The 143,486-nt window shown below is 49.8% G+C and overlaps 1 protein-coding gene and 1 long non-coding RNA gene across 6 annotated transcripts; one reads left to right on the top strand and one right to left on the bottom strand.

Moving 5' to 3' along the window:
* Positions 1-3,353: 3,353 nt before the first annotated feature.
* On the bottom strand, positions 3,354-84,030 carry EPB41L1 (erythrocyte membrane protein band 4.1 like 1). Of its 5 annotated transcripts, none has more exons than XM_075563685.1 (21): positions 83,729-84,030; positions 62,922-63,112; positions 61,897-62,061; positions 59,848-59,952; positions 59,239-59,281; positions 54,439-54,514; positions 51,410-51,628; positions 48,355-48,442; positions 47,592-47,744; positions 46,334-46,431; positions 45,867-46,042; positions 39,706-39,854; positions 36,031-36,213; positions 24,793-25,203; positions 22,289-22,393; positions 20,841-20,921; positions 16,425-16,511; positions 15,495-15,578; positions 13,437-13,517; positions 12,988-13,104; positions 3,354-5,349 (listed from the first exon to the last, which is right to left on the bottom strand). In XM_075563685.1, exons 2-21 carry the CDS (start codon positions 63,096-63,098, stop codon positions 5,341-5,343), a joined length of 2,607 nt encoding a protein of 868 aa, XP_075419800.1. In that variant the 5' UTR covers positions 63,099-63,112; positions 83,729-84,030; the 3' UTR covers positions 3,354-5,340. The 5 variants fall into 5 exon arrangements, with proteins under 5 accessions (XP_075419800.1, XP_075419803.1, XP_075419799.1 ...); XM_075563688.1 differs by lacking the exon at positions 83,729-84,030 and adding an exon at positions 26,375-26,482; XM_075563684.1 differs by lacking the exon at positions 83,729-84,030 and having other exon boundaries at positions 39,706-39,851.
* A 38-nt stretch (positions 84,031-84,068) lies between these two features.
* On the top strand, positions 84,069-93,940 carry LOC142462116 (uncharacterized). The gene is made up of 2 exons (XR_012787239.1): positions 84,069-84,461; positions 90,575-93,940. It is a non-coding gene; the product is annotated as an uncharacterized LOC142462116 (long non-coding RNA).
* Positions 93,941-143,486: the final 49,546 nt, after the last annotated feature.

The following is a 143,486-nucleotide window of genomic DNA, read 5'->3' on the forward strand; positions in this document are numbered from 1 at the left end:
CATGAACTACAAGAGCCAGCCCCAGATTACTCCCACACTGAGGCTGCCTCTGTATTCATGGGAAACGAGAGACCAGTATAGAATGTGTGCAGCCCCAAGAAAGTGTGTGGGGAGCTAATATTTGCAAACCAAATGCAACTTCAGAACCTCAGGGGTAACAGACCGCCAAAGGAAACACACTCAGAGAATGCGGGGGTGAGGGGTGAGGGCATCTGGCAAAGGAGGGGATGTGGTAGGGTCGGAGTCAAAGAGGGGGGCAAATGGAGTGTGTGTCTGAGAGTTTCCGGAGAGAAACAAAGAATCCTGCATAGCCTTCTGTATGATTTAATGATTTCTCTTTTCAAAGAAGCAAAATAGCACTTAGTATCTAACATCATGGGGAAATACTCAAGGTATAAGTAAAAGAATTTAGAGCAGTATTTACACGTCACTTTAATTCTGTGAGGGAAGCAAAGGCCGGGGGAGCTTCTCTGTGAGGAAAGACTAGAAGGAAAACTTTTAGCATTGGCTGTTACTTGAGATTCCGGACAATATCCCCGGGGAGAATGAGACAGAACATAGGTGTTTGTACAGCTGGTGTGTTCAAGAACAATGGAGTAAGCAAGTATATGAGACAGGGGTTAAAGGGAGAAGGCGAGCCTTTGTGGAATATCAATGTTCAAGAAGGCAGAGTGGATTCTGTCTGACAGAACCAGTGTCTTAGAGCAATGGTGTTTTTATAGGCAAGGAAAAGGTGGGTTTCAGGAAAGGATCAGAAGTTCATGAGAAATCTGGTCATCTTAGTGAATGGGGTCTGCTGGAACAATCATTAACTTTATGTGACTGGGAGAGTAGAGGGTGAGTGGGTTGGAAAGGGGGAACCGATTACAAGGATCTACATGTGACCTCCACCCTGGGGATGGACAACAGAGAAGGGGGTGAAGGGAGACACCGGATAGGGCAAGATATGACAAAATAATAATCTAAAACTATCAAGGGCTCATGAGGGAGGGGGAAGTGGGGAGGGAGGAGGAGGGCTTAAGTGGAGAGCAAATGCTTTGAAAATGATTAGGGCAAAGAATGTACAGATGTGCTTTATACAATTGATGTATGTATATGTATGGATTGTAATAAGAGTTGTATGCGCCCCTAATAAAATGTTTTAAAAAAAACTTTATGTGGTCAGACTTAAGACAGGATGTCTGGTCCTCAGATTGCTCTCTTTCCTTCGAGGGGCTTGTCCACACTTCAGTTGCAGGTAGTGTCCTTCAAAGGCTGGGTGGTTAACATCTAACTTCTAAAGAGAAACAAGAAACTCTGGTGGTGTAATGGTTACGAGTTGGGTTGCCTTGAATCTAACAGAATTACAAGGTCGAGACAAAGGCAGGGATCAAGTTCAGGTTTTATAAGGATCGTGATTTTTTTATTGTAACATTTTTATGAGACTACCTTTCTTTGGTAAGCAACTCTGATTTTCCACTTGTGTCATGTGTTTTCTTTTTGTTCTTGATGGGGCAATTAAAAAAATAAAGTCAATAGGCAACAAGTGGCCCGGGATATGATGGGTTATGTGATGGTGGTAGATAAGGATTGCTAGTGGGGGCTGCAGGGCACGTTGCTCAGCAGCCTCCCTAGAACCAATGTCTAAGGCGGGTTGTAGAAAGGGTGACAGCAGCCAGCGCAGGGCGCATACAGACGTTCTTCTTTGCGGACTTGGGTACTTGGTCCCTCTGCCTCAAAGGTGCTTCATTCGGCCCACACATCATCTCCTGTGGGAACCCCTCCCTGGCCACTTGATTGAAAGTGGTCTCTTCCAGTCACCCTCCATCCTCCTTTCCCTCAGTGAAACAGTGTCCATGTTTTACCCTCTGTTGCCCCCACCAGCCTGCGAGTTCCCCAAAGCCAGCATCTCCACCTGTTAACCGGTGTGTCTGTAGAGACATGCCCCCCCCCCAAAGCTGAAGCACACTGAAGGCTACAAGTAGGTGCTGAAGACACGGGTTCTAAGTTGGGGTGTATCCACCCTGGTGGGAGCCCTGCCCACAGTGACAGTTTGAAGGGGTAGCAGAGAGAGAGAACGAGAGAGAGAGGAGACAGACCAAGGCAGTTTGTGGTTCGGCATCAAACACATTTATTTCACTTTTATTGAGTATACAAGAACAGAGAGCACACGCATACAGCACAGAGCACTGGGGGGGGGGCGGCTGGGACAAGGGGGGGAACGCTGGCTGGAGTAAAGGGACAGGACAGCCTTGCAGTTGGTTGGTAAGGTGCTTTCGGGGAGAAAAAAATACTTAAAGTGATGTTGCTCATGCAATTTCAGGCCAGTCTTAGAATGTGCTTGCAGGATTCGAAAACGGAAACCCTTCTTGGACCCTGGCCCTTCCTATACCCTCCGATGGAAAAGCTCCCGAGGAAGCGAAATGAAGAGAAACAAAGATTGGGAGGCAGGCAGAGTGGGCAAAGCCCCCAGGGAGCACCGGGCTTGACCTGCTTGTTGTATAAGTGGGGAAACCAAGAGTTCCCTCAAAAAGGAAGGGGCTGAGCCAGGCTGGCCACCCCAATGCCTGACTGCCTCCCCTGGAGGCTTTTCCCACCTCACCTCCTGAGTGGAGAGGCACCACAGAAAGGATGAGAAGCTTTGAAATAAAAGACACAACGGCAAAGGAGGTCGAAGACGGACGAGACAAAAGCCTCTATCTTCTCTGCAGAGGAGGGTAGGGTGGAACCAGCATCCTCCATTCTGCTTGGCTGCTCCCTACTCTCTGAAGGAAGCTCAGAGCAGCCACTGGGACTGGACAGCCCTCTCCCTGGCCACCTCATCCCTTCCCGGAAGTCACCCTTCAGGGCCGGGGAGAGGCAGAGCCCGGAACAATGATCCTCCCTCTGTGGTCTGTCCAGGCCGCCTGGGTCCTACAGGGACTGGGCGTCCAGAGGCTGACTGCATGCCAGTTTCTTGGTTGGCCCCACGGTAGGCGTTCTCAAGATGAGAAGGGCAGAAGGTTCAGTGGCATCTCTACAGGCTTGTAAAAAGGCCCTGGTGGGGGGAAAGGGTGCTGGCATGGGTCCACTGGGCTGATCTGAGCTGGCCCCTTGCAGGCCTCTCGGCCCACTTGCCTTTCTCCGAGGCAAATGCTAGCCTGGGCCAGTGCCAGCTGAGCAGCCAAGTGTGTATGCTGTCAAGTTACCAACTGAGCAAGCCAAGGGGGCACATGGATCCCGGGCTGTCCAGCAACTTGGAGAGCATGAGAAAATGTTCCCCAATAGAGCGGCCACTCTGGGAGATGCAGGCTGGCCTTCCACGTCCCTCCTTTCCCTCACACTTTCTCTTGCAGCCCTAGCAAGGTATCTGGCACAGACTGATACTCAGTAGATATGTTTGAAGATAGTTTATTGATCGCGTTACCAGCAGGACTGGGAAGGCCAGGTAGGACCGAGTAAAGTGCAAAGGGGACAGACAGTTCCCCGCAGGGAGGGACTCACTGAGCTCAGGGAAGGAGCTTTTGGCAGGCAAGCCTGTGTGTGCTTGAGGGTAATGCCAAGCTGGTGGCAGGATCTTCTCCAAGGGCTTCTGTGGTCTCAAGGCAATTCCCAGGCTCCAAGGACCCAGGCTCAAAGCTCAAAAGCTGTTGGAAGGGGCGGTCTCCCAAGCCAGGGCCTTATACACCGATGGAGCCAGCAAGCAACCCCACCTGTCCCTGACGCCTCTTGGAATGCAGCTTGAACAACCCCCCCCCCCCCGGGCCTGCTCTACGTTCACAGCCTCCTTACTGAGGCTACTCTGGGGTCCAGGAAGAAGGGAATGCTTTAGAAGAAGGGCCAGAGAAGGAGACTGCCCTGTGAGTGTTTCGACAGCCTGGCTAAAGCCACCCTCCTCTCCATGACCAGGGCACTGTTTCCTGGCGGAGATGGAGTTCCTTAGGACAATGTAGTCAGAAGAGGGCCCAGACATGTGGCAAAAAAAAGAGAGTACTGAAAACCAATGCAAGCCCCCCAGGGAGGTGGGGGGAGGCCTGAGCTGGGACCTCTGCCACCACCTGTGAATGGTGGAGGCCAGGCCTGAGCACAGGCCAGGCCTTGGTTGCCGTGCCCCGGGGGGAAGGCAGCAGACTGGCGAGTTCGGGACTATGTCTGCATTGCGTCCTCCTTGCCAGCCCCCTCCGCTCCTTTTGGACATCCCGCCCTTCCCCACCAATCAACCAATTACAAATACCGCACACTGTATCACTACACCGAAGTTGGCAGACCCTACACCCAGAGTCCCGGGCGCTTCTGCTGGGCCCGTTCAGTGAGCTCTAAGAACCTTGGGATACATCAATCACAATCAGATCATTATAATCTTAAAATGTCAGCTTCATACTTACCAGCACGGTTTATTTTAATATTTGTTTCCTGTTACATGTAATATACATAACTTAGAAGCACATCCATACAAACCCTACAAGCTGTACCTTCATAAGGAGAGACCACACACACACCATGTCTACTTCCCTTCTGTGGCTTCGTTTCCGGTTCTTGCGGTTTCTGTTTTTGGGTTTCCAATGAGTCATCAGCGGAGGTCCTGTGGCACCCCCGCAGCAAGACCAGGACACAGAAGGTGAGGGGGGGAGGAGGAAGGGGGAATTGGAAGAGGGAGCCCAGACAGAAAATGACAAGACACATGAGAGTCCAGGGTGGAAGGGAGGCAGGAGAAAGGAAGGTGGATTTTGCAGCCCAGTATCAAGACCCCCAAAATAAGGACCCCGTGTTCTTCTTCCTCCTCTTTTTGAAGTGGGGGGATTTTCCTTCTTGGAAAAGTGTTGGACAGTGTGTGCCTTGCTGCTGCGACTTCTCTTGCTTTGTTGCAAATGGGTTGTCCTTTGCCTTCAGGGGGGGGGGTGGGGGTGGGCCCACACATGGGCGGTTCGTCCACTGAACGAAACGTGCAAAACCACAGTCCCGTTGAACTGCTACAATCGTGGCGGCCTGGCTTGCTTTTGTTGCTTGGCAGCGGAAATGGGGGAGCGAGGGACTCTTGTTGTCCTCATTTTATCTTCAAAATTTTTCTTGGAATTAAAAACAAAAAAAAACTCGACAATTCTTTGATTTATCTGCAAAGGAAAATGTAGGTGTCGGGATGTTGGTTGGCGCTGTCGCAGACGGCTCCACCAGCCCAGCAGCAGTGCAAGGACGCGGTGGTTCCTGTATATATATATCTATATATATCTATGTATATATGCTTTCCTTTCCCAGTCTCTCATCAGGGACAGTACGGCGCGGCTGGGACGTCAGTGTGGCGTTGGAGAATCCAGAACGAAGGCCCCTTCTTAACGCTTCTCGGGCTTGGGTTGGACCAGACACGCCAACATCTCTTCACAGAGGTCAGGATTCCTGGGAGCGAGCCGGGGAAGAAGAGAAGCGGGGCGGGGGAGACAAATCAGGGAACTGTGGTGAGATAGAAAGAACAGCAATGTGCCATGGGAACCGCTTCTCTGCGTGTGGACCCGCGGCACTCAGCACCGTCAGCACTGTGCCACCACTGCCGCCATTTGTCCCCAGCAGAAGCTCTGTCCCCATGGACTTCCTCAAGACCGCCTCCCCACCCCCTAGGGTAAGAACTGTCTTTATTGGCCTCACCTAGATTGTGCATATCATATAAGTGGAATCATAGAGTATCTGTCCAATGTCTGGCTTATTTTCACTCAGCATCATTACTTCAAGGCTCGCCCATGAAGTAGCGTGGCTCAGTATGTCATCACTTTTTTATGGCTGAATAAGGCTACTCTGCTATTTATCTATTCACCTGTGAGGGGCCTCCCTAGCTAAACTCGGCAAGGTCAGCAGTTCAAACTCACCGGACGCTCCTTCGGAGAGAGACAGGGCTCTGCTCTTTGAAAGATCTACAGCCTTGGAAAGCCAAAGGGGCAGTTCTACTCTATCCTATGGGGTCCCCATGACTTGGGAACAACTGGTTGGCAGTCACTTTTTGAGCAATACATCTGTTGATGGACACTGGGGTGGCCCCCACCCTTCGGCTGTGGAGAATTGTGATGTAATGAACACTGATGTACTCCTTGCCATTCATTGGGACAACCATGGCAGTTTTTTAGCTGCCCTTTGCTGAGCCATAGGAACCCTGGACGTGCTGTCGGATGAGCTCTGGTCTAACTGCAAGGTCAAGCAGTTCAAATCCACCCGTTGCCCCTGGGTTGAGAGATGAGGCTACCTGCTCCCATACAGCTTTATAGCCTCAGAACCCCGAAACAGGGCCATGCTGAGTGGGAGCTGACTCAATGGCATGGGTCTGGTGTTTGGTTTGGGGGCGTGCCAGGCACGCACATGGCTCAGGGAGGGAACGTGACTTTCCAAGGCCAGGAGGCTGAGATCCGAGCCTGCACTTCTTCGGATTCCACAGCCGGTGGGCATTGGTTTGTTTCGAGGGAATCAGTCTCTAGATTTTATTAACGTTTCCTCTAACACGGAGCAACTAAGCTCAGTCTTTTCACTTTTTCTTCTCATCTTTTCTCGGATCTAAGAAACACTTCATATAATTCCAGATGTGCTTCAATTAGTTTGTTTTTAGTACAACCTGTTGTGTCCTCAGGATTAAACTTGAGACAGATATTTTTTAAAAGAACACAGAGTCTGGGTTTTACCTCAGGTTTGCATGACTCTAAGTTAGGGATTGAGCATGTGGACTCTGAAGTAGATTTCCTGAGTTCAAATCTTGCTCCCCAGCTCGCTACTCTATAATTATAAGCAAGTGTCTTAACCTGGATTAGGCTCAGTTTCTTTTGCTGTAAAATGGGCTCTGCCTCCTAAGGTTATAGGGAGAACTCAAAGTCCAGCATGTACTAAGTGATTACTCATTGGGTGGCTAACCACCAAGGCAATGGTTCAAAACTACCAGTTGCTCTGTGGGAGAAAGACGAGGGTTTTTTCTCCTGTAATGATGAGCAGTCTTGGAAAACTACAGCGGCAGTTCTTCTCTGTCCTACAGGGAGGGTCGCGGTGAATCAGAATTGACTTGATGGCAGGGAGTTTGGTTTGGGTTTGGCTCTTATTACTGCTTGTTGTTGTTCATGTAGCCAGTTACTCATCCGAGTTCCTTGAGGGTCACGACTGCCTTTTCCTTAACTTTGTCCCTCCAGTGCCTAACACGAGGCTGGCACTTAGCAGTCCTCAGAGACACTAACTAAATGGGCCTATCACTCCTGCCCCTTACCGTCTGCATGCTCAGTGCTAATGGCATCATAGACAATGAAGCCAATGAAGCCTTCGCGGCTCATTGAACAGGCAGGGAAACTGAGGTCCAGCAGAGTTTAAGGACTTAGCACGTTGGAAGCAGAAGCAGGACTAGAATCCACAACTCCTACTTTGGAATAGTTCGATCTTTTTTTGGGGGGGCCCCCTCATTTAACTGATTTTTTAAAGGAGCAAAAGCTCCAGGGAGTGGGATGAGACTGGCCCTCCCCGAAGGAGGTCGGTCAGTGGGAGAAGATGGAACAGAATCTGTGCAACTGGCCTGTGAGGCTGCAGGGAAAGAAAAGACTCTACCTGAGACAGGCATCATCTCCGTACCCATGGCAACTTCACGGAGGAAGAGCTTCAGGAAGGCAGGCCAACAGTCAACCAGTGCGGGGTAGCTGCTCTGGCAGGATTGGTGGAGGGAGGACTGGGAGTGAGGACACCCGGGTAGGAGCAGGGTCTTGGCCTCTGATTTGTGGGGGAAGGACTAAGGTCTAATTTCTCTAGACAATCCTTAAACTTCGCAAAGCCATGGAGGGTCTGGGGGGGGTTGTTAGTGGTAAGGTGACTAGGAGGCAGGTTCACACTTGCTGGGTACCCTCTGTATGTGAGGCACTGGCCCATCAGGTAAGAGATCTCATTTTGTTTAACTACAGCAGCTCCTGAGGTTGGAACAAGGAATCTCATTGGACAGATGAGACCCAGAGAGGTGTTTCTGGCTCCCATGTCTGGGCATGTTCTTGCTATTCCCTCCCACCACTTCCTACCTAGGGTGTGTTTGTTGGCTCTTCTTATAATGGCAGGTCACAGTCTAACTGTGTTCATCAATTAGCACAGAAATTGGGGGAAAGATGATTCAGATTTCTGCAGGGTGTGCAGGGTATCTTCAGAACGTGAGGGACAGCTAAACAATGCCTGGTTAACATTTATTCTTCTTGCTAGATTACAGTGGGGTCCCCATGTGCCAATAGGTGCTCACCTACTTCCAGTTGACAGTAAAAGTCATCATAAGGAGCTTTCATTGAGCATTTACTATGTGTCAGGCATAATGTTCACTTTCTTCAGCGACCCCTGGAGGGAGATACTAAGAGCAGTCAGTGTGGGGAGGAGGCGATGACCACAAGAGGGTTTGCAGTCTAACAGATAAGGTTTGAAATCTAACCAGCCCACCATGAAGCTATGGCTCTATGACTTTGGTCAAATCATTCAACCCAAGTCTCTGAGACTTACTTTCCTCATTTGTAAAGAGTAAAATGAACAGACACGAGTATTTACGTCACATGCATACCATGGTGCCTGGAATCGAGTAAGCACTCTATTTATGAGAGCAATTGTGATTATTCTGATTATTCCTGTCATTGGCTGACGCCCTGATGGCATAGGGGTTACACGTTGGGTTGCTAACTGCAAGGTTGGCAGTTTGAAACCACCAGCTCCTCCTTGGGAGAAAGATGAGGCTTTCTGCTACATTAAAGAGTTCCAGTCTTGGAAATCCCCAGGGGCAGTTTCTATCTGGCCCAATAGGGTCACTGAGTGGGAATCAACTCGATGTTAGTGAGTTTGGTTTTGGATTTTGGCTGATGAAGAAACATAGGTAAATAAGTAGGTTAAGGCCACACAGGTAATAAGGGACATGGCTGAGCTGTGCGCTCAGGCTTGGAAGACTACAGTCTTAGTATGCATGGTTACCAAAAAGACCAATGCTTTCTGAGCCCTTTAGAGAAGAGGGTTTTTCCATGAAGTACCCATACATGCTACCATGTGGATGAACCTCTAAAACTGGGTTGCATGACGGAATGCCAGTCACATATTATGTGATTCCATTTATAGGAAATATTAAAGAAAAATCCAGAAAAGTGAAACCTACAAAACCAGAGTCGAATACTGGCTGCCCAGGGAAAATGGAGAGTTATTGCTCAGTGCTCATTCACCCCCGATGGTCGGGGATAATAAAAACATTTTAGAAATAGTCATGATGAATGTGCCACATTGTGAAGGCGATTAATGCCATGGGGATGTCTGCTTCAAAACGGCTAAAACAGAAAAGTGTGTGTTGTGTGTAATATTGTATCGCACACATGCACACATACAAATATAACCACAATACCAGTAACACACCTCAAGTTTTTTAAAAGTTATTTTCTCCCTCAGAGAACACATTCCCACTTCTGAGTCAGGGCCTGCCTGTGCTCCAGCCAAAGGTAGCCCCTGCTCGGTGACAGTGAGAAGGTGTGTGGGCAGAAAGGCAAGGGAGCAAGTCCTCCCTAGGGCAACAGAAACAAGAGGACCTTCACCTGAGGATGCAAAAGAGTGAGCTAGCCAGGGTACAAGGTGGGTGGAGCAATGGCAGTCAAGAAGATCATGGAAAGAGGAGCGAGGAGGAGGGAATGAGATAGCCAAGTGAGCAGACCTGAAAGACTGGGGGACAGAGGAGGGGGTGGCGGGGGGGAGGGAGAAGCAGGATATGGAGGTTGTGATAAGATGCTTCTGAATGGCCAGGGAAAACAGGAAGAGCCTGGGGACAACTGGCTAAGAATGCCCTGGGCAAGATGGGGAGCAATCGTCATTTCGGGATGGAGAAGGCACTTTAGAAACACCCAGTTCTCTAGGCAAGCATCTCAACTGCCAGGAGAGTGTGGCTGGAAGGGGCCTGGCTCCATTGCCTCCCTTTGCAAAGGAGGGGTGGCGTCCACAACCAGAGAAGAAACTCACCTGTGATTGTACACTGGGTCCGTGGGATGGCTGAGATTAAAGCCAGGTCTCTGCTTTCCCAGGATCCTGTCCTTTGCAGCAGTGGTTCCTACATAAAACTCTGCACAGACTCTTCTATGGGCTGAGGTATAGCAAAGACTCCTAATAAGTATGACACCAGACTGTATGGGGCTGGTTCTCTAGATTCTGCATGCTAAACTGGCTCCTCCCACCCCTGGCAAGTGATGCAACCAGTCCAGTGCAGGTTGAACAAGGACCTACGCTCTGCCACGCTGAGACCTGCGAGGGAAAGAACAAAAACACCTGGACAACCGAGTGGACACTTGTGACAATCATTTGAATGAGCCCCAAGGGAAGCTTTGCCAGAGCCAGCTAGCATTCTCTTTGACCAGCACTGTCCACTCGAAATAGAAGGTGAACATCGGGAACCTAATTTATTCACCAAAAGGCAAAATAAAACATTATGTAAAAAAAGACAAAAATATGAGCCGCAAGTAGCACTTGTAGTCATCCAGTAACCACATTTAAAAAGAACAAAGAAACAGGTGAAATGAATTTTTAAAAATATATGTAATATGGTGAAGAAAGCTGATGGTGCCAGGCTATCAAAAGATATAGCATCTGGGGTCTTAAAGGCTTGGAGGTAAACAAGCGGCTATCTAGCTCAGAAGCAACAAAGCCCACATGGAAGAAATTGTCAAAGGGATCAGGTAGCAGGCATCATCAGAACAAAAAATCATATCATTGTGAATGAGGGGGAGGGCAGAGTGGGGACCCAAAGTCCATCTGTAGGCAACTAGACATCCTCTTACAGAAGGGGCTCAGGGAGGAGACCAGCCAGTCAGGGTGCAGTGTAGCAACAATGAAACATACAACTTTCCTCTAGTTCCTAAATGCTTCCTCCCTCATCCCACTATCACGATCCCAATTCTACCTTGCAAATCTGGCTAGACCAGAGGATGTACACTGGTACAGATAGGAACTGGAAACACAGGGAATCCAGGGAAGATGATCCCTTCAGGACCAGTGGTGAGAATGGCAATACCAAGAGAGTGGGGTGGAAAGGGGAACCGATTACAAGGATCTACATATCACCTCCTTCCTGAGGGATGGACAACAGAAAAGTGGGTGAAAGGAGATGTCAGATAGTATAAAATATGACAAAATAATAATTTATAAATTATCAAGGGTTTGTGAGGGAGGGGAAGTGGGAAGGGAGGAGGGGAAATGAGGCGCTGATGCCCGGGGCCTTAAGTAGAGAGCAAGCGTTTTGAGAATGATGAGGGCAATGAATGTACAAATGTGCTTTACACAACTGATATATGTATGGATTGTGATAAGAGTTGAATGAGCCCCTAATAAAATGATTTATATATATATATGTATATAATTTGCATTTTGGATCGAATAGGTCCAAAACATTCTCATTTACACTGTAACCAATATAAATGATATTGTCTAGATCATTAACATTGTAACTTTTTTTTTCATATTAAATCTTCTGAATCCTGCTGGTATTTCACCCAAAAAGTGCATCTCAACTCACACAGTCAAATTTCAAGTGCTCAGAAGCCATATGTGACCAGTGGCTACCATGCTGGACATCACAGAGAGAGACCATTTCCACCAACGCCGAAAGCTCTATTGGGCAGCACTGGTCTAGACCAAAGGCTAGTAGCCTTTCAAAGTGTCAGGGAAATGTCTTGGTCCTTTCTCTTTGGTGTCAAGGATTCAAAGGGAAGAACACCATTAAAACACTTGGTTCCTGTTCAAGGAAGAGGGCAGGGTGGAGGGTGGTGTGTGTGTGTGTGTGTGTGTGTGTGTGTGTGTGTGTGTGTGTGTGTGTAGTGGCTCTGACAAGGACTTTTTCTGTGTAGTGTGACACGTGTGAAGTGTACACCTCTAGCCACCACCTGGGTCACAATACAAAACTTTCCCCAGCATCGCAGCAGGGTCCCTTGGGCCTCTTTCCCTATCAACACTCCACCCAGAAATAACCATAATTCAGCCTTTTCTCATTGTTGATGACTTGCCTGTGTTTGAATGTCCTCTGAATGGAATCAGAGTACTCTTTCATATCTGACTGTTACACTCAACGCAAGGTCTAGGAGATTCATTTGTTTGTTTTACAAGTCTGACAAAATCCATTCATTCCTAGAGGGGTTAGAGCAGTGGTTCTCCACCTTCCTCATGCCACAACCATTTCATACAGTTCCTCATGTGGTGGGGACCCCCCCAACCCGAGAATTATTTTTATTGCTACTTCATCACTGTCATTTTGCTACTGTGATGAATCAGGTGACCCCTGTGAAAGGGTCGTTTGACCCCCAAAAGGGTCGTGACCCACAGGTTGAGAACTGCTGGGTCGGAAGTAGCCCTCCATCAATTCACACGGAAACCTGCTCCAGGGCCACACCAGCTCATCCTTCTTGTCACTGTGGCCTGCTGGCTCTTAGACACAAAACAAACAAACCAACAAACACAACAGAAAAGATCAGGGCTGCTAAGACTCTGGCACCAGGAGGTTTGAGAGGCGCTCATGACACACTCTTAGCAACCTCCCGTGACCTGTGAGGAAGAAGGAGACTCAGGGATAAGACACTGTGGACTTGACCTGGCAGGCCTTCGCTAATGAGGTCAGGCTTGCCTCTCTCTCACCTCAGAGCCTGCTCTTGATTTTTACTGCCTCTACCCTTCTCTTAACCGTCTTAGGATTCACTTCTCTGGGTCTGGGGCCTGAGACCCCCAAAGGGGAAGGAACCAGTCTTCCTTCCACTCTGACTTGTCAGAACTGGGGAGAAAGGTGGGCTTTCTGTGCCTGTAAATAGTTATAGGCTTGGAACCCTACAGGGAGAGTTCTACCCTGTCCTATAGGGTCCCTGTGAGTCAGCATCAAGTAGCTGGCAGTGAGTGTCCTTACTCTTTGAACACATCTGGGAAGTCAGGGTGTGTCAAACCTCAGAGAGGAACAAAGCCATTTGCTGAGTTCTCATAAAGAAAGGACCTCCCAGGAGATTGCCACCATCCTTAGCTCTCTGTTGTGGGTGCTGAGCTTCTCATCAGCCTTACCTGTGGCTTCTTGTCCCTCTCCTCCGGGGAGGGGTCTGTTTCTCTGTATACAACAGCTTTGGTCACCAGCATGTCAGGATGCTGGAGTTTGGCCTCCTTGATGGCTAAAGCCAGAGCCTGAAAAAGAAGGACAGACTGAGGAACCAGGAAATATTAGATATACAGAGGCATGGAGGCCAGCTGACCCAAACCCCTTAGTGCACAGCTGGGGAACCTGAGGCCCAGGGAGGGACGGTAGTTAAACCAAGTTAAAGGGAGAACCTAGAGCTCAGGTTATCTTGCACCCTCCAGCTCCCATCCAATGCCCTTTCCTCCTGGGGGGCTCCTTGTGAGGCAAGATCAGCAGGGAAGAACATCTACTCTCTTTGCCTGAAGGACGACCATGATAGATAACCTGGGAAGCTGGGAGCGGGCAGTGGCATGGGGAATCCCATTCCCTATGCCCATACCTGGTCTTGGTCGACATCTTCATCCCCTGTAATGATGATTCGCTTCTCGATCCTTGTCTCAGAAAACCCTCCTTTCACAGTCTGCAGAGGAAAAGGGACGTGGTCACCTACAGGTCTTGCTGGGGCAGCAGCCAGGACAGGTGCGCTATCCCAAGTGTCTCTCAAGGGCACGTGTGAGAACCAGCAGTGACTCTTTTCCTGGCTGCCATGAGTTCTCCTTTTCTGGTTTGGGGGTTTCAGAGAACAGAACTTGCCTGGCTGCCACTACTCCCCCAACTGCCAATCTGTCTCTCTAGGTCTTCTAAGCCTAGCTCAATGCTGTTTCCCTGAGCCTGGCTGGCTGACAGAGCTTCTGCTTTCCTGCCTCGGGACTCCCTCAACACCATGCTTGTATCTCTCTGGGTTCTGGGCTTTCTGCCTTGGACTGACCTGTGTGTGTTCACGGCCCGGCTCACCTCCCTCCTGAGGACAGGGCCTGCATTTGTTCCTCTCCCTTTCCCCTCTGCACTCTGGCCAGGGCAGGTGCTGAATGCAGGTTTGCTGAATGAACGCATGAATGAAATGTGAATGGTGATAAGGTCCTCCCTCGAGCGACTCCAACAACCCTCCAAGAGAAGATTCTGTTGTTGAGAAGTATCATCTCTGCTGTCTTCTGAAGGGGCTGGGTTTGGGAATACATTTAGAAGATGGGATAGAACCACATCCAAGAAGGCTGGTGGCTGAGGGAAATTTGAGCTGGAGTCAGGAGGCAACTTGTTTGGGGGGGCCACTACTAAGACGGAGCAGACAAGGGGCCCCTATGGGCGGGGCCAAGGGGTCTTTGGGAAGAAGAGTTAGCTGTGCTTGTGCTGTCCAACATTCAGTGATGCCGACATGGCTCAGGAAGTGCTTTTAGAGAGAGTGGGTCTCTTCCTGGGGATGCAAAGCGATTCTGAGTCCTTTACAGGAGAGGCCCAGGCTGCGAAGGTGTGTGTGTGCACAGAGCTGTCTCCCAGACTTCTCCATTTTGATGGTTGACCAGACCCTCCACCTCAACCTGGCTCCCCGACCTCCATCCTCTAGGTCTCCATCCCTGGCCCAAGCAATTTCCTACCCTCCTGCTGGTTACCTGGTCTTGGATGCATCGGCCTCTCAGCCCTTTGTCCTGATTGGCTGAGTTGCTGTGGATGCTCCCAGAAATGCCTCTCTTCTTTGATCCTTCTTCCACTCTGATTCCCACCCTGATCCAGGCCCTCAGCCTGCTGCCTGAGTTTTCCATCAGTCTCCAGAGCGCTTCTTCTTTCTTCCATCTATGGCACATCCTGGCTGACCCGGTCTTAGCTCCTTAAAGCTCTTTTCATTGGAACACTGCCCCAGTTTAGACACCTTGATGGACAGCTTCCCGATGTCTCTCTGACGCAGAGCCTCCACACTCAGCTGTGTTCTGGTACTTGTCTTCTTTGTACAGGCTGCTTCCCCTGGCCCCAATCCAACCCAACTGCCCACAGTTACCCCCCTACACATTGCTGCTTCCTGATAGAGCTGGCTCTTCCTGTTTCCCACGAACAGCCACCCCAGCAGCTCCTAGCACAGACGCTGGCATAAGGCTGATACTAGCATTTTCTCAATGAGTGAACAAACAAATACACACAGTTTCTGCTCTCAGCTTCTGCTTGGCTTCCATCGCCTGCATCTCTCTCCTCCTTTCTCAAAGTACTACCTGGCTTTCCAATACCCTGCTCAGAACCCCACTTGCCCCAGGAGACCCTCTCTGGCTTTTCTGATGCCTCTAGACCATTTACCTTGCTCCTCTTTACATTCTCCCAGCACTTCAGGTCTATTACGCGCAAACGCATGGTTCACCGTTACTTCAAAGATGATCCTTTCCTCGCTCCCCCGACCTAGCTGGAGGCCCAGGCCGGGGAGGGCATGTAGCACAGAACTCAAGAAGCTGGTGACAGCACAGGCTTCCTGTGTTCATGGGACAGATCACCAAGCCGAAACAAGCAGAGCAACAGTAAGGGCCTTCCCCAGCCCGCAGCCAGGCGGGGAGGATGCGGTGGCCGTGCTGCTACTCACTTTGGTAACATGGGTGGTGGTGGAGGTGGAGAGGGTTTCCGCGGTGGCGCCGTAGGTGCTGGTGAGGACATCTTTCCCGATGATCTGCAGAACACAACCACCCCCACCCCGGGTGTCAGGAAAGGTCGCTGGACTCCGAAGGGGTGTGGCTGGGTGGGGTAAACCAAGGGAAGAGGATGGGCCCCAGGAAGGTGAAGGTTGGAAGCCAAGATGCTTGGAATTGCTGAGGTTAAGAATTCAAGAATAATGGACTCTCCAGAATCCTAGACCCCTAAAATCTGAAGCCTTGGAATCTAAGATTCCTAGACACGGAGACTGTAGCGGGATCCAAGTTCTAATCCTAAGTAGCACCCTATTCCAGCCCCCTAGAATTGTAGACGAACAAGCTGGGGGGTCTAACATGGAAAGAGTCCCCTGACCCCGGATGCCGTCAGAGCCCAGATCTCACTTGCTCCAGGGGGAGCCAGGAGAAGGAGGCTTGCAGAATGTGAGAGCTGAAAAAGACCACAGAGTGACAGCCTCCGGGTCTCCAGGGGGCCACTCATGCAGCCAGGTGAGTCCAAGTCATGCCTCTGGATTCCGAGTCCCAGACTTTTCCTGAACAGCAAGGTCAGTAAAGAAAGCAGATGCAAAGAGAGCTGTCACAGGTGACCAGGCGAAGGGCCATTTTACACTCACATTACCAGTGCTGGGTTCAGTGAGTGAGTGAGTGAGTGAGTGTATGTGTGTCTGTGTGTGTGGCGCTGCCAAGACAAGGCCCTGGTGGACACCAGGGAGCCCTGTGGGCATCTGAAAGCAATCCAACTTCCTGGCACCACACTTCAAAAGGCAGCCTCAAGGCTCACGACACTCCGCCGCGGGCTGTCTGTGGAGCAATGCCCACATCCTTGACATTGAGTCCCCTAGCCTGAGCTGGCCCTGCCTACTTACCGGAGAAAGAGACCGGATTTCCGTGGCCACCGTCTGTGGGCCTGGGATCATGGCAGCTGCCCCCTTCCCGGACTTGAGACTGTTCTCCTGGGGAAACAATAGTGCTCAAATCGCCAGGTCTTGGGGGGACGGGACCCCCAGGATGGCCAGAGCAGGTCGCTACGTGGTTCACAGCCACATGGATGAATCAGAACATGAGAAGCAGGGTCTGAAGGCACCATTCCCTTAGGCTTCCTTTCATTTATTCACTTGCTTGCTTACTCATTCATTTATTCATTCATTTATCGGTCAACTGCTCATTCACACACACACACTAATTCATTCAACAGAAGCCCTGAGGAAAACCTGGCCCTCGTGGCTCCATGAGGACTCTGGAAGCACTACCACGGGAGGTGCATTCACCTCTCTGCCGGGTTCTGCCACATGCCGGCCCAGTGACTTCCTCTCTGCGGCCTCATGGGTTCCTCTGTAAGCAGGTGCCCCGAGACTAGTGGTGGAGCTTGAGCTTCACACAGCCAAGCCAGCAGGACAGAGACACACCTGGGCGGGCTCCTTATGATGGAATAGGAGCTACTGTTTTCTGAGTACTTGCTATGTGTTAGGCATTATGCTAAAGATGTTACATGTGTTCTCTCATTGAAGTCTTGTAACAACGTAGCATTTTAAACATTCCTGCTTTCTAGATGAGAACTGGAGGGCCAGGAAACATAAGTGCCTATCTATGTACCCCAGCAAGTTAGTGACAGAGCCAAAATGTATATCCGTGTTTGTCACATTCCCAGGACCTATACAATCTTTCTGTAACACCACTCTGCCCTCCACACTCTTACTCTTGAGCCAGCTGCTGGATTCAGTCTCCCTAGGACTTGGCTTGCTCTTCTTAGGACTGTTTACGGACCTATTAGGCCCAGTTCTGGCCAGGGGCCTGACTGCCTGCTTCTTCTGCCCCTTGTCTGTACCATAAAGAGCTCAGCCCAGGGGTCCTCGTTCTGGGACTCTCCTTGGCTAACTGAACCTGACCCCTGCCCATGCACAAAACAGAGCTGGACCTCAGCCTGTGCAGGGGCCAGTGAGCAGAAAGACCCACTTGGGTCCTGCCTCTGCCTACCTCCCATGCCTGCCTCTAGCTTGAACCTGTCAATGAGCTGACTATTTGGTTACCCCACCACAAGCCACTTTCTCTGACTCACCCAGAGTCCCAGCTTGCAGGCCAGTAACAGCTCCCCCAGGCTCAGTGCTTCCTTCTCTCTGCTTAGGCAATAGCCTTGACCCCTTTGGGCCCTGCTGCTGCTGCTCCAGCCCTTCTCCCTGCAGGTCTCTTATGCTCTCCCACTGCCACCTCCTCCCACTCACAAAGCCTCACCTCTACTGCACACTGAAAGCACAGACCATGAGTGGGGAACAGAGTTGGTCCCAAAGAAGCCCCCCACTACCCCCCAGCCCCGCCTGGCTCTTCAGCCAGCCTTCTCTTCCGCTTCAAGGAGCGGCTCCCCTCCCTGGCCCAGGCAAACCCCCCAGCTCCACTCAGGACCCTTCCTTCCTCCTTAATTCCCAGGACTCTCCTCTTGCCACCCTCCTCTGTAGGTCACCTTAGTCACTGCCACATCGGGATCGATGTCCCATAGCTTTTATATGTAGTCTGTATCTTTCCTGAACCCCAGACTTTTAAAACCAATTTTCTCATAGACATTCTCTATTCCCTGGACGTGTCCCATAGGGACCTCATGACCCAACAGATTCAAAATGGAGTGGCCTGCCTCCTCCTATCCCAATACGTGGCTGCCGCCAGGTCTGCCCCTCCTCCTCCAGCGCTCCTTCGATCCGTGCTTCTCAAGGGCTGGTGACAATGCAGATTTCTAGGTCCCACTCCAGAATTTCTGGTTCAATCGGCCTGGAAGCATGGGTCTCTAACAGACTCACCAAGCACACTTGGAACGGCTGGGCTAGTGACTGGCATCCTTGGCCCAGATTTCCTTTTGTCACCTAACAAATCTATCAGTGAGCACTTCCACCTTCTGCCCCCTCACTCTCCGGCCACCAGCCTCCACGCTTGCTGGCTCCCTGGCACCCTTGGCCGTCTCTCCCTCTGGCACGTGGGCCCTGGAACTCAGGAGCTCCCTCTTCTCCAGTGTCGGAGGGAGTCATAGTGCCTGGCACAGCACTTCACAGTCGTGGTGTGCCGTAAATATTTGTGGAGGGAGAAGAAAGATTGAGGGAGGGAGGGAAGAAAGGAATTTTTGCCCCAGTCCATATGCTGCACACAGGCTGCGAGTGAGTAATACACTGAAACACAGGTGTACACGTGATTATCACATCATGGGCCTGCTGGACATTCCTCAGTGGCTCATCCTTGTTTCTAGGGTGAAGAGCCAGTATCTCACAGGACACCCCAGGCCCTTCAGCCTTGGCCCAGCCTTCCTTTCCAGTCCCTACCCCCCTGCTCCTCCCGCCAACTCTGGTCATGCCTGGTCTTGCCTCACACTCACCCTGCCCCTGCCCAGCAGCTGGGCCTTTAAACCAGTGTTCCCAGGGCTAGGCTCTCCTTTGGGCCAGTCCTTCACACAGAGTTCAAATGTCACAGTGCAGGGAAGCCTTCTCCCATTCCTCTCCCGGTAGCCAGCTCCGCTCCCATGCTGCTGAGGTCTCCAGGCGCAGGAGAAGCATACCAGCAGCTCACACATGGCCACAGGCTGTGTCTCAGCCCCTGTGCTGAGGGCTTGGCCTACCTCTTCTTAGTTCAGCCTCCTGCGAACCCTGGGAGGCGTGTGCTAGTGTTCCTGTTGGTCCCATTTTGCAGGAATAAACACCTGAGGCTTGGGGAGGTCCAGGTAACTCGGCCCAGATCATCCAGCCAGAAAGTGGAAGTGCTGGGTCTTATTCACCACTGTGTGCTCGGCCCCTGAGCCCACAGGTGTAACACATTCATGGGGACCCTGAAGAGTATTTTTGTGAATGAATGAACTCTCACAGGCAGATTCTTTACTTCAACTGTGTCCCCATACCAGGCAGAGAGTGACTGACGCCCTGTCGTCAAGCCAACTCAGACTCGGAGCCCCAGTTCGGACTCGGAGCCCCCGTGGGACAGAGGAGAGCTGCTCTGCAGGACGTCCGAGCCTAGAGATCTTTGGGGAGCAGACAGCCTCATCTTTCTCTCACGGAGCGGCTGGTGGGTTTGAAGGTTAGCAGGCCAGCATTTCACCCACTGCGCCGCCGGGGAGAGAGTAGAGACTAAGAAATGTTTTTGGAACAAATGAATGGGCGATGGATAGATGAGGACATGAATGAGATGGACCACCTGTTCACCATAGGAATGGATTTACATGTCACCCTGTGCGTGCCAGTTGCCTTGTCGTCGGGGAAGAGCTGGCGGGAGAGGAGGAACCGAGTGTCCCTGGGGAAGGGTGCCAGCGGGTGAGAGGCTTGGGCTTGTTTAAAATCTTGGTTCGTTCAGAGACTACTTGCTAGGTAGTCTCAACTGGTCACATTCTCCTCCTATGCATAGATTGGGGATTTGGCAGGAGAATTTGATGTCAACTGCCAGCGGCTCAGACTCTGCCTAGCCTTTGTCTGGTGTCGCCCCACCCGGCTGACATTCACAGAGGTAGGTCAGGACTGATGGAGAGCGGGGATTCCTTGGGCCAGTCATTCTGCCCCTCTGTGCTCCAGCTTCATCATCTGTAAAGTTAGCAGCACCTCACAGCTGAGGGCTAGGTCCTCAGGGTGAGGATTCAGCCAGACAGTCCATTTGTTCCCAGTGCTCAGCACACTGCCAGGCACCCTGGCTCCTCGACCTCAGATACTCTGCTCATCATCAAATGACCTTATCTTACTGGAGTCTCACAAGCACCTGGGAACCAGGCAAGGCTGGGGATGACTCCCATTTCACTGATGAGTAACCAGAGGCCTACGAGGAAGAGGACCTTCTTCCTGGGCCAGAGAGCATACAGGTAGCAGAATCACTAGCTCCACAAAAGCCTAAATTTCCAACTTTGGTTCACTGTACACCATCTACCAAGGTGAGGAAGTGGCCGGAGACAGAAGTGCAGAGCAGGGAGGGGTACAGGGGAGAATCCTGGGGGAGTGTCTTCTGGGCTCATCTACAGCTCCTGTGAGACTCGCCTGCACAGTCCCCATGGTTATCAATAATCATACAATGTCATCCTCCTCTGACCACCTCCCCCACTTCAATGGCTGAGATGGTCCAGATCATACCTTCCACGTGATTCTCTTGAGAAACTGAGGTCTGACTGAAGTTCTTATGTCAACTAGTGTGCCACACAGTAAAAATCTGACTGTCTATCCCAGGCCTCTAGGGCGGATGAGGCCTCCCTGAAGCTCCAGGGTAAAGTTAGCCTGTTATCTGTTTTGGAGGAAGAGGGGGCTGAGCAAAGGAGGAGGCCTCCTGGGCCTGCTTACCATGGTGGTTGATATGGTCTCCGTGGTGATGGAGGGGGTCGTTGGTAGGAACTCCTTCCCCCCAGGGGCACTTCCATCCACCTGCAGGCCAGAAGAGGAGGTGTTAGAGGTAGGGGCCACTTCCCCAACGCTCACGGCCTTCTCAATTACAGAAGAAAGATTTGAGAGGTTGCTTCTGAGCTCAGAAGTGGGGAGAGGGGGACAAGTCCACACACAAGTTCATGTCTGCCTTCCTACTGGACCAAGGAAACGGATCCCAGCCAATTTTGCAAACTGCCTCTAAATGTACATGCATCAAGGCCACAGCCCTGAGAACCCTATGGAACGGCTCCACTCTGCACACTCGGGTTTGCCACGAGCTGAGCAGCCACGAGAGCAGCAACCACTTTTGAGCTAGCATGCCCATTGCCAGGAGCTGGATGTCAGCGTTGCAAAACCCACCAAAAGGTATGAACAAGACAGTTCTCTGCAGCACTGATCAATGGAAGAATGAAGATCCATCCCCTGAAAAGGATCAAACAGTAGGTCTATAGAGCAGTGGTTCTCAACCTTCCTACTGCCATGACCCTTTCATACAGTTCCTCATGTTGTGGTGACTCCCCAACCATAACATGATTTTTGTTGCTACTTCATCACTGTTACTTTGCTACTGGTATGAATTGGGTGACCCCTGTGAAAGGGTTGTTTGACCCCCAAAGGGGTTGTGACCCACAGGCTGAGAACTGCGGCTATAGAGGGAGAATGGTGGGGCAGTCGGCTTCTGTAAGGATTGCAGTCTTGGAAACCCTCTGGGGTAGTTCTTCTTTGGCCTGTAAGGTTACTGTGATTTGGAATGGCCTCACCAGCACTGGGTGGACAATAGGCAGAGCTGCCAATAGGAATCATATATTAAGGGGAGGAGGGAACAGAGTGTAAAATATACATGATCTCACAGAATCCCAAGAGAATTTTCATTTGGTTTTATTTGAGTTTTCTAAAAGTGGAAAGTTTTATGCTGACACCTATAAAGGTGGCTGCAGGAAGATTGCTGAAAATCGAAAGACATGTGGAAACATTAAGTCTAATGGACCCCGTGAGAGCATCCATTTCCACTACCCTGAGACCAGGAGAACTAGATAGTGCCTGGCTACCACTACTCACTGCTCTGAAAAGGATCCTATTAGGAGGTCCTGGGTAGAATGCGAGAAAAATGGGGCGCAAAATCATAAGAGAAACCAGTCAAATAGAGACTGGTGGAATGCTCAGGACTGTAGGCCTTAGTCAATCTTCAGGTCTGCAGCTAAACTTGCCCTCAGACGTCTGAGAGCTCCGGGAAGCCACTGAGGCTCAGAGTGAATCAGGGGGAAGATGTGGGCTCCAGAAGAGCCAGGTGGGAAAGGTTGACTCCACAGTGGAGACCCCAAACAGTCAAAACTTGTGCTCAGGGGACATGGGGACTCCTAGATTACCTGGGTGGTGTCCACAGTTGTGACTCTTGTCTGTAGTACGGCTTCTGGCTCAATTTTCTTCCTGATGGCCAGGCTGCTGACGGTCATGGTTTCTGTTTTCACTGGCTGTAGGGAGATGAGGGGGTCATATTTCATAAATGGAGCTCTGTTATTGGAAAATTTGGTATAGGATCGGTTGGTTGTCTCCATCAGGACAGTCAGCCAAAGTCCCTGAAAGCATATGTGAATCAAGGCCAGAGAGGCAGGGTTTGGTTTCACAAACAACTCAACAGGACCACCAGCACCCAACCTGACCTATGAAATCACAACACACAACCTCATGTGGGTTTTATGCTGGTTTCTTCTTTTGTTTTAAGACCACCATCAAAATAGCATTCTAGTATTCAAGTATTCATCTATTCTGGGCTAGGCCCCCACCAGTGTCACTGAATGCTGCAGGACTTCAACAGCTATGCCACCACTTCTTCATTGCTTCATCTCCATTGGAACTGTTCTTCAGAAGGGGAGCTGCACACATGGATACTTCAAGGGGCCGGGCAGAAGAGGTCCAGGACTGAGGTAGTCTTGCTGAGGGCCAGGATGAAGGAGGAACATGACTGGTCTCGCTCAGAATGGACCAGCTGATGCTATTCAGAAATGTAGGCTCTGAGGGGCCAGATCCTCTGGTTCTTTAATGATACCACACACACACACAAAAATCTGGAGCTCGTATCTGCCTTGAGCAGTGTGTTCTTTTAAGGGCTACTGATTTGGGATCAAATGATAGTGGATTAGATAGGAACCTTAGGGGGCAATGAGCCTAAGTCTCAGGCCAGGTGTGGTCCCTGTGGTCCCTGGTGGCAGAGCGGACCAATTAGCTGATAAGCTGACTGCTTTGGATACTGGCAGAGCAGAGGCCTTAAAGCGGGAGAGGGCAGCGGAGGAAGGAAAACCTCTGCCTGGGGTGGGCGGGAAGTTTGTGCCATAGAACTGACATGGGCATTGTGTCCTAGGACCTGGCATGACATATTGTCGAGGAGGAAGAAGTGATGTCTCTGTGCTGAGTGACACCATCTGAGGGGTGACACCAACAGTCTATAAGATTGGGGGCATTATCTCAGCAGAGATTTATTATTTATTTTTCAGATTGGAATATCCCTGCCATTACAGCCACAAAAACACTTTTTCGTAAGTCACATGAATATAGTTATGAGGCTAAAACTCTACTTGTTTATTTTTTGACGAGTCTAGTGAGCGCCTGTCAGAGCTGTCGCTATTACCCAATTACAGCCACGCTTCCGGTCGTGTGGTTTTGTCTCCTTGCTCGACAAGACGGAGTTGTTGGTTGTGTTGCTGCAGGTGTTTCCACAGTTGTGGGTTTTGTCAAATCGCTTTGGTGTTTTTAGCTGCAGTGTTGTGACAAGTACCACAAGGGGTCTCAAAGAGTCTGTGGATGAATAGGACTAACGCAGACTTGTCCATGCGCTTTTGGAGGTGCCCTCATATTTGTGCGCCTGTGTCAATCACTTTGTTTGAGAATGTCGTCACTGAAAGAACAGGAGGCTGATCAGAAGAGGCCTCTGCCCAGCTACTAAAGACGTTATAACTAATAATGCAATTCAAGGTAGAAAGAGGCTACAAAACAACTCTGGTTTGTGTTCATATAATCTAAGAAGTATTACATTTAAGCAATTTATCCCTGTAGCTCATGGTTCACATTGATAACACACATTACTAAGAGCTCGTCTGTATGCCGTTATGGGAGGAGGTCATGAGCTGACACCACGAGGTGGCACAGGGTGACAACGATCCTAGTGATGCCACTAGGGGAAAAGCCTTCCGCCCAGAGGGCAGAGCACGGAGTGAGAGCCCAGGATGGGCTGGCTCCCATCTTAGGAAGTGACACATGGCGGGAAGGACAGTGGGGTGACAAGGAGGCTGGGACGGAGGCCATGTGTGAGCAAAGGAATGGCGGACAGCAAGAAGTGGCTTAGAAAAACTGCAGCACTGTGGAGGAACATAGGGCAGAGAGACCCCATCTATATCCCGGGGCCCCTCCATGAGCTGCTTCCTCTTCTCTACCACCAGAGACCCCAGGACCAGATGGAAACTGCTGCTCCTTCCCCGGGAAGCCCAAACCCTGCGGAGAGAAGCCTAGGCCTGGATCCCAACTTTCAGACCACGTCACAGGAGATCCTGATGGTCTGTCTACAAGCACATGCTCTCTTATGTCGGGGGAGTGAGACCAGCCAGCCTCCCACACCTCCCACCACGTGCTGGAAACCCCCCCACCCCCACCACCGCCAAGCGATGGAATCCCAAGGGTTACAAAGCCAAGGTGTGCGCGCTGCGGTTACAGGGACGCGGCAAACATGCGAGTACGGGCAGGACCATGCTGTTCTGCAAAAGGGCAGGCTTCGAGGTGGGGCTCTGGGCTGCAGGCGGCTGTCAGTCTTCTCACAAACGGCCCCGGGGCCCTCGAACATGCAGTGTTGGGAGGAGACGCGCGGGCTGGGCCTGGGTACCTCAAACTGGGGCATCTCCGGGGTGGCGCAGGCCCCTCGGTCCGGGCTGTCCTCCGTGTCCCCAGACTCATCCTCGTGGCTGGGGAGCCCCTTGCTGAGGTCTCTCGAGAACACCAGGCCCTCGGTGTCTGAATCGCTCTTGTCTCGGTCGAGCTCGGGCAGGCTGCGGGAGAAGTCTTCGAAAGCGCTGCCGTGGTAGTCCCCGATGACCGTGAAGTCCACCTCGGCCTCCAGGCTGGACGTGGAGCTAACAGTGATGCTGGAGCACTTGCGCTCAATGGCCAGGTGGTTGTCCTTCAGGAACACCGCATCCCTCTCCTGATCCGGGTCCTCGTCGCCCGTGTCACTCTCTGGGGCCCTGGGACGTGCTGGCTTGACTTTGTCCTCTGAGCCCTCCCTCAGCCCTGCTCTCTATGACCAGAGGGAAATGGAAGGACGGGGATGGGGGTGGGGGAGGGAGAGAAAGAGCAAGACGGTGAATGTCAGAGGAAATCTCAGGGTCACACCGAACGAGCGAGCGAACAAATGAACGGAAGCGTGGGTCAGGAAAAGAAAAATGGGGGGAAATTAAATTAAATTTTAAAAGGAAACGCAAAACGGCTCCCCAGGAAAGGTTATTTAAAACCACAACAGGCTCATACAGATGGAAAACTTTTCCAGAGCAGGAACGCTCCTTTCCGAGGGTCCTGCCAGTCCAGCCACCGGTGCCCAAAGCAACTACAAAGCGTACATCCCGCCAGGTAGCCCCAGGCAGAAGGCTCCATCCAGGGTTTGGATCTAGGAGCGCATTGGAAGCGGCAGGGATGGCAGCCATTTGCCCAGGCCCATCCGCGCAGTCGGCGTGGAGAAACAGAAAAGGAGGGGAACCTGGGATTCCGGGGAACCCAGGGGGAGGGGTTGAGCCAGGGAGGCTGGAGAAGCCAAAACGCTTTGTCAATTTCACTGAGTCGTTATGGGAGTGGGGGGTGGGGTGGGGACGTGGTCAGCCTTATTTCAGGCAGGTACATTAGGGGGAGGACCTTCGGTCTCAAGCTCCCATGGAGCTGGGTGCAGCACCAATCCAACCCAGACCTCCAGAGGGGGCTTGCAGGCAGGCCACGCAGTGGAGGTCCTGGTCCTGTCAATGTAATTGACAACAGCAGGCCCAGGAATGCCTAAAGGAAACCAGCTGCTCTTGTCCCACAGACAGACAGACCTCTCAACTGGCCTGTCGGGGATTGAACACCATGTAGGCGCCCCTTTTTTTAATACCAAAAAAAAAAAAAAAAACCAAACTGGTTCAAGTCATTCTTTTTAACCCCAAATCAATGTGACACCCACAAAGCACTTTAAAAGGACTTGGCTTCCGGTTCTGGAGATACAGTCCGCTTAGAGGTTCACGTGCAAGGGGCACAACGCCCCACCAGGGCCTCCCTGCAGCCAGCTGCTCGCAGGTTGAGAGGCAGGAGCAATGCATTCCAGACAAGCCAGAGTTGAGCAGTCACAAGAGGCAAGTGGTCGAGGCAGGTGGGAATCTACGGCAGCGAGGCATCCTTGCAGGTACAGAGGCCGGGTCATCAGGATAGAGAGGAACTGCAGAGACCTGAGGGCCTGAGGGGCTGGCGAGTCTCAGGCGCCCTCCCTTCCCAGGGCTGTCCATTGCTAAGATGGTGAAGTGCTTCTCTTCCCTGATCGCATCTCTGGGTTTGTTCTGGATTAGAGAAGATAGTTAGTTTTAAGGAGGCAGAGAGGGACTGGGCACTGGAGCCAAGAGGGAACCAGAAGCGAAGGATTGGAACCTCTGGACTGTCAGCTTCCTCCAGGCGGGAAAACCGGGCAAGGGGAAGGATGAAGGAAGAACACTAGGGAAGCCAAGCAAGGCAGGTAGGAACCTAGCAGGTGGGGCGGCAAGGCAGAGCAGGTATGTAGTTGGCTGGTGGTACTGCCAGCTTCTCTGCTGGGGTTGGATGGACCCTCTGGGTACCAGGTCACGCCGGAAGCTGGGGGCCTAAGGGACCAAGCTAATATGGGTCAAGCAGATGCACCCACCATTCAGTCTGGCTAAACTCAGGCCCTTGTTGGTGGAAAAGAACTCACAGGGATAACAAGCAGCTTCTGATGACAGTAATGGCAAGGGGCCACTGAAACATGCTTCTAAAGAGCTACACAGCATGCGGCCAGCTCCCCAAGAGGGGCAGCGGTGGGGGCGGGGGTCCCGTGGCCAGTTACCCCAGCAGCTTCCTCCAGCGTGGTTTCGCAGCCTGAATCGGGGGACAAGAGCTCTAGTTCTGTGCCGCCTTCCTGGTGGGATGTGGTAGGAGTGCCGTCGCCGAAGTGCCTGGTGGCCGGGGGCATCACAAAGGAATGTGTTGCTTTCGGGCTGGCAAGGTCCCCTGAGGGTTGCGGCTGGATGAAGCCCAGGTCTAAAAGCTTGTTCCGCTGTTGCTCCACCTGGCCTGCGAAGGCCTCCGGAGACAACTCATTTGGAAGGGTTCTTACTTCACCCTGACTAGCTCGGTGAGTTTCAGCTCCGTGGGTCTCGAATATCCTAATTTTGTTGGCCACTGAAGTCTTGCTAATGTCTTCCAGGGAGCCTTCTTGGCTGCCAGCCTGGAAATAGGTCATCTCCCTTTGCTTCCCTGAAGAGACCATTAATCCCAGGGGTGCAGACCCCTCAGCTTCTTCAGGGATCATCTGGGGCTTTCTGCTAGCGACAGGAGGTGCCCTGTACTCATCTCCATGAGGGGCCACAATCAACCGGACTGGGTCTTTGGGATCAAGACTCTCATTGGAAGGACGGGAAAATCTGAGAACAACAGGGGGCTGTTCTCCAAAGGAGTCCCTGGGCTCCACTGGCTCCACTGACCTATCAGGGGACAGGTTTTGAAAAGCTCCCTCCAGAGCCCCTGGAGCTGGAACTTGATCAGGAGAGGCTGGAATCGGTGTGATCACCTCCATCTGAAGAAAGGCTGAGGTTCCAGTGTCCTCTGTCTCCGCTTCTCCTGTCTGGGTGTGAACTGGTCCCCGCTCTCTGCTCAGTTTGGCTGGTTTCCTTCCAGTGCTAGGTGGAACAGCCCGAGGGAGGACACAGCTCTCAATGTCTTGATGGACGGTCCCTCGTCTTTGCGGTGAGTGGTCCTTCGGTTCCGCTGGGGAACTCTGCTCAGCCTTTCCCATCGAAGCGCCATCCATAGGGGCCTCTTCCTCTTTGGACACACTGGCTAGTAGGTGGCTCAACGCTCCTTCCACGTCCCAGCTCGCGGCAAACGCCTGCTCTGGAGAAGGGCCTTCATTGAGCTGCTCAACAAATGCCTTACGGCCATCCAGTCTTCCATGGTTTAGGGGGGACCCTGTCACTTCCTCTGAAGTTGTGTGGGCTTCATCCTTGCTGTCAGAAGCTGCGGCAGAGCCTGGCTGGCCTGAGGAATTCACCACAGAATCCTCTAGGCTAAGTGCCTTCGAAAGCACCAACCTGGGCTCAGCTCCAAGAGGAGCAACCAAGCTCTCCTCTGGCTTCTCCAGAGGGGCAGGGGGGACTCGGTCTTCCGAATCTCTCTCGTCGTAGTTTAAATAGAAGCTCCTTTCGGCAAAGGACGTGTCGGTTTCATCGCTAGAGTCGGCTCTGGCTTCCGTGTGGGCTGGGTCCAACAAGAATGACTGGAGGCCTCCCTTGTCGGAGGCTGGCGACAGGAGGTCCACCTCTGCTGGCCTGCTCCCTGGGCCAGCCGGCCTTCCAAAAGTCTCGCACAGCTCCATCTCTGGCCTCACATCCACGAGGCTTTCCTGCTGAGCAGGTGAGACCTGTTGGTTCCTGCTGGTTTCCTCCCCAGTGCCCACACTGGGCCCTTCAGCCAGCACACAGCTCGCAGCCAGGGAAGACCCTCCTGGGCCTTCCCTCCCCCACAGGCCTTCCTCCCACACGGATTCAAAATCTTCAGGACTCGCAATCATCCTTCCTTGCTGCTGGCTGTTCTTGCGTCTGGTTTCCACTCTTTCTTCTGTGGCCACTTCAACTTTAAACTTGTCCACGAGAACGTCGACCCTGGAGAGTCTGCCATCTGCGAGAATCTCTGCAAGGGGGGCGCCACTGTCTTCCTGCTGTGTTGTGGCCATTTGTACGAGACCGAGTTCTTCTGGCCTACTGTACTTCCTCTCTATAAATACCCAATGCTCCGAACCCTGTGTTTCAATTGGAGCAAGAAGAGTTAACATGAAATGATCAGGTACCTGAAGAACGGTCACTTTCCCTCCGTAAAAGAGGGCAGATCTAGAGCTGAAAGGGGGACTCTGGGATGGCATGATGGGAAGGGAGGAAGGCAAAACAACGCCACTAGTCTTCATCAAGAGACCCAGTAGATTATCTAATGACTCACCTCAGCCAGCCTCCCCAGCTGGGTAACACAGGAGGGGCTTAACCACGTGGAACTAGAGATCCATAGATGGGCCAGGACCAGCCTAATCATTACATCTTTCCCCCAAATCGGCATCCTTTCCCTCTTCTAAAAATATAACTGCCACTGTCAGAGGAGTCACTTAGACCTTGGGGACCCTTTGAGTGTTTGAGCTGAAAGAACACTCGAGAGATCCTTCTGTTCAATCTCATTTTGAAATGCAGAAACAAAAGGTCAGTGACATATTCAAGGTCCCAGTTAGTTGACAGAAGTCTTAAATGACTGCTTTGGGATTCCTGAGATCTTGGGTGGTTTATTTCATGGCCTGTGGACTATGGACTCCAAGTGCGATCAAATTTCAAGTTCAGGGCCAAGCACGGCATGAAGTCCCATAGACCACAGTCGAAAATCTGACCTATCTGCAAGAGCTTTTGGGGAGAAAACAGGTAAGTTCTGGAGAAAAGAAGCTGCCAGCACCAGAAGCTAGTGTCAGTTGCCACAATGGCTTCAATGTTAATCCAAATGAAACAATACCAAGGCCCATCCCCATCTTCAAAGGATTCTCATAAAATTCATGGCAAGAGTCAAAAGGGATTGCCCGGAACCCACCATGGAAGGAGAGGCTCTGGACCTACAGCTCTAAGCAGCAAGTCCAAGGTACCGAATAGAGTCTAACACATCGGACCATCAACACAACTGTCTGCCCCTCCTGGAAGAGTTCTGCCAAAAGGAGGAAGGACTGGCCTGCCTGAAGAAGTCCACTGGGTTTTAAATTTGGGGCCAACAGGACATTTTCTTCACACTAATGATGGGAGTCCAGTATAAAATGTGAAAACAGAGCTGCCCTGTTGAAGGGCCTGATCACCAGTGTCTGAGGTACCTCCCTTCTTTGAAGCCAGGGATCTACCTCAAGCACCTCATGATATAGGTATGGAACGGAGGCTTAGAAAACACAAGTACCTTGGCCAAGGTAACAGAGGGAGCAAGAGGGAAATCAGGCCTAGAAATCTAGTCTCTGGCTCCCGTTTCTGAGGAGTATGTTCTTTCCACCCTACCATGACCACCTCCCTGACAATAAGTGGGAAAACTTGCTCCCAACGACCAGAGGGGAAGAGGTTCCTGTAACTGGACAACCTTCCAGGCCTGTCCCTTCCAGTCTCTGACTCGTTGAGAAGGCCGGCAACTGCACCCACATAGGATCTGGAGCACCCCGAAAGCTCAAGGTCCTTCCTTTGCCCCAGCCCTCCATTTAATTTTAGCAAAGCCTCCACAGTTGTCATGGAATCCGACCTCAAGAAGCCTCAATCTTGTCAATGAGAAAGAAAGAGAAAAGGAAGAGGGGTCTCCAGACAAAGTCTTAGGTGGGTTTCTGAGATGTGACTTCAGGTTGTGAAGTTGTCAGGACAGTGGTATTCGAACCATGTCAGAGAGAAGGTTCAGAAAGCCTACAGGAGCCAACTGTTTTCTACTTGGGAAGGTTCTCTTAGCTGCCTTCATTTGAAATTATGCTACCATTATCAGCCAGGCAAAGATGGCCAATGAGGTCCCTTCTAGAACATCCTTGCTGCATATCTAACTAGTTAAATGAGAATGAATGAGCTGGGAGCTGAAGCTGACACAGAATAAGAAACATGCACATATGGGAAGAAAAAGGGAACTAACTATTCAATGACATTTAGTGAGAATGTACCAGGCAATGCCCATACTTTGTCTAAATCAGGGGTCCTCAAACTTTTTAAACGGGGGGCCAGTTCACTGTCCCTCAGACCTGTTGGAGGGCCGTACTATAGTTTTTAAAAAAATGAACAAATCCCTATGCACACTGCACATATCTTATTTTGAAATGAAACGGGGCAAAATCACCCAGCGGGCCGGATAAATGTCCTCGGTGGGCTGCATGTGGCCCCTGCGCCATCGTTTGAGGCCGCCTGGTCTAAATCATGAAATCTAATCCTCATGGCAATGTGTGAAGCTGGTATTGTTATCCTTACTTCAGAAAGGAAAACTGAGGCTCCCAGAAGAGAGGTGACTTGCCTAAGATCACAAACTGAGCAATTAAGAAAAAGAGGCTCAGTTTCTAATAAGCAAAAGTAGACCTTTTTTTCTGCTGAGCCTCACACAGAGCAAAGCCACCAAAAGTGTCCAAGAGGAGCTCTGAGACACACTGGGAGGAGGGTGGTCTTAGTTCTGTTCCCACACAGCCGAGGCAAGAAGATCTCCAGCTAGGAGGCAGTTCTCTCCAGGCGGCTCAGGCCCCACCTGGAACTCTGGGTCACACTCAGGATAAGGAATGCTCTAGAAACCATGTCCTAGGAGAAACAATTTTCGTGATTAAGAGTAGTCAGCTTCCAGACAAAAGGATTATGGGTAGGAGAGTCTCAATTGGTGCTGCCTATTGTGGGAGAAGGCTGCAGAGCGAATGTATGGGCGCCAGGGGGCAGCACCAGGCCCGGGTCTACGGGCAGGTGATTCAGAACAAGCGATTATGATTCCACATGAAAAGTTGTTCACTGATGATGGTTGAAGACAGAATGGGCAGTAAGAGCTCCTTCTGTGCAGGAGGCTGGATGGATACTTTGCAGGGATGCTGATAAAGAGCACATGGTGGGGGCTCCCACCCCAGGGTGAGCACCTGTGCTTGGTGCTAAGAGCACCTCTGGGCTTCAAACAAACAAACCAAAAAACAAGCCACACACAAAAATTCAAACTCACTGCTACTGAGTAGATTTGGACGCAGAGCACCCCTGCAGGAAGAGTAGAGCTGTCTCATGGGGTTTACCAGGCTGTAATTCTGTACAGAACAGACGGCCTCCTCTTTTACCTATGGAGTAGCTAACGGGTTTGAACTGCCCGCCTTTCAGTTAGTTCTGTACTCCAGGACATCACTATTGCCCTAGCCTAGGAAAGCTGTTGACTGCTCCTGTCCAACTTCTCTCATGAGAGTGAGCCGGCAGTTTGTTTTCGTTTTTGTGTTGAGGGAAAATTTACGGCCCAGAATTGTGCTCTGTATTTTACCACTTACGTAGGTGACTCATGTCTATTGTACAGTTCCAGTATATTTTCAACAGCTACACAATCTTCTCTCTGGGGGTGCAGAAAGGGATACACGCCCTCCCCCACGTTACACTGGCAAAGGAGTGTCAGGTACCAGGGAGAAGGAAGGCTCAGCCAGATGACTGTGAACCATCTCCCAATGTGGAGAGTCTGAAGTCCAGCAGGCAGGCTACATCCCCCCGAAGCCTAGGCCTGGACTCTGTGCCCTGCATCCATGCACGGATGTAGGAAGTAGCAAGAACTCTTGACCCTGGCTGGCCTTCCTCATTGAAGACATATGCTGCCTGTTAACACTTTAACCTGCAGGATGTTCCCTAGGGAAAGACACCCATTTTTTTCTAGCCTAGAGACCTGAAGGGACCCTAGCCAGGAGGAATTTAGAGAGGATGGAGAAGGCTGAAGATAGATAGGAAGCCATCCCCTAACCAGACAGGTCGTCTGGCGTCTAAGCAGAGAGCAGAGCTCAGAGAAGATCTCTGATCTCAGAGCTTAGAGCCTGGTTGATGTCACTTGCCTCACCAGGGCCGGGCAGAGAGATCATTTCTGTCTGCTCCTTGGAAACCACGGTTAACTCAGAATGGTTCCAGTTCTGTCCCTTCTGAGAAACAATGGATGAAGGATGGAGTGGCCCTTTATGGATCTCTGGGATGGGGATGCGCCCTTGTCCCAGCCTGGGGACAGCATGTGCTGGTTGGTACCTAGAACTCCCATCTGCATAACAGAGTCTGGTCCTCCCCTTCCACCCCAGAGGATGAGTTTTCTTCATGCCTAGAAGGTAGAGGTGTATGGGGCAGGGGGGAAGGAGCCTGGAAAGTGAAGACAGACAGTAACCTCAGGTGATGCTGCGAGGCTTTTCTGCGTGAACACTTCCAAGCCTGTGGCTGTTCCAGGCTCAGGTAGAAAGTCCTGCTGAGAGGTGTTCTGGGTCCTCTGGGACTGCAGGGGAGGCCCAGGGCCAAAGGAAAGAGAGACAGACAGACAAACAGACAGACAGAGAGACAGAAAGAGAGGGAGAGAGAAAAGGCAGGGAAAACATATATACACACACACAGTCTGTAAATAGCCCATCTTGGTAAATGCAACATCCTTAGGGTCTGTGGACGAGGTCAGGCAGGGGGGAAATGGATCAAGACTGAGATTGCCCTCTGAGCGAGCCACTAAAGGGAGGTCGGCCTAAGGTCCTTGCTTGACCCTGTCATTCAAGAGCGTTTGAAGTCATCTGATTTGGGCTGTGAGGCTAAATCTTTCCTGGGTGACGCTGGGAAAGCTATGATTCCCTCCTGCAGTTTGGTCGTAGCCCTTCAAAAACACTGTCTGAAATGAAACCCGGGTTCAGCAAGTGGAAACAGTTTCTCGTCACTGGACTCCTTATTTTGGTTAAAGTTCCCACTGTGTTCCCCAAACCATGTGTGAGTTGGCTGGTTGCCACACCACATATCCCCACAAAGCCCATAACTGGACTAGGGATTCTAATGCCCCCTGGCTGTCTAACACCTCCTGATTTATAAAATAGTTTTACATCTGCAGTTTCACTCCAACAATCGGCTAGAGTCATCTTCTTGGTGCCCCTTTAGGTGGACTGGGCAGCGAGGCTCAGAAAGGTGGCCTCACTCAGCCAAGGGCCTCGTCCGCTCCTGTGCACAGTGCTTCCCAGATTCTCAATCTAAGGCCCCCTAAGTGCCAGTGGGTCCTGCAAGTCAACTCTAAATGGTCATCACTCCCATGTGAGCTCCCAGAACATATTTCTTTTCAGCAGGGGACAACGTAGCTGGGGTGGAAAGAGGGGAGGGGCAGGTGCTACCCCTTCACATGACCCCTCTTCTAGCAGTTCCAGTTATGACCAGTAGGGCACCCTCAGCTCACGCCATGCAGCTCTGTGCCAGAGAGGTGCCGCCAGGAGTCACACTAGTTTGCCTGTGTTCATCCTCCCTTTCCCTTCTGGAGTCCAACCTTTCCAGCAGCCTCTGTATCCCACCTCAGCGCCAAGTCAGGCCCAGGCCCCGCCCACTTCAGGAATGACTGATTGCAAGCTGCTCTGGCCAAGCCTCTCTCTCTCCGCAGAAGGTGCGTGGGTGCTAACACTAAGAGCTCATCACATCAGCCTCACAGCTCCAGTCCTGGTGCATGACAGGAGCCCTTGGTGGATGCAGAAATTTGCCCTCTTGTCACATCACTGGTCAAAAGGGCGACCAAGAGTCTTCAGAGCATCTCCAGCTCGGTCAATTAGCAGCCAGGAAGCTACTTGGCTCTCGCTGAGCTTATGCCTCACTGGACCACGCCCTCTGTGACCTGGCCTGGACAGACTGGGAAGGGCCATGCCCTCGAAGGGTCTGTCTGTTAGATTCTGGGAGCATCACCAGTTTGCACAGGTTTAGAGGACAACACACACACAACTGACTCCACGACTGGACAAGATTTAGTCTGGCTTCGAGGCAGCGGGGACCTACTGACTTGCTGGCAAACACCATGTCCTGGGGCCCAAGAAAATCAGCCGCTGGCTCTCCTTCTAGAAGTTGCATTACCCCCTTCTGAGCCCTGGTAGCCCCATCTATAGGAGGAGTACTTGAATGAACAGGTTCCAAGGTCGTTCTGATTTGAAGGCAATGGACTGTAAAGAGTCCCAGAACGAACTAAAAATTAACTCACATTTAGCATCTGCCACACAAGCCTGGCCCTCTGCTTTCCCTCTCCATGCTGCAGCTCATGTGACTCTCTCAGCAGCCCCACGACGTGACTCCTTGGTAAAATCCTACACTTGATGGAAGCTCGGTGAGGTTACATAACAAGCCCAAATCATCGGCTGGCCAGCCAGGGGAACTAGAATTCAAACCCAGGCAGGGTAAGTCTACACATTTGGGAATAGTAAGCAAAAATCCTGGAGGGGAAAAAAAAATCTCAGTAGGAACCGGGGTAAATATTGACAAGATTTCACCAGCACTAAAAACCAGTGCTTGTGATGATAAATACAGGCACACAGTCTTCATCGCTCTTTTTTTGGTTGAGGAACAACCTTGTGCTTTCCACTCAAGGGCAGGCTGTGTGGGATCCTTTGCTGAAGCACGAGAACCGGATGTGGTATTTGTGTGTGTGTGTGTGTGTGTGTGTGTGTAAGGGGGATGGTTTCCAGTAGACTCTGAGGATCCTTTCAGGAGGTAAAAACACAGGGCACCCCAAGAGGACAGAGCAGACCTGCCCCATTGGGTTTTCAAGGCTGTAATCTTGAAGGGAGAAAGACAGGGCTCTCTACTCCCATAAAGCATTACAGTCTCGGAAACCACAGGGGCAGTTTCACCCTGTCCTTTGGGGATGCTCTGAGTCAGAATCAACTGAGCAGCGAGTTTGAGTTTGTCCTGGGAAGCAGCTGTTGGGTTTGAACCACGGATCTCTTAGTTAGCAGATACGCATTTAACCCTTGGAGCACCAGTCCTCCATTTCAGCAAGGCATGAGAGGGTCTGCCGATGGAAGAGAACTGCCTAAGTTCTCAGTGTTTGGGGTACATGAATAATACAGCTGGGGTGCTGGCTTAAAATGCTGATTCTAGGGCTTTACTTCTAAAGAGTCAGGTTCCATAGATCTGATAGGAGGCCTAGGAACCTGCATTTCTAACAAGCACACCCTCCCCACACCAGGCTGCTACAAGTCTCCAGTTCTGCATGTTTCAAGGTGGCCCCTGGCATCCAGGACTCCAAGATCTAGGCCACTGTCTTCTTCAGCAGAAACTGCCACCCTGTCTCCACCATCCCACCCTATAGCACTGTAGTCATAGAAAACACATACAGGTGGGTAGGCTGAGTGGCCGTCAGCGAGACCTACCTCGTTGGCTTTCTCAGGGGTGCCCTTGGGGGAAGGGGAGGCGGGCGAGGAGGGCAGCCTGCGCTCGCGCTCCCAGTCTCGATCACGGTGGATCAGTTTGCTGTTGGGTTCCTTCAGGGTCCTCTTGAGCTCGTTGATGCTGGCCTGGTGCTTCAGCAAGACGTCCTCCGGCTTGTCTAAGAACTGGGGTGGGGGTGGGGGGGTTGGAGGAGAGGGCAACAGCCGTGAGAGGAACAGCTTGGCTCAGGGGCACAGGGGCAGGGGTGGTGGTGACAGGTGCCATGGTTGGCCCTACACATCAGCAATGTGGTTCCCACCCATGACCCTGGTGGACCCTGACAACAGCCCTGTGAGGAAGGCAGGGCCAGGCCAATCTGCCCCACAGGCGCACAGACTAAGGCCCATGGGACCCATGGGACTCAGGATTCCAAAGAGGGGACTTCTGGGCAAGCAGTAACCTCTTCTCCCCAGTCTTGCTCCTTGACCTCAGAACACCCAACTCAGCCCACACCCCACAGGCCTGGGGGAACACCCTCTGGGTCTGTGATCCCAGACTAAGGCAAGCATGGATTTCGCTTCCACACCGCCGACTAGCCTCCATTAAACGCAAGTGTGGCAGCTGCTGAAATGAGGATGCCCTATCCCGGCTCACAAGGCTGCTCTAGCTTACGCCCTGACCTCTTGAACCTGGGACCCTACCTTCCAGCCTCGACCTGGACCACTGTACGTAGCAAAACGCCCAGTCTCGTCCTCTCCTAGTGCAACGCAGCAACTGCTCAGGCTCTGTGAGGGCCTGGCATGTAGCTATTCCTAATCTCAATGGTCCAGGAACAGCCACACAAATGGATCCTGTACCCCCACTAAGAGAAAAGCTCAGGAAGGAAGTCCCTTTGGCCCTGGATGCTGTGAGCGGCCAAGGACTCTGACCACCGAGAATGGCCCAGATGCCTTCCGGAGCCACAGGAGCACAGAGGGTGAAGTGCGGAAACCCTGGGGTTCCAGAGGAGGCCGGGAAAATGGGAGACCAAGCAGAGTGGTGAGTGCTGAGACGGGGCTCGAGACCTGGGTCAGGTAGACCTGGCAGCATAGGTGTTTCCCCACTAAACCACACGTCTGAGCTCCAGCCTAGGGCGCAGGCTGAGGCATCTGTCACGTTAGGGCCAGCCTTCATGTGAGCGCCAGCAGAGACATGCCAAAGCGGGTTCGCTGCCCATTTCTGGGGACGGAGCAGGTGGCTGGGCAGCCTAGGGACAATTACCTACTAGGCTATTTGAAGAATCATGTCAACTCAATTCAGGCCCAGAAATTAGATGATGACAGCTTATTGAAGTTGGATCAGGCAATTCTACGTGAACCATCTAGACCAGCAGTTCTCAACCTGTGGGTCTCCACCCCATTGGGGTTGAACGACCCTTTCACAGGGGTCACTGGATTCATAACAGTAACAAAATGACAGTGATGACGTAGCAACAAAAATAATTTTACGGTTGGGGGTCACCACCACATGAGGAACTGTATGAAAGGGTCGCGGTATTAGGGAGGTTGAGAACCACTGGTCTAGACGGTATGCATGCCCCTTAGACAAGGCTGGAATCTTCCACTGGGCTCATCTCCATCCACCAAGGGTTTGCCAGGGGTGACCCCTACATGACCTCAGGAAGGACACCAGCCACATGGTGGCTTCTGCTTTCCCTTAGACATCTGCCAGCAGGCCTTCCTGCAGTGAGCTGAGCTGCCTTCAGGACCAGGTCTGTCGGCAAAGGACTCAGAGGACATGAGGCAATCTAGCCTGAAGCCTGGCTGTGCAGACGGGGGCCTGGAACCAGTGGTGACTCGCCCAAGACCCTCAGGGAGACTGGGGCAGAACTGTGGCAGAACAGGTGGCAATCCAGATCAAGAGACCCCCCAGACTCCGGCTCTCGGCCGCTGGCCCTTTCTCGCCGCCACCCACAGAGGTCATGGCTGTGAGCAAGGCCAGGCCCGGTGCTTCACACCAGAGGAGGAAGTGGAGGAAAGTGACAAATGGGGTGAGGAAGAAGACAGGCTTTTTTTGGTCAGAATGGAAGCTGGAGCAGCAGCAGGCCCTACCCAGAAGTGGGATCTGAGAAGACACAGAGGGGCTTAGAGGGTACCCCCAACTCCCCATCTCAATCCCACTCCCACAAAAGGAAGCTGGGGAGGAGGACATAGGGACATCGATGAGATGGAGGTGTACTCAGGCAGGACTGTGGAGGAGGAGAGAATGGAGCAGACAGCATAGGGTAGGGGTAGGGGGCAACGAGACCATGGAAGCACGGAATGGCATGGCAGCGCTGGTGGACTTGGGGAGGGCAGTCAGCAGGTGAGAAGCATGCATGGTATACCAGGTGGTCTGGACAGACAGAGTGTGAAGGTGGGTAGAGGACAGTAGGGGTAAGGAGGGAGGGAGGGAAGGAGAGAGGGAGAACAGCCTGGTTAGATGGTTGGGTATGAGAAGGGAGCAGGAGGGATGAGCTTGACAAGCGGGGTAGGAGTAGGAAGGTGAGAAGAGTAAGATGAAGCTGACAACGGGTGTGAGATGGTGCAGGGGAGATGGCGTGTCACATGGTGACAGATGAGCCAGGAATTTTGATGGCTGGGTAGGTAGGGGCAGGCCCCATGCAGTACCTCCTGCTTGTGTCTCGGCGTGGTTTCCTGCTCCGGCTAGCGGGGTATGGAAGGAGGGAAAGGAACCGGCAGGGTCAGTAGAACAAATGGATTAGACAGCCCGCGAATGGCCTGGTCCAGCAAGGGAACCCAGAGCCCTAGCACCCAACCAGCACAAGTCAGAGAGGCTGGTTGGACCACCCGTAGGGCAGGGAGGGAGTCAGAAGCTGGTCCTCCAGGGTGAGCAGCAAGGAGCTGGCTCCAGGGAGGCAAAGGAGGGGGCTGAGGAACTGGAGGGGAGATGGGCAGTGAGCGTCCAGTCCTCCTTTCCTGCTATCAGCGTGAGTGTGGCCACAAGCCTGTGCTCCCAAGATGGGACCACCCACTATCTCCGACTCACAGAGACCGGATGGGGCAGGGGGCACTGCTCCACAGGGTTTCCAAGACTGGAAATCTTTACAGGGGCAGGCAGCTACATGATGGGAAAATAACTGCTCAACATGGTCCATGTCTGTGTGCACATCTGCATGTGTGCACATAGATGCTGCTTGTATGTTTGTGTGCACCCACCTAAAGGCGAGAGAGTATGCCACCATGAGTGAGTGCATGCGAATCTGAGGTTGCTCGTGGCTGCCTGAGTGTGTATACATGTATACCGGGAGTCGGGGGTGGGGTGGGGTGGTGGTGTGTATGTGTGTGTGTGTACCTGGAGAGGGGAGTGAGGCTGCAGGATGGGATACATGCCAGAGCCAGATCACAGTCAAAGGGGCACATCAGAAGAGAGCAGGTGAAAGAGTGAGGGGTCCAGGGACAGAGTCCCTGTCTGGGGAAAGCAGTGCCAAGAGGATTGAACTGGGCTAGGTAGGCAGTCTACCCACTCCCACCCTCCCCCCATGCTCACCCTAGAATGTCCAGGTATTGAGCAAGGCCGCAGGACCAGCTCTGTTCATGCTAGATCCTAAAGCAAGGCTAAGGCCAAGGTTAGACCCAGATCAGCTTGCTGACGCCCACGCCAGGGGATGAGAGGGTAAGAGAAAGCCAGGCTCCTACCTTCAGCTCTTTGATCTTGGTGGGGGTCCTGACCTCTCCTTCATCAGCCTCTGACCGCTGTCCACTGGACTCGACATCCTCCTCCCTCTTGTCACTGTCAGGCCCTGTGTCATGGTTCTCACTGACAGAAGCTGGGCGGGAGAACTCTGCTGAAGTGGACAGAGATGGCCAGAAGGTCCTGTGAGACCTCTTGGAGCATCAGCAAGAAGATAACCCAGCCACCCACCCCAGCCAGGCCGAGGATAGCGCAGACTCTTCAGCCACTCCATCCGCCAGCCGGATCCATTGCTGGATAAGGACTGCCCCGTCCTCCACCCACTCAAGTCCCCTCCGGCTTTCTAAAGCACTTGAGCCAAGGTTCAAGTCTCAAGTCCATCTCTTCTTGGCTTTGTGGCCTTGGGTGAGTTACAGAAGCTCCTGGAACCTCAGTGTCTTCATCCCTAAATAGTCCCTCCTTCATCTCTAAATAGTCCCACCCCCCTCACCTGAGGGTGAGGAACCAGTGTGCCCCTGTGTGTAAATAGTCAGAGGGTGCCTGGCCCACAGTGAGCCATCCGTCATCGCTGGCCCACGACGCTGCTGCGGGTGTCGCTGTGGTTGTGGCAGCCCATACACCATATGGTGGATCACTGCCGTGCCCACTCATAACGACCCTCTAGGACAGATGGAACTACCCCTGTGGGTTTCCAAGACCGTAACTCTTTATGGGAGTAGAAAGCCCCATCTTCCTACTGAAGAGCAATTGGTGGTTTTGAACTGCTGACCTTGTAACCACTACACGGCTAGGGCTCCTTTGTGAGACGGGCTTGTGCTAGCGAAAGCTAAAGCTAAACAAGGTACCTGGCTAATCAATTAGGGAGTGTGAAAGGAGACCCCTGCAATAATAGCCCTCGCCCTCAGTGGCACCCCAGAGGGCTCTCAGAGTGGGAGGGAACTACAGACTTCACACAGGCACAGGGCATAATCCACACCATGCCCACAAGTAGGGCTCTGGGGGAAAATGTTTCAAAAGCCCAGGATTCAAACGACCAGTGCACAGTCTATCCCTGGGGTGGGTCTAGGTTTTTTAAAAGAGAACAATTATCCTTCTTATTTATACATAGTTAGTTACTTGGCAAAATGGCCATTTATCACTGTAGTTGATTCCCACCATCCTGGATTATATTAATCACTTTGTTGGTGACAAAAATGGGAATTACCATCCCCATTTTATGGGAGGTAAATTTGGACCTCAGGAGGGGAGAAGTCCCAGAAGTAGCTATCAGGGAGTCAGTAAGGAGAACCAGGTCTCTCCCCCATGGGGAGCTCTGTGCCCCTAGCCTGGTAGTGGGAGCAGCAGGAGAGGGACAGAGGAGGGTCCCCTCAGACAAACCTTAGTTCTCAGCCCTGTGCCCACCACAAGGAGAGCCAAGAGCACCCTCAGGCCCAAATGAGTGCTTTCAAAACCTCATATCCTTGAGCTCTCCATGGTCAGGAAATCCTGCGACAAGGATCTTCTGATTACTTGGAAAACTCCTACCCATCCTTCAAAACCCTACCAAGTCATCTCCAACTCTCTCTGTGCAAAGCCTTTTCTTCCTTCCCCCTCACAAACAGAATTAACTTCTCCCAACTCAAGGCTACTTGAGTCTCAGATGCTTCTCCTACTACACAAACAATAATACGTGCTTATTAGAAATCTACTATTCTGTCATTTCCTCAGGAGAAGGGTCCACTGTGCAATGGATCCTTTTACATGGCCTCTTGGACTGTAGTCTTTTATCTCCCCCCCCCTCCCCCAAAGCCTGGATGGGGCTATGCAGATGGAATTGGATAGCTTGCTAATGCTGCAAACAAAGTGCATGGTACCTCTGTAGGTGTGGGGCCATGCAAATAAGGTGTGGAACCGGGAGACTGGCCAGCGCTACCAGCCCATTAGGCTTGGAAGTGGAGGAAAGAGGAGGTCCACTACTGTCAGTAGCCACAGGATCCAAGGTCCCTGCCCTGAGGCACCTTCTAGGCCCAGGAGACAGAGAGAGTTACAACACTAGATGGAGCATTTGATTGTACACAGCATCAGGAGAGAAAGAATGGCAACAGAAACAGGAGGCTGGCAGTGGGTTTCCTGGATCATGGGGCTAGGAGGTTACTGTGGGTGTGACCACCCACGGAATGAGAGGCTGAACACTTGTGGGCAGGAGGCTTGCTGGTAGAGTGGGGTACCTCTGGGTACTTGGTGACAGAAAAGCTTGCCAACCCACAGAACAAGAGCAGAGCACCTTCAGGTCAAGGATTAATGGTGGAGTGAACATTTATTGGCAGAAATAAAGAACAGAGCAGAGGCCAGGGCAATAAGCCAAAAAGGCCAGAGGGACCGAGGGCCAGGGAGAGGCCTGTCTGTGGACAAGGCTCATCTACTAACCCCAACTGTGGGTTCAGCAATTTGAACCCATCAGTGCCCCTCAGAAGAAAGATGTGGCGTCTGCTTCTGCAAAGCTGTCCCAATCAAAGAACTGCATCCCAAGTCTCTCCTGAATTATAACTTATTGTTTCCCTGAGAAGCCCTATACCAGTGAGTATGGCCTATGTATTCTGGGTGATCAATGAAACAAAGCATCAAACCCAGCAGAGACGTAAAGAATATTAAGAGAGGGATGGTTGATGTCAGAATTGGTTAAAACTGGTTCTCAACCTGTGGGTCGCACATGACCCCTTTGGGGGTCAAATGACCATTTCACAGGGGTTGCCCGATTCATAACAGTAGCAAAATGACAGCTGTGAAGTAGCAATGAAAATAACTTTATGGTTGGGGGGGTCACCACAACATGAACTGTACGAAAGGGCTGCGGCCTTAGGAAGGTGGAGAACCACTGGGTTAAAATGTTGGCGCTATCTCTCACTTCTGCCTCATAAAGATCAGCCATGGGCTGTTGATCAGAATTTTCTTCCCCCTGGTGAAGTCATTTGCATTTTTAGCAAGCTATTCAAGGAGAACCTGGTGGCAGAGCCAGTGATGCTAAATCACAAGGTCAGCAGTTCAATATCACCAGTTGTTCTGTGGGAGAAAGATGAGGCTTTCTACTCCTGGAAGAATTTACAAGCTTGTCCTATAGGGTCACCGTGAGTCAGAATGGAGTCTATGGCAGAGAGTTAAAGTGATCCACCCAACCCCCTGGCAAGCACTCATTTACATAGCCCCACCCAGTCATTGGGTGGAAGTTGCACGACCACAGGGAGAAGCCAACTACTCAAAGTGATCCCTTTTTATGGGCTCAGACTCACTGCCACTGAGCCAATGCCAACTCACAGCGACCCCATAGGGCAGGAAGAACTGCCCCTGTGGGTGTCTGAGACTGTAACTCTTTACAGGAGTAGAAAGCCCCATCTTTCTCCCTCAGAGAGGCTGATGGATTCAAACTGCTGACCTTGCAGTTGGTAGACAACGAGTAAACGCCACTCCACTACCTTCTGGATACCCAGCACCTAGAACAGTGTCCGATACACGTGTGCTCAGTTAAACTAACTTGCCCAAAGGTCTGCCCCTATGTGCTTTGGGAGTATCGACCAGGTCCCTGATCCAAGACTCTACCCCCCACCCTTTCAGCCACCCTCTACAATACTAAAAGCAACAATAACAAGTACACTGTATGGAGGGCCTATGATACGCCAGGAACTATTTTGAAAAATCCTATTAGCTCACTTAGTTCTCCCTATAACTCAGAAATGTAGGCATTATTTCTTTTATGGATAAGGAAACAGATTCACGGGCGTTGACTAAGTTGTTCAAGGTCACTTATCCATTAATTTGGCTTTTTACTGCTGCTCTCCATTCAGAGAGCAGCTGGCAAGTGTTCCCACAGGGATTTGAGCTCAGCTGGGCCTAACTGAATCTCTCCACTGCCCCCGTGTGGCCTCTGAATTTCCTACAGCGTGTAGGTGCACACCCTGGTGAGGCCTGAGGAGCGCCAACCTAGTAGGTCTAATTAAGGTGACTAGACGTCCCGATTTTTAACAATTTGTCCCGCATCCTGCAGTGTTTTAAAAGTCCCAATTTTTAGAAAGAATGCACAACAAGCTAGGGAACAGCAGGAGAACGGGAAGGGAATCTACATAATACATAACACCATTCAAACAGCTGCTGATTTGTTGCCCATAGATATGGAAAATATTGTTATTAAAATATATTCATATTTCTATATATGCACTGTGCACGTTGAAATGCTTAAAGAATCCTGTGAAACTGCGGACGTCGAATATCAGAAAATACTTGGATACGGTAAAACGCGCTGGTTAGCTCTTTTGCCAGCTGTCAAAAGAATTTTGAAAATATATGATCCTTTGAAATTCTACTTTCTATCACAGGACAAATATCCTAGAATTTTAGAAGATTTTTTTGAAAAATAATCTTCAAAAATTTGGCTAGAGCTTGTATACAATTAAGCAACTCTTTTTCAAAATGCTATAAAACTTATTGAAGGTGACAAAATTTTGGTAATCGAAGTAGCAAATGAAGTTAATAATTTAAAATTTCAGTGTCAAGAGCGGTTAGAAAATAATTTTCTTCCATTAACTATCTGTAATAGTATAAGCCAGCTAGAACAAGGTGCAATAAATCGTGCATATATCATGAATCACATAAAAAAGTTCTATAGTAACTGCATAGATTATTTAGAAGAATGGACGGTACATTACAATGATATTGAACATTTTCATTGGGTTACATTAAAACAAGAACTTAATTGGAATGATGTGCAAAAATAATTTGATCATATTACTCAAAATGTCCCATATAGTCATATTTCCAAAAATAATCTTTTTAATGAGGTATCATTATTAAAAAATATATTGATAAGGAAAAGGTTAAATCTTGGGCATCAGCAAAATCACAATAGAGAACAAATGGTTAGAAATATTTCATCATTAAAAAAAAAAGAAATAAATATTTCATCATTCTGAAACAAACCATGTTCCATACAATAATGCACTAAAAATTGTGGAATACGCGCTGTCCTTACCAGGAACTAATGCTGCGACTCAATGCGTTTTTTCTACAGTAAATAAAGTGTGGACATCAGAAAAATCACAATTAAGTGTTGAGACTTTGAAAGCCATTTATGTGTGAAATATAATTTAACAAATTCTTGTGAAAAATTTCATGACCTTTTAAACAACAGCAATGTACTAAAAAAATTCACTCAAATGAGAAATATGCCAAAGAATAAAATACTATACATAATTTTAATGTATTATGTTTGTAAATTGTACTTGTGTTGGAATTAAAAATATATATTACAATACTATTTTTGCATTCTATGAAAATTTTTGTTGCTCCATATAGACCAAATTTTTCATCAAGAATCCCCCCTCTCCACCTCCCCCACTGGTCAACAGTGTCCCCCTTTACCAATGTTAAACTCTGGTCACCTTATTTAAGGTCAGACTGAGGAGGAGCCTTGGCGGCACTGTGCTTCAAGTGCTTGGCTGCTTACCTATACGTCTGCCGTTCAAACTCACCAACTACCCGTGGGAGAAAGCTGTGGCCGCCTTCGAAAGCCCAAGGGGCAGTTTTACTCGGTCCTAGAGGGTCAATGAGTTAAAACCGTCTTCTCAATGACAACAGGCTATTGAGCGTTTGGCTCTGCCCTGGGAATCTTCAGTGATTTTTACAGGACAATGCGGGGCCAGCTGATGTTAAGGGCACCGTCCGTCCAACAGAATTGGGGCTATGGAAAGTTCATGTGTTCCTGCAGCCCAGAGCCAATGGGTGGAGAAGAATGGCCAGGAAGAAGGCTCCTCAGTTTCCAGTCGGGGAAGGCCTTGCCAACTCCACTGCAGCCACCATGTCCCATCCGCCAGGTGTGACGGTCATTTGTGAATTGCTGCGTTTCTCGGGAAGGAGACCCAGGAGACTCTATGGTGGAATCTGGGATCCCAAAGGGCCGATACTTGGGGACAGGAGGTCCAGAGAATGGCAGGGGCATATCCTGGGTGGGAGCAATGCTGCAGGTGGGGAAACTAAACCACAAGAGCTACCTAGGTGTGACAGTGCTCTCTGGCTGCCATGTTTGGGAGGCATCGACCTTTGCCACCATCACTACTCCTCATCCGCAGACCCTGGTGTGTGGGCTCGCCCTCTCCTCTCAGCACCTCCCTCCTGGCCCCACCTCCGACACGGGGCATACCTCCATCAAGGCTGCGCGACATGGTGTACCGTTTGCTGGAGGAACGCTCAAAGAACGGTGCGGGCCGGTCGATGAGGGCACTGGCCTGGCGGGTCTGGGCCTGGGTCCTCCCACTGTACCGGAACTTGGAGCCCATCACCAGGAAGCCCTTAGGTGGGGGTTCAGGGGACACCAGCCTGTATCAGAGAGATCGACGTGAGGAAGGGGATCCGAGCTGCGTTGCTGGGTCTCAGAACAGACTGTTATCCTATTGTCCCATTGACTAGGAGAGTTTAAAGTGGCCTAGATGAGAGCAGGAGCCCCTGGCTGCCACTTCTGACCTACAGTCCCCTCGGACTCTTCCTACTTCCCTCCCCACCAAAAACATACGAGCAGAGCACAGAGGCATGCATGTGTGCGCGCACACACGCACACAAACACACAACCCCTAGCTCATCCTCCACAACGCCAACCCAGGTCTAGCTTACCGGAAGAATGTGTGGTGCTCAATGCAGACCTTCCACAGTCTCTTGGCCGACCGGTGGTTTGGGAGCTTAAAGCCTATGGTGCTCTCAAACTGCTCATACTGGAAAACCAAAGAGAAGGGTCAGGGCCAGGGTCGGGGCCCGCCCTCTCCATCCTTTCCGAATCTCTTCTTGGACTTGCCTAATCTGGGCATGCTCATTCGCTGCATCAGAGGAACTGAGCAGGCACAGGATAGGGTGCTATTTCAGAAAGGATGGCCAGGGGAAAGCCCTCTAAACAGCAATCTTTGAGCTGAGATCCGAAAGATGGAAAAGGAACCAGCTATAGGAGAAGACCGAGGATTTCAGGTAGAGGAACAGCCACGACAAAGGGCTTGGGTGGGAAGGAGCTTGCTTCAGTCCACGGTCTGAAGAGGCTGCAGTGGCTGGAATGTAATGGGCATGGGACACTGGCAGGGTGGCAAGAGATGTGTGGAAGAGCTAGGTGGGGTGGCTATGGAAGGCATTTTAGCCCGAGGGCCAAAGACCGTCCTTTAAAGATTTAGCCAAGAAGTGGTGCAGGGAATGCCCTGACAGGATTTCATTGAAGGACACTGAAGTTCTCTGTGGCGGCTCTGAAGGAACTGACCCGGCGCAACAGTGGTGGTAGTGAGACGAGGGAGGGACATTATGGAGATCTAAGTGAGGGACGCAGGCTATTGGTAGCTTGTAGAGTGGAGAGGGCGCGAAGTATGGAAGTTCACATTTTTCTCAAGGTAGAACCAATGGGATTCTTGATGCGTGAGATGTAGCGAGGGAAAGAAACATGGAGAAGACACACATGTTTGTATAGGTGTGTGTGGTAATCAAATACCATGTATACTTGAGCAAAACCGACCTGAATATCAGCCAAGGCACCTAATTTTACCACAAAAACGGCATTAAAAATGTGCTGAAAAACACGGCTTATACTCGAGTATATACGGTACATAACTATGTACGTGTAAAGAGACTTGTACATGAATATGGACTCATTTATCTGTGTAGTATTAACACATGTGACTATCTGTATTATTTAGGTCCTTGTGAGTGTGTGGGGTGTGCACGTCCGTGTGTGTGCCTATGCACAAACCTATGGTGTGTAGTCTATGCAGAGTCACACCAGAAGAGGGATGTCTCCCTACCCAGCACACAAGCCCCCCTCTCCTCAGTAGGAGAAGACCCGGGCCACTCTGTTCTTGCCAGTTCCAGAGAGGAGACCGGGTCTCCAAGTCAGGCCTACCTCCCCAGGCCGGATCTTGATGTAGAAGTTACTCCTCTTGTAAGAGATCTTGAGGATCTTGGGCCAGGCGAAGCGGTTGATTCTCAGCCGGTCTCGGTAGATGAGCAGACCGTTGGCACAGACACCTAACATGATGTCAATGCCCTCGGAGTCCTGCAAGGAAAGGACCGTGGAATGGCGGGGCTGTGGTCCAAGCCTGGGAGCAGACCTGCCACTCACTCCCAAAGTTCCTCCCTGAGCTCGGTTGGCAATTAACCCTCAGGAACAGCATTTGAGCCCCCATGATGGCGTCCCACGACCCATCTCTCACCTATTCACTCACTCATTCATTGCATTATAAACTCCTACACTCACTTGTTCCACCATTTACTCTGTCAATCACTCACTCATTCATACATTCATCCAACAAACAGTGAGTGGTACCAGGCCTCTTGCTAGGCAATAAGGACACAGAAATGTTATGACTATGTCTTCCCCTCATGTTACTCTCAATCTAGTGACAGCATATGCAGGTTAATAAATAAATATAATGCCAGGGAAAAAGATTTTTGTAAAATCCTGGGACAGTAAAGGAATTCTGGAATCCTCTTTCTAGGAATGAGAAGTGAGGACAGAGAGGGTGCAGGTTGGAGCGCACACAGGGTCTGGCATAAGAGGTCCTCTAAAAAGACCTGGGCCTGCATCGGGGCACCACCCAGATGCCAGGGGAACCCTGGAAATCTCAAGCCCTCGCACCAGGCCCAAGCCCGGCCGCCAGCAGTACCTTGGCATGGTGCAGGTCTACGCCATACATGGAAAGCTTCTTCGCATTCTCTAGGAAGTGAATCTCGGCTTCTCCTGGGGTCATGCCCCTGAGGGAAAGAAAAATTAATCATGAATTAGTCGGGGATAAGCGAGAGACCCAGGCCTGCTGGCTGCTGAGGGGGCTTCTAATCACAATTAGAAGCTGTGATTCTAGGGAGGCAAATGTTCTGGAATATTCTGGAGCAGACATGTGGCTGGGCCTCCTCCGCCCCCTCCCCTCTCTCCTTAGTGCAGAATAGTACCCCTCCAACCCCCCTTCAGAACACATGTCTTCTGCCAAATTCCCTGTCTTCTCTACACCTTAGGCTCAAGCTTGCTCAAAAAGCATTCCAGGGCCAAGCTGGGACTCGATTCTTGCCTCGTTCTGCCTCTGAGGTATGGGTGAGCCATACACCCTGCTTCTCCAGAACGGCGAAACCGTTGCTGAAGCCATGGATCCTTATAATCACCCTGCCGCTGCTCCCTCAGCACTTGGATAGCATCTCTCCTCTCAGAAGTTAGGATTAGAACCCACTTCATCTCGCTGAGGAACAGAGTCACATTCTCCTTTCGGAAAGGAAGAAATTGCATGTAACAAATGAAGTCCTTTCTTTGCAAGCTTGACACCGTCACAGCCAGTATGGATTGAGCACTTTAAGCACTTGACATGTATGCACCCCGAGACCTCATCACCCCCCTGTGAGGTAGGTGTTCCCTGGCGCACTCCTATTTTCTAGATTCAAAATCACTCTGGCACAGCGAGGGTGAATAAATTGCTCACTGGAGCCAGGATTTGAATCCAGACCGGGTGGTTCTGGAGTCTGTGCCTTGATCATTTCACAGCATCTGCCTCAGATTCTCTGGGTCTCAGTTTCCCTGTTAAGCTCATCAAGCTGTTGTGCGGGACTCCTAGCCCCAAGATGCCACGGTGTAGTATGTTGCAGGAGTCACACAAATGAAGGGAGTGGTCACTAGCATGTCTCCAACCCATCCTGACCGGAACTTCTTTCTGAATGAAGACGCCTCTGGCAAACCCCTCGCCCACCCTGCCATCTAGGACAGGGATGACAGACAGGTGGCAGGCAAGGCCACCACGTTTTATTTCTAGGCCCCAGGGGACATTGCTAGACAGTGTCCGTGTCCTACTCAACTCAACCCTATGGGAGCTGCTGCAAACCAATCATGCAAGTCCCTTGTTACTTGGAGCTTTTCGGCCCCCCAGACAGGATTCCCCAGCCTCATCCGGCCCTGGCCACGCCCCCCTTCTCCCGACAGCCCACAAGACACAGCCCTCTTCATTGGCTTTGCCTTCCTTCGCAGTGACAGACGGAGCACCATACTCCGTCCCACTTGCCCGACACTTAACAGCTCAGAATGCACTTTCACAGCATTTAGCACATGGAATTCCCACGACAACCCTGGACTTGGCGCCCAAAGCACTTCCAGCTTCGAAGGACCCGAGAGATCGTGTCGCTTCAGAGCTTCCCCTCGTAGGGTGGGATCACCTTCACAGCGGGCACTTGGAAATGTGCATGCAGGGGTGGCTTTTTCAAGATAACAAGGCTGGGGAGGGTGCTATGAACATCTAGAGTCCTGGATAATGCAGAACTTGTCCCGCGTACCAAGAGTCCAAAAGCACTGAAGCTCTGAGGCCATACGTGTAAAGGTGAAAACGCTGTCCAGGTAGGTTAAGCAAGCAGCCGCCATGACACAGCTCGTCAATTTTCTCAACTCCTGAGGCAAGGTTCTGGGTGCGGGGTGGGGGAGAGGAGCGGATACTAAGGGGCTCACGTAGAAAGAAAGTGTTTTGGAGATGTTGCTAGTAACCTACGTACAAATGTGCTGAAGACAACTGAATGTGGGAGTGTCCTACAAGCTATAAGAGCCCCTCGCTAGGAAGATTAATAATAATGATAAGCAAGGTTCTATGCACTGCCCAAGCTCTCAACTCACAGAGCGCCTCCATCATTGCCAGCCTGATGTGCCTGCTCACCCTCCTGACAAGCCTAGGAGGTTGTTTCCTTAAGGCTCACGCTATAAAGCAGCACCTTGATTACAACTCATGGTGACTGTACTGGGCAGAGTGGCCTGCCCCCGAAGATGTCCAAGGCTAGTAGTCTTTACAGAAGCAGACGACCACATCTTTCCCCCGTGGAGCCACAGTGTGGCTTTGGTTAGCCGTCAAATGCTTAGCCACTGCGTCAACAAGCCTAGGGAAGGGGAGGGACCTGCTCAAGCTCCCCTGGTTAGAAAGAGACAGAGCCAGACTTTGAATCTGGGCAGTCTGGTTTCAGAGCCAAACTCCTGAATTTGATGCCAAGATCGAGGCCTCAGGACATTTGCCCAAAGACACACAATGGTGATGATGTACAGCTGGCAAATTAAGAGAGCAGATCCTGAGAGGCTCAGAACAGGAAACAGTCATAACCAGAGAGGAGCCAAAGAAAGTGAGGCCCAAGGTCACACTGCAGGGTCCTCCTCTCCTATTCCATAGAGACTTGGCTGATAGTTGAAAGGAAGAGGAGGGAATCTCGTGATGTTGCCGAAGGTTCTGTAGAAAAGCTGAGTGAGTTTCCTGTTGACCAAGAAGCAAGCAAAGCTGCATTCTAGTGCAGACGGCCCAAGAGAAACGCCTGGTGGTGCCAAGTGAGGAGTAGGAGGGCCTTTCCCAGATCGACTTACGGATAACTCCCTCAAGATGGCCACCACACTATAAATACCAGCCTGGAGGCAAGGAAGGATTTCAGATCCTTTGTGCCTATTTTCTACAGCCCTGGTGGAGGTAAGCCTGCACCACAGGTGATGTATGCTTGGAGTAAGAATAAACTTGCCCAGGCAGCTGAACTCGCCGAGGTGTTTGAAATAAGGAACACCAAAGATCTAACCAAAGAATGGCTCTCAGACACTTGCGTAGGAAGCCATGTGAGGTTCCGACGGCACAGCATCTCGGGGTCACCTTGTAGACAGCGAGGAAGATTCTAGAACTAACCAGCTGAGGAATCGGGTCAGGTCCTGAGAGGCTGAGGCCCTCTCACCTGTATGTCTTGTGCAGCTCCATGATCCTCTCTTCCAGTTCCCGAGTCTGGTTGGGGGCGAAGCGGAGCTCGCTGATGTAGTTGCCCACGTGTTCCTCGGCGTCATAGTCGCCCAGCTCTGCCTGCACAGCGTAGGAGCCCAGCAGTGCATGGGTGACAAAGGAGCAGGGCAGCCGGCCTGTGATGATGTCTGCCCGCAGCTGCAGGCACAGGTAGTATCTGGAGATAGGGGAGAGTGGGCATGGGACGGGGCCCCACGCCTTCCCTGGATCCCCCAAGTATGGCTGCCCATCACCCACCAGAACCAAACCGGTCGACGCACCTCTCCGTAGAAAAGGAGGGCTCCTACTGAGAGGCACTCCGTGTGGTGATCATCCGGGTGTGTCTTATGAGATGGCTTTGTCATACTGCAGACAACTGTGTTTAGTTTTTTGGGCTTGCGTGTGATTTTTTTTTCCTATTTGGGGAGCACTCTGAACTTCTCATAACTGATATTTAGCCAAGTAGAACACCTTGCTGGTTTGGCCAGTTTTAAAGAAGTTCATGTGTGTTAACTGACACAATTAAGATAGCTTGATTGTAGAAAGAAAAGAAAAAGTGTCTACTTTAGAGATGACTCTATATTTCCTGTTGGAAATTCCTAATCCCTTAGTCGGTCACCACTCTTACAGGAATGGTTTCCTAGAGCTTTCTTGTCTAGAGACATAGAGACATGCCCATAGTTTCCATTTAAGGGTGATTTTTAACAAACAAATGGTATCCACAGCTTCATCTAACTCCACAGCTGGCTATGCCACACCCACTCCAAGCCTGGCAGCCGTTCCATGCCAGCTCAGGGCAGGAGCTCATTCCTTTCCATCTTCTGTCTTCCACAGCCCAGGGGAGCGACTTGCCAATTCATTCCTGAGATTTTTTTTTTTAATTTTTATTTTGCCTCTAGCTTGTAAGTGAATTGCTGAAAAAACAAATTGGCTTAAAAGAAACACTTCCAACCACCAGGTCATGATTTTTTATCACTTGTACTCACACTTGGATGATTTTACAATTTCTAGAGCCGTTTGAAGTCGGTTTTATGGCCTTTTGGGTGATTTTGCATTAAAAAAAATGTTTCCGTTCAGTTCCAGCCAGTTTAGCCTCCTTGCCCGTTTTTGCTGTCTTCACCACTTTTTTATTTTTTTCCAACTGCTTCTTTCTTGTCCTTTTTAAGTGGCCGTGATTCCACGTCATGTTGCGAGCTTCCTGACAGGATGCTCCCGATGGAAAGCATGCGCAGCCTCAGTGTGTGTGCTGCTGAGGCATGGCTCAGGATCTCAGCAGCAACTTAAATACCACAGGCACCAACGTGTGGGCTTGTGGGCATTTTTCCCACAAGTCTAAACCTCAGAAATCACTGTCAACAGCTGACCAATCTTTCATTTCAGTCAATTTGTCATTTGGACTGATTTATTTTTGCCCTAACTATTTTTGACGAAGTCAGCTGCTACCACTACACCCTCCCCAGGACCTGGCACGTTGGACAGGGCTAACGTCCCTCCTGGTGTCCCTGAAAGCCTGGTGTCCAGGAACTGGCACAAAAGAGAGGCCCCAGTGGGCAAGGTCAGAGCTGCTGGTACAGCTGCCCAGAACTCGAGGGAGGGGGTTATGCGGGGCAAAAGCTCTCAGCCCTCTTGAGAAGGGACTGCAGAACCTGCTTGGACCACCTCAGTCCCAAGCCTATGACCTTGAATTCGAGTCCATCTGACTTACAGCCATCCTCTAGGGCAAAGGAGAACTGCCTCTGTGGATTTCCAATGCTATAAATCTTTACAGGACCAGAAAGCCTTGTCTCTCTCCCACAGAACAGCTAGTGGGTTCCAACGGCGAACCTTGTGGATAGATGTGTCGGCAGTCCAATGCTAATGACCTTAGGGCTTAGAAGAAATAAAAAAAACCCTAAAACAAACAGTTGCTATGGAGTCCGTTCTGACTCACAGCAGGCCTCCTCTGTCCCTGAGATGGCTGTCTTATCGCCCAAGGCATCTTGGCCTTGGCCTGTTGCCTGGCAAGCAGGCAGCTGATAGTCAGGAGGGGCCCATGGGAGCTGGAGACTGCACAGCAGCCCCACCCCTGTGCAGAGACCACTCGACAGCACGGCCTCTTCAGCTATCACGAAGTGAACGACCTCTTCAGAAGAGGCTTATCGAAAAGGTCCTCAGTGTTTCCCACGGGGGGCACACTGCCTGGGGGGGTAGGGAGCCAGCCCAGATGGGACCACCGAGGGGGGTGGGCTGCAAAAGCAGGAGCTACGGCATAAGTGCTACAGCATAACCGTTTTTAATAACCAGGGGCTATGAAAATATTTTAATAGCTGAGCAATTGTTTTTGTTGTCTGAAAAGGGACCAATAGGTCAAATAAGTTTAGGAACCTAGACTACCCTGGACTCAAGCCGCCTGGCAGTCACTCTGTTTCCGATCTCTGTGGCACCAAAGCATGCTGGGGCTGCACACATGTTCACGCTGCCCCAGGGGTCACAAGCCTCACCATGTGCCCTGTCCATGCCTGACATGTGTGCAGGGTGGCATGCACCGCCCACCGTGTGCAGAGCTGCAAACTGGTGGTCACTCAGCACATCGGGCTCCAGCAGGAAGGGCTTAGTCTCCCCAGAGACGGCCCTCTCGGTGTCCTTTGAAAGTCTGAATTCGTGGCTGACATTTAAAAATGGTGCCGTTCCCTCCCAAGTTTCTAGCTCCTCTTCAGGGATGGCTCCGAGTCTCTCCTGGCAAGGAGTGACAGAGCTGAACAGCAGCTGTTCAAGATGAGGGTCTGCTCGCTGTGGTGTGTCCTCCTTGGAGGTCAAGGGTCAGCTGCCACCAACCACTGTGTTGGCCTTGCTTGCGTGCTGTGTTGATGCTGCCTGCCTGGTCTCCGTCGGCCTGAGTTTGATGCCTTCATCATACACAAGCCCCAGGTCTCTCCAGGCCTTGGGTCCTCATCCATATGACCCCCAGCAATATGCCCATCCCACCCCACCCTCCGTCCCGGCCCTCACCTGGTGATGTCTTCTGTCAGCTGGGCAGGGTCAGGGGGGTAGAACTTGACAGTGAAGGCAAAATTCCAGGGGCTGCCTGTGAGGAAGAGGAGGGAGAGGTCAGAGAGGTTTCAAGGACCCTGGGGGGTTGGGGCCGGGACACACCATCCTCAGGACGCTTTTTCGAAGTCTACTATTTGAAAATAGTAGGATATAGACTATAGAACAAGATGTAGAACCTCAGGATAATTCACCAAGAAGGGAAGGGTAGAACCTTATCTCCACCGAACAGATGAGGGGATGGAGGCCCAGGTTGACCTGTGAGCTAGCAGTGAAAGGGAATGCCAGCGAACTGACAGGGCACACTGATTGCTCTGCAAACATCCTTGCCCTAAACCGGGTTGGGTGAGTCCTACGATTATCCCCGTGTTACCGATGAGGACACCAAGGCCCCAGCAGTGACATGGCCAACCCCAGGTCACTCCGCTGTGGCTCTGGAGACCCCGTTCTTTCCTACACACACACACACACACACACACACGTCTGAGCCATAGCAGGATTGCAGGGACAAGAAGACAGAGCCACCTTGGGTGGGCTTTGGACGTTTCAGAGCCCCCACTCTGCGCCTGCACACTGGAACTCTTTAAGGAACCTGGTCCCCAGTTTCCAAAAGCCCCTGACCCGCTGCGTCCCCTTCCACAGAAGTCCTCCCTCAGAACCGACTTCAACAAACACCGTTTTACTGATGTCAACTCCACGTCAGATGGCAGAATGGGATTGGAAAAGAGACCTAAATGGCAAAAACGGATGGGCCAAAAGCAACAAAGGGACACTTTACATCAACAAATGCGTCTGGATGCGAAAAATCAATGGCGCCCTTATAGGAAAGCTTAGATAAGGATACAAGCTAAAGTGTTAGCTGGAAACAAGATCTGGGAGCCACGAGGAGGGCAGGGCTGCTTAAGAGAGGGAGAGGGGAGAGAAGGGGAGAGGAGGGGAGAGGAAGGAGGGAAGGACAAGGGAGAGGAGAGGAGAAAGAGGGCGCCAGAGATGGAAGGAGGAGAGGGCATGAACGTTGGGCAAAATCAGTGTGCATGCACGACCCAAGGCCAGGGTGGTCCCTGCGCAAGCTGACTGCTCCTGGAGCCCTGGGGCATTAGGGACACCTTAAAAAGGCCCCTGACAAAACCGACCGCCAATTCTGACTCAAAGCCACGTGAGAGGACAGAATACAACTGCCTCTCCCTGTGGGTTTCTGAGACTGAAAAACCTTAGGGGAGCAGGAAGCCTCCTCTTTCTCCTGCAGAGCATATGGTAGTTTTGAACTGCTGGCCGCATGTTTAGCAACCCAACGTGTAACCCACTAGGTCACCAAGACTCCTCTAGAATGGTCCCCAACAAAGGGAGGCCAAACCTAGGGCTTGATTGGTCATAAAGGGCCTGGAAACCATGTGAGCGTCACGTCTTTGTCCCGGTAGGCATGTCCACCTTCACCCTGAGTGGTTGCCAGGTGCCGCCGAGTGAGCGCTGACTCACGGTGATCCGCGTACAACAGAATGAAGCACTGCCCCTCACAATTGTTGCTATATTTGAGCCTATCCTAGAGCCGCTGTGTCAGTCCATCTCACTGAGGGCCTTCCTCTTTTTCACTGCCCCTCTACTTTCCCAAGCACAGCGTCCTTCTCCAGGGACTGGTCCCTCCCTCCTGATAACATGTCCACCCACACACACCAAGCCCTGCCATCCAGTCCATTCTGACTCACAGTGACCCTGCAGCACAGCCGAGGGATTTCCTACGTGCTAAGAACTTTACACCGTGACGGGAATGTGATGCTCACAATCTTCCTGAAGCAGACCTTCTGTTTACAGACAGGGACTCTCAGAGGTTCATCACGCTCCCGGGGCACTGAGCTTCAACAGTGGGAGAGGCTGAGGAGCCAAGCCTTGCCTCCCCTTGGACCTCAGAGTCCAGGCCTGGGACCACAACCAACACCAAGGGCAAAAGCAGCCTCAAGGGAGCGGCCCGGCCTGCATGCAAACAGTGTTGTTGGCGGCAGGCCCTGTTTGAAATATCTGACACACAATAACTCATTTAATCTTCAATCCAACAAGTAAGAATGATCATTACTCCCATTATACCGAGAGAAACACTGAGACATAGCACAAGTGGTGGTAGAGCCAGAATTTGATCAAATCCAGGCAACCAGGTCCCAGACAGAGCCCATCCTTCTAACTGCCTCACTAGAGTGCACTAGAGTGGGGCAGCAAAAAGGAGAAAACCCCCACTGTGTGTCAGGGGCTGTTCACAGACCCCCATGAGCTCTTATCCATCTGTTGATAAAAAGCAGGAGCCAAAAGAAGTAAAAGTCTTGCCCATGTGCCCTAAGGGGATGGGTATGGAAGTTTAGGGGTGAGTGTATCCAAATACCCTTAATCCTTTATCTGCTATATTCAGAATGCCCAGCAAGAATGGTGGAAATGTGGAGGGAGGTCAGCCCCTTACAGGCATCCTTCCTGAGGGCAATCAGTTGCCAGACTGCAGTGGACACCCCTGCCTCCCTGCTGTTGAGGACAATGGACAGGCCTGCAGTCATTGATTTGGTTCTTGTAGGTGGAGTTCACACCCTACTGATAATGGTTCCTATGGAGATCCAGAGAACAGGTCAAAGTTAAGCTGCCATCCTAAATCTAGGATCCGCCCATCTTGTCACATTTACACCCCAATTCCTCCTCTTCCTATTGCGAGTATATCCCTCTCATTGCTGTATAACCTATAGTGCAGCCCCTTCCCATGATGTATGTCTTTACCTGTAATTAGTGGGCTTTCACGCACCCAAAGGTATATAGGCCTGGGTTAGCAAGAGAGATGCCCTCTCTCTCGAGGCTCCTCCTCCCCTCTCCCATCCTCACCCCCTTGTTCCCTTGCCCTCCTTCCCTTCCCCTTCTCCACGTGGACCACCAAGCGGGGCTGAGGTGAGCATGCTACCATGAAATGTGTCTGACTCCATTATTTGAATCTCTTCTATCTATCATGCTCTCGATGACTTTAATATAATATATATAACTGTTATAATAATATATATATATATCCATACAATTGTGCTTACTGAACCTGTGATTAGTGGTGGGGGGCTGACCCCTCCAACTCATACCACAGTGAAAAGACTTGCTCCTAGAGAAGGACATCATGCTTGGTAAAGTGGAGGGACAGCGAAAAAGAGGCAGGCCTTTGACCAGATGGACAGATACAGCAGCTTCAAAATTGGGCTGGAGCATAAGGACCATGGGGAGAGGCTGGCGCAGGACCGGGAAGTGCTTTGCTGTGTTGTACACAGGATTACTCCGAGTCAGAATCCAATAGCACCTCACAACAGCAGCAGCCTACCCAAACCTGAAACCCGGGACTCAGAGACTCGTGGGGCTCCCTTCAAAAGACTGAAGGGCATCACAAAGAAAAGCAAGCTTTCCAAACCCCGAAAGCAGAACTAGACTGGGTGAGTCACTCATTCTACGAAGGGAGGTCCTGGCTGAAAATCAGGGCTATTCCTCCACGGTTTGAGGTGGCCCATGACAAGGATGCGTGCACAACGACTGAGGCGTGCTGACAGGGGCTGAGAAGCCAGAAGGGCAGCCTTGCTGCCCTGGGGAGCTGGATGGGGCCCTAGGATCCAGTCTAGCTGCTTTCTCTTTTTCCAAGCCCTGGCCCTTATCAAACCCTGCACACTTGGCTGCCTGTATGAGCTCCAATTCTTTCAGGCCTGATAGGCAGACCTCCCACCTGGCCTGGGGCTTCTGGGGGATAGCCTGGAGCCTAGACCTAGGACCCTGTCAACCCCACAGAAGCAGCATGCTCTGTCTGGGTGCCTGCCTCTTTGTCTCCAATTGACAGCAACCTACAAGGGAGAATTCCTCAAGCCCCCTCCGGCAGAGTCAGCTGGCATCCCTGGGCCCAGCTGCCTGCTGTCATGGCAACAGGCTCCACTACAGCTTTCCAGCCAGAGGACCAAGGAGTCTTGGGGAGAGCAACCACAGCCAGGGGAAGGCTCACAGTGGAAGTGATTCTGCCTCTAGCTCTCTACCTCCTCCCCATTCCCTTCCGGAGGCCACCTACCTCTACCTTCTGCCATGTGAATACGGCCCCATGCCTCCCAACGTGCTTTCTCTCCCTGGGCCAGAAAAGACAGGCTGTTGACCTGCTTATCTGCCTTCACCCCAGGTCTTGAAAAGATCGTGGAGGGGTGTGTGTGGAGGGGGCTGGGAGAGCAGTGTTACTGGCCTAACTTGGCCAATAGATCACTCTGACAGGGGCCAATGCCTCTCTCTGGGCTTCAGTCACCCCATTCTCTAAAGACAAGAGTTGGGCAAGGTTGGGGATGGGCAAAGATTCCCCAGACATTTGAATGCCTGTTAGTTGGCAGTGGCCTAGAGGGATGTGTGGGTAAGAAGTCTGGTGCTGAGTCAAAGGTCAGTGAATAGTGATGTATACACCAGCCCTGGACAAGAAGCCATGTTCAGGCCGCCTGCTTGCCCCCTTGATTCTAGATACCTCTGCAGGTTCCTTCGAGGAGCTAGGCTATGATTTTCCTGGTAGCTTGTCATGTGACTGTGAATAGTCTTTGGTCTTTTCTTGGCCTTCATCTATCAAACAATGATAAGCAGCCATTCCTGGCCTCCCTTCCTCCAGATTTGAGCTGCAGAGCCAAAGAACTCCTGGATCTGCGCAGACTTGCCCGAGCAGAAGGGGGCATCACAGCTAGGGCCCTCCCAGGCCTACAGCCCAGCTCCCTACCACCACCTCGCCCACCACCACCAGCCACTCACTCCGGATCTGCTTCTTGATCTCCTTGGAGGGATCCAGCCAGTTCTGAAAGAGAAGATGAAGTTCTTTAGAAGGAAGGATAGAAGACACAGCCAGAAAGGGGCCTCTCGCGTCAGTTCCTAGTGGGGAGTAGCCCTTCCTGGCTGAGCTTTCTGGGTCATTTCCTTGAGGCTGAGGGGAATGAGACCTGGGTCCAGCAAGGGTTCAGGACCTGGCATCCTAGGGCAGCCAAGGTAAGGAGATCCTGCAGCTGTACTGACACAGGAGGGAAGGAAGAAAACTCGGGAAAGCGCTTCCCAAATGTGGGGAAGAGACACCTGGAGTAGAAGTTCCCCGTTCCAAGCCTCGCAGGCAGCCAGGCCACAGTTCTCCAAAGTGTGGTCAACCCAGGTTGAAGTCTTATCACCACACAGCCATGAGGAGTAGATTATGGAGGGAGGCAGAGAACTGGAAGATGGGTAGAGCTGGCTGACCCTGGAGGCCATGCACATAGTAGGTGCCTAATGAAGATCTGAGGGCAGACGGGAGCCAAGATCATGGGATCGACAGAAGGACGTCTACCTGCTGTAGGCAGGCCCTCTCTGGCCAGCCTTACTCTCTAGCCCACATACCTTCTGGCTGTCAGCATCACAGAAGGTCAGGCCAAAGTAGTCCTTCTCCAGGAGGTTGAGGTGCTCACACACCAGGTCAAACAGCACCTGGCCCCGGCCATGTTTCTGAAGAGGAGAGCAGAACCACTGTGAGGTTGGAACACAGCTTTGGGGGGAGCAGGGAGAGACGTTCAGCTCCACCAGGACAACTCAAGAAAACCCTGTCCAGGTATTGAGATGACCTGATCACATCGGCCAGCATGGACTCCCAGCTCTGCTCTCCAAATGCACCAGGGTTGGGGGGAGGGGCCAGGGGAGGTGACACTCATCAACCACATTCTTGCTAGCTCTGCCGGGATCCCTCCAGACCTTGGTCTTGGTGGAGAGAAAGCTGGGATGGGGGTGGGGGAAGTGATCGATTCTTTTCCCATTCTAGCCAATAAAGGAGGCTAACTTAAACCTCATGAACCCCCAAAAAGCCAAAGTCACTGCCAATGAGTGGACTCTAACTCATCATGAGCCTGTAGAGTTTCCAAGGCTGTCTATCTTTAAAGGAGCAGATAGCCTGATCTTTCTCCTGAAGAGCGGCTGGTGGGTTTGAACTACCGACCTTGTGGTTAGCTGTCTAATATTTACCCAACAGGTCCACCAAGGCGACAAAAAGATTCAAGGAGCAGAAAATCAAAGTCCTAAGCTGTGGGTGTAAGAGGAAGAAAACACACCACCACCACCCTGAAATATGACAACAGAGGACAGAGGGGAGAAGGGGAAGAACTGAGACTCAGAGCCAAAGCACGGCTCTGCTTTCTCAATCAGTGCCTTACACCAAGTCTGAACGACAGGAGGGCAGCCCAGCCTGGAGTGCCACCCCTGATCTGGGTAGGGAGTGGGGCTTTCAAATTGGTGCAGGGAGTCTAAACCAACCTCAACGGGACGGGTGTTATGGTACTACTATTAGAAAGCCACCAACTCCACCGCTAACCAGGATTTGGCTCTCTTGAACCATCATCTAGTCCTGAGGACTTGGGATGATAAAACCCAGAAGCTGTCAGGGAACTCCAAACCCACAGAGGTACAGATGACACGGGGAATGTGAGGGAGTCACTACCTAGAGAGACGGGGGCTCCAGAGAGTGAGGCCCTTATGAGGCCTGTAAGGTCACCAGGACCTGGGACCAGCCTGACTGGAGAGTGTCTTCCAGAGACCAAGGAATTCCTGAGCCTGGAAGAGTCCACTGAAGAGAGTGGAGCTGACCTCAGTCAGGCCAGGCTGAAGCCAAATCTTGGGGGTGGTGTGGGTAGGTGGGGGAAAGTTAAAAATGCATTTCTTTCTTTTGTGCCAGGTGTACAGTCAGGAAGGTATCCATTGGAGAACACTTCTACAGAAGAAAGCAAAAAAGCCTAACCAACCAACTATAAAAAAACAAACCAGCAGCTCCAAATAAGGGTGCCAGTCTGAGTCTACAGGAAAGGAGGACACTAAATGTGGGGTCACCTTCCATGGCATCCATCGTGGGACAGGGACAGGCCACCAGGGCTTCTACACAGCCTGGGTGAGTGCTTCTTCTTACTGGGCTGCCTCCTCTGTCTGGCTATCATGTTGATCACAGAATCCTCTGTGATTCCTCTGTCTAGAGACAAGAGGGGTGGCCAGATGGCTCATGGGGTTCCCAAGAAAAGGAGGACCCCTCTTTACACTCAATAAGTTTAAGTTTAAACAGCAGCCTACTGGGTGAGAGAGCAAAGTTCTTAGGCTTGAGCTTGCGAACTGGGTAGCAGAGCAGGATTGGATGGTGGCATCCTTGCCAAGACATGGTTACCCTGAAAACCCTTTCCTGGGCCCCAGCCCCTTGCCTCATCTCACTGTATTTATAATTACAACAGCCCTCTCTGGTACTCAGCATGGCCATCTGTACAAAGGAGGCCCAGCCAGGTCATCTCTACGGGAATCTTGCAGTCAGTCCAGGCTTCATGAAGAATGGCTGGCCTTTGGGCTTGGCCAGGCTGAAAGCACACAGAAGCCTGCCCTGACCCCGTCGGGCCGGCCAGTCAGGTGCTGCACGCGTCCTACCTCCACCTCACACTCATATTCAGAGGCATCGAGCAGAGTGACCCGGCAGGTGGCACTCTTGTATTTCTTGGCAATCTTCTGGGGTGATTTCTGGGCCTTGCTGGGTGTGGTCCTCTCAGACAGGCCATCGGCCTCACAAAAGTCCTTCTCCTCCATGTCTAGGCTCTGTGGATTCGACCGTGGGAAGAGTTTGGTCAGTAAGCTTGAAACAATATAAGAGAAGCAATAAGAAAGCAGCGAGGGTGGAGATGGACCCCCGATGGAGATGCTGGCCTGCCCTCCAGGGTCTATGGGTGGCATGTATAGGGGAGCTAGAACTTCCATGCACAGGAGGTCCAGCTTATGCGAGGGGTCCACTTCTTACCAGGAGGCTATCTGATAGAGCATTCCATAAAACCAAGCTGACCCAAAGGCCAGCGGGGTCTGTCTCCCAGGACAGTAAGTGAGTTATCAGAGCTTATCTATTCCTTCTCTGGTCTCGCTGGGTCTAGCATAAGGCTTGGCATTTATAGATTTACCTAATGAAGGGAAAGGAGTCTAGAGTCCTGCCCACACATTCCTAATTCTGCCAATGACTCCCTCAGTGACCTTGGCCAAGTCCCTGCCTCTCTCTGGGTTTTATGTGAATTCAAAGAGGTAGCTACTAAATGATTCCTGAAATCTCTTGTAACATTAGGATGAGGAATGGTTGCTCTGGGGTTACACTGGGTGTGCCATGACAAAATGGATCGGCTTAAGGGGTAGCAATAAACAACTGAAAGAACACAGGTTTTCAAAACCAGATCTGGACTTGACTTACACCTCTGTCACTTTAGGGCATTCTGGAGAACTCACTTCATCCTGCCGGAGATCAGGACTAAATAGGAAAATGAACACCAGCACCCTAGCACTGAACAGTTCACTAGTCAGTCTTAGTTCCTTCTTCCTTCCCTCTTGAGAAAAGGCAGGGGCCCTGAAATAGGCTCCGGCTTTCCCATGCTGAGCCAGCTCACGCTAGGACAGCCATGGGGCGCTTGGCCACTCACCTGTTCAGCAGGCCGAGATTCCTGCTGGGGTGGATGCTTCTCATTGGAGTTGGCCTCTGGGTGGCCGTGGCCTGCAGGGGTCACAGGGGTGGTCACAGCAGCAGCGGCCTCTGGCGGCTGTGGGGCTTCCTCCTGAGCCTTCTTCACCTCAGAATCAGGGCCTGTCTCTGTTGTCATGGTGACCACCACACCTGCATTGGTAGGAAGGAGAGCAGGGGAGAGGGGCAGTGATGTGACAGGAATGGGGCAGGAACCACACATGGACAGATGGAGATGAATAGACAAAAGTCAAAGGAGGAGGGGGCGAGGGAGGGACCGGGAAAATAGGGATGGGGATAGAGTCATGAGAAGGTAGGCAGGTCACAGGCTCCCCTCCCACTCCGACTGAGCTCCTCGGGAATCCCACCCCTTTGCCTGGGCCCAGAATCCAGGTCTTTCCCAGGGACAATGGACGTCTGTCCTAAGGGCAGCCAGTCACCACCTCCAAGCAGGGCCTGCAGGCAGGCTGCCTCTACGGTCACAGCATCTGGCACACAGCAGCCCCTCAGGAAACAGTGGGTGAACTGAACTCAACCTAAGAGGCCTTTCAGCACTGAACTCAAGCAGGCCGCTTCAGGCCCCAGCCCTCAATAATTGCAGCCCTGCAGACTTCACAGGGATGGTGTCAGGATAGATCCGAAGGCTACCTAGGGGAAGGCCCTGTTTCAAATACACAGCTCTGATGATAGAGAAGGCAGGAGAGCTGGGTCTGCCACAAACAGGGCTGTCATTGCCCCTTTCTGGGACTGCCCAGGGACAGGGAGGTTTAACACAAGAGGACAAATAGGTATGAGAGCACTATTGTAAAAAGGCAAAACTAGGTTTTGACACTGAATAAACAGCCCACTGAGGGTGAAAAGAGAGGGAGGGAGGGGGCATCGTGGACCACAGCATAGACAAGTGTTACCTTGAGGACAAGGAAGGCCATACACAGTAAGAGGGAGCTAATGGGGGAAGGACGGAGGCAAGAGAAGACACGGCAAGGTTTGCAAGCATTAGAGGCAGCAGAGGCAAATACTGTTACAGAGACCATCCTGCAACCTTGGGGGGCTATGAGCAGATGCTTGGATAGACCTACAGGCTGAACAGGTAAAAGAGGGAGAGTAGAGGTATACCCACAAATAGGTTTGACCGAGAATATTTGTAAATGTGTATGATTTACTTTTGTTGTCCTGTATCCATGAGTGTGGTGGAGCATACAGGAGACAAAGTTATGAAAACTTCTTAGACATAACTTAATACCTTTGAGAATGAGTCACTGGGACTGGGGCGTCAGGACCATAGTGAATTGGTATACTATAGTTCACAAAGACAATGCTCTACATCCTAACTTGGTGAATAGTGACTGGGGTCTTGGGCCACCCCCTGACATGCCATCATTGGTCTCTTCCTGCCCAGAGGAAGGTCGAGTGATGAAAATCGAAAGACACACAGAAACAATGAGTCCAATGGACTTATGGGCCACACAAACATCGGCCTCCACTCGCTGAGATCAGAAGAACAAGACGGTACCCAGCTACCACTACAACTGCTCTGAAAAGATCACACTAGCAGGTCCTGGATAAAGAAAAAACCCCTCACTGCCGCTGAGTGAATGCTGACACAGAGCAACCTCCTGTGGGTTTCTGAGACTGTCACTGTTTACAGGAGTAGAAAGTCCAGTCTTTCTCCTGAGGAGTTGCTGGAGGTTTTGAACTGCTGACCATGCTGATCACAGCCCACATAGCCACTACACCACCGGGGCTCCTCAGGTCCCGGACAGAGTGGGAACAAACTGTGAAAACAACACTCAAAATCATAAAAGAGATCAGACCTATTGGTTGGTTAAAGACTGATGGTACCCCTAAGTCTGTGGCTGTTAGTCTGGAACTGAACTCACCCAGGTATTAAAGTAATGAACAATGTAAGATCAAAAGAACAGCATTTTTCCCAAGGACAAAGTTCAGGGGCTAGGAAAGGAAACACCAAGGGAAAGCGTGCTAAGTCACAGTACATTGAAAAGATAGATGGCAATGGATGGACTGGAATCAGAATGTGCTTCAATTGTCAAATGCAACCTTTGATCTGCTCTGTAAACCTTCACTTGATTTACAAGAAAAGGTTAAAAAAAAGAAAGTCATAGAACATTACATAAATGTAAATATAAACATACTTGTGAGGACTTGAAACAATGTATCATCTTATCATTCTCCCCTTGGAGCTCAGTCCTGAATCTACTCTGTCCTCTAAGTGGATCTCATACACTGAGAAAAAGCCATACTAAATCTAAGCAGGCCCCCTTTCATGAGAAGCCTCCAATGGACAGACAGATGGCTAGCCGCCCTGGCTAGCTGCATGCTTCAGGGCTTCTGCCCCAGACATTTTCCAGGTTAGTTTGTTTTTTAACTTTTTCTTGTGAATTAGGTAAGGGTTCCCAGAGGTCATCAGTTTCCATTCAACAATTCATACATATTTTGCATCATCTCACTCATTGCAACACCGCTTGTCCCACTTCCTCCCTGCGCTTCCTGCCTTCACTCAGCCATCTCTCCTCCTGCCCACACATTCACTTGGCAGTTTCTCTCCCTGCGCTCCAGGAGTGCCAGCCCAGCCCATAGGAAAGGGCAGTGGATGGGAAGTCGAGGGCCCTGAGCTCAGCCACCTGGACATTCTAGGACCCTGGACAAACCGAGCGCCTCCTCATTCCTGATCAAGTGGACAATGAATATGATGCTCTGTTAAGTGCAAGCTCTGAGCACACCTGGGAGAGTTAGCAGGTACTGATGTTGCCTGGAAGGAGATCGGGAGGAAGGAAAGGCCTGGGCCCACCAGCCTCCTCTCCAGCCAGAGTATAACTAAATGCCATAGTTAAATAAAGGCTCCCATCCCTCCCATGAGAGTAAGTGTAAACTGCCAAGACACAAAGCCACAAGAGCAGCTCACAGACTCACTGCAGTTGAGCTGATTCCAACTCATAGTGGCCCATTAGGACAGGACAGATCTGCCCTGTGTTTTTCCGACACTGTCACTCTTTTTTTCCCCAAAACCATTTTATTAAGAGCTAATACAGATATCATATTGTTCCATAGTTCAATCATATCAGGCAGTACTGTACAATTGCTACCACAATCAGTTTCAAAATATTCTCTTGCTTCTTTAACTCAGCTCCCCTTTCACCCCCTCCCAGTGTACCCCCAGGAACCCTTACTCTACTTGCTGTCTGTACGGGTTCATCAATCCTGGGTTTCATATACTGAAGAACAGAAAAAATATATATAACAAAAATTCAAGATGGTTGTGCCCAATGATAAAATATATCTGAGATAAACCCCAATAGATAAAAAATGAAACAAAACCAGAAAATGTTGGAAACCAGATCAGGCCCAATATGCATCAGAGGGAGGATCTAATGACAAGGTTGTGCCAGCTGAAGTCAGGGTAGCATTGTTGATCTCCCAGTTACCTCTCCAATGCACTCTGTTCGGGAACCAGGTTCTGGCCGTCCCTCTATCATGGAAAGAGGGAACTCACGGGAGGAATAGAAAGCCTCATCTTTCTCCTGTGGGAAGGGCTAGCAGCCCAGTGTGTCGCCACCACAACCTCAGGGCCCCTACAAGCTCCCTAAGGGTGGAGCTGAGACTTGTCTGCCTAGCTCCGGATCTTTCCTGTCTGCACCGGAGGCTGCACTGGCCATGATGCCAGGCCTCCAGACCTGAACCCTTAAAGCAAACGCCTATTCTCTAGAACCCTCACCAAATGATTAAGTGGGACCATGCAAATAAGAGGTAGGGGATTCTAACTCAGGCCTCGTCAGTTTTGCCATTCCTGTGGCTCTTAAGGTCGAGGCCTCTCAGAAGTCTGAAGGATGAAATCCTGGGGCCATCAATAAAAACTTGTCCCCAGCAGAGTGTGTGTGAGCCTTGCCTGATGGAGATTCCTGGTGGAGGCAGGGACATGAGACTGTGTGGCAGAGCAGCAGCTGGGCTGCCTAGTCCTCGGAGGACCAGAGAGACACATGGCTGTTGGCTGAGAAGAGGCACTGCTGTCAATAAACCAAAGACTGTTTATCCTCATGTTCTCTGATCCTGACTTGTATTGACCTGTTAACTTCCCTAATAAACTTCCACAATGGTGAAAAAGATAATATACTATAAAACACAGACCTACTGCAGTGTGCTTTTAAAAATAAGTGTGTGTGGTGCGGGGAGGGCTCCACGGACTAACAGGTAGGTTCTCTGCTGTGAGGAGCAGAATCCCTGGGCTCCACGTGGATCCTGACAGTTCTGAGGCTTCAGAGCCCAGCACAGGGGGTCCTCCCTTCTGCCTCAGATGGGCCGCGTCTGCTTTGAGCCCAGTCTCCTGAAGTGACCAGGGGAACTATCTTCAATACTAAATTCCTCCCACTCCTGGACCTCCCGCAGAGCCTGGCAGTGAATGCCTCCTACTTCCAGAGCGGAGCTGCAACAGTCTCTGGAGATCATCCAGGCTCCTCCCTTTCTTTTACAGAAAGACCCAGAGAGCAAAAGAAACTTAAGCGGCAGTCCTTTCCCCAGCTAGGTCTTCCCTGGCTCCTTCCGCCTCCCCCCGCCTGCCCCCCCTCCAGATGCCTGGGATCCTAACTCCATTTGTGGCTAGTGGTTACACATGGGGCTGCGATCTGCCAAGTCAGCAGTTTGAAACCGTTACCAGCTGCTCCGCAGAAGACAGGGCTTCCTACTCCCTGTAAGATGTTGCAGTTTCAGAAGGTCACAGGGGTTCGTTCTACCCTGTTAGCTAGATGTGTCGTTTCTACCCTGTCTTATACATTCTATAGGATCGCTATGCTGTGATGGCAGGGAGGCTGGGTGTTTTTAACTGCACTTCGTGGCCCCAAACGAATCCCAGCAGAATTCCCTCTGAGGAGAAAGAACTGAGGCCAGGCTGAAAGCCAAGTGGTGGCCTGAGCCACCACAAAACCCCATGACCAGAGACTGATTAAATAAATGATGGGTCACCACTCTATATTTTAAAAAAAGTGAAAATCTGGCATGGATAATATTTGAGTAAAAAAAAAAAAGCATACTACAAGAGTGTTTGGGTAGATCGACCTCCTTTTGATCGATAGGTATACTATACATCACACAAATCCAGAAAATTCCGTCAAGGATTAACAATGGTTATTTCTGGGTGGCAGGATAACAGGTGATTGTTGTTCCTTTTTTCTATTCAGCTGCAGTTCTTGATTTTTCTACTATACTCGGAGAGTCCTTGAATGGTTAACAGAATCACATTTCAAATCTACGATGAAATCCTTCTTTATTCCACAGGTTCAAGGGTAACAACATGGTTCTCGCACTAGGCCAAAGAAAGTGAGCCCCAAACCTGGTTTCAGCTTTGGGCACAGCCTGCCAGGGGAGCAAGGTCTCACAGTCCCTCGGAGCCTGCTGGGTGGCCCTGCCCCTGAGGGGATTCAGCAAAGAAGCACGTGCTGGGCCCCACAGAGCTCACTGTCAAGGCAGGAAAACGTCTCACCAGAGAAACACTGAAACACCCAAGCAGGATGTGCCTTCAATTTGCCAGTATATGCTTGCAGGAGAAAGACGAGGCTGAGGCTGTAAAGTGTTAGTCTTAACTCTGGCCTCACTTCAAGAACAGTTGGTTCTGACCACATGGCCCTGCTCGATACTCACCTTCATGAAAGGATCACTGAAGAGAAGGGTGTGCTACAGCAGTGTGTGGAGAAGAAAGCAGATGATATCCAGTTATCAATTGAAATCGTGTCTGGGGTCTTAAAGGCTTGTAGTCAAACAAGCAGCCATTTAAGCAAGGAGTCACCCAAGTCACATGGAAGAAGCACACCAGATTGTGTGACCCAACAACCACAATAACAAAATTCAAATATGACGAAGGGAAAAGTGTCGGAGCTGAAATGATGACGCCCAACTGGTGGGAGGCGATGGAGGGGGAGTGGGAGCCCAGACCATCTTCAGAGGAACTAGTTACATTAAACCGCTGGCAGGCCCCCACTACCCTCCGGCCAGGGTCTCAAACAGCCGTACTAAGAGACAGAGATCGTGGCAATCTTGATTATGCTGGATTGAACCTGATACTTGGTCAGCTGACCTCTCTATTGACCCGACCTGAATTTGTTCTAAGTGCAAGCCTCTCTTGCGTGTTCCATGACAAAAACTTCTTCCCTGGCTTTTTAAGTACTGAGAGTGATCTTTTCTTTCTTACTCATTATTTGTACTTTCATCTTTACATTACTATTATTTTATCCTTACCATTGTATTTCCATTTTGTTTATTATTGTCTCTTGGGTTTCCCAGTTTGTGAAGCACAGGAGTGGATGCACAGAGATGATAACTGACGCACGGGTTTATAGGGGATGTAGGATTGCAGGAATGGGGGATATAGGGAGGGGGAGGGAATTTCAGGAGTAAACAATTAGGAGAGAGTGCTGGAACTGACTGTGATTACACAATTCATTTTAAAGGTGATCTACCATAGGGGGGAGGGAGGAACGTCCCCAAAATGAATTGTGATGATGCTTTTACAATCCTTCTTGGTATGATTTAAAGACCAGACTGTTGAATTGTGTGATATGTGAATTAGATGCCAATAAAAATGTTGAAAAAGAGAGAGCGAGTTACAGTCTCAGAAACCTGAGGAAGAACTCTACCCTGTCCTACAGGGTGGCTATGGGTGGGACTCAACCTGATGGTGCTGGTGTAGAATGATTTCAGTGTCTGGGTAAACCTCCCAGAAGAGCTTGGAGACCTGGGGATGGGTGTGGCTTCGAGTTAACAAAGCTTATAGGGTTGTGGGTGGAGGGCAATGGTCCAGTTAGGTTTTGAAAAGGGGGAGAATTTTGACAGGTGATGGCAGTGGGGGCTTGTGGGCTGAGTGAGCATGTGGGCAGACACTCAGAGAGGGGGGTAAGTGGGGCTGGGAAGGGGCCAATGTAGATATTCTATAATCTCGACCCCTAAGAATGAGAAGGAGCCTGGCAGGAGGAGAGCTGGGGAAAGGTGAAGAGCTGGGGGTGCTGCAGGCAGCCCTGAAGCATCAGGACTGTTCATCGGCTGGAGAAGAACAAGTCTCCATCATCTAGTGACCCTGCAGACCAGGTGGGCAGGGCAGCAGGGCAGGGGCCCAGCTGCTGAATGGCTAAGAGCACAAACTTTAGAGTCAGGCTGACCCAGCTCATCCTCGCTTTGACCTTGGTAGTAATTTCACTTCTCTGAGCCTCAGCTGCCTCTCCCACAAAATGAGGTACTCCTCCCTCCCATCTCACGGCAGTGATGGGGAGCCAGGACAGGACAATCACCGATTCAGCACAGTTGTGGTTAGGGGCTGTTGAGTCAGTTCCTGCGCTTCGGGAGTTTCTGTGCAGCAGAATGAAACGCTTCCTGATCCTGCACAGTCCTCTTCTCTGTGGCTGTGTTTGAGCTCACAGTGGTAGGCACTGTGCCAGTCCATCCTGCTGAGGGGCTTCCTCTTTGTAGCTGATCCACTACTCTCCTAAGCATGATGTCTTTCCCCAGAAACTGGTCTCTCCAGACAACATGGCCAAAGCACGTAAGACAACGTCTTACCCTTCTTCCTTCTAAGAAGCATTCCGGTAGTCTTTCTAAGGCAGATTGTTGTAGTGGTTCTTTTGGTATCCACAGTGTGGTCAATGTTCTTCACCCACCCATTCCAAACCCTCCATCCCCTCTGTTCTTCCTGATGTATTGTCCCATGTAGGAGCTGACTGAACAGACTACGGCTTGGATCAGGCACACCTTAGTCCTCAGCGTCATCTCTTTGGGTTGGGTTGGGTTGGGTTTGAGCCCTTTAAGGGGGTCTTGTGCAGCAGATCTGCCTGCTGCGGTGCGTTGCTTGCTCATTGACTGCTGCTCTGGACTCAATTACCTCTCTGAGAGATCGGCTCTCGACTAGTGGGCACTAATGGGAAGCCACCGTAAGGAGTGGCCTAAGAACCAGGAATTCAGAATTGTCTGGTCAAAACAGAATTAGAAAGAAACGTTCTGAGAGACGGGGGCGAGCAGGGCCAGCCTGACAGGGGTTAGAGAAGGACAATATCGTCTGAGGAGCTAAATGCTGACAGTGCCCACACCAGGCTTGTCTGAAGGAGAGGGCCGAGGGCTGCCGGGTGCCTGTCTGGTTTGAGTTCGAGATAACCCCCCCCTCAGGTTGTCATGGGGTACTACTCTTCCTGCTGTAAGCCCTGCCTGGCTCCCCAGGTCTACCTTCCAGCACTCCTAAACAAGAGCCGGCTTTCTACTAGGGGACCTCGAGAGAGAGATGTCCCCAGTCGGGCTGAGGCAATATCCACTCGGCCTCAGAGCTGTCCTGCTCATGAAAAAGGAACAACTGGCATCTGGTTTAAACATCAGACACCCTAGCCTGGGTCAGCACACATCAGCATCTCTGAATTCCAGTAACTCAAGATTTGTTCTTGTTTTTCCATCCCCACAGCCACTCCCAGCTCAGAGTCCCTATCAACCTGTGTCCAGATGGCTGCGCTGGCTTTCTCCACAGTGTCCCTGTGGTCACCTGGGTCTTGCTAGCGTTTAGTCTCCAAAGAGCAGCCACAGGGATCTCTGTTCAGAACCCCATCTGGACACACACTTTAAAATCCTCCACTGGCGTCACATGCAAGGGGAAACAAAGGAGTTGTTTCACATGCAAACTCCTTAGCAAAGCTACAGCGACCTGCAGGATAGAGTCCTCACCGTTGCTTGTCCCCTTCCCCCAACTCCTACCAGGCATATAGGCCTGTCATGTTGGCAGTCTGTCTGTTCCTGCAGCAGGGCTTCTGTCCTTACTATTCCCTTGGTAGAGGGCAGTAACCTCCCCAGACCTCAATCTCTATGTCTTGTTCTGGGTTGAACTGAGCCTCCCCCCCACCCACAAAATGTATGTTGAAGTCCTAACCCCTGTACCCATTAGTGTGACCTTCTTTGGAGATGTTATCAGTCCATCCTTACTGAAGTAGGGCAGATCCAAAACCCAACTGACTGGCTTTATAAAAGGGGAGAAAAGCCCACAGAAGAGAAACAGCGTGTGAAGACCCATCTGGAAGCCAGAAGTTAAAAAAGCCAAAGAAGGGGACCTTCCTTCCCCTCAAGCCAACAAGAGAGCCCCAAGGTTCCTGAGACTGTAAAGCTCCTACAGGAGTAGAAAGCCCTGTCTTGCCCCCACGAGTCTACACAGTTCTTGATAAATAGCAGTAACAAAGATAACACTTTTTAAAAAGTTAACTCGTTTGATCCTTACAATAATCCATAAAGTAGGTACTCCTATTGTCTCTCTTTGGCAAAAGAAGAAACTGACGCACAGAGACACTAAGTAACTTGCCCAAGATTGTAGAGCTAATAAATGGTGGCGCCAGGGTGGAAACCTAGGGAGGCTGGCGTCAAATGGGCAAATGGATGAGCACATGGATAACAGCCTGATGGGACATCAATAAGTCAATTTCTGAGTCTACTCAACTGAGGACCAGAGACCTGGGCTGCGTTCATCTCAGGAAGCTGGCTGGCTACCAATCAGATTTTAAGCATCTGAATTTTCCACTCAAAGTCCTGATATTATCATCCTTATTTAACTGATAAGGACACAGTGTCTTAAAAAAGACATACTGATTTGCCCAAGCTCATAAGGTGGGGCCATATCTCTGTGACTCCAAAGTCCTTCCCACCACATGATATTTCAGCAGCCTTGGGGGACTTGTCCTGTGCTAATTTCTCTCAGGGATGAGACAAAGCAAGGAAAGACTTCCCCAAACGGAAAGAGATGACTACCAAGGAAGGGCCCTGATGGCAGACTAAGGACCAGTGCTTCTTGTTTCGCTGCTACTACTTGTATCAGATTCGGATGGCCTGGGACAAGTCATAGTCCCTCTTGAGACTCCGAGTCCTCAACTGTCAATGAAGACTGTCCTCCCGCTTCAGAGCCAATGAAGCTCTGCAGATGAAGGATGTTCAGGGAAGGGAAGAGTTCTGAAATATGGAAGTTGAAGTCAGCACGCCAACTACAATGAAAAGTAGTTATATATGATTGTGACACGAAGATGGAAAACATGCCTTTCCATGCCTACATGGAGTAGAACAACAAAAAGACACATACAACCTCTTGTCTCCATGGTCATTAAAAAAAAATCACTCCCTTGACAACAAGGCTATTTCTTCCCAATGTTGGACGCTGACAACTTTTGTCTGGGTGTTCTTGGGAATTCCGAGGCAGGTGAGAGACGACAGGGTGCTGGGAAGAAGGGGAGAGAGTGAGAGATGGGTAGAATGTAAGAGACATGCAAGCACCCGAAAAACACCCGGCCAAAAGCAACCTCCTTTGTTTCAAATGCCTTTGTCGATTACCCCAGTCACCACGATCATTTTTCCTCTCCTTTGGGACAATCAAGGGGCACATCTCCCTCGTGCTTCCTGAGCTATCGTCTCCAGTAGCAGGCCCAGATCCAACCCACGCGCTGCAGCAGGAGGCTGACCTTGGCTGCTAGCTTCTGGTGGAGTATGACCAACGGGTGGTGCCGGCCGGGAATTAGAGACTGGAAGGAAAAAGAACTCAAGGAATATCTCCCTCAGTTTTCTACACTGAGACTCTCACGGTGACGGAGACCTTGTGTCAAAGCTCCTTGCACGGCCCCTTAGTCATCAGTGAACTCTGGCGACACCTGTGATGGGTTTTGGGTCAACTTGGTGGGGCCAAGATTCTCAATGGTCTGGCAGTTAGCACCCTGTCATTCCTCATGCCCGGATCTAACACAATGTCATCAACTCCAGAACAGAATCTGCTACGAGCAACCCATCCGTTGTGAGAAAATTACAGTGGAATAAAACGCCCTTACCCAGGTCACAAGCATGACGCAACTGAGAAGACATTTCCTTCAGGTGTTGCCTGCTTCCTGCAAGTGGATGCTGTGGAAAACTTTGCTTGCTTTTTGCCGGGTCTGGGTCCTCCAATTCTTGAACTTGAGCCAATGGGTCTACCCTATTGCCTGCCCATCCTGGGAACCATCTGCAGCCTGTCATGGGACTGCTGACCTTAGGTTCATTCCCCTCTCCAGTTACCAGCTTGAGTGCATGGCCTGGGGTTCACCTGCCTGTGGGCTTCCTATGACCCGGGGGCTTGGAAGCAGCGAGGGCTTGCCTGCTTCTACAACCATAGGAGCCATTTTCTGGATATAAATTCACACACACAAGCATCACTGGGTTGGCTTCTTCAGAGAACCCAGTTTAGGTTTAGGACTGCACCTTCTCTCCATCTACGCACTCGGACTGAGGACTAGTAAACATTAGTCCTCCACTGCTACAAGCTTCTGCAGATAATACTCTGTGAGTGGTCAAGCCCTACCTAGACCCTTGGTGACTTCTCCTCATTTGAACTGAGGGACATTCTGTTTTCTGCCAGAACCTGACTGTTAGACCTTCTGACACTAAATTCCTACAGCTCCAGGAAGCCACAGTATGGTAGCAGTGGTGAAGGACAACCTGAGTAAATCTCTTCATCTCCCTGTGCCTCCACTTTCTCATCTGTGACAACTTGATGACCACCTTATATGACTCAAAGCCTTCTTGTAAAAACTGAATGAGGTCAAGCACATTTAAACATAAGCTAAACCCATCATTAGCGCATAAGAAATATTAGGTATTCTTATCTTTATTATAAAGTCCAAAAGATGAAATGTTAAAAATAGCATTTCCTTGGGAAGAGAATTAGACTTTTTTTTGTGGGGGTGGGGGGCTTTTAGGAGGTTCCTGAAATTCTCTGATTTTTTTACTCTGAACACGTATTCCTGTTGGAATCAGAAAAGGGAGGAAGAAAATAAAAGAAGATAGACTCTATCAAGACTTATTATTCCTCTCATAGTCACTGCAGATGCTGTTGCTGCCCACTAGGAGAGTGACAATCACTGCAATGACGTGGAGGAAATGGAAATGCTGGGGGTGGGGCAGGCCTGTGCCCCCTCCCTGCAAGGCACACAGGAGCAGCCCCTCTGCCACAGGAATCTCCCTGGCGAAGGCAGAGGAATGGAATGAGGAACGCGGCCACGCGATCATTCTTCCTGGTCTGTGTGCACAGTGGGGGATGGCAATTTGTCAGAGGCTTGCGGCACCCATGGGCACTGCAGTAAATACAACCAAGCAACGTGAAAGAGGTTGCCGCCCGTCAGCACTGGCTTCATGCCCAAGGGTTTCACGTGCCACCCCGGAGTCAGAGTGATGTGTGGTTGTGTCCCGGGGACCATGTGACATGCCCAGAGCTGCAGCATAATAGCATCAAAAAGGAGAACTGGAAAGAAAGAAAAAAGAGAGCAAGACAGAGAGAGGAGATAGAACTGCTTCCCACTTGGGCCAAACTGATGACTGTGTGGGAGGCAGGGCCCTCCCGAATTAGCAGGGCACCCTCCAGAAGCCAGGCTCAGGGCTAGCTATCTTGAGAGCTTTATCTCATTGCAGAGTGACAAGGGGCACATAGGAAAGGTGGGCTTATTCCCCAGACCTTGACTGCCAAGGGAGGTCACATGGCTAGTCAGGGTGAGCAGAGTCAGGACTGGGACCCAGGTGTGCTGGCTCATAATCCAGACCCCCTCTATCCTGCTACGTCCCACGGTCTCCTACCTTCTGTAAAACACGTAACCAAAGCTACTGTTGCTCTGGATGTAGAAATAACAGCAGCGATATCAACCCTCCCACGGGCAGGGTGCTCTCCAGTTGACAAGATCCTTTTATAACCATCATTTGCTTGGACCTCAGTGATCAGCTCTTGGTGAGAGGGAGTGGGGGTGGGAGCGGTAATGAACGTGGACTTGGGAGCCAGAGAGTAACTCCTGAATCCAATGGCTTGGTGACCTTGAGCACGTTACTATCTGACCTCTTTGAGAGTGACTGTGGGGAGATGAAATAAGAATAGTAGCCCCAGCACATCAAAGAAGACACTCCAGTGGTATAGTGGTGCTTGATTGCTAGCCAAAATATTGATGGTTCAAATCCAGCAGCTGCTCCACAGAAGGAGGTGGCAGTCAGCTTTTATCAAGATTACAGTCTGGGGAACTCTATGAGACAGTTCTACTCTGATCAACTGGGTTCCTATGAGCCGTAATCGACTTGATAGCAATGGGTCTCTGTCAGAGGCTTAGTGAAAAGTCAACAAGAGAGTGACTACAAAGATCACTCTGGCAGTGTTTGACCCAGGACTCAAAAACAACCAACTCACTGCCATCAAGTCGATTCCAACCCACAGCAACCCAGTGCAGAACCGCCCCCTTTTGGGTTTCCAAGACGGGAATTGCTACAAGAGTAGAAAGTCTCATCTTTTTACTTTCAAAGAGCAACCAGTGGTTTTGAACTGTTGAACTTGCAGTTATCAACCCAACAAAGAGGCTTCAAAAAAAATTGTGGTCCAATGGCATTTTCCCATGAACTTTGTGAAGCCCCCATGCAGATACTTTGAAAGTGATGGTCTGATCAGTAAGACTCCCACAAGTTTGCCAACTGAAGTCCAGAGAAGATAAAGAACTCCGTCAAAATGCATTCACCCTATGGCTCCATTTTTAGCCAAACAAGAGACAGGCCTATCAGGAGAGAGATACCATCAGGCAGGTATGGACGCCCTAAAAATAACCAACCACTGGAGACCAAAGGGTTAGCATTTACCCAAGAACAGAGTTCACAAGGGCTAGGAGCAAATGGAAACAGGAAACACAAGCAGGAGGTGGGTGAGAATTGTGGGCATTGCCATCAATAAAATATGTATATGAAATGTTGACCAGAAAACGAATCTGCTCTGGAAACCCCCACTCAATTCACAATAAATAGCATTTACCAAAAAAAGTAGAAAGGTAGAAGGAACTTGTCCCAGGACACTTGGGATGCATAGCAAAGACCGGGCAGTGGCCCATCATGGCTGAAGGAGAAGGTGGACATTTCTCACGCTGGGTGAGTAAAAGAAGGGAGTTCCTTAAGAAAGACCCTCTCACCCTTTGAGGCTGACAGCGATGGGGACTTCTCTAAGCAGGCCAGCTCTCCGAGTCCTTGCCCCCCACCCATTCCCCGAGCCCCCCTCCCCGGGCTCCAGCGGTAAGAGAGGAGCAGTAGGGGAGAGAAAGAGCAGTGGGCAACTCGGTCTCACACAATTGAACTGGCTCTCCTCACTTTATGTTCCTTTGTTGGAATAGGGTTATTGCTCATAATCACATTATTTGGAATCCAATAAAGCTGGGAACAACTTTTAAATGTCCGTCCACAGGGAACTGACCCAACTGACCAGGATTTGCCCATAAAACAAATTAATTACAAAAGTTGCACTACCTACGTGTTTTTAAGATAGGTTTTATTTATTTAAAAAATAATTTTATTGGGGGCTCATACAACTCTTTATTTATTTATTTTTTGAACTACTGACCTTGTGGATCGCAGCCCAAAGCATAACCACTATGCCGATCACTATGCCACCAGGGCTCCCTCAAACTCTGGTTACAATCCACACACCCATTCATCGTGTCAAGCACATTTGTACATTTGTTGCCATCATCCTTCTCAAAACATTCGCTTTCTACTTGAGCCCTTGGTATCAGTTCATTTCCCACGTCCCTCACAACCCCTTGATAATTAATAAATTATTAATACTTTTTCAGGCCTTACACGGTCTGATGTCTCTCTTTACCCACTTTTCTGTTGTCTGTGCCCCAGGGAGGGGGTTATATATAGATATCCCTGTGATTGGTTCCCCCTTTCTCCCCCACCTTCTCCTTCCCCTCCTGGTATCTCTACTCTCATTATTGGTCCTGAGGGGTTTATCTGTCCTGGATTCCCTGTGGTTTCAGCTCTTATCTGTACCAGTGTGCATCCTCTGGTCTAGGCGGATTTGTAAGGTAGAACCAGGATCATGATAGTGGGGTAGGGGTGGGACAGAACATTAAAGAAGAAAGTCATATGCTTCATCGGTACTACACTGACCAAGATAGATTATATATATATATATATATATGTTAATATGTAGCTAAATTCAAAAATTCAAGCAGTATAATAATATGCAGTTGGTAGCCCTATTCTAATTTGTACTTGTCTATGTAGACTAGAGAAGCCCTGGTGGCAAAGTAATTTTAAAAAGTTGAATTACTAATTGCAAGGTCAGCAGTTCGAAACCACCAACTGCTCTGTAGGAGAAAGATGAGGATTTCTATTCCTGTAAAGAGTTACAGTCTTGGAAAACAAAGGCAGTTCTCCCCTGTCCTAGAAGGTCCCTATGTCAAATCGACTTGATGGTAGTGGATGAGAGAGGAGTAAGCATAGAGAATATTCTGGAAGGATACATTTCACACTGCTCTCATTCACTATGTCAGAAGAGCAGGGTTTGATCCAGGAAGCCCAGAGGAAAACACACTTCTGAATTATTGGAATGTTCCACTCATTAAAATTAATAGAAAAATTTAAAAAATTAAAAATTAATAGAAAATGAATATAAAGCTAAAGATTTGTTTAAAATCTTATTTGCTTCCCAAAGTACCTACGGTATCTCCACTTCTGTCTGTTCTCTTCCAAGCTCTAATTTTACACCATTGAATGCTCATCATTTTGTGAATTAAAAAACCATGAACGTGAATTATATAAGCAATACTTCCACAGTGTCACAGCATCATAGTCTTCAGAGTCACCTTTGTCAGGGAGACCTGGGGTCACAGTGGGTTACGAGTTGGGCTGCTAACCACAAGGACAGCAGGTGAAACCACCAGCCACTCTTTAGGAGAAAATTAGGCTTTCTACTCTGGTACACAAGTACAGTCTCAGAAACTCACAGGGGGGGTTCTCCTCTGTCTTACAGGGTCGCTGTGAGTCAGCACCGACTCAGACTCACCTAGGGCAGTGTATGAAAGAATTAGGGGCTTGTTACCATGGGAAGAGTTTTACCTGCCTTAACTCATTCAGTTTTGACAAAAAAACCCTAAGATCAAGTACTTTGTTACCCACATGGCAGGTGGGAAGATTGAGGCTTCAAAAGATTAGATCATTTCCTCAGTGCTAATAAAGAAGAACAGCCAGCTCTGGTCTCTGCAAGTCCCAAGTGCCTGCTGAGAACCTCTCCACCCACTGCTCTGGCAAACACTGGATAGCGAGGGGAAAAGAACGTGGCGTGCATTCAGAAGGAGATTGGGTCTCCTTCTTGGTGTGGGGTAACTTGGTATGGAACAAGCCACCCCTCTGCACCAATCACTCACCCGATGGCATAATTAATGAGTTATGGGTTAGGATGGTAGTTAAGTGCTCAAATGCTAACCACGAGGTCACCAGTTCAAATCTGCCAGCAGCTCCACAGGAGAAAGACGCGGCTTTTTACCTCAACAGTGAGAGTCCTGGAAACCCACAGGGGCAGTTCTATCCAATCCTTTAGGGGCACACCGAGTGGGAATAGACTTGAGGTCAGGGGGTTTAAGTGTGATCAGTCCATAAGCATTGGCAAGTCACGGAGCTGCCCTGCCCCTACGGAGGTGGACTGCAGCCTCGCCTCAAGTCCTTCATGCCCCATCACACACCTCTGTCACCTGGCAAGTTTTCAGCAATGACACAAACTGCACACGTACTCCATACCCTGCAAGCGTATTTCTGTGGCTATTAGCGGCTGCATATTATTTTATCCAGTGGCGCTTCCAAAATGTACTCAATCATCTTCCTATTGTTGGACACTTAGGCCCAATTTGCCACTATTATAGCCAAAGCTCAGATGGAGATTCATCCAAAAGGAAAAAATTCAAAAGCGGGGGGCTGGGGGAGAGCCAGATGCACAAAGATGATGCTACCCAGCCTTCTGAATGATTGAAGGCACTAAGCCCTTCATCTTAAACTTACCAGGTTCCCCATGGAATTCATGCTTCCCAAGGCCTTCCCCACCCAGAGCTGCTTGCCCCCACCCCGCACCACCACCAGTCAACACAGGAGGTGCACCTTAAACCTTCCTCCCTCGCCACCCTTCTCAGTCCACTCGGTTAATGTTACCTCTGCGCGGTTGTCCCTTCCTTTGGGTTCACACGGCTGTCAGAAGAACCTCTGATAGCACAGTCCTGCCCTTCCCAGACTAAAACCCTGCAAATGTTCCCCAGGGCCTCCAAGCTCAAGTCAAGTCCAGACACCTTAGCCTGACATTTACGAGAGCAGGCAGTCGGTCCAGAACTAATGTTTACTGACATCCTGTAATGCCAACACTGCGCCTGGAGTTTATGTAACCACAATAAATCCCTATACCACCGATGTGCTCATCCATGTTTTACAGATACGGAAACTGAGGCTTGGACCAGCCAAGAGACTTGCCCAAGGCCACATGTCAAGAGCACAGCCCTGCTGGGACAGGAACCCAGGTTTGGTGAACCAGTGCTTCGGCAAAGACCTACACAACCTGACTTTCTGGGTCACCTCTCAGCTCACCTACCCCCACCCCATCCTACCTGCTCCCCACAAATCAAACCAGTGCCATTCTTCAAATGCATCCCTATTTCTTGTCCCTCTGACCTGGGGGACGGAGTGTCCATTCACATTACTGCTATCAAAATCTGACCTGGCTCCCGTAGCAGGTGGAATGGCACACTCTCTGTCCCTGCCAGGTCCGTAGCTCCCCCCCCCCAAAAGAGAAGGATGCTTTTGTGTCCCTTCTACACCCCCAGAGGCTAGACTGGGCTGGGCACACAAAAGGTCTTGGGGAAGGTTTCTCAGATTGAGGATCGCTGAGTATTGCGTCTGATAAGAAACTGCAGGCTGCCTGGAAATAAGGAACCCAGGCTCTGCCCATCCTGTGGGGCTTGAATCCTAGCTCATCCACAACCTGGCTATATGACCTTGAGCAACTGCCTTTCCCTCTTTCAACCTCGGATAAAAGGTTATCTGCCATGTGGGGAGAATACCTCTTTCACATTAGCTTGTGTGCCACTGCATGAGTTACAGACGCAAGTCCTTCTAACTGTGAGCTTCGCATGTGATACACAAAGCCAAACAAACAAACAAACACACCCATGGACATAGCATTTATTTCTACCCATGGCCACCCTATGCAGGGTTTCCAAGGGTACAAATCTTTAGAGAAGCAGACGGCTTCGTCTTTTTTCTCACAGAGTGGCTGGTGGGTTTGAACTGCCAACCTTCAGGTTAGCAGCCCAATGCTTATCCAACAGTACCATCAGGGCTCCTTGGTGTGTAATACCAAAAACACAAACTCATTGCGATAGGGTCAATGCTGACTTATACCAACCCCCTGTGGATTTCCGAGACTGTAACTACAGTAGTAGAAAGCCTACTCTTTCCCAGCATTGCTGGTGGTTTCAAACTGCTGACCATGTGACAAGGGCTGATGTCAGGACTGGCTAGCCTTCCCTGATAGTCAGTGTGAACAGGAAATCTGGTGCTTCCCCGTGTCTGGGACCCTGATCAGGAAACAGAAGGCCAGCCCCTCTCTGAGGGCTCCCGGTGAGTACTCTGTAACTCACCGTAATACTCATGCCACAGAGCCTGCCACACCTCCCCAGACCTCTCCACCCAGCCTGCCCTGGCAGACCAAAGAATTGACAGCAACTTGGTTTCCCAGTCACTGCCCCAGGTGCAGTGTCATGGGAACGGGAGGCACCCTAGATTTAGGCAATACTGCTTTTTTTTTTTTTAACCTGTGTCACCTCAGGGAAATTACTTTGCCCCTCTCTGTGTCTTTTTCTCATCCGTAAAATGTGGACAAATAATAGCACACATTTGATAGGGTGGTTGTAAGATAATGCAGAGCACTGATCGCAGTGCCTGGCATACAAGTACTCAATAAATGCTGGGACTCTGATTGTGTAGTCATGGGTATCACTCCAAGTAGAGATTAACATGCCCTTTTATGAGCGATGGGGACACAGAAGATCAGAAGGGGTCCCCAGCAGCGTCATGCTCTAGCTAACGTAGATGTGCTTCCCACCTTAGTTTGTTCGAGTCCAGAAACCTTTCCCCTGCCCTCAGGAAGCTCAGAACATGCCTGGGCACCCAGCATCCTCTTGGCTCTGTACTCTCCTAAGAAGGTCCACTGACTGCCTGTCCCCTCAGCCCCGGCCCATTATCTATGATGCAGCTCTGGCCCCGCTCCTTCCCTTTTGGGGGGCAAGAGCTAGGAGGTTAATGAAAAGATCCTCCAGAGGAAGCGGGAGCTGAACAGAGTCCTGCATGAGGAACAGCCAGAGCAATGAGGAAGTAGGCATTTGAGCTGCAAGAACAAGTGATAGAAGACCCAGGTACATTAGTGCTGGTCCTCCCATTCATTGGCTAAGTGACCTTGGACAAGTCACTTGCCCCCTCTAGACCTCAGCTTTCAACATTGACTGAGTAAGATCTACAGGATCAGGTGCTGTTCTCAAGTTGGGGTTCTGTGGAGGCAAGCCATTGAGAAATGCTCAGAGATCGGCTAGGACCCATTCAAGAGGAACAAGACTCCTTGCACTGACCTCCTCCAGGTCTACCACAGGAGTGTCCCTGAGACCCCAGGGACCATGCTCTGTGCACGGGATGGGTCGTCAGGCAGGCTGGCAAAAGCCAGCTCCATCCCTGCACCAAACTGGCAGAGCCTCCCTGGGCCACGGTGGCACAGAGAGGAGGCTGGCACAGGCTGCTTCTGCTGCAGGCTCCATCTGGAGGGATGGGTGGGCAGGCGGGCATACAGACTATTCTCATACCCTTGCCCAGAACAGACAGCCCCAAGTTGCCCAGGAGCCACTGAGGGCACCACCCCAGTCCCCAGTTCTCAACCCACATCAGCTGCAGCAGAGGCTGGGAGATTTCTCCCACAGGAGCTGAGCAAGATTGGACACACCATGGCCCCCCAGAGATCCCAAATCCAGCCTTCTTCCATTCCTGCCTTAGGTGCAGGGGAGGTGACATGTGGCTCCAGAAGTGACAGTGGGACATGTGGTGGGGCTTTCTCCCTCATCACTAGGTCCCCAGCATCCCGGGGGTAGGGAGTGAGGGGGTGGGGAGAAAACAAGAGCATAATACCAGCTACCCCACAACTCCTGCCTGGTCGTTTTTAAATCCCCAAAGTCCCCATGGGCTACCTTGGACCTCAGCTTCCACACCCAGGTAGTACCCTGGTGACTTTGGACACTGCCCTCCCCAACTCCTGTCCCTAAGACCACAGCCTCTTGGACCCTTCCTTCACCTCTCTAAGGGTGAGGGTGCCAGACACAACTGGGGCTTGCAAATCTATTCCCGAGACTCAGCGGGGCCAGTCACTGGCAGGGACAAGACCTAGCCAGAGTCACAGAGGTCCCAGGGCTAAGGTCCATAGTGCCCCAGCTTTGAGGAACCTGGAAAAGGGGACGAGAAGGAAGCCTGGATTGGAAAAAGATGGGTAACCAGAGGGTGAGAATGAGAGCAAGAACTTCCCTGTATCCCCCCAGCCTCCGACCAGGAGAACATCCTGCAGCCTCCGCAGCCTGGGCAGCAGCGTGATTCAAAGAGCCTGCCTCCATGGGGAGCTGCAGAGTGGCCTCGGAAACAGAGTGGGCCGTCCTAGCCCACCATTCATCCCACAGCAAGCACCGGCCCACCTCCTGCCTCCCTCCCAGCCTCCTGGGAAGCTGTGGACGTGGGCGATGAGAGGGCAGCAAACAGCCCCACAACCACCATGAGCCAGGGGGGCAACAGCTTACAAATCAATTCTTCCCAGCCTGACCTTCCCTCCCCCCCTCCGCCCCCTTCCCTAGGGCTGAGGCTGGACCTAGACTTACGAAGCCTTCAGCCCCCAGAGCCACCTGAACCCCCCGCCCCCCACGTGCCTACCTGGACCTGAGGGTCCCCATGTCCGGCAAGCTGGGCGAGGGGTCTCCCCCGCTGCTCCTCCGGGCCCAGCAGGCCGCGGGGCTGGGCGGACGCGCGGGGCCGCGGCGGGCTCTGCGGAGCAGCCTGTTCAGCGGCGACACCCCCGCCCGCTGATAGATGCCGACTGCAGCAGCGGCGGCGGCGGCGGTTCGGCGTGCGCCGGGGGCTGGGCACCGTGCCCACAGCCCCGGGCCTGGCGCCCGACGCGCGGCCAGCCCCCGCCCCAGCCTGGGCTCCAGCCCAGGGGCGGCCGCGCTCCTGCCTGCGCCCTCCTCCCTCGCGGCGGCCCGGCCCCTGCCTCTGCCTCCGCCTCCTCGCGCGCTGGGCTCCCTCCCTCCACCATCTCTGGCTCCCAGGCCACCCCCTCCGGGTCCCTGCCACCCTGGCGGTTCCCGGACCACCGCGGGGGCTGTGCCTCCGGAGCCAACCCTTGCGCCTCTGCTATCCCCCTCCTCTGACCCTGGCCTGCTGGGGTCTCCCTAACGACGCTCCAACCCCTGGCGTCCCCCCACCCCCACCCCGCAGTGGAAAGAGGGAGGGGGAGGGGAGAATAGGGGAGGATCCCTGACTCAGAAGGGGTGACTCAACCTCAGTGGGCCTCCATCCCACCCCAGCCGGATACCCTCACCTCCCTGAACAGAGAGCAGGCTGAACTTCCCAGGAGTCTGCATTCCGCCCCCTTCGTGGGGAAGAGGTAGGTGCATGTCTCCTGGGAATCCTGTGAGTTATCAGTCTCTCAGAGAGAGAGAGAAATGATAAAAAGGGGAGAGAGAGAGAGAAAAAAAGGAGAGAGAGCCAGCCTCAGGGCCTAAGAAGGACTGGGCTTGTGTGTGCATTGGTGCTTGTCTATGTCAGCAGGCTCCAGAGAAGGGTAGGGGGGACCCAAGGGCCCATTGCTCTGAGGCCATGGCTCCAGACTAACTCAGCTCAACCTGCTCTTCCCTCCAGCAGCTCTGCTACCACTCAGAGCACCCCTCCCAACCACCACACTCCATCCCCAGGCTAGGACCTCCAACCTGGACTCCAGGAGTAGAGGGCTGGTTCTGGCCTGGCTCTGCCACGACACCTTTGGGAAAGTTACATCCTTGCTCTTGCCTCAGTTTTCAAAAGATGAAAGAAAGGGTTGGTCAGATCTCTCTCCAGAGGGAGAATAAGGAGAAGATCGACAAGGCGCAGTATGGTCTCCAAGGATGTCTGCCCATGAGTCTACCTCTGCAGCCGGCCTGACTATAGGCCACTAGAGCCTCTAAGCCCCTGAACTATACAGCTATACATACGGACACATACAAATACATATCTATTCCTTCAGTCTTCAAACAATTCCCGAGTACCTCCCATTCACCAAGCGCGTGTTTCTAATGAAGCGTTCCAAATACATACGCACGCGCGTGCACACACACACGCATATATATACATATATATATACACATATAGATAAAACTTTTTATTGTGCTTTCGGTGGAAGTTTACAGAGAAAATTGGGCTTCCATTCAACAATTCATACACATTTTGTTTCATCTCATTGATTGCAATACCTACCATGAATGTAACATTAAGTATCCTACTTCTTCCTTTTGTTTCTTGTTTCCAGTTAGCCTTCTTCCCTAAGCCTTCTGAACTCTGTCTTTGGGTAAATGCTGCCCTTTTGATCTCAAATGGTTTATTATTCTCGGGTGTGTGTCCCTTTCTAGTGTTATTGTTTCCCTTACGGACCTGTCTGTTGTTTGTGGCTGAGAATTGAGCCATAGGAATGAGTTCATTTTTAGACCTGACAGGTGACTAAGCCATAGTCTCTAGGGTGCCACCAGTCTCTAGCTGATCAGTAGTGAGCCTGGACTTGGATTTCGAGTTATGTTCCATGTTTTTCTCTCACTCTATCCAGGACCTCCTGTTGCGATCCCTTCAGAACGGGATCCCTTCTCTACCCACTGCCACTGAGTCAATTCTGACTCATAGTGACCTGATAGAGAGTCGAAAGCTTTATCTTCCTCCCCAAAGAGCGGCTGATGGATCCAAACTGCTAATCTTGAGGTTAGCAGGTCAATGCATATACATACTATACCACCAGGCCTCCTTGGCCACTTTTCTAGACACCACAAGATCCGGCACCATGGGAACTCCAGAGGCCCAAAGTTGGAAAGCTGGCCCCATGTGAATTGAGCCATCCATTCCTCATGCTGCAAATCCCGTGTCCACCTAATCACGGGTAACCAACTCTGCTACCACAGTCCAGGGAGAGCCATGTGCTCCTGGCCCTCCCTTCTCCATCAAAATGGCCTTCCACAGAACAAGGCTATAGTTTCTCCCCAAACTCAAAACTCACGGCCATTGAGTCAATGCTGACTCATATCAATCCTATAGGACAGGGTAGAACTGCCCCTAGGAGTTTCCAAGACTGTAACTCTTTACAGGATGTGTTAGGCAGGGTTCTCTAGAGAAACAAAAGCAGGACACTTATGATTTTATATATATATATATATATATATATATATATATATATATATATATATATACACACACACACATATGTAATACAGTGAGAAGAAATACAACAGCTAATTAATCTACACAGCAGTACAGAGGGTTCAGTTCAACTTACTTCCATGGAACAGTTCATCTACTGGAAGCCCTTCAACTCACGTGGGCTGCCGGGTCAAGGAAGCAGACAGCAGAGTCCTCCCTGTGGCAAGGCAAGCAGAGTCTGCCCACAGACAGCAGGGTGGGTCACCAATAGTCAGTAGCTCGAGAGCTTAGTAAAGCAGTACTGGATGAGATATCAAATGCAAGCAATGCAAGGCAACAGAATTCATCAGCCTCAAGCTCAAGTGATGTACGCACCAGCAGCATGGTAAAGCAGGTCTTGAAGTACCTTAAACTCTAGTGACATGATCCGCAGATTGGCCTGGCTCACAGGTAGTGTAGCTCACAGGTTAAGGCAAAGAACTAGCTACAAATACAGCAGCAGCACACACTCTCCAGCATGCTGTGATCACCAGAAGTGGAGGAAGAGGGCGGGCTTTGCAGAGCCATTTATCTCTTTGCCCTCCAATCAAACTGTGACCTGATGAATCCCATATGTTCCTATTGGCCAGGCTAACACAATAAACCTACCTATCACACGGGAGTAAATTAACCCCATCTTTCTCCTGACACTTTCTCCCCAGTCCTCCTCTCTAACAATCCAAGAGCAACTCTGTTCCTTCTCCTCCCAACCCAAACCAAGCCTTTTCTTTTTCAAGCCAAACACATTGAACTCATCCACCAGATGCTCCCAAGATATAACTCCGGTCTCTTCACTCTCCCTGCTGTCCTATTGGCTCCAGGAGTGGTGGGAGAGCAGAGGGCAGAGCAGCCAGGTCAGCCTACCTCCCATCCCCACTCCAGCCCCATTCCCTGAACATGCCTTCCCTCTGGACAGAAGGCATCTCAAGGTCAATTTCATGGACAGATAAGCCCACGGCCAATTCACAAAAGGGCCAGCATCCTGCTTAAAAAAACCCCACTGCCATGACACAGTGACATGAAATAGAATTTCCAAGGCTGTAAATCTGTATGGTAGCTAATTATCTCATCTTTCTCCCACAGAGCGGCTGATGAGTTTGAATCTGGTTTGAATCGTGGTTAGCAGTTCAACACCTACCTGATAGTGCTATTAGGGTTCCTTTTGTCTTAAGACTCTGTCATTCACATTACCTGGCATCCCAAATTTAATTCCTCCCTGGCACTCCCCAGGGAGTTCCATGAAAGCCCTTGGGCTGTGGCATTGGGCAAGTCACTGTGCCACTCTGGGAGCACTATTTGAATACAGTTCCCTAAATAGTTATTCACACAACTAAGTGAATGGACCAGGAAAACTTGGACAGTATAACATACGAGCTTACTATTGCATATACACATCTGCTAAGAAATTTTTGACTTCCTGCCTTAAAGTATTTTGATTCTAAATGGATTCTCTGTCTCCTCTCCTATGCCCTCCCCACCACTGGCTCCTGTGGGCAGGAGGCTCTGGGCTGCAGGTCAAGGCCCTCCCCCTTCCTCCTTGTTCAACTTTCCTTCCTTGAACCTTTCTCTCCTTCCTCCCTTCCTCCCGGGAAGAGCCCTCCCCACTACCCTCTGGGGCAGGGCCACTTTCCCACCCTCCTCAGCCAGCTGGAGCCTCTTGTTTTCCCAGGAGAATCCAGGCTGTACTCTCACATCCGAAGCAGGACGTTCTGAAACAGCATTCTGGATTTAGAGACCAAGAGTCCAATTCACTGCAGGTCGCTGAGACCATCCAGAGAAATGGCTTCTCTTATGATCATGATTTCTACTACTACTATTGTTCTTATTAGACTACAATTTCTATTAGCACTTTCCAGTTTGCAAGGCATTTTCCTATGTGATCTCCACAACTCCGTATCAGATTATTGCCCCTAATTTTATAAATAGGCAGACTGAGGCCCAGATGATGAGTGGCTTGCCCAAGGTCACACATGCTCAATGATATTGACTCCCTGGACCAGGAATGCTCCTTGACCCCAAAACAACTCTTTCCAGAGAAGTTTTGGGGTACAGTGTGTAGGGAAATGCAAGGAGTTGTCTCTACAGAACACATGGCCCCTGTAGGCATCAGTTGGCATCACTCGTCCCATTACTCTCACCCTTCACTTCCCAGATAGGGAAACTGAGGTGCTTTGACAGGACCTACCCCAATACCAAGTCTTATAGAAGCCCTCATGGAGAAACGCCAGGGGCCAGGTGAAATAAGAGGTTGGGGCCTCCGTGACCCTTGGGCAAGACCTGAAAGGGATTATAATAGGAGGTCCTGGGTAAAGTGGGAGAAAAATGTAGAATGAAACTTAAGATCATAAAGAAGAGCTAGCTTACTGGCATGACAGAGACTGGTGGATTCTCCTAAACGATGGGCCTTAGATCCCCTCTTAGCCTGGAACTGAACGCACTCCCTGTGGCTCAACTTGCAGTGAAACAACAGAAAGGACTGTAGGGTTAGCAGGGACTCAGGAAGTACTCAACTCATTAGAAAACCCCCATAGGAACCTGGAAGGGGAGTGTTTGCCCACAGGTCCGGCACAGAAGGCAGGAGGGGGTAGGAAAGAAGGATGCATGGGGAAATGCTCACAGGAAGGATGTGGGAAGAGTACTGTTACATTGTGGGGATTGCCATCAATGTCACGAGGCAAAAAAAGTGGATGAATTGTTGGGTAAGAAATTGATTTGCTGTGTAAATGTTCGTCAAAACCACTACACAAAGTTTTCAGAAAGACAAAGAAGAAAGAAGGGAACACCCAACAAAGAGAGAGAGACTCTTCTCTTCCTGTTGCTCAGGATTTGGCTTCCTGTCCTGGCTCTACCACGTCTGTGTGGCCTTGGACAGGGTATCTGGTCTCTCTGAGACTCCATTTTCTCACCCATAAGAGAAGCAAGGCTCCCTGCCCCACTGGGTCACTGAGCTGCTGTGGGGCGGGCAGCACATGCTGGCAGAAGCAAAGAGAAGGGACAGAAGGACCCCATTAAACCTCCCGACTTTCTTTGCCCATCCCCATCCCCTCCCTGGTCTGCCTAGGAAGTACTAGCAAGCCTTCCCTCTTCAATGTTAACTGGAGGAGGGCTCGCTGCTGCAAAAGAGCCAGGATACAGAAAAGCCTGGAAAGGATAGAAGTGATTTGCATCTCTGCCTGGGAAGACAAAGCACAGTGTGTCAGTCCCAGCCCGGCAAGGCCACTTGCGGGGTGGAGGGTGGGTGTGGAGGAGGCTGAGACTCACAACCAAAGGCAGCAGGCGAAGCCACTCAGAGATTTCTATCTCCACCCCTGTATGGTTCATAGGAGGAAACCGAGACCTTGAGCAAAGCGGCGACTTGCCCAGGTCACCCCCAGGTAGTCAGGGCTCCCAGGATGACCAGTCACTAGGGATCTTTGGCTCCTTAGTGGAATGGGGTAGACAAGAAGCACTCCTGGCCCAAGGATTTAATTTTACCTTCAGCAAGCTCACATGGGGATGGCGAGAGGAATTGGACACCGTCCCTGCCCTTGAATTCATAATCAATCCAGTAGGGGAGAAAGACACGTAAGCCAATAATACATCAAGGGTGCTATAAGATTAATCACCACCATTTCTGAGTACTTACTCTGTGCCTAGCACTGGACAGGCATTCATTTATTTGATCCTGACACATTTCCTGGATCAGCTGTTAACCCCTATCACAGCTGCAGTTACTGGGGCTCAGAGGGGTTAATGACTTTTTCCCAAAGCCCAAACAGCTAGCAATTAGCTGGGCCAGGATATGATGCCCAGCCCCGAGCTTTCACCTTCAGAATCTTCCTTACCCTCTAGATCTGTGCTTCCCAACATGGTAGCCACCAGTGGCTACTGAGTATTTGAGATGTACTTGGGCAGACTGAGATGCGCTATGCGAGGTTAATACTCAGGTGCTAACCAAAAGGTTAGGGGTGCAAACTCACCAGCTGCACCGCAGGAGAAAAATGTGGCAATCAGCTTTCATAAAATTAGAACCTTGTACAATCTAGGGGACAGTTCAACTCTTTTCTATAGGGTGGCTATCCACCAGAATTGACTGGACAGCAATGCGTTTGGTTTTTATAAGTATAAAACATACCACCGGAATTTGAAAAGTCAATAAAATAAAAAAGAATGTCATACCTCTTATGAATAGTTTTTGCATTGAAGAAATAATTTAGATGTGTTTGGTTAAAGAAAAGCTGTCCTTAGCATTCATTTCACCTGTGCCTTTTTAGCATGGCTAGTAGAAATTTTCTACCACTTGACTGTGACTCTGTTCTATTGTAGTTGCTTGTGTGTTGCTGTGATGCAAGAAGCCATGTGCGTCGCTGCTGTTTCAAATACCAGCAACATCATGATTCCTGGTGAGAAAATGGAAGCTGGTAAAGAGTTCCTTTTACTTGGACCCACCATCACTGGCCATGGAAGCAGCCGTCCAGAAATCCAATAAGGTGTTGCATTGAGCAAATCAGCTGCACATGACTTCTTTAAAGTGTTCAAAAGCAAAGGTGTCCAAGGACAAACTCACTGCCATCGAGTGGAATCGGACTCAGGGACTCCATGGGACAGGATAGAACTGCTCCTGTAGGTTAGCAAGCCTGTGAAATCTTTGCAGGAGTACACAGCCTCAGCCTTCTCCCACAGAACAGCTGGTAGGTTCAAACTTCTGACCTTAGCAGCTCAGCATGTCGTGCGTTAGGCCACTTATTCTCATTGCCCTCAAGTCTACCATTTAGGGGAGTAGAATGCCCAGACTTTTTCCCAAGGAGTTGCTGGTGGTTTCTAAGGGCCAACCACTCGGATTGCAGCCCAGTGTGGCACCACTCCACCACAAAGGCTCCTCCAGTTGTGATCGTTTCAAGTGCCTCATATGCATCCGAGAGCTGGACCATGAATGGGGCACACCGAAGAAGAATCGATGCTTTTGAATTATGCTATTGGTGAAAAATATTGAAAAGACCATGCACTGCCAAAAGAATGAACAAATCTGTCTTGGAAAGAGTGCAGCCGAATGCTCCTTAGCAGCAAGGCTGGTGAGACTGCCTCACAGGAAGGAGCAGTCCCTGGAGAAGGACACTGGGCTTGCTTAAAGTGGAATGACCTTTAGGTAGAGGGGCTGCAACTATGGGCTCTGGCATACCAGTTAGGAGACTGGTGCAGGACTGGGCAGTGTTTGGTTCTGTTGTGTGCAGCATCTAACAACAACTTTAGCATTTAAAGAAAGTTGGCAGAAGTGGCTCACATTTGTGGCTTCCATGACATTCCTTTGGGCCAGCACAGGTTTAGCTCTCGGAGGTCCTAGCCAGGTCCATGGGGTTCAGAAGCAGTTTCCTGAAGAGGGCATCTCAGGGCAGGAGAGCTGCAGGGCATTCTGGCTCCTGCCCCAGAGGGTCTCAAGGCCTGGGTGGGCTGAGCTACAGCCTCAGGCAGTCTTGAGCTTGGCTGGCCCAGAGGGACCTCCTGGAGCCAAATTTTCCAAAGCAGCATGACTTGCAGGCCTGGACATTCTGCCTGACAAAGCTGTTTTCACTGATCCTTGGCACTCTCTGGAAGGCACTGCAGGCTGGCTGTGTCTGGCAACTGGGAGCAGGCAGGATGGTCAGGCAGCAATCTCTGCCTGGCAGGGACCTCCCCACTTTATCTGCCCCTTTCCCCTTCCTCCTCTCTCTCCAGGAAGCCTCCAGAAACAGTGCAGTCCCCAGGGGCCTCTCTGCCCTTGGAGTCTCTAAGCCCAGACTGTGGGAACCACGCACTCCTGGGTTTGGTCATAGTCTAGTGTGGAATGATGACGCCGCCTCGGGGCTGTGTAGCACAAAGCACAGTTCCATCTCGTGTCCCGTTGCAGGGCCTCAGAGCAATGGTAACCTCTGGGGAAGGGGTTAAGGACAGGAATGGGCATGCTCATTAGGACGGGAACTTTGTGACACTGGGCCAGGCCTTCACCTCTCTGGACCTCAGTGACAAACTCTGCAGAATGGGGACAATATTTTATCTAGCCACATGACCTCTTAGAGCTGCTGTGAAGATGTTGCTGTGAAGGTCACACAACAGAACAAAACCCTACACAGTCCTACACCGGCCTCACAATTGTACCTATGCCTATGTCTATTGTTGCAGACACGAAGTCAATCCATCTGGCCCAGGGCCTTCCCCTGTCACTGCCCCTCCATTTTACCCAAGCATGCTGTCCTTCTCCAGGGACTCTAAGAGGAGACATAGCTTGGAGGTCTTAGCGTGGAGCCTGGCAATCAGAGCTCCCTTCCCCACTTTGACTCTCTCCTCAGGAGTCCCACCAGTCCTGGGTTCATAGCCCACTTGACTTGCCAAACCACGGTGAGGCTCCTGATGCGTGTTTGCATCCTCTGGGCTGGTTGTCACAGGGAAGCTGTCCCTGCTCAGCTCTGCACCAGGTGTCCCTCATTGTCTCGTGAAGCCACTCAAACCCTTTGGCCTGACTCTCCAGACCCTCCACAACCTGATTCATCTGGCTTCTCATCCACGCCCATCCCACCATGGTGCCGCAGCCCCCAGTGCAAAGTGGGAGTGCCCAGGCTCTGTCCCTGGGAGCCCCTCTCTTCCCTTCCCATGGCCATTCTTCCAGGCACTCTCCAGGAAGTCCTTCCTGATCCTTGCCTTAGTAACCAACCCTCTCAGCTAGAAATGCCCTCTCTGCTCTGCCCCTCCCTCTTCTCCCTGGGCAGTGACTTGCCCAAGGAGTCTTTTAAATCCTCATTTCACTGCGAGCTGGGTGCAGGGACCACTTTTCATCCTTCCCACCACAAGGGCCCCAGCTCACAGATGGGCCCGTGAAAGTCCCTTGGGCCATCTTCACTCCCAGGGCTAGAGGCCTGGGAGCAAGTGGGAGGCAGGCATTCCTCCAGGATATGAGGGCACTCCTGAAGTCCAGTTTGGCTGCCCAAACCCTCTACCTCAGCTGCATTGCTTAATGGGCTCCAGGCTTCTGGCTGCTCTCTGGAAAGCAGCCCTCTCCCAGGAGGCCATCACCCTCCTGAGGCCTGAATATGCAGACGCTGGACCTGTTCCCACTGGATACAGATCTCTGCCCCACCTCCCATCAGGCACCTGATGTGTCAGCTGAGGTTTGCATCATCAAAGCATCACGGATTCCTTGCAGGAGAGAGACCTTGGAGGGTATCACAGAGGCAAGGTGCAGTGGGAGGAGAGGGGAGAAAAGCAGTGTGGGTGCCTGTCTGTGGTCCTGTGTCCCAGAAGATGCTGCAGCCAGCGCCTCCATCTTTGCAGGGCCCTCACTCCTGCTGCCACTGTGCCTCACACTGTGCCTATAGTTTCAGTTTCAAACTTCTTACTGTCCTGTAAGGTGGATATCGAACACCACCTCGATTTTACAGAGGAGGAAACTGGAGCTCAGAGAGGCTAAGCCACTGATCCAAAGCCACACAGATAGTAGGTGATGGTGTCAGGATTCAACCCCAGGCATCATGAGCGACTCCAAAGCCTGTCTTTTTTGCACCATTAATCTTGCACATCTTTGGTTCAACACAAATGTCCTTAGAGATGTTGGCATGTTCTCTTCCTTGTCTGGGTAGGAGTTACACATGAATGTGTAAACTTAGTGTCTGTGTGATTTTCTGTACACATTTATAATGTCAATAAAGAAATTCCTTTTTTAAAGGTTTTCTTTTATCGGGGGAAATGAATACAGAGATGAAAACATGCCAGAGATGTTCAGAATGTGAGATGCTCTTAGTATTGGAGTCTGAAGGAAGGAAGCTATTCTATCTTTTGTCTATTTCCAACCCTCTTTCCATTTCAAAAGGGGGCTCCCGGTGGCCTAGTGGGCTACATGTCAGGCTGCTAACTGCAGGGTTGGCAGTTTGAAACCACCAGCAGCTCCGAAGGAGAAAGGCAAGGCTTTCTACTCTCATAAAGGGTTTCAGTCTTGGAAGCACACAGGGGCAGTACGGTAGGGTCGATGGTAGGGAGTTTAGTTGGGGTTTTCCATTTCAAACAGACTGGTCTACGTACCTCACCGACCTAAGCCAGGCCCCGCAGAAGTCCCCTGCCTCCATTGCTCAGGCTGCAGATACTCCCCTGCACTCTCATTCCCGTTCCCAGCCCTGGTAACACCCAAACCACACTCCACTTCCAGCAACTGGCCCTGCTCTGCAGCCCGTGCAGCCAGCCCTCTCCTCATGGACCCATATGCAGTGAGCAGACGGCTCCACCAGCCACTGCATCCCCGGTTAATCCCAAAAGTCATGTGGCAGCCAGGCAGCAATGTAGAGATGTTCCCGTCTCCTTGCACTAGGCCAGGTTGGGCAGAGAAGCATCTCTATATAAACACAGCCTTCTGTTTAGGCCAGTCGGAACTGGACTTCCCTGGCCAGCTGGACCCTCTGTGTCTTTGATCTTCCTGCCCAAAATAACCATTGGCTTCAATGGTTCTCTGGGTATGAGTCAGACTTCCACGGGAGCCTATGAGCATTTTGAGAATAGGGGGCCTACACTATCTGTCTCTGTATTCCCAACACGACAGTGCAGAAGTTTGTGGGATGTATTGAACTCCCTCGGTGTGCTTGGGGGAGGAGTTTCTAGAAAACATAGTCATTTCCCCTAATAGTTTCTTTCACAGTTTGCCAAAAGAAAGACACCACCAACCAACCGTGCCAAGAGGCAGAAAGTACTGAAGGTTGAACCCAACCAGTGATGTGCTCTGGGGGGTTCAGAGAAGAGATGAGAGGAACGCAGGTGTCCAGGAAGGTTCTGAGGAAGCGGTGCCATTTCAGGCCAGAGTTTAAGAGGGGAGGGGATGACCTGGACTGAGGAGGTGGCATATATCAAGGCACAATGGCTGGGAAGCACAGGGAGGAGTCTGGACACAGGCCTCCACTGGCCTGGATCCTGGGATGCTGAAGCATTGAGGCTGGGACTGCAAAGTATAAGCTCCAAATGGGTACCTCGTATGACATACCCTGTGGTTTCCTGCACTGATGTGGTAGTGAGTAGCCACGATGTGACTTTTTTTTTTTTGTGACTATTTTTTTAATTAAAAAAAATTTTTTTAAATAATTTTATTGGGGGCTCGTACAACTTTTATCACAATCCATATATCCATCCATTGTGTCAAGCACATTTGTCCATTTGTTGCCCTCATCATTCTCAAAACATTTGCTTTCTACTTGAGCCCTTGGTATCAGCTCCTCATTTTCCCCCCTCACTCCCAGCTCCCCCCTCCCTCATGAACCCTTGATAGTTTATAAATGATTATTATTTTGGCATATCTTGCACTGTCTGACGTCTCCCTTCATCCACTTTTCTGTTGTCTGTCCCCCAGGGAGGAGGTTATATGTAGATCCTTGTAATCAGTTCCCCCTTTCTACTCCACCTTCCCTCCACCCTCCCAGTATTGCTACTCTCACCACTGGTCCTGAAGGGAACATCTGTCCTGGCTTTCTTGTGTTTCCAGTTCCTATCTGTACCAGTGTACATCCTTTGGTCTAGCCGGATTTGTAAGGTAGAATTGGAATCATGATAGTGGTGGGGAGGAAGCATTTAAGAACTAGAGGAAAGTTGTATGATTCATCGTTGCTATACTGCACCCTGACTAGCTCATCTCCTCCCCAAGACCCTTCTGTAAGGGGATGCCCAGTTGCCTACAGATGGGCTTTGGGGCCCCAATTTGCACTCCCCTTAATTCACAATGATATGATTTTTTTGTTCTTTGATGCCTGCTACCTGATACCTTTGACACCTCGTGATCACACAGGCTGGTGAGTTTTTTCCATGTGGCCTTTGTTGTTTCTGAGCTAGATGACAGCTTGTTTACCTTCAAACCTTTAAGACCCAGACACTCTATCTTTTGATAGCCAGGCACCAGCAGCTTTCTTCACCACTTTTGCTTATGTACCCATTTGTCTTCAGCGATTGTATCAGGAAGGTGAGCACACGATGATGTGATTTTTTTGTTCTGTGATGACTGATACCTGCCTGATCCCTTCGACACCTCGTGATCACACAGTCTGGTGTGCTTAATTTTTTACATTTATATTGTTGTCTGTATAAAAGCATCTAGAGTACATCCATTTTCCATCCAGTGATTGAACACATTTTGTTTTGTGGTGGTGTAAGTTCTCTCTACGTGACAGCATTCTTCCTGCTTGCTCCCTGTGTGCCCATTTCCATTCATCCTCCTTTCCTTCCCCTTCTTGCCTTCTGAGCTGTGTTTTGGGGCAAATGTTTTGAGCCTCCTACAGAGGACTGTCCTGAGGATTCCATCCCTCCCTGGTATTACTCATTTCATAAGCCAGTCATGGTTTGCCTGAAGGTAGATCCCCAGGGGGCTGGGTTCAGTGCCAGGCTTAAAAAGTGTCTGAAGGCCACAGGCTTGGGGTTCCACCATTCTCCACTGAACCAGGAAGTGTGGTTTTTGAATGTGGGTCTTTGGTTCTTTTTCCCCTCTCCCTCTCTGCCCAGGATTTTCTATTGTGACCCTGACCAGAATGGTCGGCTGTAGTGGTTAGCAGTAAGTTTGTCTTCTGGATTGGTTGGTTTTCGTGCTGTGGGGGCACTGTGGTTAAAGCATACAGCTGCTAACCAAAAGTTTGGCAGTTCAAACCCACCAGCTTCTTGGCAGAAAATATGGCAATCTGCTTCTGCAAAAAGATGTACAGCCTTGAGAGCCCTACAGAGCAGTTCAACAATGCCCTGTAGGACCGCTATGAGTCAGAATGGATTCCACAGCAGTGGGTTGGGTTTGGGTTTGAGTAGGTGGTTTGAATCCACTTAGCAGGAGCAGAAAGCCTTGGGAGCAACTAGTAGATTTGAACTGCTGACCTTGTGGTTAGTAGCCCCACTTTTAACCAACCATGCCACAAGGTGTGCACTGAAACCAACAAACCAAAAAAATAAAACCAAACCCACTGCTCTTTAAGTCGATTTTGACTCATAGTAACCCTACAAGACAGGGCAGAATTGTTCCTGTGGGTTTATGAGACTGTAGATATTTACAGGAGTAGAAAGCCCCATCTTTCTCCCAAGGAATGGCTGGTGGTTTTGAACTGCTGACCTTGAGGTTAGTAGCCCAATGGGTAGCCACTATATTACCAGGGCTCCTCAAACCAGCAAAGGGATCCTAAATTAACCATTTAACAAAAAAAAAAAAGTGAAATGGGCCTTCGTAGGATACAGTTGTTACTTAGCTAAATCTTAAGTGTCCCCCCCAGAGCCTGCTCCCTTGCCATAGTGTTTCTGGAGCGCCTCCCCCTTCCTGCTCTCTATTCCCTTGTTCAACAGAGAATGAGCACATTGTCCTGAAAGACACCCCTGCCCCACCAGCTGTCTCGGCAGCTTCCAAAGAGTAGACAGATTGTCCCCAGTCAGGAGAGGGTAGAAGAGGAGGAGCCTGATCTGCTGTTTATCATACACACACACACACACACACATACACGACACCCCCCCCCCCCAGTTCCTGGCTCCAAGATCGACCAATAAAGAGACTCCCACATGCCACCTTGCATATACACATGCACACATAGACACACGTACACCCTCCACGTGTGTGCTCTCCCTTGCATGGCCATAGCCAAAAGTGCCTTACTGCCAGACACCTGGCAGTGCGGTCACTTGGAACAGGCAATAATTATTTTTAGAGGCAGAGTGACAAGACGGTGAACAGTTCCACTCAGTCAGAACTACTGCTGTACCACCTCTGGCGAATCACTACCCACTGCGTGCGTGCGTGCACGCACAAGTCTGCCAGCATGGCCAGAGGGGCTTCCCGAATGAATGTCTCAGACTGGCGGGGCTGCTCACACCAAACAGAAAACAGAGTCACACCAGGGGCAAGACTGTCTGGTCTGGCCAAGGCAGCCAACCCAGATCAGTAGCCCAGCCCAAACCGGCAAAGCCTCTCCAGATGAAGAGGGCCCAGAGCAGCTCAACCCAGCACAGCCCACGCCAGGAAAGTCTACTGACACGACATGCCAAAGTCCCTTCCGAGTGGACACCAGGGCTTCTTCCCATTCAGGGAAACCGCCTATCTCCAAGGCCACACGAGTTAAAGGCATGAGGTGTCCCATGACCTAGCAGACTGAGACACTGTCAGTGCAGCTCTCCATGGGTGCCATCTTCCAGAAGGACAGGGCATGGTAAGCATTACAAGTGGGCATTCTTTTCTAACCTGTAAGCCCTCTCCTAGAAATTCATCCTAAGGGAACCAGTGAGTATTCCCCAAGATATAATGGTACCACTCCTGACGGTTCTGATCAGGCACACAACACAAGGTCTAGATAGACTAAGAGAAAAATGTCGAACAAAATTCAAATTCCTAAAAAAAGGCCAATGCCCTGGGCCAATATCAAGAAGGCTAGAGGAAGCCCCAAGCGTGTCACCCTAGCCTAATCTTGGATCTTGGAACTGAAGCTCTCTTTGGAGGCCAACTTTCGGCCAAATTGGCTTATAAAATCAACACTATCATCCATGGGCCATGTGCTCTCTGAAAGAAGCAACTCTGAGACCATGGTCAGCATTTACTCAAAGGTAAAATGAGGTGACAAGGAGGAACAAGACAGCTGGGTCAATGGGCCCAGGACCCAGAACAGAAAGGATGAGAGTGCTGACCTGTGATGGGAATTACAACAAACATCACGGAATAATGGGTACAAAACCTGCCAAACAGGAACCTCACGTGCTATGCAAAATTGCACCTAAAACACAATAAAACAGTAAAAAAGCGAGACAGCTGGAAGAACATTGAGCTGATCATTGTATAAGACAGCTATAATCGGAATGAATATTTATGCCCCAAGATAATGGTTATATTAGATACACAGTGACACATACGTATAGAAGCTGGACCACTGTGCTGCTGTTAAAAATAATTCTTCAGATCTGTATGTTGCCATGGAACCATGCCCATAACATGATACTAAGTAAAATAAATAAGTAAAGGTAGGTGCAAACAATATATTACATGTGATTCAATTTATATTGAAATATCATGCGTGTGCGTGGAAAAAAATTAAACTGGAGGATATCTGCACAAAATGTTATCAGATGTTCCATGATAATGGAATTATTTTTATTTTGCTTGTTTGGGTTTGGTTTTGTTGCTTACTTTCCAGTGTGTAAACAAGAAAATGCTCATTGCCCTCTCTTCACCACAGCTTCTAGCCTGAGCCATCCAAAGCCCTTCCTAGAATCAGCACTCACTCTCATCAGCTCTCGCTGCCTCTCTGGCTTTGAACTTCACCTCAGTTGCCCCTTGCCATGTCACTACTTGGGGCCCCAATCAATCCTCCCAGTCCCCAGACATAGGTCATTACAGTGTAAGTAAGGCCTTTCCCCAACCATGAAGCTAACTCAGATGGGGGCATGGAGGGCAGAAACAGGTCCAATCCAATAAATCTTATTATCATATAGAAGTGATGGTGAATTCTCTCACCTTTATACGCTAGCTCTATTTTTACAGAATATTTTACTCATTTCACCTGTTCCTCACAATGGCTCATGATGCCGGCATTCTTAGACCCACTGTACGCATGAGGAAACCCAGGTCCACCCAAGTGTAGCAGCATAGCACTTGCGCACTAGTCACATGGTGAGTCAGAAGTAAAACGTAAATCTGACTTCCCCAACTGAGGAAGTTTCATCATCCCGAGCCCCTGTTCTAAGGAGCTGTGCACCATGGAGCCTCCTCCCCCCAAGCTGAGCTCACCCATGCTCAATTATGCCACCACCACCACCACGCCCCCGCCAGAATCCCATAAAGACCCACCTGGGGCCAAGTGCCTGGCATCTCCACACCAGCTCTATCACTCCCTCCCAGTTCCAGCAACTGACCCTTGCTGCCTCCTTCGGTCTCCTAGCAACACCACATCCCTCAGTGCCACTCTCTCCAACTCTGGGCTCTTCCCCTGAGGTAGGTAGCAGTTGACCAGCTCCTCTGGGGTTGCGGCGCCCACTAGTGGGGGAGTGGGGGGAGTCAGCCCAAATGGCCTCCACTCCACATTTGGGGCATTGGCCTTGGCTGCGCCGTCTTGTTCTTGAGTTTCTGAGGACTCTCTGCTGACTGGGACCCACAAACAACCAAAAACATGCTGAATCCTAAGGCTTGGAAGTCTAGTCCATTTCAATTTATTTTTGCACTTTTGAAGTACATGGATTCTTCCCACCAGAAGTTAATATTAAAAATAGAAATTAAGAAGAGCTTTGGAAACAAAACAGCTACTTTATCTTTCTTCAATGCTCCCAACTACCCCTGGAAGTCGGCACTAGAACCCCCATTTTACAAACAAGAACCCTGAGACATAATTGGCCTCAATGCATTCAGCTAATAAATGGCAGCAGAAGGGTGTGAACAGGGACCATCAGGTGTGTGCTCGATGCAGGCAGCACACCCCATCTCATGGAAATGATCTGTCCTACTCCTCAGTCCCCACTTGTCTGTCAGTCTGTCAGACTGTGATGTGTTACCTATTACTGAGACGGAAAGGTGGCTCCCCAATATTTCAAATGCCAGCAGGATCACCCATGGTGAACGGGTCTCAGCAGTGCTTCCACACTGAGAACAGACGGGGAAGAGTAAATAGACAGTCTACTTCCGAGGGATTCGCCACTGAAACCTCATGAATAGCAGTGGAATGTTGTCTGATACATCGCCAGATGATAAGTCCCTTAGGTTAGAAGGCCCTCCAATTATGACTGGGGAAGCGTTGACTCTTCAAAGTAGAATCACCGTAATGATACGGATGGAGCAAACCTTTCAGGACCTTCTTTCACTGGTGAGGTAGGATCCAAAATAAGGGAAACAGATGCAGACATCCACTTATAATCAGAAGCGGAATGTAGGGGTATGAATCCAGGAAAATTTGAAATTGTTAACAATGAAATGGAATGAATAGAGATCAATATCTTAGGCATTACTGAACTGAAATAGACTGGTATGAGCAATTTTGAAACCAGACAATCATACAGCTTATTATGCCAGCAATGACAAAGGAGAATGGTGTCCCATTCATCATCAAAAAGAATATTTCAAGCTCTATCTTGAAGTGCAATGCTACAATGCTGCATGTTGAGAGGATAACAGTTAGACACTCACAAGGAAGACCAGTTAATACAATTGCCATTCAAATTTACACACCAACCACTAAAGCCAATGATGAAGAAATTGAAGAAGACTCTTCTGCCTGGAATTGATCACACAAGCAATCAAGATGCATTGATAGTTACTGGTGATTGAAATGCAAATATTGTAAACAAAGAGGAAGGCTCCGGAGTTGGAAAGCACGGCCTTAATGAAAGAAAAGAAGCTAGAGAGCTCATGATACAATTTGTCAGACCAATGACTTCTTCATTGCAAATAACTTTTCTCAACAACACAAACAGTAACTGTACACGTGGACCTTGCCAGATGGACTAACTTGAATTCAATCCAAATTAAATTGACTGCATCTATGCAAAGAGATGATAGGGAAGCTCAATATTATCAGTCCAAACAAGGTCAGGACTGTGGAATAGGCCACCAATTACTCATATGCAAGTTCAGATTGAAGCTCAAGAGAATGAAAAGTCCAGGAGAAGCAAAGTTTGACCTTCAGTACATCCCACCTGAATTTAGAGAACATCTTAAGAACAGATTTGGTGCATTGAACATTAACATCTCTGGAGGAATTACAAGGAGGACATCAAGAACATTACATGAAGAAAGCAAAAAGTCATTAAAAAGACAAGAGAGAAAGAAAGATAAAAATGGATGTCAGAAAAGACTCTGAGTAGAAATACTTTCTTTTAGAAAAATTAATACTAGACTTGTCCAAGGACATGAAGATTAAAGATGTCCCAAATGTCCAACTTTTCTAAAATACTATACCATTCAATTAACCCCTTAAGATCAACCACCGTTTAGCATATTCTGCAGTTCACTGCAACGACTCACATAGATCCAACAAGCATTAAGGAAATTGCTCAAGTGGTCGTGGGTGCTCCTAAATCCCAAATCCAGATGTTCTTCTGGGGTACCCTCCTCCTCCACAAATCTGTGGAAGCTGGTCAAATGAAATCAAATCCCTTCACCACTCAAGTCCTAAGAACCAAAGGTCATGAGAGGCAAGCCAAATGCAGCCGCAGAATCCTGAAAATCCAAGCAGGTCTTGCTTCTTTGCATACTCAGTCAGGAAGAAAGCTCTCTGCCAATGAGTCCATGCTGACGCATAGCGACCCCCAGTGGGTTTCCAAGACTGTTATTGTTGACGGAAACAGAAAGCCCAGTCTCTCTCTCTCTCTCTCTCTCTCTGAGCTGCTGGTAGTTTTGAACTGCCGACCATGTGGATCACAGCCTAATGTGTAACCACTATACCACCAGGGCTCCATCAGTCAGGAAGAAGAGGTCACAAAAAGAATGGCTTTGATGGAGGTGTGGTTTTTGCCTTCTTCAGACCATACCCCCAAGGAAACAGGGTGGTGATGTGAGGCGCACCCGCTAGTAGAGACTCAAAATACATGCCACCTTAATCCTGTCTGTCAGCATAAGAGAGCTCCCTTCAGAATGGGATTATAACCGCAGGCCTAAGGGCTAGAATTTATAATAGATCCCAAAAGGGAATATGGCTAGGATGACCAGATTGAGTAATTAACTTCATTTCCCTCAAGGAAAACTTCTCTTGTACTTCGGTAAAGCACAGGGAGCAAGAATGAAGTAAAAAAAAGCTGAAGAAAGAATGTCAATGGGTGGCTTGTGAACACAAAGTCAAGCATTATAATGAAACGTGCAAAGACCTGAACTTAGAACAACCAAAGGGAAATAACACATGCAGTATTTTAAAAAATAATTTTATTGGGGGCTCATACAATTCTTATCACAATCCATACATACATCCATTGTGTCGAGCACATTTGTACATTTGTTGCCATCTTCAGTCTCAAAACATTTACCTTCTACTTAAGCCCTTAATATCAGCTCCTCATTTTTCCCCCTCCCTCCCCACCTCCCCTCCCTAATGAACCCTTCATAATTCATAAATTATTATTATTTTGTTCAGCATACCTCAAACTGAAGAACTAAAAAAAAATCAAGCTCTGAGTTGTAGTATTGAAAGAGTTGATGTGTGAAATACTGAATGATGCAGGAAGCATCAGAAGCAGATGGGATGAACACAGTCACTGTACCAAAGAGGACTGGTCACTCTTCTACCATTCAAAAGGTAGCATCTACTCAGGAACCAATGGTGTTCAAGGAAGAAGTCTAAGCTGTGCTGAAGGCATTGGTGAAAACTAAGGCTCTAGGAATTGACAGAAGACCAATCAAAATGTTTCAAAAAGCTGATGCAGCACTAGAAGCATTCAAGAAATTTGAGTGACAGCTACTTGTTCAATTGACTAATACCACATGGAAATAAAATTTTGCTAAAGATAATTCAAAAACAGTTGCAGCAGGACATTGTCAGGGAGCTTTCAGAAATTCAAAACCGATTCAGAAGAGACTATGGAATAAAGATATCATTACTGACATCAGATGGATCTTATCTGAAAGCAAGGAATACCAGAAAGATGTTTGCATGTACTTTACTGACGATGCAAAAGCATTCATTCCTCCATGGCAGTGGTTCTCAACCTTCCTAATGTCACGACCCTTTCATACAGTTCCTCATGTGGGGGTGACCCCCAACCATAACATTATTTTTGTTGCTACTTCATCACTGTCATTTTGATACTGTTATGAATCGGGTGACCCCTGTGAAAGGGTCGTTTGACCCCAAAGGGGTCACGACCCACAGGTTGAGAACCACTGCTCTATGTGGATCACAATAACCAACTATGGATAACATTGTGAAGAATGGTGTGTTAGTCCAGGTTGACTAGAGAAACAAATCCAGGGACACCCATATGTGTGTAAGAGAGCTTTATATCAAGGAGCAATTGCATATTGAGAAAACATCCCGGCCAGCCCAGTCCAGATCAAGTCCATAAGTCCAATATTAGCCTGTATGTCCAATCCTAGTCTATAAATTCCTCTTCAGACTCACACAGCACATGTAACGATGCCAAATGCAGGAAGACCACAGACTGGTGGGTGAAAAAGTCTTGTGGATCCAGCATCTCAGTGCTGGCATGGGTCTCCACATATCTCCTCCAACTCTCTGAGTGTCTCAACAGCAAGAAAGTGAAGTAAGAGAGCGTGGCCATCTCCAGGGAGAAAGAGAGGAAGTTTCCAGAATCCTCATGAGAAGGGCATGCCCACAGGAGGCATCATTAGGCTATGACCTGATTGATAGGCTAAACTCCACCCCTAGACCTGTTTATCAAGTTGACATGAAATTATGTAACTACCACAAAGGGGAATTCCAGAACACTTAATTATGCCAACAGGCAGTTATCTGATAAGAACAAAAGGATACCACATGATTTGAAATCAAGAAAGGTGTGTGTCAAGCTTATACCCTTTCCCCAGACTTATTCGATTTGTAGGCTGAGCAAATAACCTGAGAAACTGGGCTATAAGATGAGAATGAAGCATCAAAGTTGCAGGAAGCCTTATTAACAACCTACCAGATGCATATGACACAAGGGGACTCAAAACACTGATGACGGTCAAACACCACAGCCTTCAGGATGAACTACAACTCAACGATGAAAAAATATCCTCACTAAACCAGTAGACAGCATCATGATAAACGGGAAAAAGATTGTGCTTTTCAAGAACTTCATTTTACTTGGATCCGCAATCAACACTCATGCAAGCACCAGGCAGCAGTCATGAAATCGTCCAACAGTGTTCCGTTGTGCAAATCTGCTGCACGGGACCTCTTTGAACTGTCCAAGTGCAAAGATGTCGCTCGGAGGACCAAGGTGTGCCTGACTCAAGGTATGGCACTTTTAATCATATCACATGCATGAACGGAACTCTAAAGAAGGCAGACTAGAGAAGAATTCATGCATTTGAATTAAGGTGTTGGCAAAAATGATTGCAAGTCTTGTAGATCGCTAGAAGAAACACATCTGTCTTGGAAGAGGTGCTGTCAGAATGTTCCTTAAAAGCAAGGATGACAAGACTTGCCTTCTGTATTTGGGATCTGTAACCAGGGAAGACAAGTCCCCGGGGAAGAACCTCATGCTTGAGAAAGTAGAAGGCAGGAAAAGGAGGAAGCCCCTCATGAGATAGACTGACACCGTGGCTGCAAGAGTGGGCTCAAGATAGCAGCAATCATGAGGCTGGCAGTGTTGTGTTCTGTTACACGGGGGGTCATTATGAGTCGGAACAGACTGGACAGCACCTAACCTACCACCACCCTCCCTTGGGACACAGATGGGGAACCAGACATAGAGAGGGAAAGGGCTTTGGAACAAGCCAACATCTGTCTCGTTATTAACTATTAAGGGTAGCACACTGAGCTGGTGCTGTGATTGAGGAGCAGTTGAAACTTCCACCTGGCTAGAGAGATGGGCCTTGACTATACATTGAAAGTAAGCCCAGCAGTGGGCTCATGGAAGTTGATTACACTGCCCTATTGCTTGGTATGTTTAAATTTTTCAATAATAAAAAGGTTAAAAAAAAGAAAGGGAGAAAGATAGCTGATGAGTGGACACATTTCAAGTCTGGCTTATACTCAGAAAATCAGTCAAGTCACCCCAACTCAGGGAGATTTAGCTCAGACAGTTCTGAAGGTCAAGAAATGGCAGGTCTGCTGGAACACAATTCACCAACTCTCTCTTTCTCCCATTTTCTATCACATGTTCTGCCTCTGTGTTGTTACTAGGAAATCTGCATGCAAGGAGGAGCCCAATCGGGCCAGCCAGGCCCTCATCCCACCCACACTGGCCCTCCTGGGGGGCTACAGTGTCCCTGTCCTTGAGGAACTGACTGACCCTTTTAGGCTACTTCTCTGTGGATCCACAAGACGGTCACCACACGAAGCAGAATGGATCCTGTCAGCCGCTGGGAGAGAGGCAGCTATAAATCCAGAGAACTATAATTAGAAAGCAAATTACAGACTGGCGCGGTAGGTTTGCTACTCAGAGGACCTTTACCCAAGTTACTCAAAGTTTCCAGCGAGAGGGAACACACACAAGGCCAGGGACAGAATGAGAATGTGGGCCTGGTAAGAGAGAAGCGTCACAACCCAAGCTCACTGCCATTGGATTGATTCCAACTCATAGGGACCCTAAAGGACCAAGTAGAACTGCCTCATAGGGTTGCTAAGACAGAAGCAGACTGTCACATCTTTGTCCTGTGGAGAAACTGGTGAGCTCAAGCCATGAACCGAGCAATTTAACCATGGTACCACCAGGATACCAGCAATTCAAGAGAGGCAGAAACTTATGGATTGAGAGAGGCCACTAGGAGGCAATGCAGCATAATGGTCAAGTGCAGGGTTTAGGGAGTCCTGGAGCTCCAATCCCAGCAACCCCCAACTCCCAGCTGGAAAGACCTGAGTGAGTCACTTGACCTCTCTGGGTCTGTGTTTTCTCTGCTGGCTGCGTATTGAAGAAAATCCTACCTACCATCCAGAGTGGCTGTATGGATGGACTTATACATCAGATGCTTAACTAATTCTTGGCATGTGGTCAGCATCAATAGTAAAGAAATAGTAGCTTTTAAAAAAAGTGTTAGGTAGAAAACAAAAACAGAACAAAAGACCAGGAAGAAAAGTAAATAGAAACTGAGAACTGAAAAAATAATGAGCACTGGTGGGATGGTGGTTACGAATTGAGCTGCTAACTTCAAGGTCAGTAGTTCGAAACTACCAGCTGCTCCATGGGAGAAAGGGGCTTTCTACACGTGCAAGGAGTTACAGTCTCTGGGGAGTGCAGTTTGGGGACCCAAGACCCATCTGTAGGCAACTGGACACCCTCTTACAGAATGGTCTCAGGGAGGAGACAAGCCAGTCAGGGTGCAGTGCAGCAACGATGAAACATACAACTTTCCTCTAGTTCCTAAATGCTTCCTTTCCCCCACTCCCCCACTATTATGATACCAATTCTACCTTACAAATCTGGCTAGACCAGAGGATGTACACTGTTACAGATAGGAACTGGAAACACAGGGAATCCAGGACATATGACCCTTTCAGGACCAGTGCCAAGAGTGGCGATACCGGGAGGGTAGAGGGAAGGTGGGGTAGAAAGGGGAAACCGGTTATAAGGATCTATATATGACCTCCTCCCTGGGGGATAAACAACAGAAAAGTGGCTGAAGGGAGATGTTGGACAGTGTAAGATATGACAAAATAATAATAATTTATAAATTATCAAGGGTTCATGGGGGAGGGGGAGCAGGAGAGGAAGGGGGGGAAATGAGCTGATACCAAGGGCTCAAGTAGAAAGCAAATGTTTTGAGAATGATGAGGGCAATGAATGTACAAATGTGCTTGACACAATGGATGGATTGTGATAAGAGTTGTACGAGCCCCCAATAAAATGATTAAAATTAAAAGGTACGGTCTGAGAAAGCACAGGGGCAGTACTACCCTGTCCTCTAGGGTTCATGCTGTGAGGAGTGACCCTCTGGCAGAGAGTTTGGGGTTTTGTAAAAGCGACCCCCACAGTGATAGGGTGAACCAATGGGAAGAAAGACATCCATTTCACATACACCCCCAAAGCTGCCAAGCATAAAGAGCTGATGTCTTCAGCAAAGGATTGTAGTATTTGCAGGGTGCGCAAGGCCCTCCTCTCTCCTCTCAGGCCTGCCTCCACAGGAGCTCCTTGAATTAATTCGGGAAGGCAGTTAACTAAGCACACCACTGCACCACCAACACTGCTCTCGAATGATCTCTGAAGCACAGGTGTGTGGGAGAACCTAGCCTCACCCCTATTCCTCTCCCCAGAACCTTCAAGGAAATAAATGGTTAAAGTGCAAATGCACATTGAGTTTACCTTTACAGTAAACGGTGGAAATGGCACCTTCCCAGAAGAATGAATAGTGTGTGCATAGGTGCTGAGCTAGTGGCAGGGAGCGCACCTGGGTGGAGGAGGCTCAGGTCTGAAGTAAGGGTGAGAACAAATGATAAAAGGCCTTAAGTGACCACCCCACCACATGTTGTACCCACATCATCCCAGTAAGCTTTAAAAATATATGCTTTTTATCACGATTTTGGAGAAAATTGGCATAACAAATTAGGCTCTCCTTTAAAACTTTGCATCTGTATTATTCAAGGCACCCTGGAGGGGTAGTGGGCTACGTACCCACTGGGCTGCTCACCCCAATGTCAGCAGCTCAAACTCACCAGTCGTACCAAGAAAGAAAGATGAGAATGTTTGCCCCTGTAAAGATGTAACCGCCTTAGAAACTCAAAGGGGCGGTTCTATTCTGTTGTACAGGCTCACTCTGTTTTAGTTTAGTTTAGTTTTATACATATATGAATGATTCGGTGATATTGGTTACACTTTTCATAGTGTGTCAGTGTTATTACTTATTCTGGTTCTTCGGTTTCTCTTAATCTGGCTCCCTGGCCCCCTTCCCCTTTACTTTCTCATCTTTGGACTTGGGTAAATGTTGGCTGCTCGGTCTCATACAGATGATTGTTTCGTGAGCACAGTACTTGTGGGGGATAGTACTCATTTTGTGAGTCACTCTGCTTTTGATGACCACAGGAGTGGTTTAGTCCAAGTTTAAAGGGCATCCTAGGGTCATAGTCTCTGGGGTTCCTCTAGTCTATGAAGTCTGGTCTGGTTTTTTTTCAAGAGACTTGAGTTTTGTTGTACATTTCTCCCATTCTGTCCGGGAAACATCTGTTGTACCTCTGGCCAGAGCAGTCAGTAATGGTAGCCAGGCACCGTCTACTTCCCTCAAGTCCATGAGGCCGCGGTTCATGTAGACTCTTAGTCCTGTAGATCCGTTTCTTCTATGAGCCTATGGTTTCTCTGGTGCTCCAGGTCCATAGAACCCACTAGTTGTATCTCAGATGGCTGCTTACAAGCTTCTAAACAATCCATCCCCACTCCACGCTACGCACCAAACGAGAATGTCGAACATTATCCTAATGAGTGTATCAATTGGCCAAGTGGGGCCCCCTCCTCCATCACACCAATCTTTAAAATAATCCCACCAGGCAAGCTTTTTTTGCTTGTTTTTTTTTTTGTTGTTGGTTTTTTAAAATCATTTTATTGGGGGCTCATACAAATCTTATCATAATCCATACATGCATCAATTGTGTAAAGCATTTTTACATTCGTTGCCCTCATCATTCTCAAAACATTTGCTCTCCCCTTAAGCCCCTGGTATCAGTTTCTCATTTTTCCCTCTCCTTCCCCGCTACCCCCTCCCTCATGAACCCTTGATAATTTATAAATTATTATTGTTTTGTCATATGTTATACTGCCCGACATCTCCCTTTACCCACTTTTCTGTTGTCCATCCCCTAGGGAGAAGGTTATAGGTAGATCCTTGTAATCGGTTCCCCTTTTCAACCCCACCTTCCCTCTACCCTCCTGGTATCACCACTCACAGCACTGGTCCTGAAGGAATCATCCATCCTGGATTCCCTGTGTGTCCAGTTCCTATCTGTCCAGTGTACATCCTCCCACCAGGCAAGTATTAATGTACTCACTTAATGAAGAAAAGGTGAAGCTCAATAGGTAAGGTAAGTCGCCCAAGGAAATACAGGTCATAAGCAAAGAATGCAGATTCAAAACCAGCTTTCTTCCAGCCCATGCGATATCAGAACCTAAGGCCAAGACCACTGGCTCTGGAGATGGGACTCTCCATCTCTACTTCTCACTAGCTGTGTGATCTGGAGAAAATTGCTTAGTTTTCTGAGCTTCAGTTTACTTAACTGTAAAACAGGAAAAACCATAGGCTCTGCCTCGTGGTGTTATGAGAACTTAGGACAACATTGCAAGGAACAAGTGTTGCATGCAGCAACACATACACAGGAGCTTGTTATTCATTATGCTTAGACCTCTAGGCAGCCCCACCGGCCCCTATAGGACTTCACAGTGGTTGCAGGTGCCTAGCTGAGTCCAGTCCAGTCTTTGGAGCAAACCAGTAGCCAAGCCCATTTCTGAGGGAGCTAAGAGAGCCCAAGCTTAGCAACAACCTTGCTAGAACAGTGGGGACTGCCTGGAAATGTCCCCCTCCACTCTCCGTTCCCGTTCCATGACAGATGCTGAGCCAGACCCTGTTTTCATGGGGGTGGCATGACAGTTACAGCCAGTGGGTCCCACTCACTGGCCTTATCATGGTTGGCCCCTTCCCCTCAGTACCTTCTCGACAGGTAACCTAAAACTGCAGAGAGTAACCTAGAACTCAGAGACCATGTGGTCCCACCACTCATTGTATCAATAAGAAAAATGAAGCTGAGATAAGCAGGGACCTAACTCTCCTAACTGGGCTATTGGAGTTTCTGAATTATATATCATCTCCATTTTTTTATATAGGAGCCCTGGGGAGCTGTTAAACTCTAAGGTTAGTAGTCCAAACCCACCTACTGCTTCTTGGGAGAAAAAAAATGAGGCTTTCTGCTCCCATAAAGATGAACAGCCTCTGACCCCATAGCGTTATAGGGGGACAACACTGGAGACGCAGTGTGGGAATTGTGCCCGATCTGACCCCACCACCCCGAGGCGAAACACTAATGGAGTGCAACAGAACAGCAAGGGGAACAGAGGGAAAAAATCCCCAGGGAATACCAAAAATAGACTTTGGTTCCAGGGTATGGCACCCCATCAGACTCCACCAGAAAACACTCCTAAAGTTCAACAAACAGACCTTGAACTATTTATAGGCTTTTTTTGTCATTGGTTTTGTTGTTCTTTTCTTTTGTTGCTTTGTTTTGCTGGCTTGTTTTTCATGCATATTATTATTTCTGCAGGTCTATCTAGATATGACAGGCGGGATAAATAATCTGGAGAAAACAATAGACCAATTGTTCCAGGGGGAAAGGAAGTGGTGTTAACAAACCCAGGGACAAGGGAACAAGTGATCCAAAATTGATGGTGGGGAGGGTACAGGAGGCCTGGTAGGGCTTGATCAAGGGTAATGTAACTGATAGGAATTTCTGAAACCCAAATGAAGACTAAACATGATAGTGAGACAAGAGAAAAGGAAATAGAGGAAAGAATTAGGAGGTAAAGGGCATTTATAGAGATCTAAATATAGGCATGTACATATGTAAATATATTTATGACAATGGGGAAATAGATCTATGTGTTTAGTACTAAGGTAGCAGATGGACATTGGTCTCTACTCAAGTACTCCCTCAATGCAAGAACATTTTGTTCTATTAAACTGGCATTCCATGATGCTCACCTTCCTGACACAATCGCTGAGTACAAAGCAGGTGCATAAGTAAATGTGGTGAAGAAAGTTGATAGTGCCCAGCTATCAAAAGATATAGTGTCTGGGGTCTTAAAGGCTTGAAGATAAATAAGCAGCCATCTAGCTGAGAAGCAACAAAGCCCACATGGAAGAAGCACTTCAGCCTGTGCGATCATGAGGTGTCGATAGGATCAGGTATCAAAAAACAAAAAAATCATATCATTGTGAATTAAGGGGAGTGCAGATTGGGGACCTAAAGCCCATCTGTAGGCAACTGGACATCCCCTTACAGAAGGGTCGTGGGAAGGAGATGAGCCAGTCAGGGTGCAGTGTAGCACACAGGGAATCCAGGACAGATAAACCCCTTAGGACAAATAATGAAAATAGAGTTACCAGGAGGGTAAGGGAAAGGTGGGGGTAGAAAAGGGGAACCGATCACAATGATCTACATCTAACCCTCTCCCTTGGGGACACACAACAGAAAAGTGGCTTAAGAGAGACATTTGTCAGTGTAAGACATGAAAAAAAAATTTATAAATTATCAAGGGTTCATGGGGGGCGATGAGTAGCTGATACCAAGGGCTCAAGTAGAAAGCAAATGTTTTGAGAATGATGAGGGCAACAAATGTACAAATGTGCTTGACCCAATGGATGGATGGATGGATTGTGATAAGAATTTTGTGAGCCCCCAATGGAATGATTAAAAAAAAAAAAAGATTACCAGCCTCAGAAACCCACAGGAGTTCTACTCTGTCCTAAAGGGTCATTATGAGTTAGGCAGAGATTTTTTGAGGTGGTGGTGGTGATTTTTCTGTTATATCAAATTTAAATACACATATTCAAATGGCAAGCCTGATTTGTGAGGTAGGCCAAGATCGAGGGATCAGGCAGGCTTGGGTTCAAATCCCTACCCTTTTATTTGTTTACACACTAGAAAACAACCGAGGGCAGAGGGCTAAGAGCTTGAGTTTTTGCCACTTCCTGTCGGATGACTCATTTTACCAAGCACAGCTTCACCTCAGCAAAACCTATGCCATAGAGTCATCTGAGGATCAAGTGGCAAGACCATAAACATGTCAAGCACCCAATAATAAACTGCTGTTTCTCAATGTGTCATTACTCCTATCTTCATGCTATGAGCGGGATATGTTGCCAGCAAGTGGCAAGAAATTACCTGTCTCAAAGCTCCCCTCTCGGAATACTGGAGTGCTGCTGTGGGCTAGGGCCCCATTTTACAGGCAAGAGAACTGAGGCCCAGAGGGAAGTAGCTTGCTAAAAGTCATGGAGCACGTTGAAAGAGTTGAATTAGAACCCAAATCTCTTGGTCCTTCCTGACTTAATTCCAGAAGCATAAGCCCTTACTCTCCAGACAGTGTGTTTGTGCATGGATTAACCAAGATGGTCTTTCACACCCAAATACCACAGTGTAGCTGGTCTAGGCTAGAGTGGAATTAGAGCAATCTGGCTATCAAGGTTGCCCAGGCCAGAAGCAAGGCGGAGTGCCATGCCAACCGACAAGGCCAACTGGGCCAGCAGCCAAAGTGACAACGTAGGCACAGCTCAGGGCCCTCTCACCAGCTATATAATAAAGTAATTACGGGATTAGGGATAAAATTAGTCACTTGTGTAATTATTTTGCTCAGAACAAGAACAGAAAGGCCTGTTTTAAGAGTTGTTCCTTGGCCCCTCCAAGAGTGAGTATCATGTAGGGATGCTGATGAGTGCACCCACAACAAACTCACTGGCATCGCATGGCCACCCCCTGTGGGCTTCTTTCTCCTGTGGATCTGCTGGTGGTTTTGAACCGCCACCCACATGGATCACAGCCCAATGTGTAACCACAACACCACCAGGGCTCCTGAATGCACACATATCGAACACGTATTTCTATACACACAGTAGTTATGGTGGGGCACAAAGAGGACTGCTTAGTTCTCTGTGGCAGGGCCACACAGCAGGTCCCACTCCTACCAGTCCTCACACTGAAGGCCAGAGGTTTTGGTCCCTGACTTAAAACCCCTTTGTTGCACTATCCTCCCTCAAGCCCCCCAGCATGGAGAGTCTGATGATACTTTGTCTGTAAACACAGCACCTTAAGCCTGGGTTTCCGGAGCCTTGCCTCTGCTTCCAGCAGTATGGGAACCCACTCACTTATGGAAATCCTTGGCCTTGGTCACATACCCCTCCCCCCAAAGACGTCTAAACCCCAGTCCTCAGAACCTGTGACTCTGTTACTTTGTGGCAAAAGGGACTTACTTGGTGCATGCAACTAGATGAAGGGCTCTGGGACGGGAAGATGTGCCTGGATCCCCTGGCTGGGTTCACCGTCGACACAGGGCCCTGTAAAGTGAAAGAGAGAGTGAGCATCAGAGAAGGCGATCCATGAGGACTGGAGCACAGGTTGGAGTGTGTTACTTCTGGGAAAGGGCCAGGAACCAAGTACTGTGGGCAGCTTCTAGAAGCTGGGAAAAGCAAGGGTACAGATTCACCCCGAGAGCCTCCAAAGGAACATAGCTCGGCCAACACCTTGATTTTGGCTCTAGAAGACTTATTTTTAGACTTCTGACCTCTAGAAAATTAAGATAAGAAATCCTTGTCGTTTTAAATCACTAAGGCTGTGGTCATTTGTTCCAGCAACTATAACCAACTAACGACCACGTCAGGAAGAAGCCTTGGAGCTCATCAAAACCCCAGATGAAACTCCCTTGAGAGACTTGCAGGGAGACCCCTGGGGGCTGGAGCAGACTCTGAATGTATCTCTGGGGAAGAGGGCTGGGCTGAGGGCCCAAGCTCTAACCCAGAAAGAGACCTCAGGTGGGACAGGGCTCAGAGGAAAAAGAAAGAAAAGAAAAACCTGGTGGCAGAGTGCATGATGCATTGGGCCGCTGATCATAAGGCCAGCAATTGGAAACCATCAGCCACCCCTCCATCGAAAGATGAGGCTTTCTACTCCCACAAAGAGTTTCACTCTCAGAAACCCAAGGGGACAGCTTGACTACACTCTTTGAGAGGGTCACTGTGAGTCAGAATGGGCTCGATGACAGCAAGAGGGAAACGGAAGGGTTAGGCCCGTCCCTCAGAGCTGTATTCCTGTGACTTGGCCCCTCCATCATGTTCTCTAACTTAGGGACCCCACTCCCACAGCCATACCATTCCCAGAGGTAACCTAGCATCAGGAAAAGGAACTATCTAGAGCAGTGGTTCTCAAACTTCCGAATGCCGAGACTCTTTCATACCTCATGTCGTGGTGAACTCCAAACCATAACATTATTTTCGTTGCTACTTCATCACTGTCGTTTTGCTACTATTATGGATCTGGTGACCCCTGTGAAAGGGTTGCTCGACGCCCCCAAAGGGGTCGCGGCCCACAGGTTGCGAACCGCTGATCTAAGGCTGGGAACTCTGGGTTCTGGCTTTAGCTCGGCTCCTGGGTCACTAGGACCTAGTGACTCAGTGATCACAGACCAGCCTCTTCTCTCTAGGCCTCCCCATTGTCATCATAGCGCTTGTCTTGGGTGTTTCAACCCTTCTTATCCCTTTTCACAGATGATGAGACTTCCCAGCAGCCCTGAGAAGTAGCACATGCTCCTGATGCCCATTTTACAGCTGAGGAAAGGTGTTTAAGGAGGTTAATAGCTGAGCCCCCTCAGACCCAGGCAGCCTCACTCCACCATCCTTTCTCATGGCCTATTTTAGAGCTGGGGGGTGGGGGGTGGGGAGGACGTGATGAGAGGAGGGTCCTGAGATGACAGAAACAGACTCCGCAGACTGAACAACTCCTGCCTATTCTCCTCTGGACTTTGGGGGCTTCAGATGACACAGCAACTAATGCCTGAATGCACCCCCCCAAGAATTGGCCCCAGGAATCCCCCTCCAGGGACCCCCTACTCTAAGACATAGAAAAAAAATCATTCCTAACAACACAACCATATGTCTGTCAATAGAACAAGGAGTCGGTCAGGGGTGTATTTCATGGGACCCTTTGGACCAAGAGAGAAGACAACTTCAGACAGACCGGGGAGTGGAAAACAGGGAAGTGCCCAAGATGCAATCCGGAGGAAGCTAGCCCAGCAGAAAAGCGCGAAGGAAGAAAGCTGGACAGAAACCCGGCAAACACCCAACCATACGCGGGGGCCGCTTTTTCCCTCTTGTGTTTCTAAATCTCTGTACTACTTTTATAATGAAAACAATAAATAAAGCATCTCAACAAAGCCCTGTGGAACCGGCGCCCTGAGAAGGAAGGGAGTCAAAGGAGAGCCGGCAGAGAGGAGCGAGAGCCGGGCAGGAGGGGTGCGTCATGGGGGCAAAAGAAAGAGTCAAGGGCCGTGTGGCCCTGCTCCCCTGCCCCTGCCTGCGTTCATCGTGCACACCAGAAAGATCCAGGGACAGACACACACACTCGCCACTGACGAGCCAGAAAGAGTGCCCCTATCGGTGCATGCAGGACCAGCACTTACGATGCAAACCAAGTCCCTCCGAGGATCAATAGAGCACCCACAACCACCTACCCCCCTAAGGCCCGGGCCAGGCCAATGTCAGGAGGCTTCATGTACCAGGGTCTGGGTCGAATTTTCTAGTGTGCTCAGTACTCTTCCAGCTCTTAACAACATACCAATTCTATCTGTGTTTTCACAGGGAGCCATGTGTCACACACGTGTATACACACATGCGCACGCACACACACGCACACACACACACACACACACACACACACAAGCGCTTTCTTCCGAGTCCCAAACCTCAGCCACTTTGCAATCTGTCTCTTAGAGTCTTTGCCTCCTTGATGTAAGCGGTCGCTCGAGCAGGCCCAGAATCATTTTTCCACTCACTCAAGGCACATATTCCCCCACCCACATATGCACCTACCAGCCTCTCTTCTTCTCCTCCTCTCTCCTGCCCTGTCTTCTCCCATCTCATCACTGACCCCAAGCAACGCCAAGCAAAGGAGAGAAGGTCCCCAAGCAATTCGTGACCCAGGGCAATGCTCCATCCCTGTCCCTTACCACACCCAGGGACTAAGTCCAGGCTGCGGCGTTTAGAGCCCAGAAGTGAGGGAGGCCAGGTTATGGCTAAACCAAGTGCTGGAGGACAATGACCTACGATGCCAGCTGTGACCCACGGTCTAGTGAGTCAACAAGAAAGCCAGGCTGAATCACTGCCAGATGTCTCCCCTCGTCCCCGGAGCCTCAGACAACTGCCACCCCAAATGTAAGGCCATTCTCCAGAGCCGTCTGTGGTTTGAGCGTGCTCGCCCCGACACGACCAGCATCAATTAGGCCGCCCACTTTCCTGCCAGTGAGCTCAGCCTCAGTACTTTGCTCCACTTTCAGCTCATCTGAAAAATCCTCATTTGAGGTCCCTGGAGGATCTTAAAAGTGTTATTCAAACATTAGCTCTGACACACGGCGTCCCCCATTCAAACATGACCCGCCCAAAGCAGCGCTTTCTTCCCCTGGCTTTTTTTGCCCTGTCAGGAACAAGCCATTTCTAAGGCCCACCAGAGGCCCACAAGTTCCGAAGCCTTGCACCCCTCCTTAATCAGGACATTCCTCCATATCGCTCCCCCCTCTAAAGGGGTGACTTGTTGTTGCCTGTAGACATCAAGGGATGTCATCCCATTCAACCTTTGCAAAAACCCCGTGAGGTGGCATTAAGATCCCTGCGTTATAGACGTGGAAACGGAAGTTGAGCCATACTCCCAACGTCACCTAGCCATCATATGTGGTCCCATCAGGACCACAGGGCTCCTGGGCTCTCCTCACGGCCCACACCCATCCCAGCATGCTCTGCTCTGCAGGCTGGCCCAGCCTGACCCTGCAGGAGAAATCCTTACTCCTTTGTTTCAAATCCTGAAGCTGGTCCTGGTGCACTGGATGAGAATAAGAATGGAGAGCTTCTAGGACAGGTTGGGGGGTGGGGAGTGGGGGGTGAAACAGAAAATAATTCCAAGAGTTGGTTGCAGCCCCCTATCCTGACCTGCACCTTCCAGGGGAACCATGAGACAGCATGCTCAGTGGACCAATGAGGTCAGATGAGGGCTCTAAAAAGTCAGGAGGCAGCCTGAGAGCTGGTGGTCATGGAAGTCAGGACAGAAAGACCAGAGTTACCCCAATTCCTTTTTTTTTTTTTTTTGACAAATGGAGAAGCTGAGGCCCAAGGATGGAAAGGGACCTCCTCGAGGCCAAGAGGGCGAGGGAGCTGCGCCAGAATTCGAATGCAGGTTCCTGACCCTTGGGTCAGCTTTCCTGCACTTCGAAGAAGGAAGGATCAGGAGCAAGCCATGTCTGGGATGAATGACAAGAGGAGTCAACTACTGTCTAGTTGAGAAAGTTGAGCCCAGAAACCTATATTTTGAAGGGCTCCCCGCTTCAGTCTAACCTCTCACATCACGGAAGATGTAGGCAGAAACAGGCTCTTCCATTCACCAAAGCTCAAGCTCCACCAGAAGCCAATCAGAGGCTGGAAAGGAGGCAGAAACTTTGTTCCCCTGGCAACGCGGACAAAGGCTTCTCTTCAGCATGGCAATCACTGGAGCCCATCCACACAGGGCTCTCCTCTCTCTTCACCCAAGAGAAGCACCGATGCAATCGCTTCCATTTTAGCCGCAGCCCCCAGTCGTGTCTGTGGGCCCATCTCTGATAGGGAGAAGAGATATGGGTGGGCCTCCAAGTTGGGGGTCTATGGACATCCAGGTATGTGGCTCTGTGATGGACTGAATGTCCATCAGTGCACCACCCCCAACTCCTCCTCCTATAAAAGCAGCAGGGAGCGTGTCAGCCACAGACCCACAGGAGAGCTTGCAGCTGCAAGTACGGGGCCTGGGCCCAGGCCCAGCTCTGACATTAATGTACAACTGGACCTTGGACAAGTCTCATCCTTTCTCTCTTGGGACCTCATTTTCTCCAAGTAGAGGGGTTGGACTGGGTAATCTAAGACCCAGGCTTCTTTGGAATAACAAATCCCAGTCCACACTCATAAAAAAAATATTTTTTTAAAGAGGCCAGGGAGAGATGGGGGCAGAATCTTACATTGGAAAAGCTGCCCAGCTCCAGTCCAGTGCCCTAGAATACACAGAACATTTCACAGACTGAAAATGACTGTGCCCACACTTTGAGGAGAAGGAGTTAAAAAAAAATCACAAAGCAACTGATGGATGCTGAGAAACTGCTTCCAAATAGGATCCCTAGCTTTGGCCTCTGCAGGCCTGGCCACTAACTCTTCTTTCAAGTCCAGTCCCTAGTCTGAGGGGGAAGAGGTGGGCACAATGTGGCCATCTGGGGCTATCTCATCATTAGGAAGGAGTCAATCACTCAGAGACTTTAGAAAGATTTTCCTTCCCAAGCATCGAGCCAAAAAGGCAGGGTTCTCAGGATGCTTCTCAATTTCCTGAGAAGTCAAGTTGTTGACATCACAACCCACATACATTCTCCACACCTATGACTCTGTAATACCTTCAGCCACTGGGCTGAGAAACCCTGTGTTGCCCCCCAAATCCCCGTTCCTTCTCACCCCACTCTCCCACACCCACCCAAAGGAAGCCCTGACAACCCTCTGCTCATTCTTGCCTTTCCTTCACTGTGGCTAACCTTAGATGCATCACTTCTCACCCGTCACACCAACAGCATCTCCGCTGGCTTGCTGGGCTCCAGCCTTGTCCTCCTGACCCACCCTTCCCACTGACAGAAACTGGATCCCATTATTTCTAACCTAACACCCCAGAGCAACCCTTAGCACCCAACACACACTTGCTGAGAGACCTGAACCCACCTGCTGCTCTGCTTTCTTTTCCTGGGGCCCCCAACAGACAGCCCATAGAACGCCCCCTTCTGTTTCATGCCTCTACACGGTTCTCTCGACACTTGTGGTGCTCGCTGCCTGGAATGCTCCTTCTGGACCCATGACTTTTGAATGAAGGGTAACGGTTCCCATGAGTGAGTGCTCCGTATGTGCCTGGTACTCTGCTAAACCCTTCATGTGCATTGATCCTCGCTGTAAAACCCTGGTGGTGTCATGATCACATGTCAGACGGCTAACCGCAAGCTCCGCAATTTGTCCAAGGGAGAAAGATGAGGCTTTATAAAGTCTCAGACACGCACAGGGACAGGTCTACTCTGTTCCCTAGGGTCTCTATGGGTTGGTATCCACTTGATGGCAGTGAGTTGTTTATAAGACCCTGGCGGTGTAGTAGTTAAGCTTTGGGTTGCTAGCATTGATTAAGCATTGCTCAGCAGTCTGAAACCACCAGATCTCTGCAGGAGAATATCGGGGCTTTCTACTCCCCTAAAGAACTGCTGCCTCAGACACCACGGGGCCAACTGTGCCTGTGTGCTTGAGGTTTTTTTTTTAATTTTTAAATAAGACCCAGTGACACAGTAGTCTAGCCCTTGGTGCCAATTAGAAGGTCCGTTTTGCAGTCTGCTTTTGTAACGATTTCAGCCTGGGAAACCCTAGGGGAAGTTTTGCTCGGTCCCACAGGGTTGATGCATTAGACTCAGCCTGATGACAATGAGTTTGGTTTTCTTGTTCAGCAGTTATACCTTTTTTATTAAAACCATTTTATTGGGAGCTCTTACAGATATTATAACAATCCATAATTCAGTTAGATCAAGCATCGTTTTACAATTGCTGCCACCGTCAGTTTCAAAAATTTTCTTCTTGAACTCTTTGATATCAGCTCCCCTTTATCCCCCTTCCCTCTCCCAGCCTTACCCCACAGGAACCTTTATTATTATATAATATATTATTATTATTTGCCACACCTTATACCAGTCAATGTATCAGTTCACCTGCAATTCTGTTATTCATTCCCCTCCAGTGGGGCTATAGAGTCATCACTGCTAGCAGCTCCTCCTTCCTACCCACCCCACCCTCCCTCTTTCCATACACTCAGGAAATCATTACTCCCATTACTATTTCTGAAGGGTTATCTATCTTGGCTTCCATGCATCAAATGCTCATAATTATACAAATGAACATATGCAGGCCTAACAAGATTAATGAGGTAAAACAAAGGCCATAGTAGTAAGGGGAGGAAATATTAAAGAACGAGAGGATAGTTATGTGTTTCATCAGTGCTATACCACTCCCTAGATTTATCATCCCTTCTGTGTGGCCCTTCTGTGAAGGGCTGTCCAATTATATTACAGGTGGGTTTTGGGTCTCCTCTTTGTCCATGCTCATTCCCGCCAATTTGATTGCTTGTTTATGAACTTCTGCTATATATCCCTGTTGACACCTCATGATCACACAGGCTGATGTGCTTCTTCCACATTGATTATTGCTATCAGTTCCCCCTTTCCCTCCCCCTTCTTCCCCCTACCTTCCTGGTATTGCTACTCCCATTACTATTCCTGGAGGGATTTAGCTGTCCTGGAATTCATGTGTCAAGTGCTCTTATTTGTACCAGTATATTTGCTCTGGTATAGCTGAATTAAAGAATTAGAGGAATGTTGTGTGTTTCGTTGGTGCTATACTGCACCCTGGCTGGCTAGTCCCTTCTTGTGACCCTTCTGTGAGGGGATGTCCAATTGTCCACAGGTGGGCTTTGGGTTTCCACTTAAGCCTCCCTCGTTCGCATCGATGTGATTATTTGTTTTGGGTCTTCTGATGCCTAATACCTGATCCTGTCAACACCTCATGATCACACAGCCTGATATGCTTCTGCCATGTGGGTTTTGTTGCTTCCCTGCTAGATGCCCACTTGTTTAACTTCAAGCCTTTAAGACCCCAGATCCTATAGCTTTTGATAGCTGGGCACCATCAGCTTTTTTCACCATATTTGCTTGTGCACCCATTTTTGTCTTCATCAATAGTGTCGGGAAGGTGAGTATCATACAGTATCACATTATTAGAACAAACTGTTCTTGTACTGAAGTAAGATTTAAGTAGAAACCCAAAGTCCATCTGCTTCCTTGTTGTATTTACATAAAAATACACACATAGACAAATACACTTATCTTTATATATTTATATAACTATATTTATACCTATATATAATTTTTACTTTCTTCTTTTTTTCCTTTCCTCCTGCCCCATTATCATGTTTACCCATAGATCACCTCTCAGTAATTCCTCTTAGATAAATTGATCAATTTATTAAACATGACCAGGAATCTATACCCTCACTGTCAATTTTAGAACCCTTGCTATTCCCCTGTCCCTATCCTTATTGGCTCACTGCTCCTCCTCCCTAGATACTTCTCTTCTCATCTCCCCCCTCTCTCCCCACCAATGGTCCCTTCACTGTCTCCTCGGGATTGCTTATCCTGCCTATCTTATACAGACACCAAAGGAAAAGAAAAAAAAAAAAAGACCATACAAATAGTTCCAAGCCTGCTATCCTGACCCAGGGTAGACGGGTATTTCTCCGTTAAATAGCCATCAGTTCATCCCCTTTTCTTTCAGGGAGTCATAGCCTGGACCCGCTTACCTAACAGCACTGACACCCTCTTAGTCTGCAGCATTCATGACTGAGGCATGCCCGTTGCTCTTCCTGCAGTCAGGGATGGAGAGGTCCAGTGCCACCACCCCATGCTGCCATACCTGTAGACTTTCAGTTTGGCCCCCTGGTGAGTAGAGTTTGGTTTCCTTTTAAGATCCTCTGAGGCAAGTCCTAATGGCAGCTCATTTACAGATGAAGAAATAGATGAAGATGAACACAGGTATGAATTAGCCTGCCAGAAGTCACGTGGTTGCTGATAAGGGGTGGAAGCCAGATGATAAATTCAAACCTTCCGACTTTGAAGTGGCTACAATTCCCTGTCCCTGGAGAAGAGTACGGTAGCAATGAAAACAACTTGTTCCCAATTGTGTCCCTTCCTTCTAGGATTTTGGGAATGGCCTGCCTCCCAGAGTGACTCCTGAGAAAACCCGGTCTGTATCTCTCTGCACCCTGCCCCCATCCCTCCATCCGCTCCCCTCCATGTAGAGGGAGTGTCTGAGCTCACTTCTCAGTAGCAGAACATTGGAGTAACAATGAATGACCCAGCAAAGACTTTCAACCATGGTATTTCGGGCTGTCTAAATTCTTTGTCCAAGTATCAGAGATTCTTTTCCACCTTAATTGCCCCTTGCTTCACCTCACCCTGCACCCATTAGTACTTTAGCCATTCTGAGCTGGGGGGCCCTTCCCCACGGGGCCATGTTGAATCTCCCTGCAAGCTGCCATTTGCTGAGTATTTACAAAGAGCCATGTCCTGAACCAGGCACTCAATTAGCACTCTTTCTTTCCTTCCAACGTATTCATCCAACAAATACCTACTGTGTGCCGTGTACTGTGGAGGCCAGAAAGAAGATGACAAAGATAAATTTACAAGCAATAGGAAGGTATCAGGAGATGGAGGTAGAGAGCAACAGGGTAGAAGACACAAGAGGGAGTTGTGTTTGGCTGAAAGGCAAAGGAGAAGAAGGAGGCAAGGCTGCCAAAGGCCAGGAAAGGGGATTGATTCTAAGCAGAAGCAACAACACATGCAAAGGTGTGGGAGAAGTCCAACGAACAAGAAGACTCCTGTGGCTGAAGGCCATGGACCTGAGGGGGTGGCTGGAGAAAGGGAGGCAGGGGCCAGCTCGTTCAGGGTCCTGTAGGCCATGGTAAGTCATCTAGATTTTATTCTAAAGGCAGTTAGATTGGTGTGATACAAAGATCCCCCTCTGGCTGTCTCGTGGATGGGAGATTGGAAACTAGAGAGAATGTACATAATATATACATAAAACGTATGCAAAGTGACTAACTTCTGATCAACACAGTGTCAGAACTTAAATCTCTTGAGGACATATGATCTCTAAAGGCTTGGTTGTCAGGTAGGGAAACTGCGTGTGGTCCAGTGAGAGGAAACAAGTTGCTGCCCAGCATCACACAGTGGGGCTGCAGCAGGGCTGGAACTTTGCTGCCGGCCCTCCTCCTGAACTGGTGCCTGGGTTGGACTGAAGGTCAGGTTGAAGAGGCTGCAAGCACGAAGCCCCTCTCTCTCCCCTGGATTCTCCTTGCTCTCCTTCCTTCACGGACAAGCTCAGAAGACCTGGTTCTCAGGCAAGTATGAACTCAGGGTTACGTGGGGGAGAAAATACTGGGGTGCTACAGAAAAAGCATAGTTAACTGCTACAGAAAGCATCACCTCTACTGCTTTGGCCAGAATAGGACACACCTCTCCTGGTTGGGCCAGAATAGGGCACCCCACACTATGGAGAGAAAATAGCCCAATGAAGATTAGATGTTTAGCTAGGATCATAGCTGATCCTAGCAACAGCCCCAGGAAGCAAGCAAGAGCCGTGACCGTCTTTTTTTTTAATTGTCTTTACTGAACTATAATTATCCCATCATGCAATTCAATTCTGTTGTTGTTGTTGGGTGCCATCAAGTCAATTCTGACCCAGACTGACCCCGTGCACAGCAAGATGAAACACCGCCAGTTCCTGCGCTGTCCTCACAATGGTCCCTAGGTTTGAGCCCATGGGTGCAGCCACCGTGTCCATCCACCTCCTTGAGGGCCTTCCCTCTTCCGCTGCTCCTCTGCTTTACCAAGCACAATGTCCTTCTACAGAGACTGCCCTCTCCTGACACGTCCAGAGTAGGTCAGAGGAAGCCTTGCCAGGCCTGCCTCTCAGGAACATCCTGGCTTTGCTTCTTCCTAAACAGTTCCGTTTGTCCTTGCAGCATTCCAGGGTACTTTTCAGTGTTCTTTGCCAGCACCCAAATTCCAAGGCATCGATTCTCCTGTGGTCTTCCTTATTCCGTGTCCAACTTCTACATGCCGAGGAGGCCACTGAAAAGACCGTGGTTTGGGCCAGGAGCACCTGAGCTCTCACAGTGACACAATTCAGTAGTTGGGTCCAATTAAGAAGGGTTGAGCAATCATTACTTTAATCGCCTCAGGAACATTTTCTTTCTTCTTATACCTATGGGTGTGTGGCCCTCAATATTACTTTTTAAAAAATTTATTCACAACTTTTTAATTCTAGCATTTAGGGCTAGACTAAGTCAGAAAGAAGAAAAACCAGTCTCCACGGTCTTCAAAAGAAGGGTGGGGGCAGACAGGCTGGTGGGGCCTCTGTTTGGGCTATAGAATCAGTATATTGTGCTATAGAGAATGTTTCCGTGTTTAAAAAAAAATTTATCCCAAGCACATTTTGACACCTTCTGACGGGACTCAGTACACCCAAGAGACACAAATCACAAACGCTTCTCCACACACACGAATTGTGTGGCATGGCTTCCGATGCTAACTGGAAGTGTCCGAGTGCGTTCACCAAACCTACCCCTGTGAAGTGTCAGCCAAAGATGATCATGACCCCTCAACATTGCCCTTAGCCTTGTCGGTGAGGTGGTGAGGTTGTAAGGTACCTACTATCTCATTCCTGTCAGCCCAGACTTGTGGCCCCTCGGATTGCTTCTAGCTGGGCCAAAGCATCCCAAACACAACAGGGAAGCCCACGATCTTCTGTGACTTGCCCAGGGAAGTGGCAGAGTGAGAATTAGGATCATGGAAAGTGGAGCTCTGAGGATCACTGAGTCCAAAGCCTTATCACACCGATGAAGAAACTGAGGGCCAAGAATGAAGGGAGGCTTGCCCAGAGCCACATACTTAATATGGGACACAGAGCCAGTCTGAGTGGTCTGAGAGGCGGATGCTTTCCAGCTCCCTCAAGAACGAGGGAAAGTGGGCAGAGGTGGGTGAGACTGGGATTTGGGGGAGAGGGCAGGGATAGGGCACAGGGCTACACTATCTCCTCAGGCCCGTCCATGCCAGCACCCAGCCCTCCCACTGCCGTGAGTGTGGTGGAACCGGCCAAACCAGTCCCTATGCCAGAGCTAAGTGGCAGAGCCCAGAGTTGGCTGGGGCATAGGTGAGGCTGCAGGCACTCGGAGCTGAAGGCAGGGGGACAGAGAAGGGGCCTCCTTGGCCTAACAGCTCAGGCCACACAGCCAGAGCTTGCCAAGCCTCCATTTCCCATCTGCACCAGACCCCGTCCTTTGCTTCCCTGGCGCCTCCTCTGAACAAGTGACTCAGCCTCGTAGCTGTCATTGTCACTAAGGCAAAAGAAGAGGGAAGTAATCTCAAAGATATGACCAGGGGCAGGAAGAGAGAGCAGAAGGACATGTAGATACAATCCCCGCCCAACCACAGCTGCCAGAAGCAAGCCACACCACCCTCGCACACACGTGCTCTGCCCTTCACCAACCCACCTTAGTGGCCGGGGCCCAGGAAATAGCTGAGCCCACGATACAACTGAGCGGATGGTCGGAAGAGGTGTGTCTCAGGCCTTGCTCTGGGATCCTCAGGAAATTATCCTGCCCTCCTTCGTATTTGACTTTACTACCCACTCCATAATTCAAGGACCTGGAAGATATGTTCCCACACACCTACCCCCAGCTCTTTCCACCCCCCTGGCCAAAGGAAAGTACAGAGGCTACCCCCAGCAGCATGCAGGTCCCTGACAGTGGGGATGGCTTGCTTGTCAGAGGCAGTCTGGTGGGAACCTGTCCCAGCAGCACAAGTGCTATCCAGGGAAGTCCAGGCTTCCAGGCCAACAAGAATACCCCAGGCCAGAGTGTGGGGGACCTGCTAGTCTTCCAGCACTGATTCCTGGTACTCAGAGACAGGTTCCAAAACCACCCCTAAGTGCTGCCACACACAACAGCCAACTGCTAGGTGAGAAGGGGCTTTTGACATCAGCCTGGGCTCACGTGAGCATGTGGCAGAGGCTCTTCTCAGATCTCAAGTGATCCCTTCCTTGGGCAGACAGGGTGGAAGAAGCCTGAGCAAGGCAGCGACCAGCCTGTGGGTATATATAAAGACATGGGACCACAGCTCAACCCAACTGCCTAGCCCAGGGCTACTCAAGCACACGCTGCCTCCCACCAGGGAAACATCTTTCTCAAGTCAAACGCATATGTCCGCAGAGAAAGTGAGATGCCTTCCTCCCTGCCCTGCTGGGAGCCGCCGGCCAGAGCCTGGTACGAAGATCTGCTATTCAGTATCGACCATGTCCTCGTCTATTGTGTTCGCCTCTGTATCTCAGCACCTGGCTCAGTGCCCAGTGCATGGTGGGAATCCATGAAAAACGTGTTGAATATCTGAGACTCCATGAAGAAGTGACTGGAGGCAGAATCCATTTATAGGTCGAAGCCCCGAGGTGGGGAAGGGGCAGCAGCGAACAAATGAGAGCAAATGTGGCTCTGGCTCTCCAGAGCTCAGGAGCTAGCCAGGTGGCTTTGGATAACCAAGGACAGTTTACCCAAGGGCGAGAGACAGGCTTCCCCCTCTACCCTGGACATACAGACTCCACAAGGCCACCCAAACAGCCGCTCTGCCATGTGGTCAGCCACTCAATCTCTAAAACTTACGGCGTGAAAATCAAACTGAGGGACAGTCCTCCCCCCACCCGCTTCCTTGTCAGGGCTGCCAGACACAGTGGCCAATCTCCACAGCATCTCTGGCCAGGAGTTCTGCTCCCCAATGTGGGTGCAGACCTCAGTTGACACTAAGGATGAGTCAGTTCTCCTCTCTGAAGGCTCCAGGGCACATGGAGATGGTGACTGCCTCCCCTGCCTCCCTTAAGGGTACTCTGAAGGCCAAGTGCAGCAAGGGATCGAGATGAGCATGCTGTGTGGACTGAAAAATGCCAACAAATATAAGAGCTTTATTAACGACCATCGCACTAGCATCATGATTTGGCTGACCCACCCCTGAACCCCAATCTCTACAGATAGACTGTCATCATTCTGGTTCTCAACGAAACAGGAAGAAATCCCAATAACAGCCTTCTGTACCCGGCCCGGGTTGTGCCTCTTGCCAGCCTTCTCGCATTGAACCCTCTAACCTCTGCTGTAAGCACTGTCATGGTCTCGTAAGGTTGCTTTCGTTCAGTGCCCTGGCTTCGGCTCCAACCCAGAGCAATCCTCAGCGCAGCAGAAAGAAGCCCCACCCCGATCTGGCACCACCCCCACCGTCACCGCTGGGCTCCGCCCCATTGTGGCAACCACTCTGTCAAGCCATCTCCTGGAGGGGCTTCCCTCCTTTTTTGGCTGACCACCGCTGTCCTTCTCTCGGAACTGGTCCCTGCTAATAACATGCCCAAAGGCCGTGAGACATGCATGTAACACGAATGATGTCGATAATTTCTGCATTCTGCTGGATCACCTTTCCTTGGAATGAGTACAGCTAGGGATGTCTTCTCATAGATAATGTATGGTTGTCCCATAGAGAAGGGAAATCTCTCATTCAAATTCTCACAGGTGGTGGTGGAGCACAGGTCTACACCAGGTCTGTCTGAATAAGGGCTTCAAGCTCTTTTCCACTGTATTCCACAGCCAGAGCATGAGCATGTCACCTTGTCATGGTGCCTTCCCACTTGCCAAAACCCTGAGTTAGCCCTAACCTCACTTCACTGGTCCTTGCAGTAACCTCAAGGTGAGTAGAACCCATTGACTGATTGTGTGTGTGTGTGTGTGTGTGTGTGTGTCATTGACAAATGAGGCACCTGAACCCTAGGAAAACTAGACAATCTGTAACTCAACTCACTGGCCATAAGAGACCAGCAATTCAAAAGACGATAGAGACTGGTCATTCATGGGTGCCTTGGAAGAAAGGCCTGGTGAACTATTTCTGAAAAGTCAACACAGAAAATCCTCTGGGGCTCAACATATTCTAACAGATGCATTGAAGCAGGCTTGATGACAACTGGTTTAACTGATAGAGTTTGGATCCAGATGGGGAAACTGAGGCCCAGAGAGCAAAAGGGATCTGCTTGTGTCACTCATGCGGATCTTTCTTGAAACCTTCCATATTCCTGGTTCTCTACACCTGGTCCTCTCCCCGGGCCCCACCAGAACACACACACACGTGAATAAGGTAGCGTTCACTTTCTGGTTTTATTATGCGGTTGCCACTGTACGGCTCATTTTCCCCTTGCATTGAGAATGGGTTTCAGCTAGCAATTGAAGCCAATTCTTTTCCAATCTAGGGCTTAGTTTCCCAAATGAAGAAACCAGTCATCGGCAACAGCAAGTTCTACAAGGCAACAGCATTTCCATAGATCAAGAGAGGCGAGGAGAACATCTTGGTACCTTAACTCCTTGCTTTTCCCAACTCCAGGGAGGCCTGAAGATAAGGAAGATACCACCGTTTCTATTTCCTTGGCCAGACCACTTAGGGGATAGCCCTGAACTTCTTTTGTAATCATAGCAAGGGATTTGTCCCCTGGCCTGGTCTAAGGGACCCTTGCTTAAGCCTAATGAGCACCTACAGGACAGAAGTTGACTTTTATTATTGCTGGGGACAGATGAGAAAAGGGAGGCAGCACAGTGGTTAAAAACTCAGCATAACCTCTGGGTTTGAAGCTCACGTCCATCAAAGTTTAAGTAAATTATGTGATCTTTCTGTGCCTGTTTCCTCATTTATCAAATGGGGAGGATACTATTACCTGTCAGTAAGAGGATTAAATTAAATTAAATGAGACTGGCATAAATCACTTACAATCATGCCTGGCATAGAGTAAAACCAAACCCACAGCCACAGGGCTATTCTGATTCATGGTGAGCAGAGTAGAGCTGCCGCGTGCACTGTAATTCTTCACAGAAGCCGACTGCCAGATCTTACTTCTGTGGAGTGACTGGTGGGTTTGTACTGCCAGCCTTTCGGTTAGCCGTCAAGTGCTTAACCACTGTGCCATCAAGGCTCCTCGGGACAGAATAGGGATTCAACAAATGGCCATTAGTGTTACTGGTTCTTAGCTCTTACTAATTAGATCACTGAAGAACAGGGATGAGGTGGGCCTGCCGCAAATCGAGGTCTGTCTCTTCTTAAAATCCATCTGGCACCCCCTTTGCCCCTCCTCCACCCAACACTATGAATCAACATCAACCTACATCTTAGCACAAGAGTCAAGGACATCTACCCTGCTCACTTTGCCCTTCCTTGTGACTACGTTCCACGTCCTTCCAGACCCAATCAACTGCCATTCTCCTGGGCAGTCTGCCCTGCTCTCTCCAAGCCTAGTCCCTGCAATCCTTGCGCTTACCAATTCCCACTCCCACTGCATCAGTTGTGCCATATCATCAGTGTCTAGTTCTTTAGCAAACTCTCCCGCTACACTGCAAACTCCTGGAGGACAGGGATCTCTCCCATGTTAGCATCTGCTACTGCGAGCAGCATCTCAGCATCCTCAGTAGAAGGACAATCACAGAAGAGACACTTGGGGAAAGTTCACTCATGAACCAAGGGTTAAAAGGCATGGCCATGAAAATTGACTGCAACTTGATAAAATTCTAACTCAACTGCCCTGGCCTTGCGCTGAATTTTGCAGGGCTCTGTTTGTTGAGGAGTTAACTGAGATCATCATTCTTCTTGCCCTCCCTCTGCCTCAGGACTGCTGTGAGGATCAAGCACATGAATGTGCTTTATCATCTCTAAGATGTTGTATGGCTGATGCATTTATATATTTACTCAACAAATTATCCCACCTTTTTCCCCCATTGGATATATAATTCACATCCTCTACAGGTACCGTTTTAAAGTGTAAAATTCAGTGGGTTTTGATAGTCTCACAGAGTGTACGACTATCACATGACCTAATTCCAGACTCCCAGTCATTCTCAGCAAGCTCGGAGTTGCAGCCCGATCCATCATGCTTCTTGGGAAGCTGGGCTGCTCTCTGGGCTGCCCTTGATGCCACCGTGCTGGGAAAGCCCAGCATGCTCCAAGGAAGACTTTCCCGGGGGAGAAACGGGGCAAAATGTAAAGACGCCGTGAGCTCTGTTCCACTTGGAAACCTACTTGCGTGTTTTCCATTGAAAAGGGCCTCCAGCCCAGCCCAGGTGTTTTCCCTGCCTGCTTTTCGAGCTGCCCCGCTGTAGCCATTGTGCTGAACCTAGCCTCCGTGTCCCAATCCACTCCATGAGCAGCAAACCTACAACTTACAGCGGGCCTTCTCCTCAAATAACTAAACTTGTCCACCGTGTCAGGAAAAGAAGAAGAAGAAGTTAACCTGTCACATCAACCCAGATTGGCAAGAGCAGTAGACTGGGGCTGGATTTAGAGACTCCTCAAAGGCAGAAGGGGAAGTGAGGCATTATTCAGTAGGTAGTGGAAAGGGGGGGAGAGGGTCAGGATTTCTAGACACTAGCTTCTGGCTCTGTCCTGCGGCTCATTCATCCCCTGTGTGGCTTGGAGCAGTCACTTACCTTCTCTCTTAACACCCCCCCCCCCCAACATGAGGAGCACGATTCCTCTCCTCTGGCTTACCTCTTTGGGTGGCGTCACAGTGAGCGTGCTTGGCTACTGACCCAAACGTCCACCGAAGACACCTCAGCAGAAAAGCCCCACCGTCTACTTGCCAAGAATCAGCCATTGAAAACCCTATGGAGTTCTACTCTGCCACCATCCAAGGGGTTGCCGGGAGTTGGCCACGGGTTGGTTGGCCTTGCTTCTCAGGACTATAGGGAAAACCCGATGAGGAGCTGAATGGAAAGAACCATTAAAATAAATGAATGAATAAATAAATAAACTGTAAAAAAAAGAAAGGGCCTTTGTAGAGAGGGGGAGCAAGGTGGGTAAAAATGAAGGCCTTGGATTCTAGCCCAGGTGAGAGCCAGGTGATGAAGTCCGTGAAAAAAAAAAACTCCCTTGCCCATTTTGGTCTCTTTTATCTCCACAGAAATGCTGGCATCCCTCCAAGAAGGATGAGAGAAAGTCAAGGAAGCCGGGGACATTTCAGGGAAGAATTGCCAGCCATTTGGGTCTTGTCTAGGTGGCCTGGGTGAGGCCGAGGCCTCAGACACAGCCCACAGCTCCCAGGTGGCAGTCAGCTGTTACCATGTAGGAGAGAGGCAGGGTTTCAGAGGCACAGCGGTCCGAGTCGGCGGATGAGGAAGAACAAGGGAGGGAAGGCACACTCATTATTGGGCCTCCTACAGGCAAACCCACCCTCCAGGAGACAATGGCACAGCAAACTGTACCTCTGAGACCATAAAAAAGGCATGTCCTCCTCTGGACCTCCTCGTACTCATCTGTAAAATGGGGCGATAAAGCCCCCAACACACGGTGAGTCCAGCTCAGGAAGTAGAAATCCTCATCTTTCATCCTTTCAAAGCAAGGGGATGCACTGTGCTAACACCATACCCTGTCCTCCGTTTTCTGGTGTTTTCAGCACAGAGCCCAGGCTCTGACAAGGCAGTAAGTCAGATCACTCATATGTGTAGGAGGCGGGGGTGGGGAAGGCATGAGGTGAGAAGTCCCTCTGTGGGCTAGACCACACAAGGGAAGGGATAGAGAGATCTATCACTTGCCAAGGTTGCTAGAAACCATACTGGTCCTTTGAACTCTGTGCTGTCTGGAGGAATGCTCACACCTGGACAGTGGACCAAAGGAAAGCACTTTTCAGTCCGTTTACCACCTGGAGGAAATAAGTGAAGGGACCTGTTGGTGCCCTGTCCATTGTGATGGTTACTTTTATGTGACATCTTGGCTAGACAAGAGAGCTCAATTATTGATCAAACACTAGAGGGTCCTTTTTCTTCTTTTTTTAAAAATAATTTTACTGGGGGCTCTTAAAAATCTTATAACAATCCATCATTCAATTGTATTAAACACACTTGTCATATGTTGCCATCATTAGATGTTTCTGTGAAGGTATTTTTGTTATTAACATTTCCAATCGGCTGATTCTACATAAATGAGATCACATTCAATTAAAGTGGGACAGAGTAGAACTACCCTGTTGTGGTTCCAAGGCTGTAAACCTTTAAGGAAACAAAAGCCTCATCTTTCTCCAGAGTGGTAGTGGGTTCAAACTGCTGACCTTGCGGTTAGCAGTCCAACATGTAACCCACTATACCACCAGAGTTCCTCATGGTTTAAATCTGCCAGGAGGTCCCATGAGGAGGGAAAGGGCTTGGTGAACTACTCCCATAAAGAACACAGCCAAGAGAACTCTAGAGAGCAGTTTTACTCTGTAACACATGAGGTCACCATGAGTTGGAATTGACTTGATGGAAATGGAGATGATTGTCTGTCTTAGCTGTCTATCTAGCCATCCATCCATCCATCCATCTACCCACTGTCAATTCTGTTTCTTTGGAGAAACCTAACACAACCACCATCCAGTTGGAGTCTCAACACCTGGGAGGTAGAGGAACAAAGTACTTGAGGGGCCTGAAACCACAACTAGTATTCTCCGTTACCAGCTCTTCAGTCCTGACCAAACTGAACTAGCTCTGCTTCCTCCTTCCATGCCTTCTTTTAGGCTGCTCCCTCCACCTGGAGGGCCCTTTCAAGTCCTCCATCAAATGCCCCCTCCTCCAGGGAGCACTGTGACTTCTCTGTCCCCCACCCTCTCTCTGGTCTCTCTCCTTGCAGTGTTGACTGTGTCATAGTCACACCCACACACAGGTGACTCCAGTGCTTTCTACCACACTCCAGAACTACAAATAGCAACTGTGTAGTTTATTATCCATGTGACCTTGGATTTATCCTTTCCAACCTCTCACTTTCCCCAGGAAAATAGAGGTACCGTATATACTCAAGTATAAGCCGATCTGAATATCAGCTGAGACACCTAATTTTACCACAAACTGCATTAAAAATGTGCTGAAAAACTCAGCTTATATACAAGTATATATGGTAATAACATTACCTCCTCCGTGGAGCTGCTGTTACAATTCAATGAGGTAATGAGCGTGGAGCCTGGCCGAACATGAGAACTCAGCTGCGTGACTGTATGTGCTGCGCTGGGCTTTTGGGTAGGCTTGTGAGTGATGTTATGAAGAAGAATGAAACACCTAGCACAGAACCACACATGGATGAGGATGAATGGTGAGCACAGAAGTAGATCTGTAGACCACCGAAGGAAGCCTTTTCCAACAGGCAAAGAGGTGCAACCTGGGCCTTGGCTGCCTCTGTAGATCCTGAGCCCCTGTTCCAGGGCGTGGAGAGTCCTGACAGTATTGAATCTCCTTTAGGGTCTACGAGGACCTGGTTCCTTAGTCACAGGAGCGACCTCAGAATTCATCCAAGGCCTTCTTTTGACTTAGGCCATTTTAAGCTGAGTTTTTGCCATTAGTTTCTGAAGAAGCCATGTCCCACGGCACGGGCCCTAACCAAGAGAAGGTCTGGCTGGACCTTGGCAGTGCTAGAAAGCGGCTTGTTGTACGAGGGGACAAGTTCATGAGTCAGAACTGACTCCGTGGAAGTGAGTGTTTTGAGTGGAGTTTTTCCATGAACTTTTTTGGAACCCACACGCAAGCTTGGGTCCCATCCCTTTCTTCTGAGCTGCAGTGGCCCTTCAGACACCCTTCAGACCTGGAACTGAATCCAGCCCTGGGGATCATCTGTGGACCAACGACAGGCAGGCCTATCCAGGGAACAATAGCCCCTGTGAGAAACATGCACCTCGGAACAATGAGACCAAAAGGGCAGCGCTTTCCCCCAAACAAAGCTCAGAAGGCAGGAGAGAAGGGTGAATGGATACCGGAGAATCCAGGGAGGAAGTGGGGAGAGTACTGTTACACTGAGGGAATTTACAACCATAGTTACCAAACAAAAAATGTATATAAATTGTTGAATAGAAAACTAATTTGCTTTGGAAACTTTCCCTCAAACCAAAACTTTTTAAAACAAGAACCACCCTGGCGCGGTGGTGGTAAGAGACTGCTCCCTGGAGCCCTGGGACTTTGCAGTTATCGCCAAGAGCCACCCGGGATGCTAGGCAGCTGCCAAGATCCAATTCTGTCGGTAAATGGCCCAGATTCAACCAGCAAGGCTGTGCATGCTTACATAGGATGATCCCACTGCCTAAAAAGATTTGAAAGACTGTCTTGACTGACACTCAGAAGCCCACTAAGGACTGATGTGTATGAAGGTAAGTCAAGAAATATTGCTATAAAATCATAAGCAATTTTATTAACCGAAGTTATCAAAATGTGAAACTTTTGTTTCTTGGTATGTCCTCCATGTGTCTGCACACTTCTGAGTGCAGTGACACCATCTCTTAAACCTTTCCCTGAAGAATTCTATGCGCATTGGTTTACACCAACACACAACAGCAGAGTGGGGCGTCCTGGAGGGGCTCCGGCCGTGTTCCTTTTCAATGTTCTTTGACTTTGGGGAACCAAAAGACGTTTAAAGGAGCCAAATCTACGCTGTCTAGGGCGGATGGAGTAAGGTTTCCCAAGGCCATCCTGATAGAGCAGCCTTCTACGCGTGAAGAACGAGCAGGCGCATTGTTTGTTACGATGAAGAAATATTCCTCGGCACAACTCTCTGGGCCTTTTGCTCAGCAGCACGGTTTCCAATTGTCTTAAAACTTCTTCATCAGAAGCTCCTATGATTTTCCTGTGTCCTTCAAGAAAATCCACCAAGTTGACCCCTTTGGGGTTCCAGAACACAGTCGCGGTAACCTTCTGAGAGGACCTCTTTGCCTCGAACAGGCCCAACAGAGCCCCTTAGAGGCTACTGGTTTGGGTTTTCTCGTTTGTTTCTAAAGGCCACTGTTTTGATTAGATCTCACTTTCCGGATCATAATGGTAAATCCAGCACTCATTCCCACTTAGCATTTGATTCATAAAAGTGTCTTCATTAGCTTCAAATTTGCTTTGAGAGGCTGATCAGCTCTTTGAGCTAACACATTTGGCATCCATTGAGCAGAAAGCTTGCTGAGGCCAAAATATTCACTAAAAATTGAAAATCCCAAACAATGTGAGATCCCTGCGTCAGTGGCTATCGCATCAATGGTAATCCTACAGTCTTCTTCCACCGGTTTCTGGACGTCAGCCAGTTTCTTCATCCACCAAGGTGGACGGTCTTTCCTCTCTTGGCTTATCTTTGAGAACTGCCCTCCAAACCAGTTGTTCTCAACCTGTGGGTCTTGACCCCTTTGGTGGTCGAACGACCCTGTCACAGGGGTCGCCCAATTCATAACAGTAGCAAATGACAGTGATGATGTAGCAACAAAAATAATTTTATGGTTGGGGGGGGTGTCCCACCACATGAGGAACTGTATGAAAGGGGCGCGGTTGAGAACCACTGCTCCAAACAAACCAAACTCACAGCCCTGGAATCAATGCTGACTCGCTGCGATCCTACAGGACAGGGCAAAACTTACCCTTGTGAGTTTCCAAGACTGGAACTCTTCACAGGAGATGAAAGCCCTCTCTTCCTTTAAGTGGTTGGTCAATCTAAACACTGTGACTTTCTGTGGGGCAGTATTCCCATAAACGTGTTGTAACGTTTCAACAATTTGGGAAGATGCCCCTTGAGTTTTGTTTAAGATATGATAATAGCCCTGACCTCAACATCATTTTCCCCCCATGGTACCAAAAGTATCCCTTTTGGGGGAAGGAACCCTAACAAGGCTAGGAGTCCCAGTGGTGTGGTGGTTATGAGTTGGAGTTCAAAACCACCAGCCACTCCTTAAGAGAAAGATGGGGCTTTCTAAATCTATAAAGAGTTATGGCCTTGAAAAGCTCACAGGGGCAGTTCCACCCTCTCCCAAAGGGTGTCTATTAGGCAGCATCGACTCAATGGCAGTGAATTTTTGTGGACTACAGAGAGATTTCTCCCAAGTTTTCTCCCCCAAATATATGCCAAACCTAAGACGCTGCTCGCTACACATGGTACATGACTGTACACTAGGAGGTCAATGCAAGCAGGTCAGAGGCTATTCTCCCTAAGAGTTATCAGCCATCTAAAGTGAGATAGTTAAAGTTATTGTACCATATGTGGGGCTAATTGGAGGGCGGAGAGATAAATGGCTCCGTGAGCCTCGCCTTTATACTTCTCAGGTCTCTTGCTCTCTGATAGTCAGACCAAGGTGCAGCTGCCTTAGCCAGTTTCCTGCTTCAGCTGGCAAGGCTCACTTCCTGCAAGACATCCCCGAAGAGAAGCCACATGGACCTACCTCGATGCAGCCCTGAGTGCTGGAGCAGCAGTGTGGAGACCCCTGCCAGATCTGAGATGCTTACATGCTCACTGATTCGACTTTCCTCCTGCAGTCGGCATCATTGTGTGTGTTTTGTGAGATGGAGAAGGACTTCGTGGATTGGTGTCGGACATATGGGCTAATGTTGAGCTTGTGGACTTGGGCAGCACTTGGTTGGGATGTTTTCTTGATGTGTATTTATCCTTTATGTAAAACTCTCCTTATACATATGAGTTTCTATGGATTTATTTCTCTAATGTACCCAGACTAACACATAAAGCAACCAGCCTGTATAGTCTGTCCCACCCTAAGTAGGACTCTCTTCTGATAAGGATAGTAGATTGTTTCCCTGAAGGAGGGCCTAGGAGGTCAAACCCACTCAAGAGTGATCAAGGTTAGGCTGCCATATTGAGCCTAGAGTCCACCCATCTTGTCATATGTGTGCCCCTAATACCTCCCCTTTCTATTACGTGTACACCCATAGCGCATCCCCTTCCTATCATGCTTGTGCCTATTGTACCGCCCCTTCTTGTGACGTGTGTGGCTACTGGAATCATGTCCCTAAGTCTATAGGGGCCTTGGCCAGAAATAAAGAGAGACTCCCCTGCCTTCTCTGCCCGCACTGTGCATGGACCTGGCTGGTGAGATCATGGTTGTTCAGGAGGTGAGCATGCTACCATGAAATGTGTCTGACTCCTTTATTTTACTTTCTCTCCTATCTCTCTTATTCTTTATGACTTTACTATAATTATTGTACCTATAGGACCCATGATATAGTTGTGAGGGGCTGGTTTCCCCCACAAGTTTTTTGGTTTAAAAGGCTAAGACAAATGTATTCCTGAGAGAACTTGTCTCAGAGACATGCTTAAACATGTTTTGTTTAGGATAAAGCTGTAGGTGTGTGACGTATAACCCGAGTAGCAATGCCTTTTGACTTGTCCACATATTCCCAAGCTATAGAAGAGGAAGCCAAGTCTCATAGAGGGGGACCAATGAAGTCAAAGCCACAGAGCATTTGCTCCCCAAACTCAAAGAAATAAGACGTCACCATAAGAGCAAGACTCTGAACTTGCAGGCCAAAGCACCTCAGCAGTCAACTTCCCCTGCACCAGGATGCCTGCGAAAATCTGTCAGCACTTCCGTCTCCTCTAGCGAACTGATAGTGGGTAAAGCCTAGAGATTTGATTTTCTAGGCTCTGCCCCGACAGAACCCTCTGCCTCTGAGCTTAAGAGGGCTTCAGGAAGCTTCAGGAACTTGTAGGATAAATACATGAACCAATCTCTACTTGCCCTTACACACCACCCCCAACCACACACTGAATTCCAACCTCCCTACCCTTTGCCCAAATGTCAAGGAAAGGCCAACCTAACCTCCTCCTGGGAACCCCTAATCCATCGCCAGCATCCTGGCCTCAAGGTGCCTGTAGACAGAGGATCCCTTGTTCCCTGAGCTTCCTGCCCAGAGAGCCCCGTAGACCCATATGCTGGCAGGAAGGAGCCAAATCCCTCCCTTTAACTGGAGCTAATGTCACTCTCCCCACACCTGCACCACCCCCAGAAGCAGGAACAGGAGCAACATGCTCCAAGGTCTGAGCCTCATTCAATCTACCTGTCCCAGCTGGGCCCAGCCCACTATATCCCCACCCCATTCCTGTCTCCATCCCTATCCTCATAGTGCCTGGCCCTCCACAGCCAACAAACACACATCCCAGAACAAGAAAGGTCCGCAAAAGAAGCATTTCGCCAAAAATAAAGGCCAAAGCGTTTCGAATGACACCACCTCAGCTCTGGCCCTGTACTTTGCTGAGAACACCGCAGACATTTGCATATCGCTTTGTGATTTCTCAATCGGCCTAACTTCATGGGCTCAAGTTGCCTCTCTACCCCCATCCCCTCCCCAAGCAACAGAACATCTGAGTTGGAAAGGGGGTTTGCAATTCCCTGGACCAGTGGTTTCCAAAGTAGTTTGCACAGAGCCGAGCAAGAACTCGGTGGCATGGTCTGGGCAGTCAGGGGTGGGGGCTGAAGAACTGACCAATTAAGAGTCCCTACCGCATCCCCGCCCCAGCATCAATTAGGGCTGCCACTCCCCTCGCTGCTTCATACGTTCAGATTCTCTGGGATTCCTCTGAATGGGGATTTCTCTGTTGGAGAGTTTGAAAAGAACTCATTTGGTCTGATCCACCCCCCACCTCTGGGACCTGATGGACATACAGGAAGACTAGGGTGAACAGAAAGGAAGGCAGTTGCCCAAGGTCACAGAATAGCCAGTGGCAGAGTCAGAATGAAGCCACCTCTCCCGAATCCAGTCTGCAACCCAGGGGTAGTTAAACAAATGAAAAACAAGAGCTTCAGGGTCAGCAACATCAGCTTCCAGGTCCAACCCCACGGGGGACTTCCTTCCTAAGTGTATGTTCCAGCCCCTCCCTCAAAACCAGGAGACCCTGGGCACTGACCTCCTTCAAATCCTCCAGAAACCTGTAGCCTAGAAAAGCCCTCTCCTGCCTCCCAAGCAGTAAAATATATCCAAAGAGAGAGGCTCTGAGCCTGAAAGGTGGTTGTGTACAGCCCCCAGCCTCGGACCAAGGCGGAGCCTTTGTAACACTCACCCCTCCTCTGTCTGTCCACACCAGCTCCCAGCGGGTTGGCCGTCAGTGAGGCACCTAGAAGGAGGAAACAGTGTGAGCGCCTTCAAATACAAACAAAATTCAGCAACTTTGTGGGCCCAGCATGGAGCTGGAAATTGAGAGGCTGGCATTTGACTCCGGGAGGAACCTTGGGGAAGTTGCGGAACCTGTTAAACAGAGAGGCCTGTGTGACGGACTGTACACAGAAAGCAAAGGGGAAAGTCACACACGTGAGGCTGAAGCGGCCAGGCCAGGCAGGGCCTTGGAGTCCAAGGTAAAGAGTCTTTATTCTAACCGTAGTCATGAGAAACCATGGTTTGCTGGAAAGGGGGCACAAGTAGCTTTAGAAATGCTGGTTAGAGTGGGTGCATAAGCAAAAGCGGCGAAGAAAGCTGATGGTGCCCGGCTATCAAATGATATAGCGTCTGGGGTCTTAAAAGCTTGAAGATAAACAGGTGGCCATCTAGCTCAGAAGCAACAAAGCCCACACGGAAGAGGCACACCAGCCTACCCCAACACGAACGCTGAAGACAAAGTAGGTGCATAGGCAAATGCGGTGAAGAAAGCTGACGGTGTCCAGCCGTCAAAAGATATAGAATCTGGGGTCCTATAGGCTAAAATATAAACAAGGGTCCATCTAACTGAGAAACAACAAAGCCCACATGGAAAATGCACACCAGCCTGAGATGACAAGGCATCGAAGGGATCAGGTATCAAGCATCAAAGACAAAAAATAAAATAAAATCATAGCATTGTGAATGAGGAGTTCAGAGTGGGGACCCAGGGCCCATCTGGGGGAAATTGGACATCTCCTTGCAGAAGGGCTGTGGGGAGGAGACGAGCCAGTCAGGGTGCAGTGTAGCAATGATGAAATATACTATTTTCCTCTAGTTCTTGAATGCTTCCTCCCTGCCACTATCATGATCCCGATTCTACCTTACATATCCGGCTGGACAGGAGGATGTACACTGGCACAGCTAGGAACTGGAAATACAGGGAATCCAGGACAGATGAACGCCCCCCCCCCAAGACCAGTGGTGAGAGTGGTGATATTGGGAGGGTGGAGGGAAGGTGAGGGAGAAAGGGGAAACAGATTACAAGGTCTACATACAACCTCCTCCCTGGGGGACGGACAGCGGAGAAGTGGGTAAGGGAGATGTCAGATGGTGTAAGATATGACAAAATAATAATAATTTATAAATTATCAAGAGTTCAGGGGGGAGGCTGAAGTGGGGAGTGAGGGGGGGAAAATGAGGAGCTGATACCAAGGGCTCAAGTAGAAAGCAGGTGTTTTGAGAATGATGATGGCAACATGTGTACAAATGTGCTGGACACAATTGATATATGTATGGATTGTGATAAGAGTTGTATGAGCCCCTAATAAAATGATTTTAAAAAAAGAAATGCCGGTTAGGTGGTATTGTGACTGACCAGGGCAGCGGTGAAAAGGGCCTTGCCTAGGGTGACTGCAGTAGAGACAGAAGTATCTACTGTCGAAAATAACATGAGCTATTTAAGAATTGGCAGCCACAGAACTTAGTGCTGGGCTGGCTTGGGACTGGTGTGAACAGGCCAATCGGGCCCTCCTGGCTCAGTATAGGGATCTCCAAAACCCAGGAGAAAAAAAATATCCATTTCCCTCTTGACCTGTCTCCCCAACTGAGAAATCAGTATGATTGGGCTCGGTGATCCTTAAGAGTCTTCTGCTTTGTTTTGTTGTCACACCAATTCTGTGCTGGCCTAAGTGACGTCCTATTGAAGTCCCTTTTGAATCTTCTTTAAGTTCCAACTACAAGCCCAGCCTAATACACAGTGGGGCAGGTTAGCTGGAGGAAGAAGCACCAGGAGCCCTGAACTCACACTCTGACCGGTACCCTCCGAGTGGGATATAGGAAACACAAGAATATGGTGGAGAAGGCCCCTGGAGGCTGGGGTTGAAACAGCAGGCACAGAAGCTGACTCTCAGAAAGCCCTCTCTCTCTGCCCCAGTGCCAGAGACTGAACCAGACCTCAGGACACTGGACTCCAGCTCGAACATCAGCCACCTGCTTCCTTGTACCCAGGATCCCCAGGGAGGCCCGTGGGTGAACGTGCCTGGGAGGCAGTGCAGCACAACGGTGACTCGCTGGGGCTCTGCAGTCACGGAGAGCTTTTTGAATTCTGGGCTATGTGGCCTGGAGTAAGTCACTTTACTTCTCCAAGTTTCTTCATTTGGAAACTAAGAGTAATAAGCCTACTTGGGGGTACCCGGGGGTAATGACAGGATGCATGTGAGAATTGGCACAGTGTCTTGTTCAGATCATCCCAGAGGCAGTAGCTTCTGTTTACAGATGCTAGTCCCAGAAAGCTCACCAAGGGCTACAGTGAGGAAGTGGCCGAGCTGGACCTCCCACACTGGCAGCAAGGCTCTGGAGCAGGGGTGGGGCACATCCAGTCCACAAATCATGGACAGCAGCTAACACCCCATGCCTCGCTGAGGAGAAGCCATTCCAACCATCACATTAGGGATGAGGTAATTAAGTGTTTGACCTGTATGGCTCAAGAAGGATGTTCAAAATATACAAATGGCCCTTGGCAGAAAAAAAGGACCCAGCTTTAGATCATGGGTTCTGCTCCACGAACTGGGCTGCATGATACCTTTTTTGCCCTGCTTTTAAGATAAGAAAATGAAGGCCAAAAACTAAGTGGTTTGCCCAAGGCCACGGGGAGCGTCAGTGGTACTCAGACTCAGAGACTCACTGCCATGGGGTCATGACGACTCCTAGTGAGCCCACAGGACAGAACCGAACCAGCCTCTGTAGTTTTGGAAACTATAGCTCTTTACAGAAATAGAAAGCCTCCTCTTTGGTCAACAGCCCGCCATGGGACCCACTATGCCACCAGGAGCCCAAGCATCAGGGGTAGAAGAGGGATTTGAACCCAGGTCTCCTTCATTTAAAACACCTCTGCCCACCACCATGTGTGCTGAGGCACCTCAGACGTCAAGGCCCTTTAAGCTGGGAATATGGACAAATGCAAATCTGTGTGTGTGTGTGTGTGTGTGTGTGTGTGTGTGTGTTAGGGGTGGGGGTGGGTTGTCCTAGGTGGGTAAAGCTACCTTGAGAGGAAACCAAAAGGGGCAGGTACAACAAAAACCTCTTTCTCAGTAGCCCTTTCCTGGGACTGGGCAGGAGGGGAGGGGGCTGACCAGCAGGGCCATCCATCCTGCCAGGGATAAGCTGGATCTAAACAAACACAAACAGCTCCAACCTGGCCACCAACTTGCTGCCGTAGCACTCCCCCCCACCCCACCCCACCCACACACAAACACCCCACACACACGCATATGTACACATACACACTCAAGTCTCTGTTGCTTCTGTTCAAGAATGAGACGCTTGTACTGAATGGGGCCTGGATTCCTTTTATGAGATTAATAATAGCATTTCCAAAAAATAAAAATGACCTGGCCCTGCTACTATACCCCCAAAATGCACCTCTGAATGTTGGCTCCATATTTGTTGGTTTGGGAGCCCTGAATTCAAGTTGTGAATGGATAACCAGATTATTCCCTTCCAACAAGCCTGAGTTTCCTCATCTGTAAAATGGAGACATAATCTTTCGCCACCAGAGCATAAACCCAAAGGCAAGCCATCCCTACAGGTGTATTACAAAAGATATAGTGCAAGCCACCACCCCCTCCCCCCCGCAAGTCCTCGTCCCAACTCCCTCCACCAAGCCCATTCAGACTAGTGGAGTGAGTGAGCAAGAGCTGACAGATGCAACCGCAGCAGCAACAACACCACCCCCGCCCACCCCCCAGTTAACACTTGACTGCCCACCGTGTGCCCAGAACTGTCCTTCGCTTGGACTGTATCTCAGGGTAATGCCCCCCAATCGCTCAATCTAACCATGAGCCTTGGTTCACGGCTGAGAGGCCAAGGGCGACAGACAAAGGTCCAGCCAAGTGAAAGGACTTGTCAAACATCACCCAGCAAGCCAGCGGAGTGGCTAGAATGAGGGCCTAGATGCTGGCTTCTCCTTTGATCTCAGAACGCTGATCTTATCCTTCAGGCTAGTGGGTGGAAGCTTTCCCCTGCAGGGTGCAGGTGCTAGGCTATGGGCTGGAGGGGGTGGGGGCAGGGAATATCTGAACTTCACAGCTTGCTTTTAACCTCCCCAAACAGAGACACTTTACACCAGCCAGCTGCCATAAAAGAAAAAAGAAAGAAATCAAAGATAGTTTGGGGAAGTAGATCACAATCCTTTCTTCCTGCTTGCCTGTGGGTACTCTTGACCCTCCAACCTTTCCGTTTGGGTGAGGAGATTAACCATTTGCACCACCTGGGAATGCCAGTCTCTGTTATGTATTCTTCAAATGCACCCAACTCAACTCTCTAACTAGCATCCCACTGTCCAATACAAATATAATACAAGCCACATACGA

Source organism: Tenrec ecaudatus, chromosome 12 (assembly GCF_050624435.1).
Source record: "Tenrec ecaudatus isolate mTenEca1 chromosome 12, mTenEca1.hap1, whole genome shotgun sequence".
NCBI classification, from domain to species: domain Eukaryota; kingdom Metazoa; phylum Chordata; class Mammalia; order Afrosoricida; family Tenrecidae; genus Tenrec; species Tenrec ecaudatus.

Coding starts and splice junctions, on each gene's coding strand:
- EPB41L1 (XM_075563688.1), bottom strand. CDS start 63,098: ATGACAACAGAGACAGGCCCTGATTCTGAGGTGAAGAAGGCTCAGGAG. Junction 47,745..48,354: donor TAGACCTGCACCATGCCAAG/GTACTGCTGGCG, acceptor CTTTCCTTGCAG/GACTCCGAGGGCATTGACAT. Junction 13,518..15,494: donor CCACCACCCATGTTACCAAA/GTGAGTAGCAGC, acceptor TTTCCTCTGCAG/ACTGTGAAAGGAGGGTTTTC.